This window comes from Oncorhynchus nerka, linkage group LG9a (assembly GCF_034236695.1).
Source record: "Oncorhynchus nerka isolate Pitt River linkage group LG9a, Oner_Uvic_2.0, whole genome shotgun sequence".
Classification (NCBI taxonomy): domain Eukaryota; kingdom Metazoa; phylum Chordata; class Actinopteri; order Salmoniformes; family Salmonidae; genus Oncorhynchus; species Oncorhynchus nerka.
The window spans coordinates 23,063,167-23,207,345 of record NC_088404.1 but is presented as its reverse complement, the minus strand read 5'-3'; the positions used below and the strand labels follow the sequence as shown (position 1 = coordinate 23,207,345).

At 42.8% G+C, this 144,179-nt stretch overlaps 2 protein-coding genes across 5 annotated transcripts; one reads left to right on the top strand and one right to left on the bottom strand.

Moving 5' to 3' along the window:
• The first annotated feature begins 51,778 nt into the window (after window positions 1-51,778).
• On the top strand, window positions 51,779-85,856 carry LOC115134072 (protein arginine N-methyltransferase 8-B-like). The gene is made up of 10 exons (XM_029667658.2): window positions 51,779-52,561; window positions 60,125-60,343; window positions 60,969-61,124; window positions 67,150-67,213; window positions 71,638-71,780; window positions 71,982-72,069; window positions 76,054-76,169; window positions 79,648-79,798; window positions 84,192-84,313; window positions 85,478-85,856. The coding sequence occupies exons 1-10, from the start codon at window positions 52,493-52,495 to the stop codon at window positions 85,559-85,561; spliced, it is 1,212 nt and encodes a 403-aa protein (XP_029523518.1). The 5' UTR covers window positions 51,779-52,492; the 3' UTR covers window positions 85,562-85,856.
• Window positions 85,857-87,551: 1,695 nt separating this feature from the next.
• Window positions 87,552-127,868, bottom strand: LOC115134070 (EF-hand calcium-binding domain-containing protein 4B-like). Of its 4 annotated transcripts, none has more exons than XM_029667656.2 (18): window positions 127,709-127,865; window positions 120,275-120,703; window positions 112,319-112,430; window positions 111,890-112,085; window positions 110,573-110,719; window positions 109,169-109,259; window positions 108,835-108,930; window positions 107,603-107,790; window positions 107,030-107,101; window positions 106,448-106,496; window positions 106,162-106,247; window positions 105,402-105,753; window positions 104,467-104,599; window positions 98,385-98,466; window positions 94,436-94,550; window positions 91,978-92,079; window positions 91,006-91,082; window positions 87,552-90,531 (listed from the first exon to the last, which is right to left on the bottom strand). In XM_029667656.2, exons 2-18 carry the CDS (start codon window positions 120,488-120,490, stop codon window positions 90,444-90,446), a joined length of 2,202 nt encoding a protein of 733 aa, XP_029523516.1. In that variant the 5' UTR covers window positions 120,491-120,703; window positions 127,709-127,865; the 3' UTR covers window positions 87,552-90,443. The 4 variants fall into 4 exon arrangements, 2 of the variants coding, with proteins under 2 accessions (XP_029523516.1, XP_029523515.1); XM_029667655.2 differs by having other exon boundaries at window positions 120,275-120,567; XR_010464693.1 differs by lacking the exons at window positions 87,552-90,531; window positions 91,006-91,082; window positions 91,978-92,079 and adding an exon at window positions 97,848-98,006 and having other exon boundaries at window positions 94,463-94,550; window positions 120,275-120,567; window positions 127,709-127,867.
• Between the last annotated feature and the right edge of the window lie 16,311 nt (window positions 127,869-144,179).

Here is a 144,179-nt window from a genome sequence, read left to right as displayed (position 1 = left end):
GAGACAACATGGCAGCTTATAGATGCCACCAGAGCCCCTGTTGCCACCTGGCTCCCTGCCTGCCTAGTGTCACCTGGCAGGCTGAGCTATGACGGAGAGCAGCATGGCACAGCTTTAATGAACCTAGTGGAAGATGAATCAGCTCAACCCAATGAGCTCATCACAAGCTTTGTCAGACACAGTGAGACGCCCCATTTTGTTTTACACTGTACGAGATCTAATCCTTCTAAGAGGGGAAATATCGATATATGCTTCATAGAAGTTGAGGATAAGAGCTGTAACCCAATTGTGTGGCCTAACAGCCTTAGGCCTACAGGTATTCATTGTGCATTGACAGAGGGGGCATTAGTATGTCTGCTCTGAGGATATCAATGTTTGATTGATCGTTTCATTTTACCTCATCAACCTGTACCAAGTTACAACCTTGAAGGTAACATTAAGATTTTAATTACATTACACAAAAGGTTGAGGAGAGAGTATCGGCTTCCTTCTGAAGCACTCAAGGCACTCCCTCCTACCACGCAGTCAGACAGTTGTACACACATCAAATTTGAACTTCCATAGGACAGTGATGGACTGAGAGCCTATGAGTCTCTGTGAGTCCTTTACAGTCACAGAGTTCCTGTAACAGTTGTCGTCTGGAGAAAGAGAGGAGGACCAAAGTATAGCGTGGTAAGTGTTCATTATTTTAATAAAACAATTGAACACTGAACAAAACAACAACGTGAAAAAACACTAAACAGAAAATAATCACCCACAAAACACAGGTGGGAAAAGGCTACCTAGGTATGATTCTCAATCAGAGACTATGATCGACAGCTGCCTCTGATTGAGAACCATACTAGGCCAAACACAGAAATACAACATAGAAAAAAGAACAGACTACCCACCCCAACTCACACCCTGACCAAACTAACACAGAGATAATATAGGAATTAAGGTCAGAACGTGACAGTTGATCATTACTGCAGTCTGTAATAAGACTCCAGCAGGGTGGGCTCTAGCCCTGCCTTTGATCTGGTCTGGTCTAGACTTCAGTCAGGGAGTGTGGGTTGAGGTTGAGTCCAAGTCCTACTAGGTATCCTAATTCGGTTCCTAATGGTACCGACCATATTTCTTCTGTACCTACCCAGACCAAAACGCGTTGAACATTTGTGCCAATTATCACTTCCAACAGGTCATTCCTGTACGATAAATGTAGCCTAATCTTGGTTGTCGAAAAAAATAAAGAATTCACCAGCAAATACTGTGTATGACTCAACAGTTGTACAGAAAGTGCACAGAGAAAGTGCACAGAAATTATGACCTGTAAAATGATGCAGTTTGGCTTAGTTTTTAAAAGCTTAACAATGATTATCCAAGAAATTATACAAAATTATACAAAAAAATGTGGAACCGTTATTGACTTGAATAAGCGGGAACCAGTACCAAAACATTTCAGACGATACCGATCCATAAGTCCTACCCAGTCATCTTCAGAAGGAGTGGAGCAGAGAGAACAGGGGTGGAGGGGCAGAGCAGACCAGATAAAAGGGTGGTACTGTAGCTCAGGGAGTGACAGACAGCCTAGGTGGTAGGACACAGGAGCCTCCGGGAAACCTTCCCATATGGAAATCAAAAGAATCCAGACTGCTACTGACAACACTTCAAAGAAAATCCCCAGGCATAACCGACTGTCACTGGGTAACGATGCACTGGCAGACAAGCAGCTTTGTAGTTTCACTTCCTCATCACGGTCACTGTCAGGCAGGCAGTGGTGTGATCTGGAGAAGACATTATCACTCATCCCTGTATTGTACTTATGTGTTTATTTGGATCCCCATTAGCTTTTGCAGAAGCAGCTACTCTTCCTGGGGTCCACAAAAACACAAAACATGACAAGTAACAAAACACAACACATGGACAGTCACACAAATTTAACATAGTGATATACAAACAATACAACTAAAAAACAATACAGACATAACTAAAAATGTGTGTACTATGGTGCATTTATTAAACTGGTCTAACCAGCTGTGAGATGATAGAGATGACTGGATTGACATTGGATATGCCAACAGCAGAAAATAAAAATAACAGCACAGAAATCAACCATGTGCATACAGAAACAAGCTATTTCACTCTTCTAGCATAGAAAGTATATTTGGGGCTATAATTCATATTCCAGGCCGAGTCATATTTTATTCAGGAAGACTGTCACACTTGTGTCCAGAGACAAATGGCTAATTTCAATGCAATGCGAAAAAGAGAGATAAATCATGTGTGGGGAGAGGATGAAAGACTGCGTGCCTGGCCTCCACACACACACAAACAACACACACACAGGAGCATGTGCACACACAAACATGGACACACACAGCCAAACACAGATGAACAGGTGGGATGTCAGATTGAGAATCAGAACACTGCTAAATAACTAATGACTGTATGCACCCGGACAGATAAGGGCCAGCGCCAATGTCAGCCTCTGACTCAAATAAAGATTTTTCAACAGCTAAGACAGTTCCACTAGACCAGGGCTCCCAACCTGGTTCCTGGAGAGCTAACAGTAGGTTTTCACTCCAACCATAATCTAGCACACCTGTTTCTAACAATCAGCTGGTTGATAAACTGAACCAGGGTTAGTTACAACTGGGTTTGGAGCGAAACCCTACAGGAGGGCGGCTCCCTAGGAACAGGGCCCGAGCGAAACCCTACAGGAGGGCGGCTCCCTTAGGAACAGGGCCCGAGCGAAACCCTACAGGAGGGCGGCTCCCTTAGGAACAGGGCCCGAGCGAAACCCTTACAGGAGGGCGGCTCCCTAGGAACAGGGCCGGAGCGAAACCCTTACAGGAGGGCGGCTCCCTAGGAACAGGGCCGGAGCGAAACCCTTACAGGAGGGCGGCTCCCTAGGAACAGGGCCGGAGCGAAACCCTTACAGGAGGGCGGCTCCCTAGGAACAGGGCCGGAGCGAAACCCTTACAGGAGGGCGGCTCCCTTAGGAACAGGGCCGGAGCGAAACCCTGCAGGAGGGCGGCTCCCTTAGGAACAGGGCCCGAGCGAAACCCTGCAGGAGGGCGGCTCCCTTAGGAACAGGGCCCGAGCGAAACCCTGCAGGAGGGCGGCTCCCTTAGGAACAGGGCCCGAGCGAAACCCTGCAGGAGGGCGGCTCCCTTAGGAACAGGGCCCGAGCGAAACCCTGCAGGAGGGCGGCTCCCTTAGGAACAGGGCCCGAGCGAAACCCTGCAGGAGGGCGGCTCCCTTAGGAACAGGGCCCGAGCGAAACCCTGCAGGAGGGCGGCTCCCTTAGGAACAAGCGAAACCCTGCAGGAGGGCGGCTCCCTTAGGAACAGGGCCCGAGCGAAACCCTGCAGGAGGGCGGCTCCCTTAGGAACAGGGCCCGAGCGAAACCCTGCAGGAGGGCGGCACCCTTAGTAACAGGGCCCGAGCGAAACCCTGCAGGAGGGCGGCTCCCTTAGGAACAGGGCCCGAGCGAAACCCTGCAGGAGGGCGGCTCCCTTAGGAACAGGGCCCGAGCGAAACCCTGCAGGAGGGCGGCTCCCTTAGGAACAGGGCCCGAGCGAAACCCTGCAGGAGGGCGGCTCCCTTAGGAACAGGGCCCGAGCGAAACCCTGCAGGAGGGCGGCTCCCTTAGGAACAGGGCCCGAGCGAAACCCTGCAGGAGGGCGGCTCCCTTAGGAACAGGGCCCGAGCGAAACCCTGCAGGAGGGCGGCTCCCTTAGGAACAGGGCCCGAGCGAAACCCTGCAGGAGGGCGGCTCCCTTAGGAACAGGGCCCGAGCGAAAACCTGCAGGAGGGCGGCTCCCTTAGGAACAGGGCCCGAGCGAAACCCTGCAGGAGGGCGGCTCCCTTAGGAACAGGGCCCGAGCGAAACCCTGCAGGAGGGCGGCTCCCTTGGGAACAGGGCCCGAGCGAAACCCTGCAGGAGGGCGGCTCCCTTGGGAACAGGGCCCGAGCGAAACCCTGCAGGAGGGCGGCTCCCTTAGGAACAGGGCCCGAGCGAAACCCTGCAGGAGGGCGGCTCCCTTAGGAACAGGGCCCGAGCGAAACCCTGCAGGAGGGCGGCTCCCTTAGGAACAGGGCCCGAGCGAAAACCTGCAGGAGGGCGGCTCCCTTAGGAACAGGGCCCGAGCGAAACCCTGCAGGAGGGCGGCTCCCTTAGGAACAGGGCCCGAGCGAAACCCTGCAGGAGGGCGGCTCCCTTAGGAACAGGGCCCGAGCGAAACCCTGCAGGAGGGCGGCTCCCTTAGGAACAGGGCCCGAGCGAAACCCTGCAGGAGGGCGGCTCCCTTAGGAACAGGGCCCGAGCGAAACCCTGCAGGAGGGCGGCTCCCTTAGGAACAGGGCCCGAGCGAAACCCTGCAGGAGGGCGGCTCCCTTAGGAACAGGGCCCGAGCGAAAACCTGCAGGAGGGCGGCTCCCTTAGGAACAGGGCCCGAGCGAAACCCTGCAGGAGGGCGGCTCCCTTAGGAACAGGGCCCGAGCGAAACCCTGCAGGAGGGCGGCTCCCTTGGGAACAGGGCCCGAGCGAAACCCTGCAGGAGGGCGGCTCCCTTAGGAACAGGGCCCGAGCGAAACCCTGCAGGAGGGCGGCTCCCTTAGGAACAGGGCCCGAGCGAAACCCTGCAGGAGGGCGGCTCCCTTAGGAACAGGGCCCGAGCGAAACCCTGCAGGAGGGCGGCTCCCTTAGGAACAGGGCCCGAGCGAAAACCTGCAGGAGGGCGGCTCCCTTAGGAACAGGGCCCGAGCGAAACCCTGCAGGAGGGCGGCTCCCTTAGGAACAGGGCCCGAGCGAAACCCTGCAGGAGGGCGGCTCCCTTAGGAACAGGGCCCGAGCGAAACCCTGCAGGAGGGCGGCTCCCTTAGGAACAGGGCCCGAGCGAAACCCTGCAGGAGGGCGGCTCCCTTAGGAACAGGGCCCGAGCGAAACCCTGCAGGAGGGCGGCTCCCTAGGAACAGGGCCGGAGCGAAACCCTTGCAGGAGGGCGGCTCCCTTAGGAACAGGGCCCGAGCGAAACCCTTACAGGAGGGCGGCTCCCTAGGAACAGGGTCCGAGCGAAACCCTTACAGGAGGGCGGCTCCCTAGGAACAGGGTCCGAGCGAAACCCTTACATACCTTAAGGGAAGATTTCGGCAGTAGCTGTATGGTTAGTGAGAAAGTCCATATTGCAAATGTACGGTCCCTTACTAGACGTCCGAAATCGTTTGTAAAATTCGCGGACGGCGTCGGGCCGAGCGGCAGGGCCGGACCTACCAGGAAGTCATCAAATGAACTTTGTCGGACATTCGGTTTCCGTTTTACAAAAATAATAAGATTTTGGTCATTTTTCCGCTGTCCTGGAAATTCCCACAAGAGGGCATAAGCAATCATATTGCTATTGGACAAAACATCACGATTCACGACGGGGCCTTATCTCGAAAACTGAAAATATTTAGAAGCCGAAACTCGGTGAGCGTAGGGGCGGCATAATGGGCAGTTGGCCCCGAACAAGATGGCGTCTAGGCCTCAACGGTTTTTGAGTTATGGCCATTTATCTGGGATGAAAGGTCCAAAATGAAAATAGAGAAATTATTTTTCCACTTCACGTCAAAGTCAAGGAGCCTCCGGTGTCAATAAAAAAAGAACCAGCCATTTATCTATCGTCATTTAAGAGAAATCGTACAACGACAGATTCGTGATGTTCACGGATAGGTGTTTTTTTTTTCAACGGTTACAGATCCAGCTGCAGGGTGTTCTTACGAATCTTTTTAAAGTGTGCTGCGGAGCTCTGCGAGATTTCTGTGATTTTCTATGATTTTCTGAAATAACACACACTCACTAACCCTCCGTAAATAACTCAGTTCTTAACGTAAAGACTTAAAACTCAGGATTCTGTAAAGGCATACCCCAATCATGATATGAGTTTATTTATAGCTTCCTGTGCCAACCGGAAGTGCCTTAAATGGTGTCACAGTGGCAGTTTCCAAGGGTTAAAAAGGTCAGATCTTTTCAAAACTTCATATGTGTGATTAGGCAACCCCCATAAACTGTAAGTCAGTCATTTCTCCCAACAGATGTCAAAGAAAAGCTCTCTCTCACACACACACACACAGAAACACACACACAGCAAGGATGGAGTGACAAAGTGCGGTGCTTAAAGACACACAAAGCCTAAAAAGTGGGTTTGGTGTCAATTGGTATCAGTTTGGTGTCAGAATGACATCTAATTGACTGATGGACACTGACTTGCTAGTTGACTTTTGTACATTAGCAATATGTTTAAACGGAGAGGGACCATCACCAAAATGGCATTATGAAATCAACACAAAAAATGGCATCACCATAGTCTCCAGACTCTGCCGAGTTCAACGAGACGCCCCGCTTGACCGTAGCTCGCTCTGAGTGCAGTGACCTTGAAAAAAAGCAGAACCAAAATGAAGCCTGGCCCTCAATGTCATTTGCTTTTGGGTGACAGTGAGAGAACCGTTAGGATGAGAAGCACAATTCGACCTCAGGTACGTTCCTAAGGTCCTCCCGATCCGTGCAAGCCTAACCTTGACCGTGTAGCATTAACCCTTAATAGTTAAAAGGTGTTTACTTCAAAGAGTTTGCATTGACTTCTCTCCCCATAGGAATACATTGCCTGCACCTCTAAATTCAACCTGAAGCCTATGTGGGTTATGAATGCCTTATGAACCTGTCTATGACAGTCCATCAGACCACTATGAGGTCTACCTGAGCCAATTCTAAGCTTCCTGAAGCAACCAGAAGTGGTTGAAATCACCTTATCAGTGTTGATCCATACACTGCCTGCAGTTTGATAGACATAGTGCATTCAACCCTGTGTAGATCAGTCAATTCTTAACTTAAAGACTTAAAACTCAGGATTCTATAAGTGGCTATGTCAATCAAGACATGTGTTTACTTATAGCTTCCTGTGCCAACCGGAAGTGCCTTTAATTGGGTCACACTGTCTGTTTTGAAGGGTTAAAAAAGTCACATCTTTCCAAAACTTCATATGTGTGACTAGGTAAACCTCATGAACTGTAAATCAGTCATTTCTCCCAACAGATGTCAAAGAAAAGCTGTAACACACACACACAGCAAGGATAGAGTTAAAAAGTGCGGTGCTCAAAGACACAGAAAGCAGGCAATGGCATAAACATAATCTCTAGGCCGTGCCGAGTTCAACGAGATATCCCGCTTGACCGTAGCTCGCTCGGTCTAAGTGCAGCGACCATTAGAAAAGTAGGCCCAAAATGAAGCCTGCCCCACAACGTCATTTGCTTTTGGGTGACAGTGAGAGAACCGTTAGGGTGAGAAGCACAATTCAACCTCAGGTACGTTCCTAAGGTCCTCCCGATCCGTGCAAGCCTAACTTTGACCGTGTGGCATTACCCCTTAATAGTTAGTTAAAAGAAGGTGTTTACTTCAAAGAGTTTGCATTGACTTCTCTCCCCATAGGAATACATTGCCTGCACCCCTAAATTCAACCCTAAGCCTACATGGGTTATGAATGCCGTATGAACCTGTCTTTGGTAACAGTCCATCAGGCCAGTATGAGGTCTACCTGTGTTGATTCTAAGCTTCCTGGACCAACCGGAAGTGCTTAAAATCACCCTAAAAGTGTTTTTCCATACCCTGCCTGCAGTCTTTCCAAAACTTCATTATTGTGATTAGGCAACCCCCATGAACTGTAAATCAGTCATTTTTCCCATAAAATTTCAAGGGAAAACTAAATCACACAGACACACAACTTGGAAGGAGGGACGTATTGGGGTTTGTAGAGACAGACAGTGCCTCCAATAGTTAGCTTTGTTCGAGCTAAAAAAGAACCGTCAGACCTAGAGTTCCGAAACTTTAGAATCCTGTTCTAGACCTCCGGTCGATAGTGCGTGGTGAGTTACGTGGCTCTAGAAGGTTCTCGGACCGAGAAACAGCCTCGTACATTTGCAATGACTTCAATTCATTTTGACCATTACGAAAATGGCGACATTTAGAAAAGTCTCAGAGACACAAGACTAGGTGCATTGAAACCGGCTGGGCCCATAGAGACGGACCCCAACGTTTCTGTCCGATAGTTCATTCAAGGACCCCATAGCAAGGCATTGAAAAAAGTGGATTTTCAGCACCAATTAGGGTTTTGCTCGGACACCAAATGACCGATCGAGCCGAAACTTGGGATTCGGGGTCGCCTCAGCTAGGCCTACACATAACATAAGAAATGGACCCGCAGCTAGAATGTAACTACGTGTTTTATGTTTTTTTATGGTTTGAACCGAAGGCTTTGTGAATTTTGGGCCAGCTCTGAAGTATGTGATAGTTGGCTACTAAACGAGTTGGAAAAAGTGGGTTTGTTGTCAGTTTGTATCAGTTTGGTGTCAGAATGATATCTAATTGACTGATGGACGGTGACACCAAACCCTAATGAGCGATTGAGATGAAGCAGAATCACTGCCCAGCCATCCAGAGTTCATCGGGCCAGTCAATTTCACATTCCTGCAGGATTTTTATAGCATGACAAATTCGTGATGGTACCTGCCCATTGAACCATATTGCAAATGCACAGTGACTTTGCAAAAGTAAGAAAACATAAACAAATGGACATAATGAAATCACCTTATTTTTATTTTTGGGTTACCAGTTGCATAACAATGCACGTGCATTTGCAATATGATTCTATAGTGAAAAAACATCACCAAATGGACATGATGAAATCAACACAACGAGTGATGGAAAGGTACAACTATCACTGCTCGGCCATCCTGTGTTCATCAGGCCAGTCAATTTTGCATTTTTGAGCATGTCAAATTTCATATGGCAAATGCCAATTGAACCATATTGCAAATGCACGTGCACTTGCAATATGATTCTATAGTGAAATAACATCACCAAATGGACATGATGAAATCAACACAACGAGTGATGGAAAGGAACAACTATCACTGCCCGGCCATCCTGTGTTCCCATAGCGGGCATTAATATCAGAATGACCGGTAAATGCATTTACAACCATATTTTTATTTTTGGGTTACCAGTTGCACAACAATGCACGTGCATTTGCAATGTGATTCTATAGTGAAAAAACATCACCAAATGGACATGATGAAATCAACACAACGAGTGATGGAAAGGTACAACAATCACTGCTCGGCCACCCTGTGTTCATCAGGCCAGTCAATTTGGCATTTTTGAGCATGTCAAATTTCATATGGCAAATGCCCATTGAAACATATTGCAAATGCACGTGCATTTGCAATATGATTGTATAGTGAAAAAACATCACCAAATGGACATGATGAAATCAACACAACGAGTGATGGAAAGGTACAACAATCACTGCTCGGCCACCCTGTGTTCATCAGGCCAGTCAATTTGGCATTTTTGAGCATGTCAAATTTCATACGGTAAATGCCCATTGAACCATATTGCAAATGCACGCGCACTTGCAATATGATTCAACAGTGAAAAAACATCACCAAATGGACATGATGAAATCAACACAATGGGTGATGGAAAGGAACAACTATCACTGCCTGGCCATCCTGAGTTCATCAGGCCAGTCAATTTTGCATTTCTGCAGGATTTTTGAGCATGTCAAATTTCTTATGGCATTTGGCCCCAAAAAAGTGACTTTTGACTTCCTATGAAATCATATTGTAAATGGACAAATCATATTCCTTATGCACAAGTAAAAAAACAAAAATAATGATAATACAATACAACTAAAGTATGTTGATACAGTTCTTATACGTGTGTAATTGACACAAAATTTGAAAGAATTTCGAAAAATGGTCCAGAAAGCACTTTTTTAAGGGTGTGTGAAGTTTTTTACAAAATTTTGACATTTTTGACTTTTGACTTCCTATGAAATCATATTGAAAATGGACAAAACATATTACGAATGCGCATGTCAAAAAAAAAAAAATAATAATAATAAAATTGGACAAAAGTATATTCATACAGTTCTTACACATGTGTAATTGACAAAAAAAAATCTAAAGAATTTCGAAAAACGGTCCAGAAATAATTTTTAAAAATTTTTGCTTTTGGACGTTGACTTGGGTTACATATCCAATATGAAAAACCATGGTGGAGCGGATTCGCCACCTGTTGAATTTTTAAAGTGTTACAACTGGCAATTGCCATATGGCATTTGCAATACACTTTGCATGAATCAACGGTTTGTCCGATGCCAATGACATCCCATTCATTTTTGTCCAATACAGGGGGGTCTTCCCTTACAGGAGGGCGGCTCTCTAGGAACAGGGTCGGAGCGAAACCCTTACAGGAGGGCGGCTCTCTAGGAACAGGGTCGGAGCGAAACCCTTACAGGAGGGCGGCTCTCCAGGAACAGGGTCGGAGCGAAACCCTACAGGAGGGCGGCTCTCTAGGAACAGGGTCGGAGCGAAACCCTACAGGAGGGCTGCTCTCTAGGAACAGGGTCGGAGCGAAACCCCACAGGAGGGTGGCTCTCTAGGAACAGGGCTGGAGAGCACTGCACTAGACTGCAACACATTATACCATTTTCCTGCCTGTTTTGCAGTCAGTACAATCGCTGTAGCCTGTATTCAGCTGTGAAATGAATGAAGAAGAAATGCTATTAACATTTTGCTGCCGCATATAGAAGTTATTTCATAAAAATACACTTGATTAAATAGAGCGAGATAGAACATTTCAGTTTGACAGATCAACTTGAGGTTACTACTTCTTACTGGCTATTACTTCAGTGCCTTAATTAGGCCAATACAACATTAGGGAGTGACTGTTTAATAGGCCCAGCTTGTCAGAGGGTTGTCATGGTGGCGTCGCCAAATCAAATCACATTTTATTTGTCACATACTCATGGTTAGCAGATGTGTCTGATGATTTAAAAATGTTTTGTAATTCTATGAATCTTAACCAGTTGATTAACTCACCCACTCGCCCAAATCTTAAATGCCCAGATAAATCTACACTGATTGATTTGATATTGACAAATGTTCCACATAAATAATTTAAAAAAACACCAACCACAGAATATTTAACGTGATGGGGATACATGATCCCCTTTGGGATCACCCTCCATCCCCCCTGAGCTGTAATGTGGCGCAGGGAACGCAAGAAATAATCCTAAAAATATTTAACCTCCACAGAATCGCTTGAAAAATGGCTCAAATGAAAGATAAAGAAGTTATTTATCTACCCAGCAAGTCAGATTTCTACAATGTTTTACGGCGAAAACATAGCACATATTTATGTCCAACCACCACTGCATACATACCGCATTAGCTTAGCCAAGTAGGAAAAAATATGCAATCAACAAACGCAGGATTAAAAGAAAAATCATTTCACTAACCTTTTGAAATCTTCATCAGATGACAGTAATATAACATGTTACACAGTACATTCATTTTTTTTTTCAATAATATGCAATATATATCCATAAATCTCTGTTTACAATTATGCATCGTTCAAAAAATGCTACTGCAATGTCAGGAGAAATAAAATAGCTCCGGCAGATAACGTCAGCTAACAAGGAATACACATCATAAACTTTGACTAAATATGCATGTTTTACATATGTATGGCAAGATAAACTTCTTCTAAATGCAATCGCTATGTTACAATTATTTTTAACGTTACATTTGGCGTTCACTAGGCTATAATAGAGAGTCGGCGCTCCCATTTAGCATACTGACTCCTCTATCTTGGAGTCGACAGAAACCCAAAATGAAGACATAAATATTCCCTTACCATGGCTGTTCTTCCTTCAGAAGACCTGGAAGGGTTAATACTCACCAAGTTAGCGTTCAGTTTTCAAGTCTGTGTCTTTCCGTTCTCAAACTAGACACTTTTCGGTCGAAATGTATGCAAATTTCAAGTGGATGCGCACCAAAACGTCGAAAGTATACATTATATTTCGAGTAAACTTGTCAAACTGTTTATAATTAAGCCTTAACATGTTATAAAGGTCTACAGCAATCGTGAGGGCGAACAAAGAAACACACGTTGTTCAGTCCATCCTGAGGGAAAGAGAGAGAAATTTCCCAGCTCCCATTGGTGAAACTTTTTTTTTGCGTCACCGGGACGTTTGGGCACGCTGAACGTCTCGTGAGCGCGCGATTCTCACAGTTACACGCCTCATCGAAAGCAGGCTTCACGCTGAAGACGTAGAAACTGTTTCCATGGTTATAACTGCTTGGGAAGTGTGTATACGATGACTTTGAAGTGGTGGCAACTTTTTCATTACAAGAGAGACTTTGGGAGAATGCATGCCCTGAGACTTCTGCTTTACATAGAGACAAAATTTAAACGGTTTTATAAGCTTTAGAGTGTTTCCTATTCGATAATAATTTTTATATGCATATATTAGCAACTTTTGACAAAAATTTATCATGGTTTATATGGGTGCCGAATTCCTCCAGAAGGGGCAGTATTCAGGGCTAGCCCCAACAGGTTTTAAGTGACCATTGTGCTGTTAGAAATACTAAAGGTTCCTAAGACAAACCCACATTTTATTCGTAAGAGAAATTTGAAGTGTTTTAACCTCTTCAGTCGACCCTCTACTTTTTTGAACATTCTGTTAAAAATCGCGCAACATTTCAGCGCCCTGCTACTCATGCCAGGAATATAGTATATGCATTTGCTTAGTCTGTGTGGATAGAAAACACTCAGACGTTTAAAAAACTGGTTAAATCACTGCTGTGGCTTTACCAGAACGGCATTTACATCGAAAAGCACAGGAAAAACTGATCACTGAAAATGGGGAAAATATATCCATGCGCTACTTGAACCCATTGATAAACGTGAACCACAATTAATTGACTGAGGTTGCAGTACCTACAGCTTCCACAGGGTGTCTAGAGTCTTGTCATTTCCCTTCGAGTTTTTTCTTGGTCAAACACATACAGGACATGTATCTAATCCGGTCTAGGACCGGATATTTTCGTTGAGTTTCTAGCCGGACATTTTTCCAGACGGACAGCTAATAATCTTTACATCGCCTCCTGATGAATTTTATCGCTTATTAACGTTTACTAATACCTAAAGTTGCATTACAAACGTATTTCGAAGTGTTTTGTGAAAGTTTATCGTCGACTTTTGAATTTAAAAAAATGACGTTACGTTTTGAAACGATGTTTTTTTCGTTTATCACACAGTCTACATATAACGATATCTAGGCTTTATATGGACCGATTTAATCGAAATAAAGACCCAAATAGTGTTTATGGGACATCTAGGAGTGCCAACAAAGAAGATGGTGAAAGGTAATGAATGTTTTCTATTTTATTGTGCGGTTTGTGTAACGCCGAAATGCTAATTATTTTGTTTACGTCCCCTGTGGGTCTTTTGGGGTGTTGCATGCTATCAGATAATAGCTTCTCATGCTTTCGCCGAAAAGCATTTTAAAAATCTGACTTGTTGCCTGGATTCACAACGAGTGTAGCTTTAATTCGATACCCTGCATGTGTATTTTAATGAACTTTTGAGTTTTAACTAATACTATTAGCATTTAGCGTAGCGCATTTGCATTTCCAGAGCTCTAGTTGGGACGCAAGCGTCCCGGGTAGAAGCAACAGGTTAATGAGCAAGCTTTCTTTCATGATTTGTTTTATTTTGCCTGGAGCAAGATTGAGCTTATCCCTGATGTGGAAACTGCCTGGAAATTCTTTCATGATGTTTTTTTCCAAATAGTAAACAAACATGCCCCATTCCGCAGGTTCAGGGTTAAAGGGCGGGATAATCCATGGTTTTCTGAGCTGTCTTGTATTATTCACGACCGTAATATAGCCTGGGCTAAAGCAAGGAAATCATGTTCTGATACGGATTGGCTTATTTTTAGGCAGTTACGAAACAAGTGTTCTTTTCTTCTCAGGAAGGCCAAGTCGGAATATTTTATGTCTGTTACCACTGATAACCTGAATGACCCTAGAAAGTTTTGGAAGGCTATTAAGTCTATGTCTGGTAACTGTAATGTTAATGAATTACCGTCATGTGTTTTGAAGGACTCTGTTGCTGCATATGACAAAACTGAAATGCTGAATTGTTTCAATGAGCACTTTGTATCATCTGGTAGGCTGTTTGATTCAGTGTCCTCCTGTCTCTGTACAACCCTGTGTGGATGAACCAGTGAGAGCTGGTCAAACTTTTAGGTTTTTGCCATTCTCAGTGCAGATGGTACATAAAGCCGTGAAATCCTTAGATCAGAGAAAGCCTGCAGGTCCTGAGCTGGCATCTGATTTCATAGCTGAACCACTTACATATCTGTTCAATCTAACCCTGGAATGTAATGAGATTCCGAAAATCTGGAAATCAGCACTTGTCCTTCCACTTTTAAAAGGGGAGATCCAACTCTTTTAAATAATTATAGGCCAATCTCAAAGCGGTCACCCCTGTTGAAAATACTTGAAACCCTTGTGAGTGAACAGCTAAAAGAGTTTATTTACCAACTCTATTTTATCAATGTACCAAATCGGGCTTCAGGAAGAAGCATAGCACAATTACAGCAGCCATGAAGGTTTTAAATGATATCACTGAAGTCCTTGACAAAAAACAGCACAGTCTCTCACTTTTTATTGATCTCTCGAAGGCTTTTGATACAGTTGATCATGCAATACTAAGGCAGATAATGTCAAGTGTAGGTCTTTCAGAGCATAGAGTTGCATGGTTTGCTAATTATCTGTCTGATAGAACTCAGTGCACTCAATTTGATGGGCTTATGTCTGTTAAATTGTCTGTCTTTAATGGTGTGCCCCAAGGCTCTGTACTTGGTCCTCTCTTATTCACTATTTATATAAATGATTTAGACAAAAATGTCCGAAATGTGCAACTTCATTTTTATGCTGATGATACTGTTATTTACTGTTGTGCCTCGTCTCTTACAAAAGCTTTCCAGAACTTGCAAACTGCTTTTTATACTGTTCAACATACCTTGTGTCAATTTAAGCTTATCATCAATACTGACAAAACGAAACTAATGGTGTTTTCTAAAGCAAGAAATAGACCTCTGAACCTTTCACCTATTACTACATGTCAGGGCAAGGCGATTGAGGTTGTAACCTCATAAATATCTTGGAATTTTAATTGATGACAGCCTCTTAAAATTGCATATTCAACAACTTACAAAAAAATTGAAGCCGAAATTGGGATTTTATTTTAGGAATAAGGCCTGTTTTTCTTTTGAAGCCAGGAGGCTAGTATCAGCTACATTTATGCCTTTACTAGACCATGGGGATATTTTATATATATATATATATATATATGAATGCTTCCGCTCAGTGTTTGAGATCAATTGATACTCTTCACCATGGCACTTTGAGATTTTTTTTAAAACTGCAAAATGCTTACGCACCACTGCACTTTGTATACCAGGGTTGGCTGGCCTTCTCTAGTCACTCGTAGGCTCAGTCACTGGTATACTTTTATTTACAAAGCCATTTTGGGTATACTACCTTTTTATTTGTGCATTTTTATTGTTCAGAAATGTGGTGGGTACTCTCTTCGTATACACACACATGTAAAGGAATGAATAAGAATACGTACAGAAAAAAATATGAATGAGTGATGGTATAAAACAGCATAGGCAAGATGCAGTAAATGGTATAGAGTACAGTATATACTGTACATATGAGATGAGTAATGTAGGGTATGTAGACATTATATGAAATGGCATTGTTTAAAGTGACTAGTGATACATTTATTACATCCATTTTTCCATTATTAAAGTGGCTGGAGTTGAGTCAGTATGTTGGCAGCAGCCACTCAATGTTAGTGATGGCTGTTAAACAGCTTCTATCTCAAGGCCATCAGACTGTTATTCAGTCTCTCGGTCCCTGCTTTGATGCACCTGTACTGACCTCGCCTTCTGGATGATAGCGGGGTGAACAGGCAGTGGCTCGGTTGGTTGTTGTCCTTGATGATCTTTTTGACCTTCCTGTGACAACGGGTGGTGTGGGTGTCCTGGAGGTCAGGTAGTTTGCCCCCGGTGATGCGTTGTACAGACCTCACTACCCTTGGAGAGCCTTATGGTTATGGGTGGAGCAATTGCCGAACCAGGCGGTGATACAGCCCGACAGGATGCTCTCGATTGTGCATCTGTAAAAGTTTGTGTGAATTTCTTCAGCGTCCTGAGGTTGAAGAGGCGCTGCTGCGCCTTCTTTACCATTCTGTCTGTGTGGTTGGACCATTTGTTTGTCTGTGATGTGTATGTCGAGTACCTTAACTTTCTACCCTCTCCACTACTGTCCCATCGATGTGGATAGGGGGGTGCTCCCTCTGCTGTTTCCTGAAGTCCACGATCATCTCCTTTGTTTTGTTGACGTTGAGTGTGAGGTTATTTTCCTGACACCACACTCCGAGGGCCCTCACCTCCTCCCTGTAGGCCATCTCGTCGTTGTTGGTAACCAAGCCTACCACTGTAGTGTCGTCTGCAAACTTGATGATTGAGTTGGAGGCGTGCATGGCCACACAGTCATGGGTGAACAGGGAGTACAGCAGAGGGCTGAGAACGCACCCTGTGGGGCCCAAGTGTTGAGGATCAGCGGGGTAGAGATGTTGTTACCTACCCTCACCACCTGGGGGCAGCCCGTCAGGAAGTCCAGTACCCAGTTGCACAGGGCGGGTCGAGAGCCAGGGTCGAGAGCTTGATGACGAGTTTGGAAGGTACTATGGTGTTAAATGCTGAGCTGTAGTCGATGAACAGCATTCTCACATAGGTATTCCTCTTGTCCAGAGGAATAGGGCAGCGTGCAGTGTGATTGCGATTGTGTCGTCTGTGGCCCTATTGGGGCGGTAAGCAAATTGGAGTGGGTCTAGGGTGTCAGGTAGGGTGGAGGTGATATGGTTCTTGACTAGTCTCTCAAAGCACTTCATGATGATGGAAGTCAGTGCTACGGGGCGGTAGTCATTTAGCTCAGTTACCTTAGCTTTCTTGGGAACAGGAACAATGGTGGCCCTCTTGAAGCATGTGGAGACAGCAGACTGGGATAAGGATTAATTGAATATGTCGGTAAACACACCAGCCAGCTGGTCTGCACATGCTCTGGGGATGCGGCTGGGCCTGCAGCCCTGCGAGGGTTGACACGTTTAGCTCACGTCGGCAGTGAAGGAGAGCCTGCAGGTTTTGGTAGCGGGCCGTGGCAGTGGCACTGTACTGTCCTCAAATAGGGGCAAAGAAGTTGTTTAGTCTGTCTGGGAGCAAGACATCCTGGTCCGTGACGGGGCTGGTTTTCCTTTTATAGTCCGTGATTGACTGTAGACCCTGCCACATACCTCGTGTCTGTGCCGTTGAATTGCGACTCTACTTTGTCTCTATACAGATGCTTAGCTTGTTTGATTGCCTTGCGGAGGGAATAGCTACACGGTTTGTATTTGGTCATGTTTCCAGTCACCTTGAACTGATTAAAATCAATGGTTCGTGCTTTCAGTTTTGCGCGAATGCTGCCATCTATCCACGGATTCTGGTTTGGGAATATTTTAATAGACGCTGTGGGTACGACATCGCCGATGCACTTGCTAATAAACCCGCTCACCGAATCAGTGTATTCATCAATGTTGTTGTTCGCCTTAATGCGGAACATATCCCAGTCCACGTGTTCGAAGCAATCTTGAAGCGTGGAATCCGATTGGTCGGACCAGCATTGAACAGACCAGAGCGCGGGAGCTTCCTGTTTTAGTTTCTGTCTATAGGCTGGAAGCAACAAAATGGAGTCGTGGTCAGCTTTTCCGTAAGGAGGGTGGGGGAGGGCCTTATATGCATCGTGGAAGTTAGAATAACAATGATCTAGGGTTTTGCCAGCCCTGGTTGCACAATCGATATGCTGATACAATTTAGGGAGCCTTGTTTTCAGATTTGCCTTGTTAAAATCCCCAGCTACAATAAATGCAGCCTCAGGATATGGTTTCCAGTTTAAATAGTCAAAAGAAGTTCATTCAGGGACATCGACGTGTCCGCTTGGGGGGGATATATATATCTATATCTAAGTCAGGTGAACAGAAGGACTTGAGTTCCTGTATGTTGTTATGATCACAGCACGTCTCGTTAATCATAAGGCATACACCCCCACCCTTCTTCTGACCAGAAAGATGCTTGTTTCTGTCTGCGCCATGTGTGAAGAAACCAGCTGGCTGTACCGACTCCGATATTGTGTCTCGAGTGAGCCATGTAGCCGTGAAACAAAGAAAGTTACAGTCTCTGATGTCTCTCTGGAAGGCTACCCTTGCACGGATTTCGTCTACATTGTTGTCAAGAGACTGGATATTGGTGAGTAGTATGCTCGGGAGCGGTGCGCAATGTGCCCGTCTCCGGAGCCTGACCAGAAGACCGCTCCGTCTGCCCCTTCTACGGCGTCGTTGTTTTGGGTCGCCGGCTGGGATCCGATCCATTGTCCTGGGTGGTGGGCAAAACAGAGGATCCACCTCGGGAAAGTCGTATTCCTGGTCGTAATGTTGGTGAGTTGACATTGCTCTTATATCCAATAGTTCCTCCCGACTGTCTGTAATAAAACCTAAGATTACCTGTGGTAACAAATGTAAGAAATAACACATTTTTTAAAAACGAAATACTGCATAGTTTCCTAGGAACGTGAAGCGAGGCGGCCATCTCTGTCGGCGCCGGAAAGGGGGTGTTGTATAAACAACTCAACACAAGATATGTCAAGTGTTTTACAAGTCATATATTTTCCAAATAGGAGAATAGAACCACAAGAATGTGCCTAAGACGTGTTTACTACTGCAGTACATGATGTTGGGGGTTAAAGTCAACATCCGCAACCCCTGGAAATTTTATTAGCATAATACTAAAATCCCCATCAAAATCTGTCTGTTTAAGCTAAACTGCATGGGCTGTGTCTCAATCCACCATATCCGCCGATGTCGGCCTTCCGCATCTGTGGTGGAAGGTGACAGAGCTACAGCACTGTTTGTCAGACCAGGAGAAATCCTGAAAATTGTTCTTACAAAAATGTCTGTAGCGTCTTAACGGCTAGGGTTACCAACTAATAAGGCACCGACGAGCGGTGCCACATGCGTGTTCGCCTACAAATGTCATTTGCATCTGGCCTGTGTAAGGAATTGCTATTTCGTATGCAGGTGACTAACTTACTGCTAATTACATGGCTACAACTCACAGTAAAGCCTGTGGGGTCCCCTACAGGATAGCTCCCACATTACACACATAATCTCCCTTTTTTAACCGAACACTGTGTGCCCGAAGAAGATCCTACGATGACGGACAGACAACTGAGCCAATGGCGGAAGACTACAGACTACAACCAGCTGAACCAATCCGGAGATCCGATCTTCCTAGGGTCAACCTACTTTCTGTGACGTATATAAGGGCTGTGCTGACTGTTTACGCTCTCTCTGCCTGCTGTTCCAACACGAACTAACGGAAGAGCCGTATTTACGTGTACCAGATATTCTCCCTCTGAAATAAACTGTCGCTTGTCGTACAATTTTAACACCTGGTCTGAATCGATCCTTAACCGGCTCACCCTTCTAATATCCTTTTATCAACAAAACATGGTAGCCAGAGGATGGTTGAATAACGGTCCGGTCGAAGTGAGTTGATTGGGTGTGAGAAGGAGAGTGACGGAAGGACGGTTCCAAAAAAAGAGACGGGTGAAAGAAATTCGGGAGGACAATAATTCTGCTCAACTCGAAACTGATCTAAAAGGTGCACCATAAACAAGGTAAGCAAAACCTGTTAAATCAAACTTTGCATATTGTCGTATAGTCTGTCTAAATTCTGATCAGTATTTCCGAGTAAGTATGAATTCTTGTGTAAATTTATAATTTGCTAACGAGTCAAAGAACAGTAGAGTGAACATATGTGGTAATAACCGGCGACGGCCGGGTGATTAAATCATTGATGAGATATCAGCGAGGGGATAGATTGTATTGTCCCGTGACCCGGTCAGCGCAGTCTGATAGCTTTCAATGATGAGGATCACTTTTGAGGCCTGTAGTTCCGATAGGGTCGAACATATATATATAAATTCAGTTTCGATAGGGGTCGGACATGTGTATAATTTTGATAAGGGATCAGCACGATAGAGATTAGGATAGATATCAGTAAGGGGATAGCAAATTGCTATTCATTAAACCTGGCGCCGAGGTTGTCCCGCGACTCGGTCGAAGTCCAGTCTGATAAGAGGTCCAATGATAAAGATAAGCTGATAGGGGTCAGAGAGATGACGTGTATTTGTAACTGTTTATATTAAAATGTAATGTGGTTGTAATCGTCTCCATTAAGATTGTTGATGGTTGGAGAGAGAGAGAGAGAGAACTCAAGAAGGGTTATTGAATAAATCCGAAAATTCTGTGTTGTATGTAAACTTCCATGTTGTGTGTATCTATAACTTCTGTGTAAAATGTATAATCAGGAACAAAATGACTGATGTATAATTGAAATAAGATCTGAATATAATATTTAATATTGCGACTATATAGTCGAATAGATCCCTTGGTTGCGCGCTCCACGAAAGCTATACCAACCCAATCGTTTTTCTCGAACTGAATATACAAGGAAAAGCTCTGAGATAAGGCAGAGTGTGAGCAATAGTGTCTCCTCGAATACATCGTTGTTATTAACTAACGACGGGCTAAGTATATTCTAATTATATTCAAGTAGTCTGGTAAAATTCCGATTAAGTTACGATTAATTTCCGATTGAATTAAATTGAATCACGATTAAAAATTCACAATGGCGACCCCCAATACTCCAAAGCTGAAGTTTAATGAGTTCCTAGAAAAAAATGGAATATAGATCAGGGGGAAAGGGACAGTGGAAGGATATAAAGAAAGTCTGGGAGGGAGTAAAGTTAAGATGGACGCAAGCAGGTTACCTAGGAGGGGGACTGCCAACCGGGGTCCAGTTGAAAACAATGGAATGTGGGTTAAGAGAGAAAGAGGCAGAAAAGAACAAAATTCACGTATTTAAGAAAGAAGGGTCAGATACGAAGGGAGCGAGATTAATGAGAATCCTAATTGAGGGAAATCTTTGGGCGTTTAAATTAGTGCTATTTTCTGTTGTTCAGATGCCGGAGTAACAAATACAGATAACTGTAAATTGGGTCTATTTGCGGAGAATCTCAGTTCCATAGCATTGGTGGTTCAGTGGTGGAGTTCTCGCCTGCCACGTGGGAGGCCGGGGTTCGGTTCCCAGCTGAGGTGTAAAGAATAGTTATATATATCTGAGTCTTTGGTTGTAATTGAACTGGTTGTTTTGCAGAGAAAGTTATAGTCGCTAGTATTGGTATAAGATATAAACTGAACGTTTTAAATAGTTTGTTTGGTTCAAATTGAAAGACTAATTCATTCAACTTAATATAAGAACGGAGATTTTGATGCAAGGCGATGTCTGTTCACTAAATGATTTGTTGGGAATAATACATTGGGAAAAGAGTCGTAATTAAAAATGCTAATGCAAAGACGAGACAGTAACTTAAATCAAATTAATTCTGAATAATAACGGGGGAACAATTACGATAGATTTGTGTCCATCGAAATGTTTTTATAAGATTAGCGAATTGAGAGATGTTGATTGATGTTGTAAACTCTAAATCAGGATTCAACAGATGTGATAAATTAGGTTTGGTTTATCGAACCCGAAATACTGTTGCAGAAAGCCAACCATTATTTACAATGAGTTGAAAATCGTTGCGAAATGAGTCAAGATTGAGCGCTTGTTGATGACATCACTAGCGAGGTTTCCGTCGCCACGGAAATGATGTCTTGACTGGGGGGTGACAGAGAAAATGGTTAGTGTCCTTTAAAAGGAGTATGTAAATCGTCAGGAAAGATGCTAAAAACTAGCAGCTGATTCGCTGGGTGGGTATCATTGATTTGTGGCGTTTATTTGGACTGTAATTGGGCCGTGAGAGAGAGGGATTGGATGTCTGAGTCATAAAACATCGTGATGGTGGATTCTGATGGTTGTTGATTTTTGGTTTGATCGTTTGAATAGCACCAGTGAATTTGAGCACTGTTTCCATTATGTGGAATGGTGTCAGGGTATTAATGGTGAAAAGCAACCTCTATGGTAAAACATTGTACTTGTTTCGGTAAACTAGCGAGGTTGAATTTGGTTATTTGAACATTTCCCTTGATACGTAGACATACGTAACAGGGGCAAGTTGTTTTTCCTTGAGGAACACGCAGATGGTGTTTTGTTTTATTGAGATGTAAATGTGAGTTGAAGGAGCCAAGGGAAAATACGTTATTTTTATTAAATATCAGGGATTATAATCTTGGGGAGAATGAGGCCATAAATGACCAAATTGGAAAGGCCTGTTAGTTTTGATTAATCATTAAGGTTTGCAAATATATACACATAAAACATTTGTTAGGACTATTTGTTTTGGTGCAAGGGTATTTTAAAGAGGCACGCTTAAATATGGAACTTTATGAGTTTTTATTTTATGAGTTTTAAATTACACAAGTGAATTTGGATTTTAAGGATAAAGGGTTCTTTAATATGTCTAGCGTAGTATAGAACTTGACTATAAAAGGGTGGGTTGACTCATGGACCTTATCATGACTGTCTTCTAAGGTCTGATCAGCCTTGGGGGAGAGTCATTGGTATAATGAATGTGGTCATATTGAGTACTAGTTTTAAGGTAAATTCATTATAAAGGAGTTTAGGTTAGGAGGTTAGGATAGGATATATATTAAGCCAAAAGGGCAGGGAATTACATAGAAAAATAAGTTTCAGTTCTTAGGGGTGATAAATCACTGTAGACAAGGAATTCTGCACTCTGCAACATATATTAAATTCATGTTATTGTCAGATAGAATACTGAGAGTCCTTGAAGGAAGGATTTTGATATGATAAACATTTGTTTTTATTTATTTTTTATTTTTTTTGACCATTAGGGGTTTAAAAAAAAGAAAAAAAGAAATAGTATTAAATTTAACAGGTATATAGGACATCTGTGATGATTTAGGATTATTGTTAGGTTGATTAAGGAAATGTAAGGACTTTAGAGATTGACACTCATAGACATGATTTTGGATAAAGTCAAACAGTTAGAAGCTTAGTGGTATTTGAGAAATATGAGAGAAAAGGTTTAAATTGGTAAATATATATTTAAGAAAATATATAAGTAGCGCAGATAGTTCTTAAGTAGATAAGAAACTTGACAGGGAATTGGTACTGGATTGACGCCCAAGGGAGAATTGGACATGTGGAAAACTAAAAGGGGCTCCTTCATGATGATGTCAGACATAAGGATAATATACTAATCTTACCTAAGTCATTATTTAGAGTAGGTAAGGTTGATACCTGGGCAGAGTCAGGTATCAAAAGGGGGATGGGTAAATTGTGGTCTAGGATAGGATGGGGCTTATTGGATAAGAAACTAAAAATAAAAAAAATATGTAAGCTAACAATTGGGAATAGAAGTTAAAGATATAATCAGATAAAACATATGAGAAATTGTTTGTTAACCAAGCCTGTATGTCCAGGATTGTATGCATTACAGGTGAACTACAGGTGAAGTCACTCAATCCAGTCCCAGAGGCTTGGGGACCATAGAAGACCCCTGGTGACAGCTAGCTGAAAGAGCTACCCAGATTCATATCGCACGGCGGAAGGGTAAGACATTTTTTCACTGTCGGACAATAAACAGAGTTCGGGAGAAGAACTGGAATTAACAGAATTCCGGGGGCCAACTCTCGAATGAAGTAACCCTACCTGTCCTATCACCCCTGTTTTTGTTCATAGAAGTGAAGATGTGTCTGGCTCTGGCTAAGTGATGTGTATTTTGTTCCAAAATAAGCATAAGAATCCCTAGATCTGGGTAGACAAGAAGTTAGAGTAGAGATTACATGATAACCGACTTCGGACAGTTCTAGGATTGGAGAAGAGGGTATCCTTATAGCATGGAGGATCCCACAAGGGTGGATAGGTTTTCCATGATATGGGGAAACCTGGGAGCAATGTTGAACTTTGTAAAGGTGATGAAATCCTACTAACCATCAAAACTATTAAGCTCTCTGATGCAGGCACTCACACCCTCGGACTACAAAGGACGAGGACAGACATGATGGGTGTGTTTTCTATCAAGGTACTGCCAAGACCAGAGGTAACCGGACACACTCCTCTACCACCACTGTGTTAAAAATACCATTCAGGTAATTAATGTTAGAGACTATTCGGCTATTGATCAATTAGAAACTGAGACTGGTTTTGATAGTAGGGACAATTTGTGGCTGTCTTATATGAGGTACACAGCTAAAACCCTGAGAGGAAAGGACTGTATTATTTGAAGTTATGCTAGACCTGTTCTGGCTACACCCATTTGCTGTAGGAGAAGGAGAGGGGTGGTTGTGTATTTTGAGAAGTTTTTACCAGGTTAAGCCCAATTCAACCCTCTGTTCCTCTTTGAGCCTTGTGTTTCCTGCAGTACCTCCTCATCGGGCCTCTTGGGGTGTTGAGGCATATGGGGGCAATTACGAGTGCATCACGGGTACAGGTAATGGCATTGATTATGGGAGATTGCCTGAAGCTGATTGCAGGAGTAACATAACCATTAATTCCACTTGGCCAGTTACAGGCCTAAACCAAACTAGTGGTCTGGCTGATGTATGTTGGATGAGTGGAGCCAAAAGAGGGCTGAGACCCATTCTTAGAGGAGAATGGCAAGGTACGTGTGGTCTGACCAGTTTGATAATTCCACGGACCATTGTTGATGTTGTTGCTGAACAGCTGCTGAGTTCTGTAACCAGGGGACCTGAAAACATTCCATCCCATGGGAGACAGATGTAGTAGTGCTCCATGGACAGAGGATGTAGTTGACATACACTAACCTGTTGGGAGTGCCAGTGGGGATTCCTCATGAGTTTCAGGCCTTGGGTAGGAATGATGGACTCTGGCACTTACTACCTACTATGGGTCCAGCCATGGTGGATGCTGGACAGACTGCATGGATTAATTATATCTACTATGATCAACAGCGTTTTGTGAATTACTCCCGTGATGCACTCACTAGTATGTCTGAACAGCTTGAGGCCACATTTGGGGTTTCCAGACAGAATAGACTTGCCTTGGATATGCTTCTTGCCAGTCAGGGGGACGTCTGCAAGATGTTCGGTAAACAATGTTGCACATATATTCCTAATAATACCAGTCCAGATGATAGTTTTTAAACTTCACAATCTAAGGCGGGGTTGATGCACTATCTGCTAAGATGAGGTCCACGGGGGTGGAGGAGTCTGTTCTCTTGGCCTGGTTTGGTAAGTGCACTGGTAGGATGGTTACTGGATTTCTGACCCTAATTCTTGTATTATTTGTTATTGATGTGATGTGCTGCTTGCATCATACCGTGTTTTGAGAAGTCTGTTACAGATGTGGTGAGGGCTTCAGGCATATGCCTTGCTTGATGCTCCAGTTGGCGATGCTGATACGGACGCATGCTTTCAGGGGAGGATGGGACTGGTACCACCTGGTACAGGATAGGAGTAGCTGAGAGGACCAGATGGGTTCTAATAATTCTTACTCTGTTTTCCATGACCAAAGTTTTATCCTACATCTTACATGTCAATAACAATAAAGTTTTATCCTGTTTTTGATAAGTGACACCCTTGGGGGAACAAAGGCATACAACAAAGGCATATATAACTTGTTATTAGTAATAAACTTTTATTATTTTCATGAAATGCTATGACTGCTGAAATAAAGGATAATTGAGTGACACCCTAGCAGGAGTAAGGAGGGGGATCCAGTTGCTTTTATTGATTAAGCTTCTCCATTGTATGTCGTGTCCCATCTGGGATGGGAAGAGGGGGAAATTATTTTTCTTTGTGGGCCATTTCCGGATAGACATACCTAGTTTAGGATATTTTTCCTTTTGGATTATGTCTTCGTTTTTGCTTGGAGTAATGTATCTGACTATATCACATCTCTTAGGAGATGTGAAGAGAGGGTATCACAACTTTTCCTGCTGGAAAAAGTGGGCCAATGTGGACAATCATTTTACTTTTATTTTGAGCTGTTCTCCGCTCTGTTAAATAAGGGTTGTAAGCCAACTTAGTACATAGTGGGATTGAATGGAGAACATGATGGTAATACATAAATATCTATTTCTGTTTAATACCGTGCCTTATTTCATAGTCCTTATGGGAAAAGTTTCTCTTTGTGTCTGGATCCAGTTAGGTTGTGTCACGTCTCTGGTGAGACGTGAAGAGAGGGTTTTGTAAGGAATTGCTATTTCGTATGCAGGTGACTAACTTACTGCTAATTACATGGCTACAACTCACAGTAAAGCCTGTGGGGTCCCCTACAGGATAGCTCCCACATTACACACATAATCTCCCTTTTTTAACCGAACACTGTGTGCCCGAAGAAGATCCTACGATGACGGACAGACAACTGAGCCAATGGCGGAAGACTACAGACTACAACCAGCTGAACCAATCCGGAGATCCGATCTTCCTAGGGTCAACCTACTTTCTGTGACGTATATAAGGGCTGTGCTGACTGTTTACGCTCTCTCTGCCTGCTGTTCCAACACGAACTAACGGAAGAGCCGTATTTACGTGTACCAGATATTCTCCCTCTGAAATAAACTGTCGCTTGTCGTACAATTTTAACACCTGGTCTGAATCGATCCTTAACCGGCTCACCCTTCTAATATCCTTTTATCAACACCTGTGATTGGACAACACAGACCTCAATGCTGTATTGGATGAGTACTTTGTTTGCTTCAAAACTCAGGTATGTATACAGTCTTGTACCCTTGACTTTGAATTAGGCTAATGGTTCACCAAGATTTTTTTTTACCTATTCAACATTTCGAACCACGATAACCATCATGTTGTTGAAATGTGTATGCAAAAAAATTGTGGAAGTGTCAGCTTTGTAGCCACAACCATGAAAAGAGGGGTGTGGCCCGTCGGAAACCTTTATGAGACTTCTATGGAAAAATGTGACTCTCACAAGCACGATGGTGCCAGAGTTTCTTAACCCAGATGTACAACATTGCGAGACTTCTAGGAACACTTGCGAAGCAGACAAGGCCAGGGTTTGAAAAGTCAATCAAGTGAATTTTTCCTTAGTTGTTAATTTTCTCTGACTCTAAAGGCCCAACCTAGAGTCATGCCAATGTCTTAAGTAGTTTAACATGCTATTACTCCAACCTCGTGAAAGCAACAAACTGACACGTTTTAATTTTTGTCAAAAACTATATCGAAGGAGTGCCTTTGATTTGACAGAATTTTCTCTATGACCTACACAGGACTCGTCTGAAGTAGGTACCACCGATGTGCCAACTGTCTGTAGTGTCCCAATGGTTTGGGCTACACACTAATACTGTATGACCACTCTATGGAAAGATGAGACTCAGGATTTGCTCTATGACCCCAACAAGTGTCACAGGACTCATCTGAAGGTAACCCTATACTGGGCCAAAACATTTATGGAAGTGAAAGTGCATTTCCACTTCCCCCAAAAAATATATTCCTGAGCTTTCTTATATAGGACAAACGTTTCAAAACATCCTTTCTTTAGATTTTTTTTTACTATCTGTTTTTCCTTGCACAAATCTGTTATTCAATGTGTTTCTATGGGCTAATAGTAGTAAGGCCAAATCCAACGTAAAAAAAAACGTATCTACAGGGGTGCTAAAATTCTAAATCGCTAAATGATCCTTGGTATGACCATCTTAAAACAATTCCATGTGTTAGCTTAGTAGAAACCCAGCCCTGAGCCCTTAGACTCTAGAGGGTTAACGCCTACTAAATATACCGAATACTGAATATACTGTGCGTCACTGAGAAGACTTCAAAAGTCATCACCTATATATTAAAGTTGAAAGTGTTGGAAGTTGCTTTGAATAACAATGTTTGCTTAATGACCCCTATTCTAACCCTGGAGGAGAATATTGGCTACAGGTACACAAACTGTTCTCAATAAATCTACAGAAAGTTGCCGAGCACAGACAGACTTCATCCTCAAGAAGTTGTGACATTGACCTCCCTTTGATGAAGCTACAGTGGAAAACATGTTTAAAAAGTGTGCAAGTAAAAAGCTGTACACTGACGCTGAGGGGCTGCTCTGTACTCACAGCTAATGCCCAACATTGTGTCATATTACCCTCTAAGTAGCGAGCAAAGCACATCACTTTTCCTAGTGGGACCAGGAAGCCCTAAAATGTCAAAAGGAGAGGAAGTGTTATCAGAAGGGTTTATTTTTAGCCATTGGAGGCCAGGTGGCCTTCATGCTGCTTCAGCCACTGCAGCTGATTGTTGGTCTGTAACCTTCTGAATTGTGACCCTAATGGCCCTTGATCAGAAAGTCACTGAATCACAATCAAAGGTTGGTAGGGTGATGGTGCTGTCTGAGAGAAACAGACAGTATTACTGGCATAGCTGTACTGTATTCTGACCATGTCTGCTTCATTCAATTCATTATCTTTTCACGAGGTAATGCCTTGAATAGGCGATCAAAGGAAAGTACGGGGAACAGAATATTGAAGCACACATTAAGCTTGAAACTTAGTGTAATTCCTTTCAAAGGCATTTCTTTCTGAAACATTTAGATGCAAGCTCTAGTGGTTTGATGAAGGTACTTATATTATTGAAAGGAATTAAGTTTGCCATCCTAGACCAATCTATATTTCAGTGTATTCACTAACAGTAAATAACAGGGTGAAGTTATGCAGACAAGCCAGAGTTTTGTACAGAGACTTTACTTTCCATACCTGGAATAGGTCTTAGACAGAACCTCACAAACCCCTCATGTTTACCGCCTAGTTCACAGGACATTACCAAGTAACCTTTCTACTCAACTTGTTGAATCATTCAACTCGTCAAACTGGACAATCCTTCAGGGTCTATATACTGAGAGCATCCGAATGTAAAGTCTCTGTAAGGGCACAAGGCCAGACAGATGGTTTGAGTCTGATATTGATTATATTCCAAAAGGGTAGGCAAGAGAATGGTCGTGGATAGGCAAAAGGTCAAAACCAGTTCAGAGTCCAGGAGGTACAGTGTGGCAGGCAGGCTCGAGTCCAGAAACAGGCAAGGGTCAAAACCGGAAGGACTAGCAAAAGAGAATAGGAAAAAGCAGGAGCACGGGGGAAAACCACTGGTTTACTTGGACAAACAAGACGAACTGGCACAGAGAGACAGGAAACACAGGGATAAATACACCGTGGAAAATAAGCGACGCCTGGAGGGGGTGGAGACACAAGGTCAAGTGAAACAGATCATGGCATGACAGACTCCTGTGTATGGCTCAGACCTGGGTTCAAATACTATTTGCAACAGACAAGCTCAATTAGAAAATATATAGTATTTGAAATAATTTAAATTAGTATTTGAACCAAGGTCCGCTATAGACAAATTCTCCCTGATGCCTGTCTTCATCCTCACCACATTCTTACTCTGAACCCCACCAGTTAGTGCTCTGCAACATGAGAATTAATCACGTCACACAGAAATACAATCGCCCTGATGAGAACTTGGCAAATGGCAAAACATTGGTCTCCATTTTTCAGCCAGTCTCAAATTGTAATGTTCTGCTGACATGTGAGAATGTAACGGAAAATCAATGGGCCACACCAAATGAATGAAGATTTAAGCATTCATGCAGCTATTACCTCTAAAGGTGTCTGACTAGAAATGTTCGGTTTTCTAGGATTTTCATCCCTGCATAGCAACACCTCCACCTGGAGATTCTCTTTCTAATGACAAGGTGATAATTACACAAGGTGATAATTACACACTGGTATAGGCCAAATTACAATCAAGCATGTCAATATGCCTTCAATGAGACTTTCTGCTAAACTGGAGTCAGAATAACTTTGAAATTAGTGGTCAAAGCCATGCATGAACAATACTGATGGCATTCTGGCTGTCTAAATTGGTGATGGTGCATTTAACCTTGAAAAGAAGATGAAGGCTTGCTTGGTCAGTTTTAAATTACTTTAAATGTTACATGATTCCAGAGTGAGTAATATTAAACATAGGCAATGTCTGAAACCCTGATGAACATGTGATTTGAGTTTTACTGTGTGGTTTGTTTTTTTAGGATGGTTTATACCAATGGAAAGTGCAACCATCCTTCTTGATGCTGGCACTACTTCAAAAAAACAAAGCCCCCTAAACCAATGTTTCCCTAATAGTGGGCTGGGAGTCATTGGTGGCATATGGCTCTCAGCAAAATATGGGTTCTGACAGGCTAGGAATATTATTTTTTCACCAGGTAGTTCCAGTACGCTAATCTGGCCAGTAAAGGATAGATTGACTAAACTCAGTGGCATCCTCTTGGAGTTCACCTCCCAACCGGTCTGAATTCATTCCACTATTATCAGTAGCACTGTACTTGAAGGCGCTATACAAAAGGCATTCATAGGGAACCATTCATGAGTGTTGCAATCATTCATTCAGTATCATTACAACCACAGTACTCAACGTAGTTACCAGAAGACATGTTTAGCTTTCCCTTCTTAGAGAACCCACTATAGACCTAACATGACATTTGGGGTTGGATCTCCAGAACTTTACTTCATATCCACCTTCTCCCGCATATCAGTCAACTTTCTCAGAGGGAAAGTCATAAGTACATCATTACAAGGACTGTTTAAACAGTTGCTTCATGCCGCATTGAAAGATTACGAGAAAGAACAGAACTTAATGCAGTCACACCACATTATTTCAACATAGTAGCAACTGCACTACCCTCAACCACATGCCTCTCCAGAGGGTGGTGTGGTCAGCCCAAGGCATCATGACACGCTGCCCGCCCTCCAGGACATTTACAGCACTCTGTATCAAAGAAAGGCCAAGAAGATCACTAAGGACCTCTGTCACACATTGTTTACTCGGCTATCGTCTACAGACGTCTACAGTTGGTCACAGATACCTTTAAAAAAGTAGGGGCATGGATCAGAAAACCAGTCAGTGCCTGGTGTGACCACCGTTTACCTCATGCAGCGTGACACATCTCCTTCGCAGAGTTGATCAGGCTGTTGATTGTGGCCTGTTGTCCTACTCCTCTTCAATGGCTGTGCAATGTTGATGGATGTTACACGCGCCTCTTGGAGGGAACGCAACACCCTGCTACACTCAACTCCCCGTGGAGTGAAAGAGGTATGTGATTGTAGGTGCAGGCAAGGATGACAGAAGCAGAGAATATTACCAATTACTGGGAATTTATTTCCTTAACATGGTAATGTAGGGAAAAGGGTCTGGACAGAACCAAAGCAAATATAGTAAAAAAGTTATTCCTCTCCAGTCTTACCTGCCTACCCACTACTTAGCCAACCTTAACGCCACCTGGCGCACTAACCAAAATACAGGGGGTGGCCCACCCAGGTCTTACCTAGTGTGCATAGACAGAGTACATACAGGTATATGTATGCCCGCAGGCCTCTTGCCTAAGTACACCCAAGGTACCTTCCCCCCTGGGAACAAATGAAACAGAATAATACAAACTTAAAGTGAACAATTTCAATAATCAAAAACACAGTCCTATTGGCACACACATACCTCAGAAGTAGCAGCTACAAAATACTTTCAACAACTCTGTCTCTGCGCAACAAACAACACATGACATCCTAGAAGCTTTCTCTCCTAACAAAGGAACACTGGCTTTTCAAGCTGCCGCAGGAGACGGTAATTGCCGACAGCTGTATCCCCTAACGAGTGGGCGGGATCAGAGCTCCAATCTGCAATGGGGCCGACCAATCAGCTGCTTATGGGAATCCAGGAAGCCATTTCCTGAAATACACACATACTTAATACACAAACCCACAACACTGGGGAACTGGAATAAACTGTCGTACACGTCAATCCAGAGCATCCCAAACATGCTCAATGGGTGACATGTCTGGTGAGTATGCAGGCCATGGAAGAATTGGAAAATTTTCAGTGTCCAGGAATTGTGTACAGACCCTTGTGACATGGGGCTGTGCATTATCATGCTGAAACATGAGGTGATAGCGGGTGAATGACACGACAATGAGCCTCAGGATCTCGCCACATACCTCAATTGCCATCGACAAAATGAAATTGTGTTCGTTGTCTATAGCTTATGCCTGCCCATACCATAACCCCACCGCCATCATGGGGCACTCTATTCACAATGTTGATCAGCAAACCGCTTACCCACATCTGCCCGATACAGTTGTTGAAATCGGGATTAATCTGTGAAGAGCATTGAAGGTGAGCGTTTGCACACTGAAGTCGGTTACGACACCGAACTGCATTCAGGTCGAGACCCTGGTGAGGATGACGAGCACACAGATGAGCTTCCCTGAGACGGTTTCTGGCAGTTTGCACAACCCACAAAACTGCACATTTTAGAGTGGCCTTCTATTGTCCCCAGCACAAGGTGCACCTGTGTAATGATCATACTGTTTAATCAGCTTCTTAGCATGCCACACCTGTCAAGTGGATGGATTATCTTGGCAAAGGAGAAATGCTCACTAACAGGGATGTAAAGAAATTTGTGCACAACATTTGAGATAATTATTATTAGTATTTTTTCAGCTCATGAAACACGGGACCAACACTTTACATGTTGCGTTTATATTCTTGTTTAGTGTAGTATATGTTATGTTTGGTATGGTTACATAAGACAGAATGTTACTTAAGACAAAAAAGGAAGTAGGATGTTTGGTTGGGGTGGATGGGAGAGCATATAATGTGAGTGTCTAGCAACCCAAAGGTTGTGTGTTTAAATCCCATCATAGACAACTTTAGTATTTTGGCAACTTTGCAACTACTTACTACTTTTTAGCTACTTTGCAACTACTTAGCATGTTAACTAACCCTTCCCCTAACCTTAACCCTAACATGAACCCTTTAACCTAATTTCTCACCTTAACCCCAAACATTAGCCACAACAAATAGTAATTCTTAACATATTGTAACATATGTTTAGCAAAATGTTAACATATTGTACAAATTGCAATTCATAACATATCATACAAATAATATACTATAGAAAATGGATGATGAACATTCACATATTAATACATGAAACGTAACATATCACACTAATTGGAGAGTCCCAGATTTACATGTACTATCTTACATCTACCCCTGAGTCCAGGCTGAAATACTGTATTCCCGACATTCTAATATTTCTACTACTGTACTTTGTTTTAGTTACACTGTTTATACACACCACATATTTATTTTTATACTGGATTCATGGCATAGTACACATTAATATATACAGTATACTGCTGTGCATATCATTCTTAGTATGTCTTGTCTCAATTCTCCCGGTGTACATATGTATAGATCACAATTTGATTACTGTTACAGTGCTATTTGGGTGGTTAATTGGATTCGTCCCGATGTTCTTGATTTCTTTTTTCTACATTATTTACAGTACTTGTTTGACATTTTACTTCACTGTTAGAAGCTAGTAATGTAAGCATTTCGCTGCATCCGCTATAACATCTGCTAAACTGTGCATGCAACCAATGAACTTTGATTTGATTTGGCTAATATTTGGTAGATACGTTGATCAACGAGATTCCAACCTATTTTCACCCATTCAGAAAGACAGCCAAAAGTGTGTTGAATTCCCAATGTGTTATCACTATGCTTTGAACCATCTAAAAGCACAACTAAATTCCAAAGGAAAATACATGTACTGTTTCAGTAACCTCAAAATGTGTCTGACTATTACCAATGTGCTATGTAACCTTCATTTAACTAGGCAAGTCAGTTACGAACAATTTCTTATTTACAATGACAGCCTATCCCGGCCAAACCCAGACAATGCTGGGCCAATTGTGCACAGCCCTATGGGACTCCCAATCACAGCCAAATGTGATGCAGCCTGGATTTGAACCAGGGACTGCAGTGGCACCTCTTGCACTGAGCTGCAGTGCCATAGACCGCTGCACCACTTGGAGAGAAATCTCCACTTAATAGATTCACTGTTGCTATCGAAGTAATTCCTAAAGGTAAGTTCAACAGAGTAAATTAAATGTATGTATTTATTTATCAATCATACATTATAAACAGCTATTGTTTAAAAATCTAAATTAAAGAATAGGATTATATCAAATCACACTGAATTTAAAGTGCATTTAAAGTTGGATTTGATTTAGTCTTTAAAAAAAACCTTTTTGGTTGAATTTGATGGGAAAACTGTAATTAAAGCCAGACTAAGTGGCCCAGCGAGAGATATCCAAGCAGAACATACATCTTCTTCAAAAGTTGATATTTGGCTGCGTTGACAACCAAACAATGAGTAACAGACAAATATTAAAGCTAGGCAGGGTTAAAACCCTGGATGGGAGACTAGCCTGAAGGGATAGCTGTAGATAGGACAACTTTCTAGTAGGAGGTGATGCCCAACAATCTGATGCTGTTTCAAAGGTACAGATTCAACATATTTTATACAAGTTATGTCTGTGTTGAAGACTGGTTACCAGAATGACATAATCCTGTGATTGAAATGTTACCCTCAAAACAATAGTTTGATTACTTTTTAAAATCCAATGTAGTTTTCACGTAAAGTCCATGTCACAATACATAAGCATTTTTCTAAGGCTGGCCATGCTTTCCACCTAGCTACCCCTACCCTGGTCAACAGCCCTGCACCCCCCACAGAAACTTGCCCAAACCTCCCCTATTTCTCCTTCACCCAAATCCAGATAGCTGATGTTCTGAAAGAATTGCAAAATCTGGACCCCTACAAATCCGCTGGGCTAGACAACCTGGACCTTCTCTTTGTAAAATTATCAGCTGTAATTGTTGCAACCCCTATTACTAGCCTGTTCAACCTCTCCTTCATATCATCTGAGATCCCCAAAGATTGGAAAACTGCCCCCTCCAGACCCAAACTGTTATAGACCTATATCTATTCTACCCTGCCTTTCTAAGGTCTTCGAAAGCCAAGTTAACAAACAGATCACCAACCATTTCGATTCCCACCGTACCTTCTCCGCTATGCAATCTGGTTTCCGAGCTGGTCATGGGTGCACCTCAGCCATGCTCAAGGTCCTAAACAATATCATAACCGCCATCGATAAAAAAAACAATACTGTGCAGCCGTCTTCATCGACCTGGCCAAGGCTTTCGAATCTGTCAATCACCATATTCTTATCGGCAGACTCAGTAGCCTCGGTTTTTCTAATGACTGACTCTTTTCATATATCAATGATGTTTCTCTTGCTGCGGGCGATTCCCTGATCCACCTCTATGCAGATGACACCATTCTGTATACTTCTGGCCCTTCCTTGGACACTGTGCTATCTAACCTCCAAACGAGCTTCAATGCCATACAACACTCCTTCCATGGCCTCCAACTGCTCTTAAACGTTAGTAAAACCAAATGCATGCTTTTCAACCATTCGCTGCCTCCACCCGCACGCCTGACTAGCATCACCACCCTGGATGGTTCTGACCTAGAATATGTGGACATCTATAAGTACCTAGGTGTCTGGCTAGACTGTAAAATCTCCTTCCAGACTCATATCAAACATCTCCAATCCAAAATCAAATCTAGAATCTATTCTATTTCGCAACAAAGCCTCCTTCACTCACGCCGCCAAACTTACCCTAGTAAAACTGACTATCCTACCGATCCTCGACTTCGGCGATGTCATCTACAAAATAGCTTCCAATACCCTACTCAGCAAAATGGATGCAGTTTATCACAGTGCCATCCGTTTTGTTACTAAAGCACATTATACCACCCACCACTGCGACCTGTATGCTCTAGTCGGCTGGCCCTCGCTACATATTCGTCGCCAGACCCACTCGCTCCAGGTCATCTACAAGTGCAACAAATTGTTGTTACTCCCATCTCGTTCCTTGCCCTCTTCCTCGCATCATTCTCCACCCGAGTGGCTCGCTCAAATCAAATCAAATTGTATTTGTCACATACACATGGTTAGCAGATGTTAATGCGAGTGTTGTGAAATGCTTGTGCTTCTAGTTCCGACAATGCAGTAATAACCAACGCGTAATCTAACCTAACAATTCCACAACTACTACCTTATACACACAAGTGTAAAGGTATAAAGAATATGTACATAAAGATATATGAATGAGTGATGGTACAGAACGGCATAGGCAAGATGCAGTAGATGGTATCGAGTACAGTATATACATATGAGATGAGTAATGTAGGGTATGTAAACATTATATTAAGTGGCATTGTTTAGAGTGGCTAGTGATCAATTTCCATCAATTTCCATTATTAAAGTGAGCTGGAGTTGAGTCAGTATGTTGGCAGCAGCCACTCAATGTTAGTGGGGGCTGTTTAACAGTCTGATGGCATTGAGATAGAAGCTGTTTTTCAGTCTCTCGGTCCCTGCTTTGATGCACCTGTAATGACCTCGCCTTCTGGATGATAGCGGGTGAACAGGCAGTGGCTCGGGTGGTTGTTGTCCTTGACGATCTTTATGGCCTTCCTGTGATATCGGGTGGTGTAGGTGTCCTGGAGGGCAGGTAGTTTTCCCCCAGTGATGCGTTGTGCAGACCTCACTACCCTCTGGAGAGCCTTACGGTTGTGGGCGGAGCAGTTGCCATACCAGGCGATGATCTTTTTGTCGAGAGCAAAACTGATTTTTCAATCAAAAATAATTGTTCTGAAAGGAAAACGATGCTTCAGGGTTTAACCATTTTTTGCAGTCAAATATTTTGTGATAGAGCGCAAAACTTTATGCATTTTATTCCCCCCCCAAAATTTTGAGGACATAAATGTATTTGAAAAGATAACTCCAATTATATTTCGCTATCAACCACCCTCTATTTTGGCAATTTTTTGAGTGTCAGTTTGGATACAACCAATACTGTCTTTCCGACACAAAGGAAGTCATAGCGGACACCTATGAAGGACTGTCTGATGATGGCATCTCAGGTAAGCAGCAGTGGGCGTTCTTCCGTCCAACTTCTACATAGTACAATGGCGAAGAGTTAGGAAGTCTTTGCAGCTGGTGCAGGTATCATTGCCAAAATGATCCAGCTTGTTGCATTGCAAAGATACTCTGTTCCTGCTCCCCTGTCTCTCGTCAACATCGATACAAATCATAAATTGATAAGGTACTAAGATGTATCATGTCTCCATCAAATCTAAGAAGTTATTTTACATTTTTATTTTTACTTATTCGTAGACACATTTTCAATTTGTTATACTTATAGTTGAAGTTGGAAGTTTACATACAGTTTTGAATTTGCTATACTTACAGTTGAAGTCGGAAGTTTACATCCACCTTAGCCAAATACATTTCAACTGTCATGCACAAAGTAGATGTCCTCACCGACTTGCCAAAACTATAGTTTGTTGAGAAGAAACTTGTGGAGCGGTTGAAAAATGAGTTTTAAGTGTATGTAAACTCTGACTTCAACTGTACACCTTGGCCAGATACATTTAAACTCAGTTTATCACAATTCCTGACATTTAATCCTAGTAAAAACTCCCGGTCAGTTCGGATCACTTCTTTATTTTAAGAATGTTAAATGTCAGAATAATATTAGAGAGAATGATTTATTTCAGCTTTTATTTCCTTCATCACATTTTGTAATGTAGGTTTGTAAGTTTGTAAGCCTCCTTGCTCGCACATGCTTTTTCAGTTCTGCCCACAAATTTTCTACAGGATTGGGGTCAGGGCTTTGTGATGGCCAATCCAATACCTTAAGGACTTTGTTGTCCTTAAGCCATTTTGCCACAACATTGGAAGCATGCTTTGGGTTATTGTCCATTTGGAAGACCAGTCCCTCCTGCAGCAAAGCAACCCCACAACATGATGCTACCACCCCTGTGCTTCACGGTTGGGATGGTGTTCTTAGGCTTGCAAGCCTCCCCCTTTTTTCCTCCAAACATAACAATGGTCATTATGGCCATATTTTTGTTCCATCAGACCAGAGAACATTTCTCTAAAAAGTATGATCTTTGTCCCCATGTGCAGTTGCAAACTGTAGTCTGGCTTTTTAATGCCGGTGTTGGAGCAGAGGCTTCTTCCTTGCTGAGCGGGCTCTCAGGTTATGTCGCTATAGGACTCGTTTTACTGTGGATATAGATACTTTTTGTACCTGTTTCCTCCAGCATCTTCACAGGGTCCTTTTCTGTTGTTCTGGGATTGATTTGCACTTTTCACACAAAAGTACGTTCATCTTTAGGGGACAGAACACGTCTCCTTCCTGAGCGGTATGACGGCTGCATGGTCCCATGGTGTTTATACTTGCGTACTATTGCTTGTAGGATAGGATAGGATAAAGTAATCCCTCTCACCCCCCCCCCCCCTTAAAAGATTTAGATGCACTACTGTTCCACTGGATGTCATAAGGTGAATGCACCAATTTGTAAGTCGCTCTGGATAAGAGCGTCTGCTAAATGACTTAAATGTAATGTAAATGTAAGTCCATGCTAGGTAAAGCTCCGCCTTATCTCAGTTCACTGGTCACGATGGCAACACCCACCCATAGCACACGCTCCAGCAGGTGTATCTCACTGATCATCCCTAAAGCCAACACCTCATTTGGCCGCCTTTCCTTCCAGTTCTCTGCTGCCTGTGACTGGAACGAATTGCAAAAATCGTTGAAGTTGGAGACTTTTATCTCCCTCACCAACTTTAAACATCTTCTATCTGAGCAGCTAACCGATCGCTGCAGCTGTACATAGTCCATCGGTAAATAGCCCACCCAATTTACCTACCTCATCCCCATACTGTTTTGATTTATTTACTTCTCTGCTCTTTTGCACACCAGTATCTCTACCTGCACATGACCATCTGATAATTTATCACTCCAGTGTTAATCTGCTAAATTGTAATTATTCACCTACCTCCTCATGCCTTTTGCACACAATGTATATAGACTCTTTTTTTTCTTTTTTTTTCTGTGTTATTGACTTGTTTATTGTTTACTCCATGTGTAACTCTGTGTTGTCTGTTCACACTGCTATGCTTTATCTTGGCCAGGTCGCAGTTATAAATGAGAACTTGTTCTCAACTAGCCTACCTGGTTAAATAAAGGTTAAATAAATAAAAAATAAAAAACTGCATCTGTACACAGCCCATCTGTAAATAGCCCATCCAACTACCTCATCCCCATATTGTTATTTAGTTATTCTTTGCTCCTTTGCACCCCAGTATCTCTACTTGCACATTCATCTTCTGCACATCTATCACACCCGTGTTTAATTGCTAAATTGTAATTACTTCGCCACTACGGCCTATTTATTGCCTTACCTCCCTAATCTTACCTCATTTACACACACTGTATATAGATTTATTTTCCTATTGTATTATTGACTTTACTTTGTTTATTCCATGTGTAACTCTGTGGTGTTGTTTGTGTCGCACTGCTTTGCTTTATCTTGTCCAGGTCGCAGTTGTAAATGAGAACTTGTTCTCAACTGGCCTACCAGGTTAAATAATGGTGATGTAACCAGCGTTGTTGGAAGGATCGGACCAAGGCGCAGAGTGGTAGGCGTACATCTTTCTTTATTTCAATAAACACAAAAAAATATAAACTAAATGTAAAGTTTAGTATTGCTAAACAGCACAGTACCAAAACAAGATCCCACTAACTACAGGTGGGAAAAGGCTGCCTAAGTATGATCCCCAATCAGAGACAACGATCGACATCTGCCCCTGATTGGGAACCATACCCGGCCAACAAAGAAATAGAAAACATAGATTGCCCACCCTAGTCACACCCTGACCTAACCAAATAGAGAATTAAAAGGCTCTCTACGGTCAGGGCGTGACAGGTGAAATATATATATATTTTAAATGAGAAATTACATTGAAACAATGTTGATTTAACACGTTTGTGCCCACTGGTAACCACTATCATTATGCTGCTCCTAGCCTGTTGAGTAAGTGTGTCAGAGGGTTGGGTGATGTGGCAGTAAAAATAGACATTTCAACTGTACAATGGATAGATGAAGATCTATTTGGGGGGACTTTTATTTGTAATACTCCTCATTAATTTTGTTGACTGATACTACAACACTCATAAATGACTGGTTTCATGAAGGTGTTATGAAATTCTTACATGAATGCCTTCAAGTAAAGTATTACCCTGTGATACTTCACTTAGCCAAACAATTAGAAAGCATCAAATGTGCACAGTGGCTTATCCATCTAATACACTTTAATCTCCTGTTAATGAGATGGAGTTCAGAGACGATAGAGCACAAAAAACAAACAGATGTGACTGAGGCAGCTCGGTGGCAAATCAATTTCATCCCTCGCAGGCTTCCAAATGGAGATAAGCACTTCATTATAAGAAGTCATAAAATACGTGCACCGTGGTGAGATACAGCTGCACAGTTAAAGAGAGTAAGAAATGATTGTTTTAATTTCACTCGTATAAGGGCTGTTTTAACATCTCTACATTAGATGGGATTGTTCAGAGTGGTCAAATATGCTGAATAGAAATCATACTGCTATAAAGACAATGTTCACATTTAGAATACAAATTATAATACCCTATCTGGCCAAACATCCCGAATGGATATTTCAATCAAAAACTAACCCTCACACTTTTCAGTGTTAGGTATTAGAGACAAATGGAACAACCCAGACTTTGACACATACAATCAAAGTGTCAGTCTCAAATGTATTCTATGATCCTTCTTGGTTGAAGTGATTGAGTGGTGGTGAGTGGTTAGAGTGTTGGACTAGTAACCGAAAGGTTGCAAGTTTGAATCCCCGAGCTGACAAGGTACAAATCTGTCGTTCTGGTTTCCTTTAGTAGTGGTTTCTTTGCAGCAATTCGACCACGAATGCATGATTCATGCAGTCTCTGAACAGTTGATGTTGAGATGTGTCTATTTCTTGAACTCTGTGAAGCATTTATTTGGGTTGCAGTTTCTGAGGCTGTTAACTCTACTGAACTTATCCTCTGCAGCAGAGGTAACTCTTGGTCTTCCTTTCCCTAGTCGGTCCACATGAGAGCCTGTTTCATCATAGCACTTCATGGTTTTTGCGACTGAACTTGAGGAAACTTTCAAAGTTCTTTAACTTTTCTGGATTGACTGACCTTCATGTCTTAAAGTAATGATGGACTGTCATTTCTAGTTGCTTATTTGAGCTGTTCATAATATGGACTTGGTCTTTTACTGAATAGGGCTATCTTCTGTCTACCCTCCTACCTTGTCCCAGCACAACTGATTGGCTGAAACGCATTAAGAAGGAAAGAAGTTCCACAAATTAACTTTTAACAAGACACACCTGTTAAAATTGAAATGCATTCCTGGTGACTACCTAATGAACACTGACTGAGCAGGTGTGTCCAAACTTTTGACTGGTACTGTACGTTTAAGGAAAATGCCCTGTGGGGTGCTACTCTGCATCCCTATTCAGAGGGACTGAACCTCACTGCACCCCAGAAACTATAATTGTACTGTTAGTGTGTGATTGTGGGCTTCAGCCAAAATGATGGGCCTGGCAATGGGACTCAAACAAAATAATTAAAAGGTCAAAATAAAAATGATAAGTATACCAACGCACTCGGGTAAAGTTCAGCCTTCAACTAAGCAAGAGAATGGTTCTGAGGGGTGACTGTCGAATGGAAGTCAGTCAGACTGTAAAAAAAATATCAAATACCACACAGATGCTGTCTAAAAACTAAAAGGCTTCTTTGGTTGTCCCCATAGGAGAAACCTTTTAAAAAAACGTTTTGATTCCATGTAGCACCCTTTTAGTTCCAGATAGAACCCTGTTGAGTTCCATGAAGAACCCTTTACACAGAAGGTTTTACATGGAACCCAAAAGAGTTCTACATGGTAGCAAAAACTTTTGGAACTAATTTTTCAAAGAGTGTGGCTTGCTCCCCTCCTGTGTGTGTCCTTATGGAAATATCTGTATTATTAATACAACTCAGCTCAGCTCCTCTGTAAACTGTAGCATTAAAGGAGCCAGTGGGTTTATGCCCAGGTTTGTTCAACTACAGCATCCCATTTCCATGCATGCATCTGGGTCATGAAATATGGATAGGGAGAGAGGGAGTGCTGAAGAAATACACTGGAAGCACTGACTTTAACCTTCTCTCTCTCCCCTGTGGCACATGTATAGCCTGATTCATATAACATAATCATCTGATTGAATATAAGTAATTACACCAGTAGTGATTTTACATTACCAAGGAGGACATTATGGAGGACAATATTGTAAATAACCCACTGGGCACACACTGGCTGAATCAACGTTGTTTCTACGGAATTTCTACTGAATTACGTTGAACCAATGTGGAATAGACATTGAATCAAGGTCTGTGCGCAGTGGGAACTCTCCTACAGTGATTGTTGATCATCATAGTTCTGACTGGATAAGACAGAACCTATGTGACGCCGTTGATGGAATGTCAGTAGAGATTCCAGAACAGCATCTGTAGATTCTCCCCACCACCTCACCCTTAATAACAGCCTGCCAGAGAACATAATCCCAGAATCCTCCCTCCCAATGTCACATGCACTGCCACAACCAGACCCGATCACTGTTAGGACTCCAGCCAACACCTGCCTCTTCCCACTGCAGGGCTGTAACCTCATCCTCCATCCTTAGCTGAACTTAAACCACAACCAGCTCTGCAGTATCCAGCAAGGGGGAAACATAGTGGCTTGGTTGTGTGCAATTTCACCCAACCCTGGTTTACCGTTTACCCTAATCTAAAAGCATAGAAGCCCTTATTAACCTGAGCACAGTGGGCTACCTGGACTATCTGTTGATAAGCAACTGCTTGCTAAGGTTACAGTTTGGGTTAGGTTTAGAATAAGGGTTAGGATAAGGATTAAGTTAAGGGTTAAAGCTGGGGTAAGGGTTAAGTTTATGGTTAGGATACGGGGTTAAGGTTAGGTTTAGCGCTAGAGTTAGGGTTAGTAGATTGTCAGCTGAAATGTTACTGATAGTCTGTATATACAGTAATCTGTAAAGCATCTACAGGTGGAGTATCCAAATAAAGTGTTAGCCTCTCCCCAACACCCCCAGCCAGCATGGAGGCAGTGTGACAGGAGCACCAGTGATGAACACGCCCGTCAATCACAGCAGGAAATCAGGTTTGGTTTAGGAAGTGTGTGTGTCTATTCTGGGGTGCACAGTCATTCCTGCTTCCTGGACATATCATAGATGAAGAGGTGCAATCGGAGACGGAAGAGGAAGTGAGACATCCCACTCCCTAATTTGTTTTGTTTCAATGGAAGTCAATGAACTAAGTACACCAGACCCAGCTGCTATCACATTGGTGTCTATGGGAGAGCCACCCCCTTAAGTAGACAGGAAATTTAAAAAAAAAATTCAATGGTAAACAGCCTGGATGAATTATCTTCAATTATCCACCATCTTTGGTGTAATTTCACACCTGAGATGGCTGACAAACACACAAAAGGCATATTATTACTGTATGAAGGTTAAATCTTTCATTGGGATTTACACTGTACAGTATTATCAGAACACTGTTCGCTTCAGTCTGACAAAATGAGCAATGCAGCTTTTTCCCTTCCCTCTACTTAATTTTGTCATTACTAACTCAGGCCAACCCTAAGAGCGCCCACAGACATCAGTAAATGGAAATGCTATTTAACATTAAACAGTCGTACACTATCCAGATCAGATGGAACCAACATCAAAGACCTATTTTCTCCACTGCACTCCATTATAACTGCTTAATTCCATTGACAGGTCAGGATAGCTTCCCTATCCAGAACCTCAGCTTTCCCGAAAATCCTACCCTTCCTTTCCAGGCAGTTGCTGGCTATAATTCGAACCAGTTTCGATGCCCATGTGTCTCAACAAATGAATCATGAAAAGAATAAGCCCGCTGTTTCTCTTTCCGGTTGATGACCACTATATTCTGTCAATTGTAAATGAATGCCTCCTGATTGATGTGCAGAATAACAAGGGGAACACAAACCTATCGCAGGAGTGAGTGAGAAAGTCACAAGTGAAGTCATTGTAGGTTCCATGCCAACAGTTACTTGGTACCAGATGGCAACGCCTACTGTATCTGTTTGTCAGCAGAGTGTGTGTGTGTATATATATGTGTGTGGTGAGTGAGTGAGTGAGTGAGTGAGTGAGTGAGTGAGTGAGTGAGTGAGTGAGTGAGTGAGTGAGTGAGTGAGTGAGTGAGTGAGTGAGTGAGTGAGTGAGTGAGTGAGTGAGTGGGAGAGTGAGAATAAAGCATGAGCTAATACATTGCTCATTATCCTGTTATATTACGCTAATCTGGCTACTACTGAGCACTGTTTTGCCTGCTGACAGAGGGGCTCAACGTATGTAGGCTGGCATACTCCGGTAGCAGAAAAGGGCCGTGATTTCAGTTAATTAACCTCTCTTGGGAGAAAAAAATATGCTTAGCTACGTGTGGCAGGAAGTTGTTGGATTTCAGATAGGAGAGAGGGTAGCTTTGTGCAGTATGCTGAATGGTGAATGGGTAGATGATGCAACTTAGAAAGAAGGGTGCTAGGTACAAACCGCACAAATCTATCTCTGTGAAATAGAAGCCGAGTACTTTCTTCTATCAGTCAACATATTGCTTAAAGAAATTGGTGTTATGGATTAACATCCTCTACCTTATCATGGATGGACTGTTACCTATCCAATAGAACACAGAGGGTTTTCTTTAATGGAAGCTTCTCTAATGCAAACACAAGTGTGGTGTACTGCAGGGAAGCCGGCTTGGACAAATATTGTTTTCTATGTTTACTAATAACCTTCCACTGACCTTGAATAAAGGCTGTGTGTCCATGTACATAACTCAACAGTATACACGTTGGCTGCAACAGTAAAATAAATAACTGACACCCTTAACATAGAGCTCCAGTCAGTTTTAGAATGGGTAGCCAGCAATAGGCTGGTGCTAAATTTCTCAAAACCTAAAAGCATAATTTTTGGGACAAATCGCTCGCTAAACCCTAAACCTCATCTGGATCTATTATTGAATAATGTGGCTACTGAGCAAGTTGAGGAGACTAAACTGCTGGTTGTCGACCTAGACAGCAAGCTATCATGGTCAAAACATATAGACTCAATGGTTACTAAAATGGGAAGAGGTCTGTCAATGATAAGGTGTTTCTCTGCTTTCTTGATAGCTCAGTCAACCAGACAGGTCCTACAGGCCTTAGTTTTGTCACACCTGGACTACTGTCCAGTTGTGTGATCAGGTACAGCAAAGAAGGACATAGACAAATTGCAGTTGGTCCAAAACAGAGCAGCATGTATGTACACAGAGGGTGAATGTCAATAACATGCATGTCAATCACTCCTGTCTCAAAGTTGAGGAGAGACTGACTACATCACTATTGGTCTTTGTGTGAGGTGTTGATGTGTTGAAGGTACCGAACGGTCTGTTCAAGCAGTTGGCACACAGTACGGACACTCATCGGGATGAGAAAAGACATGCAACCAGATGTCTCTTCACAGTCCCCAGGTCCAGAACAGAGGCTGGGAAACACACAGTATTAAATAGAGCCATTACTAAATGGAACTCTCTGCCACTCCTGGTAGCTCAAGCTAGCAACAAAACCAGATTTAAAAAACACATAGTGGAACACCTTACAGCACGACTGTCACGCCCTGACCTTAGAGATCCTGTTTATGTCTCTATTTTGGTTTGGTCAGGGTGTGAGTTGGGGTGGGTATTCTATATTCTATTATTTGTATTTCTATGTTTTGGCCGGGTATGGTTCTCAATCAGGGACAGCTGTCTATCGTTGTCTCTGATTGAGAACCATACTTAGGGAGCCCTTTTCCACCTGTCTTTGTGGGAAGTTGACTTTGTTTATGGTGCATAGCCTTTAGCTTCACGGTTTGTTTTGTAGTGTTCATTGTTTTGTTCTGCGTCTTTTCAAAATAAAATAATATGTACGCTCATCACGCTGCACCTTGGTCCTCTTCTTTTAACGGCCGTGACAGAACCTCCCACCACAAATGGACCAAGCAGCGTGGTAAGTAGGAGCAGCGTGTTCAGGAGGACTGGACATGGGAGGACATCCTAAATGGCAAAGGATCCTGGACATGGGAGGAGATCCTGGCGGGAAAGGATCGCCTGCTGTGGGAGCAGCTGGAAGCAGAGAGGAAGTTGGAGGCAGCGAGAAAGAGGGCCCAGGTTTACACAGGGTCACGGCTGGCACTAAAGACCGGGAGACCACTCCCCCCCAAAAAAAACTTTTTGGGGGACATGGGGAGTGTGGCAGAGTCAGAATTCAGACCTGAGCCAACTCCCCGTGCTTACCGTGGCGAGCATGTGACTGGTCATGTGACTGTCTCGAGTGAGCATTCACAGGACGGTGTGCTCTGTGCCAGCGTCCCGAATTTGCCGGGTGGAAGTGGGCATCCAGCCAGAACGGGTTGTGCCAGCTCTGTGCTCGAGACCGCCAGTGCACCTCCACGGCCCTGTGTATCCAGTGCCTCTGCCAAGAACTAAGTCTCCTGTATGTCTCCCCAGCCTGGTGAGTCCTGTGCCTGCTCCCAGAGCCAGGCCTCCTGTGTGTCTCTCTACTCCAGTGATCCATGGCAAGAAGCCTCCAGTGATGATCCATGGCAAGAAGCCTCCAGTGATGATCCATGGTCCAAAGCCTCCAGTGATGATCCATGGCACGAAGCCTCCAGTGATGATCCATGGCAAGAAGCCTCCAGTGATGATCCATGGCAAGAAGCCTCCAGTGACGATTCATGGCACGAAGCCTCCAGTGGTGATCCATGGCAAGAATCCTCCAGTGATGATCCATGGCATGATTCCTCGAGTGGTGATCCATGGCACGAAGCCTCCAGTGAGGATTCATGGCACGAAGCCTCCAACGACGGCCTCCAGCCTCCAGTCCGGAGCCTCCAGAGACGGGGTCCACAGCGAGGGTGCCCAGTCCGGGGCCCGCAGCGAGGGTGCCCAGTCCGGGCATGCGACGAGGGTCCCCAGTCCAGGGTTGGCGACAATGGTCCCTGCACCAGAGGTGCCACCAAAGTGGGGTGAGCCAGTGGTGGAGCGGGGTCTGCGTCCCGCACCTGAGCCGCCACCGCGGATAGATGCCCACCCAGACCCTCCCCTATAGGTTTAGGTTTTGCGGCCGGAGTCCGCACCTTTGGAGGGGGGTACTGTCACGCCCTGACCTTAGAGATGCTGTTTATGTCTCTATTTTGGTTTGGTCAGGGTGTGAGTTGGGGTGGGTATTCTATATTCTATTATTTGTATTTTTGTTTTGGCCGGGTAGGGTTCTCAATCAGGGACAGCTGTCTATCTGTCTATCGTGACTTTGTTTATGGCGCATAACCTTTAGCTTCACGGTTTGTTTTGTAGTGTTTGTTGTTTTGTTCGGCGTCTTTTCGAAATAAAATAATATGTACGCTCAACACGCTGCACCTTGGTCCTCTTCTTTTAACGGCCGTGACAACGATGGAGACTATGAAGAGAGACAAAGAAATGTTTATGCATTATGTATTGTATGATGTATGTGATACGTGGATGGGGTACAACTGTGATATGTGGTTGTCTCGCCTGGCTACTTTAAGCTGAATGCACTAGCTGTGGGTCACTCTGAATGAGAACGTCTGCTGAATGGCTAAATTGTAATGTAAATGTAGTGCAAAAAATATAAGCGTAACATGCAACAATTTCTAAGATTTTACTGGGTTACAGTTCATATAAGGAAATCAGTCGATTTAAATAAATAAATTAGGCCCTAAGCTATGGATTTCACATGACTGAGCAGGGGTGCAGCCATGGTTGGGCAGGGAGGGCATGGGCCCACCCACTGGGGAGCCAGGCTCAGCCAATAAGAATGAGTTTTTCCCCACAAAAGGGCTTTATTACAGACATAAATACTCCTCAGGAATGTTAACAAATTTGCTCACAAAATTTGAGATAAATAAGCTTTGTGTGTGTAACCCAGACAGCTGATGAAACTGTGGGTTTGCACAACCAAAGAATTTCTGCACAAACCGTCTCAGGTAAGCTCATCCACGTACTCGTCGTCCTCACCAGGGTCTTGACCTGACTGCAGTTCGGCGTCATAACCGACTTCAGTGGGCAAATGCTCACCATCGATGGCCAATGGTATGCTGGAGAAGTGTGCTCTTCACAGATGAATCCCAGTTTCAACTGTACCGGGCAGAAGGCAGACAGCGTGTATGGCGTTGTGTGGGTGAGTGGTTTGCGATGTCAACATTGTGAACAGAGGGCCCCATGGTGGTGGTGGGGTTATGGTATGGGCAGGGATTAGCTATGTAAAACAAACACAATTGCATTTTATCGATGGCAATTTGAATGCCCAGAGATACCGTGACGAGATCGTGGGGCCCATTGTTGTGCCATTCATCCGCTGCCATCTCCTCATGTTTCAGCATAATAATTCATGGCCCCATGTTGCAAGGATCTGTACACAATTCCTGGAAGCTGAAAATGTCCCAGTTCTTCCATGGCCTGCATACTCACCAGACATGTCACCCATTGAGCATGTTAGGGAGGCTTTGGATCGACGTGTATGACAGCGTGTTCCAGTTCCCGCAAATATCCAGCAACTTCGCACAGCCATTTAAGAGGAGTGGGACAACATTCCACAGGTCACAATCAACAGCCTGATCAACTCTATGCGACGGGATGTTTCACGCTGCATGAGGTAAATAGTGATCACACCAGATACTGACTGGTTTTCTGATCCACACCCCTACCTTTTTTAAAGGTATCTGTGACCCACTCATCTGTATTTCCAGTCATTTGAAACCCATAGATTAGGGCCTAATGAATTGATTTCAGTTGACTGATTTCCTTATATGAACTGTAACTCAGTAAAATCTTTGAAATTGTTGCATGTTGCGTTTATATTTTTGTTCAGTGTCGATAGAAGAAAGTGCATTGGGTGTGGGATATCTATGCTATGGCATATTCACCTCAAATCCCTGCAGACTGAGACAACTGTAAAGCATGTGTGAAATAGTTACAAATCGAACTATACACAAACTCTATGATCAACTCCTTGTTAAGATCAGAGCATCTTATCAAAATAACTTATCAAGCAAACTACAAATTAGATTACGTATCAGACATAAAAAATGTATAGCCTTGAAGCCAGACCAAAGAAGTACTGTGTAAGTTAGTTCACTGAGCTCAGTTCTCTCTCTGCGGGGTGCTGGAATGAACTCGCTCACAATTCCCTCTGTTCAAACAGAGTAGACAAAGCCAGCCAAACAGGGGGAGACAGGAGCAGGTAAAGAGCGACAGAGAGAGAGAAAGAGTGGGAGAGAAGAAAAGAGAAAGTTCTGAGAGGGGGAGGATTATATTTTCATCCTCTTTTCAATATTTGTTCACTCAAAGCCCATAGATGTCATGCTATACTGTAGGCATGCACCTACCTGTTTGCATACACAAGGTATGTAAGGGGCAATCAATGATTGTACACCAACTGGTTTTGTCTAGATCATTCTGAAAATAATAATTGTTGATTGCAAGCATTGAGCTTTGCACAAGAAGAAGCATTACATTTTCACCTTCACCTCACCTACTACTGCAACATGGTGATGCACTGAAGCCATTTTGTCCCCAAATGAATCAGATTTCTCAACACATATCAGTTCTTGCATATATTGAGGAATTAGAATGTAATAGGATCTATATTAGTTCTCACATGGAGAGGTGAGATGCACTGCTCACATTATTCAAACCACCAACAGAAATATCATCCTGCTGTACTCTCTATACTTGTATTCCCACTCCCTCCTGTGAGAGAGCAATGTTCTGGGACTAAAATGCACATTTGGAATATTTTGGAAATATCTATAAGGCATTGTACATTTTATGTGGAGGTGCTCTAAATTCTACCAGACCAGTTAAAAAGTTCACCTGTTAAATGGGAGGGAAAACTCATCCAATCAGAACCCCATGCAGAGGTAACTTAGAGATAACAGCAGTCAATAGATAGCTCTGAGCATTATCAGTTAAAAAGAGGCTAATCGTTGTAACTCATTGTATTTTTCTATTGTCATTCCTTGTTACATTGCTCTTTTGTTAGACAAGAGATGATAAGACATTTTCGGTAGCAGTCGTTTGCTGATGAAAAGGCGGTATATAGATCAGCAGAAAGCTGAAGAGGAAATTGAAGCAATTTCAGTGCATCACTTTTAACAGAGACTCTTATGGGGAGAACAGTGATAGCTGATAGCTGACACAATGAGACTGTCTGTCCTCTGCTAAACACTATGTTCAGACAGAAATAAAGAGACAGATCAAGACAAGACACTGCATAACATCTGATCTGAGGAGCAATAACACTTAAAGGGAAACTTCTAAGACTTAAGCCAAAGGGCTGGTCACCATTCAAATACAATCTGTCCCCTCCAATCTGTTCCATAGCCAAACATTTGTCAAGGGCTTCAAGTGTGTGTGTTTGTGTGTGTATGTGCTTGTGCATGTGTGCTTGCATGCGTGTGTGTGTGTTTTTTTGCATGCGTGTATGCGTTGTTTACAGTATCTGGGATTCATGGTGTTTGTGCAGGCTTTGGTACGCAATTTCTCAGCTCCATGCATGATGTGCAGGGGCTGTGGAGAGTGGATGGGATGTACTGTAGCATGGGCTTCACTGGAGCTGCTGAGCAGTGTGTCTGGTGAGTGGTTGCCCTCTGCCGTGAATAATGCAATGAGTGGTGTGGGTGGCAGAGGAAGTAGGTATTGCCTGATGATAAACACAGCTTTCACTCAGTCAAATTGTACTCAGCAGCACAACAATATATAGGCTACATGCAAAGAAATAGAATAGATAAGTACCGGTACCTAAATAAAATTAGACGGCAAGCTCTATGGCATCCCTTACTTAGCCCAACAACAGTACCTTGTATTTACATTGAACAAAAATATTAACTCAACGTTTAAAGTGTTGGTCCATGATTCATGAGCTGAAATAAAAAATCCCAGATATGTTCCAAACCCACAAATTTCTCTCAAATATTGTGCACAAATTTGTTAACATCTCTGTTAGTGAGCATTTCTCCTGTCAAGATAATCCATACATGTGGCATATCAAGAAGCTGATTAAACAGCATGATCATTGCACAGGTGCACCTTGTGCTGGGGACATTAAAAGGACACTAAAATGTGCCGCTTTGTCAACACAACACAATGCCACATATGTCTCAAGTTTTGAGAGAGCATGCAATTGGAATGCTGACTGCAGGAATGTCCACCAGAGCTGTTGCCAGAGAATTGAATGTTCATTTTTCTACCAATGTTCTTTTAGAGAATTTGGCAGTACGTCCAACTGGCCTCACAACCGCAGACTACGTGTAACCTCGCCAGTCCAGGACCTTCACAGTCGGCTTCTTCACCTGCGGGATTGTCTGAGACCAGCCACCCGGACAGCTAATGAAACTGTGGGATTGGACAACCAAAGAATTTCTGTACAAAGTGTCAGAAACCTTCTCAGGGAAGCTCATCTGCGTGCTTGTCATCATCTTCAGAGTCTTGACCTGACTGCAGTCGGCGTAGTCACCGACTTCAGTTGACAAATGCTTACCTTTGATGGCCACTGGCACGCTGGAGAAGTGTGCTCTTCATGGATAAATTCCGGTTTCAGGCATAAACTAAGGGCAACGAACACAATTGCATTTTATAGCTGGCAATTTGAAAATATTTACAAATATTTGTTCTGCTAATACAGGAATATTAAAGAACCACTGCACTACTTTTGTGATTTAAAAAAAAATGTATTAATATTTTTGTAAATATATTTAATAAAAAAATATAGATATTCACATTTTTCAGGGGGTGCTCTTCCCGCGGCTTTGGAGCAGCATAAATTCACTGACTAGACACCTATTCCTATATCGTCTCACTGAATATAGGAATCGGTGGACAAGCAAGCAGAATGGACTGATGTCACACGCGCACGGTGAGGTGGTGGTGCCATGTCTTCCAAGCATCAAGACTTGCTTCCTGCCTTATCATCGCATTCAACCAGAGTAAAGTTGAACTTTATATAATAAGCTGCTTTTTAATTCGACAAAGTGGCAATTAGATCAAGCAAAGCGTGAGCTCTTCTACGTTTTGGAGCTGCCTGCGCTGAAATGGGCTCATTAGAGGACAAGTTAGTGCGCTATTAATAGGCTTAGTTAAATAGGTAATGGTTGCAATAGTTTCGTGGAAAATGAGCTGACATGAACATCTATGAGGCCTGACCAAGACATCACAGCAATAGGGACGTTGGATTCTATTTTTAGAAACCAATTTTGTTCATAAATGTGATGGGAACATTTCTGCTAGTGTGCTTCGCACCTGCTCTGGAGTAGCGTACACCGCTGGAGAATATGGAATGCCGTTTAATTGATTCCTTTTGCCCAAAGGTTGCAAAGTGAAGATTGGTTGCCTTATGCTCTCCTAGAAAGCAACATGTGAGAGAGAAGTAACTTTTGCACTCTGGATTACAGAACACGTTTATCTGCTAAAACGGGTTGCTATTCTTGTGGGACTTTATGTACTATTTTCATCTTTGAATTGTAAGAGCCATTTTGTAAAATGTCATGATGTGGAATTTTTTTTACTAACAGCAACAACGAACTCCGACTAAATCCTTAAATATATACAATTTCATCCTATTTTTATCCATATCGAGACACCATCTCTGTGGCTCTTATGGGAATGAAACACTCCTCCCGCTGTATGCTCCTCAGGAGAAAAATGGCGGAGTCCGAGAGCGCTGAGGTAGGTGTGCTAGTTACGATAAATTAATGTAGGCTACACTAAATATATGAGTGATGCATAGGCTAGTGCAATGAGCTGTCAGGTTTGATGATCATTTCGAGGATGCAAAACCCATCCAGAGTAGGCTGGTACCTCTGAGATGTATTTTCTAGTACTCATCGGGTCCACTCTTGTGCACCAAATGCCCTTCGGTGACAGTGGCATGCTCCACTCATGCCATATAATTTTAATCAAAGCATAAAATAGTGACTTCAAATTGTTATCTGAGCATAAATTGAGTCTTGTGACACCCTGTTTCATGGTAGCCTAGTTATGATAATGATAGCCTACTCGTGTGTCTGCCACCAACTATTTGTTTGTCTCTTATTCTGAGAAATGTCGCACTCCGTCACAGGTAAAGATTCAGAGCGATGTGATATAGGGCGCGAAGATTTGAGCTCGTGCGTCTTCCCTTGTCCTGTAGCTGTATTGCTGGACCATGCGCCGAATTGTCGACTAAAAACGAGTGTTATAACCAACATATGTTTTTAGTTTGTAGTTAGATTTTTAGGCGCGTGTTTAAACAGATTTGAGCAGGAATCTGACTGGCCAAAATCCCGTTCAGACGAGTGAGAGGTCCCTTAGTTTAATCAGTAATGTGTGTTTATCACCAGTACCTAGCTGTGTGTTTGGAAAATGCATATATTTCTATTAAATGTTGGATAGGATATTGGGAAGTCCATAACTCATATTTGTATGCATAGCATAAAATAATATGCTCAGCATAATATGACAGCCTAGAAATCAGTTTCACTTTAGAAGTATGAGCAGGGTCTGTAAAAAACGTTAAAGTACTACTTAAGTCGTTTTTTGTGGTATTTGTACTTAACTATTTATATTTTTGACTACTTTTACTTCACTACATTCCTAAATAAAATGTGCTTTTTACTCCATACATTTTCCCTGACAGCCAGAAGTACTCCTTACATTTTTAATGCTTAGCAGGACAGGAAAATGGTCAAATTCACTCACTAATCAAGAGAACATCCCTGGTCATCCCGGATTACTGCCTGTGATCTGACGGACTCACAAAATGCAAAATGCTTCGTTTGTAAATTATGTTGGAGTGTGCCCCTAGCTATCTCTGAATTAAAAAGATTAGCTTAATATAAGGAACTTTAGAGCATTTATACTTTTACTTTTGATACTTAAATATATTTTATCCATTACATTTACTTTTTTCAAACCAAATACTTTTAGACTTTTACTCGAGTAGTATTTTACTGGGTGACTTTTACTTGAGTCATTTTCTACTAAGGAATCTTTACTTTTACTCAAGTATGACAATTAGGTACTTTTCCACTACTGGGGCAGGGTTTAGGGATATTTAGGGATATCAAGAGTTAACAAAGGGTTGAACATTTTCTGGACATTTTCCATGGAAGTTAAGCCCGGGAATTTAGGGAATTTTGCTTAAAATCATCAAAAAAGTTAGCTTATAATAGTGAACCTTTTTTTGTGGGATACACATAAGACAATTCTAGGTCTTGTGGCATATTTTGGTTAACCTATCCCCAATTCAATGGAATTGCAACCCTCTGCTGCACAGTGCATTCTTCCATCACATGTGCAGTGCACTCTTCCATCACATGTACAGCTGATTCTCAAGATCTTGCACACTAATGAGATGCTATTGAGCCCACACTACTACACTGTCTGAGCCAAGGACTACATGCTTTCTGGTAAGTCTTGATTACAATACTGGATGGGGTGAATATGTTTTATGTGACATGCATGATTTTTTTGTTAACTAGTAAGTAGTAGCCTACAGCAAAGTGTGTTTAAATAATTTCTAACTTGTTAGGAAGTTCTGCTAGTTAGTTTTTTGCTACCATGTGGGTTTTAGCTTGCTTGAGCCTGCTAACTGAGGAGTGTTAATTCACCTGTTTCCATACATGTTTCATTTTAAAACATGTATTTTACAAAGGAGTTGTTTAATCTGACTGCTTAACTATTTATCTGTACATGGAATTGTATTTATTTTTTTACTCATTTTTTTCTAATCTTTATAGGAAAATGCCATGGGCACGACCTGATGTGTGGAGACATTTCACTGCAACTAATGTAGATGGAAAAGCATTGTACATTTGCAAATACTGTGCCAAATCATTTGTGAAGAATGCAACAAAGATGCAGAATCATTTGGCCAAGTGCATGAAGTTCCCTCAGCGCTCACAACAAGCAACCTCTTGACAAAAGTCCCTCTACTTCTACTCGAGGTGAAAATGATGAATCAGACACCTTATTGATAGCAACAGCTCATGGTCCTCCTGGAATCAGAAGTTTTTTTTGACTCAATCGTGGAACGTAGTCAGAGAAATGCTGATGAATGTCTTGCTCAAGCTGTGTATGCTGGTTCACCTCTGATGCTCACAGGCAATGTGTATTGGAAGATATTTCTGAATGTTCTTCGCCTAGCATACACCCCTCCAACCAGACATGCTTTATCTACTAATTTGCTGGATGCGGAGTTCAGCAGAGTTCAAGTGAAGGTCAAGCAAATCATAGAGAAAGCAGACTGTATTGCAATCATCTCTGATGTGTGGTCGAATGTTCATGGCCAAGGAATAATTAACTACATAATCTCCACCCCTCAACCAGTATTCTACAAGAGCACAGACACAAGGGACAACAGACACGCTGGTCTCTACATTGCAGATGAGCTGAAGGAAGTCATCAATGACCTTGGACCACAGAAGGTATTTGCACTGGTGACAGACAATGTTGCGAACATGAAGGATGCTTGGTCTACCCTCACATCACACCCATATGACTGTGCTGCTCATGCATTGAATCTGCTCCTCAAGGACATCATGGCACTGAAAACAATGGATACACTCTACGAGAGCCAAGGAATGGTTAGGTATGTGAAGGGTCATCAAGTTACAGCAGCAATCTACCTCACCAAGCAAAGTGAGAAGAATAAGAGCACCCCATTGAAGCTGTCCAACACCCGTTGGGGTGGTGTTATCATGTTTGACTGTCTCCTGGAGGGGAATGAGTCTCTCCAAGAAATGACCGTATCACAGTCTGCCGATATGGACTGCCCCATCAAGAGGATCCCCCTGGATGATGTATTTGGGGAAAGAGTGGAAAGCAGTCTGAAACTCCTGAAACCTATAGCAGTAGCCATTGCACGGATTGAGGGAGACAATGCCATCCTGTCTGATGTTCAGACTCTGTTTGCAGATGTAAGAGAAGAAATCTGTTCTGCCCTGCCCACTTCACTGTTGCTCCAAGCAGAGGAAACTGCAGTTCTGAAATACATAAAAAAGCCTGAAGACTTCTGCCTGAAGCCCATTCATGCCGCAGCGTACATGGTGGACCCAAAGTATAATGGCAAGAGCATCCTGTGTGGTGCAGAGATCAACAAGGCCTGTGGTGTCATCACTACTGTGTCTCGCCACCTTGGCCTGGATGAGGGCAAGGTTCTTGGCAGTCTGGCGAAGTACACTTCCAAGCAACATATCTCATCAGCCACCTGGTGGAAGGAACTTTGTGGATCTGAGGCTCTTTCCCCTGTTGCCTCCATCCTCCAAATCCCACCAACATCAGCTGCCTCAGAGCGCAACTGGTCCTTGTTTGGGGACACACACATCAAGGCACGCAACAGGCTGACCAATACAAGGGTTGAAAAATTGGTGGCCATCCGAGCAAATTTGAGGCTTTTTGAGCCTGACAACAAGCCATCCTCAATAAGGTTGGAAAGTGACAGTGAAGAATAGGCCTCAGAGTCTGATGTTCAAGAGGTGGACATTGAGGAGGTCCAGGGAGATGACATGGGAGCCTGAGAGGAAGACAACGAAAGCTTTAGTTTCTAGACTATGATTTTACTGATGTATGTAGAAAATGTTTTTGGGAGATGTGATGGATCATTGGGGATCATTCAATATTCTTTCTTTTGTTCAGTGAAATCATCCCATGTGAAGACTAATTTAAATCAAGTTCAGTTCGTAAGTAACATTTTATTTTTTTATTTCTCCTGGAAGGATTTAATCATTTGCAATTGTCTACTTATGATAAGGTCAAAGGTTTATGTTTCTGTCTCCATATAATATGGTAAATATATCCAATGCAAAAAACATCTACATTTAAATGGTATTAATCTTAATTTGCATATATTTTCGTTAATTCCCATATGTTCCCGTTAATTCCCATACATTCCTGTTGATTTCCACAGAAAGTTTCCCCAAAATATTCAACCGTAGGGATGTCCCAAGAATCCCAGATAGCATTGGGTGCTGCTGCTTCCAATTATTCAAAAACTAATTCTCTCTACTGACATGTTGGCACATACACTTACATATAAGAGGCAGACTGGCACTCTGTTTTTCAAAAGGTCTTCTGTAAATTATTCATCCACAAAGTTCTTTCAGACGCAGATAATAATGTCATTACTAAGGTAGAGTGTAGTAAGCGGACTAAGACCATTATCTGAGGGCAATGGAGCCCTCCCCTGAAGTAATGGAATGAGTCTAGTTGGATGTGAAGTGTTTGAGTGCCGTGGTGGCAGGAGCCCAGATCCACAGTGGTTTTCTTGACTTCTGAAAGTGATAGACTCCCCTGACCAGGGCCAGAATACAGAACGGGCACACAGGGCACGCGACCCGGGACCGATGACCCCACAGATAGCATGTGATAGCAAAATGTGTACAATTGCAGTAAATGGGCTTTAACACTTTAAAATGATCTATGCTTCATGGCAAAATAGGAGGAAATTATCTTTAAAACTGTAACATTTTCCCTCAGCCTCATGGCAAAATGTAAACAATAGCATGAGATAAAACAGCACATTTTTCTCTCTTACCCATGGCAGAAAGTGTAGAATTGCAGGAATTTAGCTTTAAAACTGCAATATTTGCTCTCAGTCTCATGACAGAATGTAAAGAATAGCATTATAAAACTGCAAATTCTTCCCACATAATGTGTTAGAGGCTAGTGTCCCGGGGCCCCAAATGCGGTAGACTAGCCCTGAGAGCAATGATGCCTTCATGCACGAATTGCTCTTAGGGAACCATGGTCAATATCAGTCATTAATTTATGGGGAGTTTGTCATGTCTATTCTGATGAAGAGCAGCATAATCTGCCATGCACCTATTTCTGTTTCAGCTTGTTTTTCATTTGTACTGTACAGAATTCTGATTTATTTGTCTACTGTGGTTGTTCTCCAGACACCAAGGACTGAAGAGGTCACTTGAGGGTTAAGGGGCTGTGGTTTACACTAGCCAAAATAATGCTCCTCCCAAATAACAAGACAACATGTTGAAGTCCAAATCTGACTGGTCAGTGAACAGAGGTTGACGGGGACACATCCTGTACAGTGTCTTAACCTTAAAAAACATCAGATTGCACGTTCCCCTTTGTTACGGATACAGTTATCCTGTGTGTGTGTGTGTATCCTGTGTGTGTGTTTCTTTTCTCTCCTTCTCCCCTCACAGGTGAAAACCATCACTCCCCAATTAGTCAACAATCAATCATCAATCAGAAGACACACCTCCTACTACTTCCTACCCTATCACAGTTCCTTCCCCATGGTTTAAAAACCCCATCATTTGTTTGTTCCCAAGCAATCTCTAGCTCAATCTCTCGCTCAATCTCTCTGTAAATGCCATGTCTGTAGGTCTCTGTGTTTCACTCTCGCTTTGTGTCTTAACCTCTCTTTTGTTTAAAGCACCTCCATAGCACTTTGTCATCACCTGTGAGTATTGTTTTTGGCTATGGTGTTTGTTTGTTGCTGGTGGGAAAAGGGGAAACCAAGACAAGTCGCCCATGGGCATACACTACCCGTAGGTGAACTTTGTTAAATACACTAGTTAGAACTGGGCGGACCACCCACTGTATTTTTGGTTAGTTAGTTAGCTGTTGTTAAAGTAGGCTAGTCTAGCTTAGGGGTGTTTTGGATGCTTATTGTTTCTTTCCTTGGGTCCAGCTCAGCCCCTTTTCCTGCTCCCCCCATTACCGTGTGTTTATAAATAAACCTAGAGTTTGACGGTAGATTTCTGTTGTCGTGGTTATTTCGTGCACACTTTTACTTTGTCACAATAATAATTTGCATGAGTTATGTTACGGGTCTCATTACCATCCCCCCCTAGACTGTCGGGCCAAAAGGGATTCGTAACACCCTTTCACACAAAGGACCCATCATTCCGCTCTTGCATTCTGAGTGTCTGTGCTTAGTGGAATTACCTTTTTCTCTGTCATTCTATACACCCTGGAACATTCTCTTCAGGCATCTGATGTTGAGCACAGCAACTTAACAGATTTAGGGAAGGATCTCAGCATTTATTTAATTAATGTCTCCAATTAACATTCATTCAGAGAGTCTGAGGTCCATTGCAGCACAATACAACTCACTGAACTTTAGCAGATAGAAAGTAGTGGAGTTTTATTCTGTTTTTGTGGATGTTCCTGAGTAAAATATTCCCTGCTGTTTTGGGATGCGCTGTCATATTTCACATGAAGTGAATTGCACTCATTGTGTGTCATTTCCCGATGGAACATCAGTAAATAGATAATACCAGTGGATCTCAGCTTGGCAATTCACTGGCAGCGGCTAAAGGCTGCTGTTTTCTTTACATGCTTGACATGGCAATTGTACTATTTTCTGCTTGAGAGTAAAAGTTGAGGAATAAAAAATTGTGGTGAAAAAAGATTACTGCAGTACCCATATAGATGACCGCTCAGTCCCCTGCTGCTAGACCATCCCCATTACGAAAGAAAACAAGGACAAAGATAAAGCTGCACAGTCAGATTGGCTGCTGAAAGCACAAGATAGAAAAGAAGCACTTATTGTTTTTAACAAGACCAGATCAATATCACTGACATCCATGAGAGTGAAGTCTAAATCTTAAGATGTATGTGCACCGAGGAATAGAACAAATGGATTGAGTTGAATGCTCACATTAGATTTTTTCCTCCTCTGTCCTCTGATAATATGTCCAGAAGGGATCATTTTGGATCATTTTCTCCTGCTGAGCTATGGGCTGATCAGACAGGCTTTTCTCTGCTCTCCCAGCATTCATTGCAGGTGACTATCAGAGTTTTACAGGCACACCTGTGTAGAATGATGTATCTTCTGCTTTCCTCAGACAGACAGATATACAGACAGAAATTTATCATTTACATTTGAGTCATTTAGCAGACGCTCTCACCCAGAGTGACTTACAGTAAGTAGTGAGAGCATACATTTCCGTACTTTTTCGTACAAACCTCTGGTCAATACTGTTATCGTTGTCTAGGAGAATAGGCTCTGTGAACTCACCTCTGGGGCACCATGGGAAAGCTAATGGCAGCTGAGAGATGAAAATAGCAAATAATATAAATGTCTGCATGATTTAAGCTTCCCGCAGATTGTGAGGTGAATGCAAACAGTGTTATGTTCTCCAGAGTCACTGCATTGGGTTTTTGAGTTTTATCATCATTCAAGTATGCCCTTCACCCACTGTTTCTCTATGGAAGACTTGACTTATCTGCCCCCGCCCCATGAAGACGTTATTGTGTATTACTATTCTTTCCAATCCTTAGCAGCAGCCACAGCCAATCCGCATCATCCAGTCTCAGCGAGTGCAGCCAACCTCGCTGCCCAAGCCTGTGCCCTCCATCCACCATGTCCCACAGCCGCCCCACGCTGCCTCCCTGCCCAGCTGCCCTGGCCGGGGAAAGATGGCCAAGTTCCTCAACCCCGAGGAGATGACCTCCAGGGACTACTACTTTGACTCCTACGCCCACTTTGGCATCCATGAGGTAGGGCTGCCCTGTGGCTGTATGTAATGTATCAAGCATCTCAAAGTGGTAGTGCTGATCTATGATCAGCAAAAGATTAGACGGGGTTGCTTGAGTTTAGATGAGCCTTCCTACTCTATATTATGATTATGATGATTATTATTCCTACTTTGCGATACCATGTAAATACAGGCCCACTTCTTACCTACTGTGTCTTTACATGACTATGTAAAGTTTGTGTCACAATAGACTGGCCCACTTTAGAACATATCACAGTAGTGCATCTCATCCCCAGAGATGTACTGTGTTTCAGGGAGGAAGATGTCAGAAGGGTGCAGAGCATCTTTCAAGTTAGACCTGTGAGATGAGGTTTATTCTGTGCCATTTTTAGAATGTAAGTCAAATGTGTTTTAATCATTTCTGCTCTGTAAATGTTTCTGTCAGAGAGAGAATGGCTGAAATGACTTAAGAGGGATATGCAGTAACGCATTGTTTTTCACTGTGTACCAGTGTGTCTGAAATGGAAGGGTAGGATTACTGCAGATGAATATCTACATAGCCTGTGCAATTATGATTTTTATCCATACTACACGAATCTAGATTTGGACATCTCCCACCCTGACATCAATCATTTTTCACTGAGCAGGAGATGCTGAAGGACGAAGTGAGGACGCTGACCTACAGAAACTCCATGTACCACAACAAGCACGCTTTTAAAGACAAGATCGTCCTTGATGTGGGCAGTGGGACTGGTATCCTGTCCATGTTTGCAGCCAAGGCGGGAGCCAAGCACGTGTATGGGGTAAGAAAAGCTTTCTCCCTCCATGCACACTGTCCGGTCCATTGCGACCAACAGCATCAGGAAATGCTGTGAAACCTAGCCTGACAATCTGCTCGCTCTCCCCAGACTGTCTTTGTGTGTGTGTGAATTTGGACAAATGTTCTGCCAATACCGAGGCTGTGCAACACTAACTTCTCACTGCCTGCAAGTTGCAACTATATCGTTCCATCCGTCATTCTATTTTCTTGTTCTATTGGTTTTGATTTCCCATCTATATTCTACTGCAACCTATATGCAGTTTCCCGTCTTTGGTTTTATTATGCTCTCACTGTGAGCTCTGGGGCCATGCCGTTATCAGATCCATCACTTAGACTCCACCAGAGAGACAAACCCCAGAGAACAGATCTGGGCTCGAGGCCAACTGTGAACTCTTCCATACAGAACATCATCCTGTCAGAGAGATGGTCTTTCACAGAGAAAAGGAACATCTAATGTTATTATAAAAAACAGATCAAAGACCTTTCATACAGAACATCAAACCTGACATCCCAGTATCAAAATGGAGGATCATATCTAAGCAGTGGTAGACTCTAAATCACACAATTGGAGTAAAATCCTGTATCACCATTGCTGAACTGATAAGCCACAGTCTAGGAGTTTAATTAACAGGAAAATCACACCCAACTATAGCAGTGATGACGTCTCTGCTACTGTAAGTCCTTCACACTAAATAGTTTAACAGTCCTTATGCAGATGTTTTCCTGCCTTAAAGGCTACCTAGTAGAAGTTATTCCTAAGAGGTAGCTGTGTGACTATGGGAGACTATCTCCAGGTAGGAGGAGCTGTGTGACTGCCTGTGGGTGATAGGTAGTGATGCCTCCTGGCCCCAATGAGAGCTGAGAGATGTGAGGGGCATATAGATCTCTGTGGGAGAGAGTGCCCATTCAGGAATTGCACTAAAAGTAGATATATGTCCCCGTCTTGGGCAAGTGGAGAATTCAGTGCACACACACACACGCACACAGGCTACACAAATCAATGGCATACTCTCCTCCACATGCCGTTATACAGCAGGTCAGGCCTTGGGGAACAGATGTGGTGGCAGGCTGGCAGATGACCATCGGCACTGGGGTGTAGAGGGCCAGGCATTCCCCAGGTGACAGACCCAGGACAGCGAGGCACAGAGCGGGCAGGCCTCAGCTGGGTCCCTCTACCCTGGCTTTACGAAGGGCCCAAGCATTAGCCAGCTCCACCCTGTTGCCCTGTCCTCTCTGTTTTCCAGAGTTCATTACAGATTGAGATCACATGGGTGGTGTAGAGCATGAGTCCCCTTGTACACCTCAGACATACACATCCATAGTAGGCTGTGGAGCATACATGGAGTAAAAATCGATACCTTCAGAATCCTGACACTTTTAAAGTTCAATATTGATCAGTATGACTGTGTCCCGGGGCCTGCTTTATTAATGTGAAGGCTTTCAATGGAAGTCTCCACAGTTGATGGATGAGTGCTTTCATTGTAGAAGAACGTGAGCTGTTGGGCTCTCCTGGTGGGGTTCCAGACTATGGGCCTCAGCCCCCTACAGTGTGGCCATGGTGAAAGCCAGACAGGGAGAGTACCACTGACAGGGGGAGAGATGCTTTTTTATACAGGCAGAGAGCAAAGTGTGAAAATATGACATTTTATTGAGATGCCTAACTCGCTGTGCTTTGTGTCTGTGTGAAAGGGAGAGAGAGAGACAATAGCGAGATAGAGAAGGCGAGAGGTTCTTCAGGTCCTGCTGAACTTGGGTTCCCGAGTGGCGCAGCAGTCTAAGGCACTGCATCTCAGTGCTAGATGTGTCACTACAGACACCCTGGTTCGAATTCAGGCTGTATCACAACCGGCTGTGATTGGGAGTCCTATAGGGCAGTGCACAATTGGCCCAGTGTCGTCCAGGTTTGGCCGGTGTAGGCCATCATTGTAAATAAGAATTTGTTCTTAACTGACTTGCCTGGTTAAATAAAATTGTACATTACCTGAAGAACACAGCTCTGACAGCTGAGCACCGGAAAGGACAGATATATTATTATATTATATTATTTGTTTCTACAACTCTACTGAAGAAGACTTCAAATCAAATTTGATTTGTCATGCTTTGTAAACAACAGGTGTAGACTACCAGTGAAATGCTTGCTTATGGATCCTTTTCCAACAATGCAGAGTTAAAGGTAAAGATACAAAACTAAATTGTAATAGTGACACAAGGAATAACGAATACAGTGAATAACGAATAATAATGAGTAAAAATAACATGGCTATATACAGGAAGTACTTGTAATGTCGATGTGCAACGGTACTAGGTAATTGAGATAATGATGTATACTCAACAAAACTAAACGCAACATGCAACAATTTCAAAGATTTTACTGAGTTACAGTTCATTTGTAAGGAAATTAATTAGGCCCTAATCTATGGATTTCACATGACTGGGAATACAGATATGCATCTGTTGGTCACATACAGTGCGTTCTTGTCCTAGTCCTCCTCAATGGCTGTGCGAAGTTGCTGGATATTGGCTGGAACACGTTGCCACACATTGATCCAGAGCATCCCAAACATGATCAACGGGTGACATGTCTGGAGAGTATGCACCGGGACATTTTCAGCTTCCAGGAATTGTGTACCAATCCTTGTGACATGGGGCCGTCCATTATCATGCTGAAACATGAGGTGATGGCGGCAGATGAATGGCACGACAAGCCTCCAGGATCTTGTCACGGTATCTCTGTGCGTTCAAATTGCCATTGATTAATATGCAATTGTGTTCGTTGTCCGTAGCTTATGCCTGTCCATTCCATAACCCCACCGCCACCATGTGGCACTCTGCTTACATCAGCAAACCACTCAACAACATGCCAACAGGCGGGTTATGGTAGAGAAATGAACATTACATTTTCTGACACTAGCTCTGGTGGTTATTTCTGCAGTCAGCATGCCAATTGCACGCTCCCTCAACTTGAAACATCTGTTGCATTGTGTTGTGTGACAAAACTGTATAATTTAGTGGCCTTTTGTCCTCAGCACAAGGTGCACCTGTGTAATGATCATGCTGTTTAATCAGCTTCTTGACATACCACACCTGTCAGGTGGATGGATTATCTTGGCAAAGGAGAAATGCTCACTAACAGGGATGTAAACAAATTTGTGCACAAAATGTGAGAGAAATAAGCTTTTTGTGCTGATGGAACATTTCTGGGATCTTTTATTTCAGCTCATGAAACATGGGACCAACACTTTACATGTTGTTCAGTGTACATATAGGTAGGGGTAAAGTGACTAGGCAACAGGATAGATAATAGATAGTAGCAGCAACGTGTCAAAGGGTTAGTGTGTGTAACTGAGTCAGGTTTGTAGGCCTCCTTGCTCGCACACGCTTTTTCAGTTCTGCCCACAACATTTCTATAGGATTGAGGTCAGGGCTTTGTGATGGCCACTCCAGTACCTTGACTTTGTTGTCCTTAAGCCATTTTGCCACAACTTTGGAAGTATGCTTGGGGTCATTGACCATTTGGAAGACCCATTTGTGACCAAGCTTTAACTTCTGACTGATGTCATGAGATGTTGCTTGTATATATCCACATAATTTTCCTGCCTCATAACGCCATCTATTTTGTGAAGTGCACCAGTCCCTTCTGCAGCAAAACACTCCACAACATGATTTTTCCACCCCTGTGCTTCTCGGTTGAAATGGTGTTCTTTGGCTTGCAAGCCTCCCCCTTTTTCCTCCAAACATAACGCTGGTCATTATGGCCAAACAGTTATATTTTTGTTTCATCAGACCAGAGGACGTTTCTCCAAAAAGTACGATCTTTGTCCCCATGTGCAGTTGCAAACCGTAGTCTGGCTTTTTTATGGCGGTTTTGGAGCAGTGGCTTCTCCCTTGCTGAGCGGCCTTTCAGGTTATGTCGATATAGGACTCGTTTTGCTGTGGATATAGATCCTTTTGTACCTGTTTCCTCTTGTACCTGTTTCCTCTAGTATCTTCACAAGGTCTTTTGCTGCTGTTCTGGGATTGATTTGCACTTTTCGCACCAGTACGTACGTTCATCTCTAGGAGACAGAATGCGTCTCCTTCCTGAGTGGTATGATGGCTGCGTGGTCCCATGGTGTTTACACTTGCGTACTATTGTTTGTACAGATGAACGTGGTACCTTCAGGCGTTTGGAAATCGCTCCCAAGGATGAGCCAGACTTGTGGAGGTCTACCATTTTTTTTCTGAGGTGTTGGCTGATTTCTTTTGATTTTCCCATGATGTCAAGCAAAGAGGCACTGAGTTTGAAGGTAGGCCTTGTGATACAGTGAATTATAAGTGAAATAATCTGTCTGTAAACAATTGTGTCATGCACAAAGTAGATGTCCTAACCAACTTGCCAAAACTATAGTTTGTTAACAAAAAATGTGTGGAGTGGTTGAAAAACAAGTTTTAACTTGTTGCGACGAGCAATCCCGTATCCGGGAGCGTAATTATAGCCTCAAGCTCATTACCATAACGCAACGTTAACAATTCATGAAAATCGCAAATGAAATGAAATAAATACATTGGCTCACAAGCTTAGCCTTTTGTTAACAACACTGTCATCTCAGATTTTCAAAAAATGCCTTTCAACCATAGCTACACAAGCATTTGTGTAAGAGTATTGATAGCTAGCATAGCATTAAGCCTAGCATTCAGCAGGCAACATTTTCACAAAAACAAGAAAAGCATTCAAATAAAATCATTTACCTTTGAAGAACTTCAGATGTTTTCAATTAGGAGACTCTCAGTTAGATAGCAAATGTTCAGTTTTTCCAAAACGATTATTTGTGTAGGAGAAATCGCTCCGTTTTGTTCATCACGTTTGGCTAAGAAAACCCCCCGAAAATTCAGTCATCAAAACGCAGAACTTTTTTCCAAATTAACTCCATAATATCGACAGAAACATGGTAAACGTTGTTTAGAATCAATCCTCAAGGTGTTTTTCACATATCTATTCGATGATATATCATTTGTGGAAGTTTGGTTTTTCCTCTTGAATCACATGGAAAAATACATGCAGCTGGAGATTACGCACCAATTTCGACGGAGGACACCAGGCGGACACCTGGTAAATGTAGTCTCTTATGGTCAATCTTCTAATGATATGCCTACAAATACGTCACAATGCTGCAGACACCTTGGGGAAACAACAGAAAGTGTAGGCTCGTTCCTGGCGCATTCACATCCATATAAGGAGACATTGGAACACAGCGCCTCAAAAATCTGGCTCACTTCCTGTTTGAAGTTTCATCTTGGTTTCACCTGTAGCATTAGTTCTGTGGCACTCACAGACGATATCTTTGCAGTTTTGGAAACATCAGTGTTTTCTTTCCAAAGCTTATCTTGTTTAAAATGGGGAATGTTTTTCATCCAAAAATTAAATACTGCCCCCAGAATTTCAAGAGGTTAATGACTCCAACCTATGTGTTCTTCCGACTTCAACTGTACATCTCGCTGTTTTTGCTATCTATCATCAAGACCGGACTGCAGACTGTGGTAAGACTAAGGGAGGAGGGGTGTGTCTATTTAACAACAGCTGGTGTGCGATCAATAATATGAAGGAACTCTTAAGTTTTTGCTGACCTTTGTTAGAATACCCCGTTATACATTTACATTTAAGTCATTTAGCAGACGCTCTTATCCAGAGCGACTTACAAATTGGTGCTTTCACCTTATGACATATAAGCTGAAGACCATATCTTTTACCAAGGGACTTTTCATCTATAGTTTTCGTAGCTGTCTATTTACCATCACAAACAGTTTCTTCAAGTCCTGGACTTCCAGTGCCAACTACTTTCTCAGAACTCATCTGTTGGACGGCGTTAGAGAGCAGCATATTCCACCATTGTTGTTTTGATTTGTCATCCACACATCCGATGCACAATAGTGCCATTCTTAAGTATTTTTCAGTTAATTAGTTTTCCTTGGTGATCAGTGATATCGGTGTCAAAATGTTTGAAGTGATGTTTGTTTTGTTTTTTCCCCAGATTGAATGTTCCAGTATATCGGAATACTCTGAGAAAATCATCAAGTCTAACCACCTGGACAGTGGTAAGAGCTGAAGCTGATATTTAATAGGGGATTAACCACATATTCATGCAAAATGTTTACTCAGCCAACAGCCAAGTTGCGATTTAAGCTCTAACAAAATAATAGCATAGACAAAAAGTAGCATCAGCAAAATCAATCTTTCCAAAGCCCTGCCTGTTAAATATGGATGGAGTAATTGTGTGGACCAGCTCATTTGCAACTTCCAGTGTGTTTAGGGAAGCTTTTGGAAAGCCAATGACAGAGTGGTAACTGGTACCAAGCCTGGGAGTGTTCATTTTCATGCTGACAAAGACTTCTGTTCTCTGAGAAACTATATTCAATAACTCCAGGTAGGAGAAGAAACGTGATTGTCGCCAACTCATCTCAGCCGGAGAGAGATTCCACTTATTTTCTTTAGCCTCCAGGTGAGCTGATTTATATTGAGAACATTATGGACTGGCTGTGTGGCTCTGTATAGGGATAGCCACCACTTAGAAAACATACAGTGCATTCGGAAAGTATTCAGACCCCTTGCATTTTCCACATTTTATTATGTTACAGCCTTATTCTAAAATGGATTAAATTAAAGATTGTCCTCGTCAGTCTACACACAACACCCCATAATGACAAAGCTAAAACAGTTATTTTTTATAAAAATAACAGAAACCTTATTTACAAAAGTATTCAGACCTTTTGCTATGAGACTCGAAATTGAGCTCCGTTGCATCCTGTTTCCATTGATCATCCTTGAGATGTTTCTACAACTTGATTGGAGCACCTGTGGTAAATTCAATTGATTGAACATGATTTGGAAAGGTACACACCCGTCTATATAAGGTCCCACAGTTGATGGTGCATGTCAGAGCAAAAACCAAGCCTTGAGGTTGAAGGAATTGTCCGTAGAGCTCTGAGACAGGATTTTGTTGAGGCACATATCTGGGGAAGGGTACAAAAAATGTATGCAACAAGAACACAGTGGCCTCCATCATTCTTAAATGGAAGAAGTTTGGAACCACCAAGCCTCTTCCTAAAGCTGGCCGCCTGGCCAAACTGAGGAATTGGGGGAGAAGGGCCTTGGTCAGGGAGGTGAACACTCTTACAGAGCTCCAGAGTTCCTATGTGGAGATGGGAGAACCTTCCAGAAGGACAACCATCTCTGCAGCACTCGACCACTCAGGCCTTTATTGTTGAGTGGCTAGATGGAAGCCACTCCTCAGTAAAGGCACAGCACACTTGGGATTTGCCAAAAGGAACCTAAAGGACTCTCAGACCATGAGAAACAAGATTCTCTGGTCTGATGAAACCAAGATTGAACTCTTTGGCCTGAATGCCAAGTGAGATGTCTGGAGGAAACCTGGCATCATCCCTACGGTGAAGCATGGTGGTGGCAGCATCATGGTGTCGGGATGTTTTTCAGCGGCAGGGACTAGTCAGGATTGAGGGAACCGTGACGTGAACGGAGCAATGAAAACCTGTCAGGACCTCAGACTGGGGCAAAGAATCACCTTCCAACAGGACAACAACTCTAAGCAAACAGCCACAAGAACGCGGCGGCAGGGTAGCCTAGTGGTTGGAGCGTTGGACTAGTAACCGGAAGGTTGCAAGTTCAAATCCACGAGCTGACAAGGTAAAAAAAAACCTGTTGTTCTGCCCCTGAACAGGCAGTTAACCCACTGTTCCTAGGCCGTCATTGAAAATAAGAATTTGTTCTTAACTGACTTGCCTAGTTAAATAAAGGTAAAATAAAAGAACGCAGGAGTGGCTTCGGGACGGTCTCTGAATGTCCTTGAATGGCCCAGCAAGAGCCTGGACTTGAACCTGATCAAACATCTCTGGAGAGACCTGTAAATAGCTGTGCAGCGACGCTCCCCATCCAACCTGACAGAGGTTGAGAGGATCTGCAAAGAAGAATGGGAGAAACTCCCAAATACAGGTCTGCCAAGCTTGTAGCGTCATACCCAAGAAGACTCAAAGCTGTAATCGCTGCCAAAGATGCTTCAACAAGGTACGTTGAGTTAAGGGTCTGATTACTTATGTAAATGCCATATTTCAGTTTTTTATATTCATATATTAAAAACCTATTTTATAATTATAAAAACCTGTTTCTGCTTTGCCATTATGGGCTATAGTTTGAAACCTCCCCCGATTTAATCCATATTAGAATAAGGCTGTAACGTAACAAAATGTGAGGGGTCTGAATATTTTCCTAATGCACGGTATGTGTAGACAAAGCGCATACTGACTGGAAAAGGACTTTAAATTTGTTCAACTTTAATCTCAAGAAGAGATATGTTTTTGTGGCTACAACAGTACTTTGAGCCCACTATTCAGTCATCATTAAAGCGTAAATCTGATTTGATCTGAATGTCAGAAAGAACATGTTGTGTAAAGTGAATAGAAATGTCGGCTGTGTGCTGTAGCCAAGGTCACCTAATTTTCCATGATGCACTCTATTCCTTGAAAAAGAAAGGAGAGCCGCACACTCTAGGAGCTCAGATGCAATAATGTAATATTATTGCAAGCTGTCTTCAATCATCTGTCGAATGTTGGTTATTAAATTATTGCATCTGAGCTCCTAGAGTGTGCGGTTCTCCTTTACATTTTTAAGTGTTCTACACCGCTAGCCAGCACCTCGCCTAAATAGGTGTGCGTTTCTTTCGCCTCCAAATTACACTGTACTCCTTGTCATTATTGCGTTACCCAAAAGCACTTCAGCCTAGCTTGAACAGAAGGGGAATCAGTCACTCAAGTGAGGAACTTGATTATCCAAAAACGTTTTCCTTAGCCTAGGACACTTCAACAGGTGACTCTCCCAGAAAAAAACTAAAGGATCTTTGTTTTTATTCATGGGACCAAACAGACAGGCTTGCGTTTCAGCATAAGACGCCTTCAGCAGAGCCTGAAACTCATTGGTGTGATCAGAGCTAACATGTTTGTCTTTGTGTCATTTGTAAGCGCACTTACTCTACAGATGATCTCAGGTAAATGTGAAGATAGCCAGATGGAGATTTTGTTGTTTGTCAACTGGTGCAATACATTTGGAGCAACACGGGTTTGTCTCTGTGTAAGGGGGAGTCACACAAGGCACAGGGCCTTTTGCAGGGGTTGGATTTAGTGATTTGTCAAACAAATCAGTTCAAAAAGTAGGTTACCTTTGAACATTTATCCAAAATAACAGTGCACTGTGCACCTCCGCCAACTTTCCTTCAATTCACAAGTGGCTGAAACATCTCACTGGAGAAAGCATCCGAGCGAGCGAAACGGCCCCCTCTGTCTTACTATATGTAGCCTGTGTATCTGATGCTGTCTGGCCAAAAAAATAGTATGACATGCAATAATCTTTTGGTCCAGACAGCATCAGATACATGGGCTACACAAACATGTCCTCTGCCTTGAAGACGATGGCAGTATTTTACTAAAGAAATGTGTAAGCTCGAGTCACTGTGCACCTTGCTGCTGGGTCTCTCTTTGTAGTCCGTAATAGCCGGTGTAGGATTCAATCTTAGTCCTGTATTGACACTTTGCCTGTTTGATGGTTCGTCTGAGGGCATAGCGGGATTTCTTATAAGCGTCCGGATTAGTGTCCTGCTCCTTGATAGCGGCAGCTCTACCCTTTAGCTCAGTGCGGATGTTGCCCGTAATCAATGGCTTCTGTTTGGGATATGTAAGTACAGTCACTGTGGGGACAACGTCATCGATGCACTTATTGATGAAGCCGGTGACTGAGGTGGTGTACTCCTCAATGCCATTGGATGAATCCCTGAACGCATTCCAGTCTGTGCTAGCAAAACAGTCCTGTAGCTTAGCATTTGATTCATCGGACCACTTCCATATTGAGCAAGTCACTGGTACTTCCTGCTTTAGTTTTAGTTTATAAGCAGGAATCAGGAGGATATAATTATGATCAGATATACCAAATGGAGGGAGAGCTTTGTCTCTGTGTGGAGTAAAGGTGGTCTAGAGTTTTATACATTTTTTCCTCTGGTTGCACATGAGGTAAAACGGATTTAGGTTTTCCTGCATTAAAGTCCCCATCCACTAGGAGCGCAGCTTCTAGGTGAGAATTTTCTTGTTTGCTTATGGCCTTATCTAGCTCGTTGAGTGCGGTTTTAGTGCCAGAATCATTTTGTGGTGGTAAATAGACGGCTATGAATAATATACAGTGGGGCAAAAAAGTATTTAGTCAGCCACCAATTGTGCAAGTTCTCTCACTTAAAAAGATGAGAGGCCTGTAATTTTCATCATAGGTACACTTCAATTATGACAGACAAAATGAGAAAAAAAAATCCAGACAATCACATTGTAGGATTTTTAATGAATTTATTTGCAAATTATGGTGGAAAATATGTATTTTCACAATTGGTGGCTGACTAAATACTTTTTTGCCCCACTGTACCTAATGTGATTTGCTCCATGTTAATGGTGTGTAATGGTATGTTTTGCAGTTATCACCATCTTCAGGGGCAAGGTGGAGGAAGTGGAGCTGCCAGTAGAGAAGGTTGACATCATCATCTCAGAGTGGATGGGCTACTGTCTCTTCTACGAGTCTATGCTCAATACCGTCATCTTTGCAAGGGACAAGTGGCTGGTAGGTGTGTGTGCGTGCGTGCACTGACCAGACATGCTAGCAGCATGACGAGTGCTCTAACCTCACTGACTTACCCAGGGATTAAAAACATAACCTGGCCTGGTGTTTGCTTCTTCTCACATGCAGCACAGCTGAGAAATGAGATGTCATTCTATGCAGGATTGATTGCAGGTACTTTTTTTCTCCCCAAATTTTAAACAGAAACCCGGCGGTCTGATGTTTCCAGACCGTGCTGCACTGTATGTGGTGGCCATCGAGGACAGGCAGTACAAGGACTTCAAAATCCACTGTGAGTGTGTATGTTTACTTGGCCCTGTGCCCTCACATAAGTCCCTCTGCCCCTGACTCGCTCTCTATTCCCGTGGTGGGTCTTACCTGGCTTATATTTCTGCTTTGCTAATCAACCCGTGAATGTAGAACAACCACAGCAGCACCAAAGAGACACACTTAAACATACACAATATACTGTACGCAGACACACACACACATACGGCAGGCACACACACACACGGCAGGCACACACATTAGTGTTGGTCATACATTTGAACTTTTCAAAGGCATAAGTGATGATCGATACAATATTCAAGTCAACAAGCCTCTCCATCTCAGTGCTAGCCCACACAAAGCTCTCCTGGTGGATCTGGTGGAATTGTTCATCTCAGCACAGAGACCAGAGCCATGGCAGTCAAACAGAGGACATGAAGCAGAACAATGCATCATACCACCACACACAGCCATTCCACATACCTACACACACATACGTACACCACCAATAGGGAATTCCAAACCAACACAATACTCTGAGACAGCGAGTTCCTTAGGCTTACAGAAACCCAGACCACATGACTGAGCGAGCACTGAGGAGAAGTCCAGCCAGTGCTGTTCCGCTTTCTCAGCCTTGTGCAGTGAGAGGTTTTAGTGAAAGCAGAGATAGGAGGTAGAGGACGAGTGGGGGACAGTGTCCATATTTGGCCCAATCTGGTTCCAACAGACAGATGTCTTTTGGGAAAGGATGACATACCTGATCACTTAGTGTGCTAAAATAATGTTCTGCCATCATGAGAACAGGGTAGTATTCATTATGGCATATCATAGCAAAGCATTTTGAAACGGAAAAACGAAATTAGCATTTCTTATTGGATAAAGTCAGATAGTCACTCCCTGTTTCAATCTGTGTTCTTGCATATTCTAGAATAATACCCAGGAGTACTTCAGTTTTAGGGCCTGATAATGCACAGCTGAGGTGCGACCTGCTCATTTTTCCCTCCTCCTCCTGTCACGCTTAAGTTTTTCCACTTCAAAGGGACACATAAAGATGTTTACACACTATCTTTAAAAAAAATATATATAATTATTTATTTTTTATTAACCCATCCACCAAGCCCCCTCTTCGGATTACACAAATATCTTATTTTGTTTTTACATCTGTTATGCTACATATACATACATTTTACATATCACACTTTATATATACAGTTGATTTACACATTTGACATACATGGTACTTTTATATACAGCAATCACATACAATAATACATGACCAAACATAAGCTCTTCATCTCACCCCTCAGCAACTCTTAGCCCATCCCACCTATCACCCTAAACCACCCTCAAAATATACAGAGCTGAGGTTGTATGCCCCATATATATATAGCATTCTGTTGGTATAATAAACCACATGGAAAAATGTGAAGTGTTGAATCAAGTATTGTTTTTTTTGTATCAGTTCATATGCCATGGAATCGGTACATGGAACATCTCTGCCCATTTCTTTTGCAACCTGTATGGCGCAGCTGTAAAAAAAAATAATAATAATCAAATGAAACTGGTATATTTGTCTATTCATGCCAATCCTTTTCAGCCAATTCGTATCTTTAATATATGGCAGACAAACAAGTTGTCCTTTTTGCGGTAATGATTCAATCAGTTGGTTGTAAATTTGGATTGAGCAGACATTCCCATTTATTTTTGATAGCTGCACCGTTTCTATTCATAGTATCATTAATAAATATAATAGAATTTAAACACTTTAGTTTTTTTAATCAATCACTATATTTGAGTTTAACCATAATTGTTGTAATATTTGTTCGTTCTTTTCTGGAGGATAAAATTGAAATTGTAACCAGCTTTGTATGGCTTGTTTAAGAAAGGGTGATACTTTTAACAAAGTTTAATTTTCAATTTGTCGGAAATGAGTAGTGGTAATGCGTATAAAAGCTCATTCTTTGTTCCAACTGTTGCCTTAATAATTTACTGGAGAACCAGTTGAGGTTTTAATATAACTTATGTATGAGTGAAGCTGTTAGTGATATATTTAATTCTTTAATATTTAACCATTTTAGCCTCCCAAACTCATATTCATTATACAAATAGGCACATTTAATTTTGTCTGGCTTAGCATTCCAAATAAAGTTAAATACTTTGGCTAAAAATGAGTCGTCTGGAGTAGGCAACACCATCAGTAAGTAAACTGTGATAGGACCAAAGAGTTAATCAATGTGATTTTTTTTCATAAATAGACATGTACAGTGCATTTGGAAAGTATTCTGACCTGGTGACTTTTCCCACGTTTTGTTACGTTACAGCCTTATTCTAAAATGGGTTAAATAGTTATTTTCCCTCAATCTACACACAATACCCCATAATGACAAAGCAAAACAGGTTTATGTATTAAATATAAAAAACTGAAATATCACATTTACATAAGTATTCAGACCCTTTGCTATGAGACTCGATATTGAGCTCAGGTTCATCCTGTTTCCATTGACCATTCTTGAGATGTTTCTACAACTTGATTGGAGTCCACCTGTGGTAAATTCAATTGATTGGACATGATTTGGAAAGGCACACACCCATCTAAATAATGTCCCACAGTTGACAGAGCATGTCAGAGCAAATACCAAGCCATGAGGTCAAAGGAATTGTCCGTAGTGCTCTGAGACAGGATTATCTCGAGGCACCGATCTGGGGAAGGGTACCAAAACATTCTCTGCAGCATTGAAGGTCCCCAAGAATATAGTGGCCTCCATCATTCTTAAATGGAAGAAGTTTGGAACCGCCAAGACTCTTGCTAGGGCTGGCTGCCCAGCCAAACTGAGCAAACTGGGGGAGAAGGGATTTGGCCAGGAAGGTGACCAAGAACCCGATGGTCACTCTGTGTAGATTGAGGGGGAAACTGTATTTAATCAATTTTAGAAGTCCAAAAAGGGGTCTGAATACTTTCCGAATGCACTGTACATACCTCTCCATGGTTGCAGCATCTTATCTGAGATATGAATACCAAGTATGTCTACTTCAACATCCACCAATATTATTGGTAAACTACAATATGTAATATGGTACACTTTTCATAATTCAGTTTTAATCGAGAGAGGCTAGAAAAGTGATCAAGATCTTCATTGAGACTGTGTAGGGATCCAGATTGTGGACTCAATAAAATACTTTATTCATTGCAATACATTGACATTTTTGTTTTCATCCCCTGGATTTCTAACCCCTTGATGTTCTTGTTGGATCTAATTTTAATAGCTAGCATTTCAATGGCCATAAATAGTTTTGTTTTGCTCCTCTTAAGAGCTCAATACTTTCTGAGAAGTAACCGTTATTTACTATTTTACACCTGGCATTGCTGTACATAATCATTTACTTATTGTATAAGATATTCACTGAAATTAAAGTAGTCCAGGCATTTATATATAAATTCTAGTTGTACTTTATCAAACACCTTTTCAAAATCTGCTATGAAGACCAGGCCTGGTATCTTTGACGTTTCATAGTGTTCAATTGTTTCAAGTAATTGTCGTATATTATCTCCAATATATCGTCCTTGTAAAAAGCCTGTCTGATCAGGATGAACAATATCTGGTAAAACCTTTTTTATTCTATGTGCTATGCATTTCACCAGGATTTTCGCATCACAACATTGAAGTGTAAGAGGCCTCCAGTTTATTTTTATTTTTATCTTAAACACTATATTAAGTACTGTAGCCATGCTTAATACATGATGAGTTAGCCTGAGGAGAGATTAGGCAATCTCTCTGTTTACTGCGGTGCACTGCACTACAGTGATGGTTAGCCGACACTGCGTCTGAAGTGGCCCCCAATTCCCTATTTAGTCCACTACTTTTAACCAGGTATCTTGTGCCTTGGTCATCTACATAGGGAGTATGGTGCCATTTTGGATACACACTATGTATTCCTCCCTCTCTAAGACTGATTTATTTAATTGCCCTTCTTCCACAAAGGTGTTCCATAATGCGCTGTGCATCCACAGGGTGGGAGAACGTGTATGGCTTTGACATGACCTGCATCCGTAACGTGGCCATGAAGGAGCCCCTGGTGGACATAGTTGACCCCAAACAGATGGTCACCAACTCCTTCCTGATCAAGGTCCGCTTCGTCTTCATTTCACGTGTGTGTGTGGATGTGTGTAGAACTATTGCATGTCTCTGTGTGTGTGTGGATGTGTGTAGAACTATTGCATGTCTCTGTGTGTGACTGTGTGTAGAACTATTGCATGTCTCTGTGGATGTGTGTAGAACTATTGCATGTCTCTGTGTGTATGTGTGTAGAACTATTGCATGTCTCTGTGTGTATGTGTGTAGAACTATTGCATGTCTCTGTGTGTATGTGTGTAGAACTATTGCATGTCTCTGTGTGTATGTGTGTAGAACTATTGCATGTCTCTGTGTGTGTGTGGATGTGTGTAGAACTATTGCATGTCTCTGTGTGTGACTGGATGTGTGTAGAACTATTGCATGTCTCTGTGTGTGTGTGGATGTGTGTAGAACTATTGCATGTCTCTGTGTGTGACTGTATGTGTGTGTAGTTAATTTGTTTTTGTGGAAAACCAGCAGTTCGAAAGCCCACTGTTGAATCACAAAGCATTGCGTCAGCGTTGTCTCTGCCCATAAAAACGACACCCTTTTAAACTGTTTGTCTTCTGTGCCCGTTTCATTGTACCCTACGATGTAACTGCAATGATGAGATAGATGTTCTTCTTTGTTTTTCTGTTTTATTATCTCGCTGCCATACTGTTCATCCGTGTCTCAAGAGGACCACAATCCCTTTACTGTGTTATCCTCCATGATTTTACTCAAGTGCACCTATGGCTTTTTCAAGTTGTGTGTGCTTGTTTTTTTAAATAGTTGAAATAATAAAGTAAACAAAAAACTCTAGGCTAATGTAGTGTAGGATTTACATAACCCGGTGTTACTGTTATTAGTATAACAGGCCACCAGACGATATCTTGATCTGTTCATTCGAATGGTGAACATAGCTGCTAAGCTTCAGGTTTTGGACTGCTGAGGTGTGTACTTCTCATCCACGTGCCTCAACGTAACATTGTAGCATTGTTGAAAACACACTGTAGGAATCAAGACTTTTTAAACTGTTTAACCTAATTCAGAATCAAGAAAGAGACCATATGTTACAGTAAAGAGACTGTAAATCATCTACATACATATCACAATCTAGTGGCGTATGTCTTCAGCTGTAAATGGACAATTTTTCACCCTAATGTGATCCTCCAATTCCAGTCTGATTGTCTTGTTTACTTAGATTATTGATTGGATTGTTCACCTAGATTATTGATTGGATTGTTCACCTAGATTATTGATTCTTGTTTACCTAGATTATTGATTGGATTGTTCACCTAGATTATTGATTCTTGTTTACCTAGATTATTGATTGGATTGTTCACTTAGATTATTGATTCTTGTTTACCTAGATTATTGATTGGATTGTTCACCTAGATTATTGATTGGATTGTTCACCTAGATTATTGATTGGATTGTTCACCTAGATTATTGATTGGATTGTTCACCTAGATTATTGATTGGATTGTTTACCTAGATTATTGATTGTCTTGTTTACCTAGATTATTGTTCACCTAGATTATTGATTCTTGTTTACCTAGATTATTGATTGGATTGTTCACCTAGATTATTGATTGGATTGTTCACCTAGATTATTGATTCTTGTTTACCTAGATTATTGATTCTTGTTTACCTAGATTATTGATTGGATTGTTCACCTAGATTATTGATTGGATTGTTCACCTAGATTATTGATTGGATTGTTCACCTAGATTATTGATTGGACTGTTCACCTAGATTATTGATTGGACTGTTCACCTAGATTATTGATTGGACTGTTCACCTAGATTATTGATTGGATTGTTCACCTAGATTATTGATTGGACTGTTCACCTAGATTATTGATTGGATTGTTCACCTAGATTATTGATTGGATTGTTCACCTAGATTATTGATTGGATTGCCATTTCTACGTGCATGTGTTTGTTGTTTCTTTCTAAAGCCTTTTGTCTGTAAAAATAACAAGCAGGGAAATAATCTTTGAAAAGTCTGTGTTTTATCTTCAAGATTTTTATACTGGCACCTTGTTTGCACTCACGCCTGGCAAGATTAAACCTGACAACCCAGAAAGTGACAAGCCACTGACAAGGTGTTGCATGTCTCTGAATGGATTATAGGATGAGTCCTTTAATTAATATTGTACACAGACAGTGCACAAAGGAGCTTAGGATGTTAAAGGGATCAAACAAGTTCCTCGTGTTAAATGTATCCTTTACTGTGAGTGAGAGGGCGCCGAAGAGGAATTGTCGTCCTGCACTATGAAATATGGCTTTAAGGAGTTTGTGGCGCATAACCAAAGTAAACAGTTGTTACTCTTACAAAAGCTGGGAGTTGTTTGAGAAAGATAGCTGGGGACGTTGACTTGAATTATGCTGTTTTAACTGCTGATCGCCCGATACATAAAAATGGTATTTTTCCACTGCAAATGTGTCACTTTGGAAACAGAGCCAGTTGCCCCCCGCGGTGAATACATTATAGGGGACTGCATAACAACACATTATCTGAGCTCTAAACCATCTGTCTGCTTACCTTTCTCTGTAATCAAACGCTAATGTGTCACTTTGGAAACAGAGCCAGTTGCCCCCCGTGGTGAATACATTATAGGGGACTGCATAACACATTATCTGAGCTCTAAACCATCTGTCTGCTTACCTTTCTCTGTAATCAAACGCTAATGTGTCACTTTGGAAACAGAGCCAGTTGCCCCCCGCGGTGAATACATTATAGGGGACTGCATAACACATTATCTGAGCTCTAAACCATCTGTCTGCTTACCTTTCTCTGTAATCAAACGCTAGTGTGATTTGGGAACCGCTGGTGTGCTGACATTTGAGTGAAAGATGAAATGTGGGCCTCACCGGAGCAGAAAGCTGTGTTTCACAACCATATGCTCTCCTCTCCCACTGCAGAATCACGAGGCAGTAGATACCCTTTTAAAATATGGGATATGAATCATACTGTAGGAGGTCTATAAAGGAGCAGCATGTGAGCACAATACAAGCCTAACAATAGTTATTGCCTTGGTTCTCCAGCCAAATGACCCCATCTTCTCCTCATTCATCTACCTTTAGTGGGGGTTTCTGGGCTGGTCCCTCTGGGGTGAGGTGGGGTTAGTGGGGTTTGGTTTCAGCTCTGTGGCCCTTGAACCCAAAGGGAGAGGTTGGAGCAGAGTAGCAGAGAGCAGAGGCTTCAGCTCTGACAGACAGAACAAGAGGCTCAGGGATAATACAGGACACAATGCCCAGGGGCACCGCCACATAGATCATATGACTCACATCTAAGACATGCACGTGGACCTGCTCCATACAAGACTCGTAAGGCAACAGAGGAAGAGTTAGGCCTACATGTACATAACCAATGGAGAAACCACTGTGCTGGCAGTGAATGGTGTGAATAGAACCCCAATCACTATGGAGTATGTATGTGATTAGCATTAACACTGCTAGCTGTAGATGTAACAGTGAAGTGTGGTTGTTGTCCCTCTTCAACAGGAGGTGGACATCTATACAGTGAAGACTGAGGACTTGTCCTTCACCTCAGCCTTCTGCCTTCAGATCCAGAGGAACGACTACATCCACGCCCTTGTCACCTACTTTAACATCGAGTTCACCAAGTGTCACAAGAAGACTGGCTTCTCCACCGGTACATGTTCAACTCTCTCTCTTCCTGTTCTCTGCCTCTCTTTCTCGGTTATTGATATTCACACAGGCTTACACAGGTGTAGCCTAATTGTAGATGTAAGATTGACATGTGATTAATAAGAGGAATGTGTAGGTCAGGGGTTGGCAACAGGCAATTGTTGGGGGACGACGACAATAAACTGGATGATAAGAAAGTATGAGCAATAAAGGAAAGCTCAGTGTGGAAGGCTCATTAGCACTCTTTGTACCGTAGTACTAGCAGCTCTTCAGTTCAGTGTCGTTATCAGAACAACTTCTGCAGACCTAGGATTTTATCCTTTTAATTGGCGGCAGCAGCAGATTACAGGCTAGGAGAGTCCAGCTGCTCCCTGACTGGTTAGCTAGAGTTCCTGCTCCCTGCCCACCATCCATCCTCCCTATGGGTTCCATCCCAAGACAAAGAACCCCCTCTAATGAGCTCTTTGATAAGCCAAAAAGGCCTAGACTACAACAGCAAACGCTGATACACTATATATATATAAAAGTAAGTGGACACCCCTTAAAATTAGTGGATTCGGCTATTTCAGCCACACCTGTTGCTGACAGAGGTATACAATTGAGCACACAGCGATGCAATCTCCATAAACAAACATTGGCAGTAGAATGGCATTACTGAAGATCTGTCTTTTTCAATGTGGCACCGTCATTGGATGCCACCTTTCCAACAATTTGGTTCATCAAATTTTGGCCCTGCTAAAGCTGCCATAGTCAATTATTGTGAAGTGGAAGCATCTAGGAGCAACAATGGCTTAGCTGCGAAGTGGTGGCCACACAAGCTCACAGAACAGGACTGCCAAGTGTTAAAGTTCACAACGCTCCAAAGCAACGTCAGCACTGGAAGCAACGTCAGCACAAGCACTGTTTGTTCGAAGCTTCATGAAATGGGTTTCCATGGCCAAGCAACCGCACACAAGCCTAAGATCACCATGGGCAATGCCAAGCGTCGGCTGGAGGGATGTAAAGCTCGCCGCTATTTGACTGTGGAGCAGCGGAAACTGGTTCTCTGGAGTGATGAGTCACGCTTCACCATCTGGCAGTCCGATGAACTAATCTGGGTTTGGCGGATGCCAGGAGAACGCTACCTGCCCCAATGCATAGTGCCAACTGTAAAGTTTGGTAGAGGAGGAATATTGGTCTGGTAATATCGATGCATCGCCTGTGTAAAAGAGTGCTTGCGTGTGTTTGTTTGTATTACTCTTGTATAGCCAGCCAGCGCAGGGAGTTTTACAACCCTTCAAGCGTAAAAATGTGTTGTAACTATCTAGACCTTTATGGTGGTTCGGGCTAGGCCCCTTATTTCCAGTGAAGGGGAATCTTAATGCTACAGCATACAATGACATTCTAGATGATTCTGCGCTTCCAACTTTTTGGCAACAGTTTGGGGAAGGCCCTTTCCTGTTTCAGCATGACAATGCCCCCGTGCATAAAGCGAGGTCCATACAGAAATAGTTTGTCGAGATCGATGTGGAAGAACTTGACTGGCCTGCACAGAACCCTGACCTCAACCCCATCGAACACCTTTGGGATGAATTGGAATGCCGACTGCGAGCCAAGCCTAATCGCCCAACATCAGTGCCCGACCTCACTAATGTGCTTGTGGCTGAATGAAATCACAATGTTCCAGCATCTAGTGGAAAGCCTTCCCAGAAGAGTGGAGGCTGTTATAGCAGTAAAGGGGGACCAACTCCATATTAATGCCCGTGATTTTGGAATGAGATGTTTGACGAGCAGGTGTCCACATTCTTTTGGTCATGTATTGTATCAAGTCTAAAATTAGAAAACCTTTGAGGCCCCAGTTGATTTGCATGTCCACAGAACGTAGAGCGATGAGATGAGTTCATTTGGATCAGTCAGTGAGCGACCTCTAGTGGTGGTGTGATGTTATGTGATACCGCATAATATCTTTATTCGTTTGCCTTCATTTGAATTTGTGACACACATAGGAGACTTTGCACTGTGACTTTCTGTGGCGTACATTTTGCAGAGGCAGTGGCAAGATGACCATGTGTTGTCACTCTGCAAAGTGGACCATGAATTAATTTTGACCTCCAATCATACAGCTCTTCCACCTCTTTGTATTGATTTGAGCCAGTCCATCAGACGAAATCACCTTAGCCAACGCTAAATCTTGCTACCCTCGCTGCACCCCTGATACGCATCTAAATGCACACAGAGGCCTAAGTCCTTTACGGCCATTGATTTCCTATGTTCTCCTGGAGGACAGGTATATAGAGTATGGAGCACACAGAGACACTCAGACATGCTGAGTTGAGGTAGAAAAAGTTCAAGTTATCTGCTGCTGGAAAATAACAACTCACCCATTGAATTAGCAAAACAAATCGAATCAAATTTTATGTCACATGCGCCGAATACAACCTTACCGTTAAATGCTTACTTACAAGCCCTTAACCAACGATGCAGTTCAAGAAATAGAGTTAAGAAAATATTTACTAAATAAACTAAAGTTAAAAAAAAAACATGTATGCATGTGTTACAAGATATTTAAGATTACAATAAGGCCATATACAGGGGGTACCGGTACCAAGTCAATGTGCGGGGGTACAGGTTAGTCGAGGTCATTTGTAAAGTGGTCTATGCATAGATAAACAGCGAGTAGCAGCAGTGTAAAAACAAAGGGTGGAGGGGGTCAAAGTAAATAGTCTGGGTGCCCATTTGATTAGTTGTTCAGCAGTCTTTTGGTTTGGAGGTAGAAGCTGTTAAGGAGCCTTTTGGTCCTAGACGTTGTGCTCTGGTACCACTTGCTATGCAACAGCAGAGAGAACAGTCTATGACTTGGGTGGCTGTAGTCTTTGACAATTTTTTGGGCCTTCCTCTGACACCGCCTAGTGTATAGGTCCTGGATGTCAGGAAGCTTTTCCCCAGTGATGTACTGGGCCGTGCGCACTACAATCTGGGGACCTTTCGAGGATCTGGGGAGGAAGAGTCTCCTGAGGAGGAAAATCTGTTGTCATAACCTCTTCACAACTATAGATTTACCTATTCTGTTTGTTCCCACACAGCTTTCATACTCTGTGTGTGTGTGTGTTTATGCAGCAACCATGCTGATCAGAAACTCTGTTTTTTCCATGAGCCCTCAAATGGCATACATTTTTAAAGGTGCAAAGTTACCCAGGGACAGCCGGCTGAAATTTGATTAAAGGTGTATTGACCTTTGGCTTGGTCCAGCAATCGTTTAACAGCGCATTCACAAGGGAGCGCACACTTTTGTTTGGGGCGATGATGACGGCTATCATCAGTGTGCAGCTGGAGATAAGCTGCCACACACATATACACACACAATTCAGGTAGCGGAATGCATGATGAGTGGCGAGGTAATGGGAGGATAAAGATGGATAAAGACGAATGTCGGTGGGGAGGTCAGCCCAGTCAGTTCCTCTTATTTTTCATTACACCAATGATATTTATATCCTCAACCAGCATTTTAGCATTACACATCTGTGGTGTTTCTAAATAGCATGATGATTAGTGATCAGGGTTCAATTCCCTCAATTCCCTCTCCCTCGGCTTTCAGACGTATCATGTCCCTGCTCAGAGAGCCTAGCTGTCCTGGAAATTCAGCAATACAAGTTGAAATGCATTTAAACAAATCCTGCAGTCCATTTTTGACACTAAGTGCATTCATTCTATTAACTGGGAAATGTACAACTAATGAATCTCAATTCCAAAGATTTTACTGAGTTACAGTTCATATAGGGGTCAAAACTTTGGCTCATGATTGTTTTGGTTTTAAGGGTAAATGGTCTGGGGGTCATGTCCACTCCAAGGGCCGAATTCTAAAATGAACTCTTCAGTTGACAATTATGCATAATTTACGTGAAAATGCGAGTATAAGGGGCAGTGCAGTCAAAAACATGATTTTCCTTTGTTTTATATACTGTATATTTCCACACTATGAGGTTGGAATAATACTGTGAAATTGTGAAAATTATGAAATTCCCTTTTAGTGTAAGAGCTGTTTGAAAATAGCACCTGGAATTTCAGCTCGTTTAGCATGGGTGGAGTTTTGCCCTGCCTGGCTACATCACCAGGTATAAGTTAATAGACCAATAACAAAGATAACTTTAAACCTCTCTGCCAATAATAGCTTGTTTTCGGGGTACATATCCCTCCCATTAGGTCCTTGTCTCAGACCACTCCCAGACAGTCCTAGCAAAATTATTGCTTGAAAAATGGCTTTTTGCTAATAAGCTATTTATTTATTTTTGCCCATTGTAATTGAAAACAATTACGCAGAAATGATTTGATATTAAGATAAAAACGGTTGCATTGGACCTTTTAAGCACACTGACCTGAAGTTAGGATTTGTCCTTAACTGCCTGTCTGTCTTCCTACAGCCCCTGATGCTCCGCACACACACTGGAAACAGACTGTGTTCTACCTGGAGGACTACCTGACTGTGAGGAGAGGGGAAGAGATCATTGGCAGCATCAACATGAAGCCCAACGACAGGAACATAGTGAGTATCTGGAATCTATGACCAGTAAAAAGTCATCAATTTAGAAGTTAAGCTTATAAGGGTAATTTCTGGGACACAGTCTAGAATCTCCATTGAAAGCGCTTTGTAGTCCAGGACTAGGCTAAATCTGTGTCCAGGACCCCCCCCCCATCTAGGTACCAGGTTTGTTCTGGTCCCCAAAAATGTTTTTTAAAGGCCCTATCCCCTACCTACTGTATGATCACTAGAGAGCCAGGCCCCACAGGGATAGGTACAGGTCATATATATAATATCTGTACTCGTCTACCCCACAGGGATAGGTACAGGTCATATATATAATATCTGTACTCGTCTACCCCACAGGGATAGGTACAGGTCATATATATAATATCTGTACTTGTCTACCCCACAGAGATAGGTACAGGTCATGTATATCATATCTGTACTTGTCTACCCCACAGAGATAGGTACAGGTCATGTATATCATATCTGTACTCGTCTACCCCACAGGGATAGGTACAGGTCATGTATATCATATCTGTACTCGTCTACCCCACAGGGATAGGTACAGGTCATATATATCATATCTGTACTCGTCTACCCCACAGGGATAGGTACAGGTCATATATATCATATCTGTACTCGTCTACCCCACAGGGATAGGTACAGGTCATATATATCATATCTGTACTTGTCTACCCCACAGGGATAGGTACAGGTCATATATATCATATCTGTACTTGTCTACCCCACAGGGATAGGTACAGGTCATATATATAATATATGTACTTGTCTATCAAAATAAAGTCACAAAGTCTAATAAAGTAATTTCAGGCAGATAAAGCATTTATTCTAACATTATATAGCTAGAAAGAAACTCCATTCCACTGCTACTTCTCCACAATAGACAGCTTGTTTTAATCATGTTTGCGATAAAGGTCAAAGAAGAGAAAACACTGATCATTCCCAGACCAAACAGGAGATGATACAGTCCTGGAATCCACCCTCTTTCCTCATCTGTAGAAATTGCCTGTGTGAGAACTCTGTCAAGCCCATGTTCAGGTGACAGGCCTGAAATAAGAAACGTTTGATTTAACACTCACTCTGATTTCTCTCTTCCCCACCTGGTGAATTCTCTCTTGGTCTCTTTCTCTCTCTCTCTCTCTCTTTCTCTCTGTCTTGCAGCGGGACTTGGATTTTACCTTTGAGTTGGATTTCAAAGGACAGTTATGTGAGGTAGCCATCTCCCACGACTACAAGATGCGTTAGCTAGGTGTCCAACAGGGAGAGCCGGTGTGCAATATCAACATGCACATCAACACATCTCACCGGCACTTTTTTAATTTGCATTTTTTTAATTGAACCTTTTTATTTAGCTAGGCAAGTCTTAACTGTTAGGCCAACTGTTCAGAGGACAACTTTGAATGTAACACCTTGTCATAATAGTCCTAATGAATGTTATTTATTATTTATCTATATTCTATGTTATCTTGATTTTGTTAATTGTTCTTCCAAAATAATCAGGCCACAGGATTAGTTAGCACTTTTTAAAATGTCTTAACTTCCCCCCTTTTTGGGGAAAATATTTTCTGTGCGCTTCAGTGTTTGGAGCCCATTATGATCAATTACTGCAGTTACTGTACTTTGCATATATATTGCATATAATGATACTTTTTAATATTCTACATCCTAGGCCAGTATCTTCTATCTTCAAATATACTTTTAAATGACCCAATTTTGCATGTTTGCAAATAATCTTCACCATATCTGGTAGTGCAGTAATTAAATGTATCGGCCAAGAAAAATTCAGTGCTGCATAATGTATGTGTAACAATGTGAATGAGAGTGTGTGTTTGCAATCAGGTCATGTAATGTAGCTTTTTGGGAGTGTGCAATATAACAGTATGAGCGCTCATACATTTGCGCAGCTTGCACTCCAAAGTGTGGTCTGTGGTTTCTGTTAGACCCGTGATGTCGGCGTTGTAATCAGCATTGTCTGCGGCTCTTGTCTAGATGCCTGCAAAAGCTCCTGATTACAAGGCCTACCCCACTGGGCAGACACTGATCTTCAATAATAACCATTGTCTCTTACATTCTGTGTACACACTGAAGCCATACCAAGAAGTGGCGAATGTGCCGAAGCATTCAGTGGGTGGGGCCTCACTTTGGTAGCTGCTGCTCACTGAACTTCTCTCAACTTGAGGGCATTGTAGTTACCATTCTCTCCCTGGCTCTGCTGATCTCGGGTCAGTGACTGGCCTGTCCTCAGAGCCTGGCCTAGCAACTGTCAGCAGTTAGTCCTGTCCTTAGATCAGTAGCAGACAGTTCATTCCAGCCTCTGCTCAGCGCTGGAGTTGGACTCTCAGGCGGCAGCTCCTTCCCTTCACCTGTGCTCTTACTAACTCTAAGGTCATCGCCAAGGCAACAACTGGAGGTGTCCTCCAGTCCAACTGTGTGACATCCCCTCCACAGTTGTGTAGTACTGTTACACCATCCTTCCTCACCAAAGACGTTCTATCTGCAGCCAAGATACAGACTCACTTCCAGTCCCCTCGCTCTTCCATGCCTCTCAATGAAGCTCATCAGCACAACACTTATGACTGTTCAGAAGACGTAGTGTGACATGCCATGTATGAATAGACTAGTGGCTAGTAATGAGTGAGTGACATTTGGCTCATGCACTCGTTACGGAACAGATTGTACGTTTTGATCTAGAAGGGCAGGGACCGGTAGTTTCATATTGACAGAGCTGTCTCTTGTGAGCAGATAGTATGTCTGTCTTACCTTTTTTGCTTTTGATCCAGTATCAATGTGTGTATGTATAGCACAGCGTGTGAAATATAATAAAAAAAGCAGAATACTATGAAGAAAATCTAACTGAAATAGTATCCACTAAGTAGATTGTGTGCAATAGCAAGTCAGTGATTTAAGCTAACTAACTTTAAAGTTTACCCTTCAGCAGATATAACACTTGATAAGTGTTATTCCTGTTTACCACTCATGGCATTCATTTAATTATTTACACCTGGTAACCTGCCTAAAATGTGGTTACCACTATTTCATTCAAGTCAGCTACTGAAATTGTGCTATGTTCATTTTGTATGGGAATTCCATTTTCTATAGAGTTTTAAAATAGTGCTATTCAAGCATTGTATTGTTCATTTGACCAACTGTCTGTAAGAGTTAAATAAAAGTTAAGCTAAAGACTAACATTGTCCACTAGGTGGCATCTGTAATTCAAGTTCACACAAGATCCCTGAAATATACAATATCCATGTATTATTCAGAGAAGCCATAACATTGTTCATATTTACATGTTCACATTATTGTGCAAGAATACAGGCACAGTAACGTGGCACAAATGCAACCGGGTTGGTTAGTTTAGTGGCCATAGCACACTGTCAAATACACAAGATACTCTACACCGGAGGACCCCAAAGGACGATTTGTCAGTGTTCCTCAACATCCCAGAATATACATGTACTAATGACACCTCCATTGTCTCATAGGTGTCGATTGGAAGCTAAATTACTATACTGTACGAGTGCAGTAATGGTGTACATTACAATATGTTATATTTACAACAAATTCCCAGCTGGAGCACAAGAATTTGTTCAAGAATACTTGGTGCTATATCAACTTTTATAGAATTATGAGAAATGTTTTGGCACGTCCACTAAGAGATCTGGTTATGGAAAAGGCATATCACTTGGCAAGATTGAGCAAACAACTGCAGTTCAATAGAACTGCTTCATAGAAATAACACTTTACATTACATAAGAATTACATTAAATTACATAAAAATGCCAGATAGTGGTGACAGTTTGCATGCAAACGCTTTGATAGAGGTACAGTATGGCAGAGCTCTACTACCGTCCACTGTCATTGCAAAGGCATTTCTATACACAGTTGACTTCTGGACAATCATCCCCACATACAACAGTAAGCCTTATTACGTTTGAGAGAGGCTAATCTAGTAACCAAATTGATCTGAGATAAATAGAGTCAATCTGACAAATAATATTAACTCTTCTTTACTGTTGGAAATGTTCAATTGGTTCTGAACAAAATCCCCATTTCACAAATTGTCCAAAACCTAACCCAGCCATAAACAAAGGTTTACTTTAACTGTCATTTTTATACAGGATATAACTTGGTTTTGGCTTAGCTGGTTGAAAATACATTTGAATTAAAAATACATTGTAATTATTAGGAACATACATCTATATGATATTTTAATAGTACAATACTGTCTTTTTTTATTTCATTCTATTCACCAATGGTAGTGTCAGCCCATAGTCTGGCTCTTTCGTGGTGTGAAGTGCTAAGATAACATCTGAAAGAGAGCTGTTTTAAAAGCCACAGACTCATGAAAAAAGGTGTACACACTGCATGTGTAGGGAGAGGGAGAGTTAGAGAGAGACAGATCGAAAGAGGTATAATTGAAGTAGGAAGTTTACATAGACTTCGGTTGGAGTCATTAAAACTAGTTTTTCAACCACTCCACAAATTTCTTGTAAACAAACTATCGTTTTGGCAAGTCGGTTAGGACATCTACTTTGTGCATGACACAAGTAATTTTTCCAACAATTGTTTACAGATTATTTCACTTATAATTCACTGTATCAATATTCCAGTGGGTCAAAAGTTTAAATACACTACGTTGACTGCCATTAAACAACTTGGATAATTCCAGAATATGATGTCATGGCTTTAGAAGCTTCTGATAGGCTAATTGACACCATTGGAGTCAATTGGAGGTGTACCTGTGGATGTATTTCAAGGCCAACCTTCAAACTCAGTGCTTCTGCTTGACATGTGAAAATCAAAATAAATTAGCCAAGTCCTCAAAAGAAATTGTAGACCTCCACAATTTCCAAATGCCTGAAGGTACCACGTTCATCTGTACAAACAATAGTACGCCAGTATAAACACCATGGGACCACGCAGCCATCATACCCATCAGAAAGGAGACACGTTCTGTCTCCTAGAGATGAATGTACTTTGGTGGGAAAAGTGCAAATCAATCCCAGAACAACAGCAAAGGACCTTGTGAAGATGCTGGAGGAAACAGGTATAAAAGTATCTATAACCACAGTAAAACGAGTCCTATATCGACATAACCTGAAAGGCTGCTCTGCAAGGAAGAAGCCACTGCTCCAAAACCGCCATAAAAAAAGCCAGACTACGATTTGTAACTGCACATGGGGACAAAGATCATACTTTTTGGAGAAATGTCCTCTGGTCTGATGAAACAAAAATAGAATTGTTTGGCCATCGTTATGTTTGGAGGAAAAAGGGGGAGGCTTGCAAGCCGAAGAACACCATCTCAACCATGAAGCACGGGGGTGGCAGCATCATGTTGTGGGGGTGCTTTGCTGCAAGAGGGACTGGTTCACTTCACAAAATAGATGGCATCATGTGTCAGGAATATTATGTGGAAATATTGAGGCAACATCTCAAGACATCAGTCAGGAAGTTAAAGCTTGGTCACAAATGGGTCTTCCAAATGGACAATGACCCCAAGCATACTTCCAAAGTTGTGGCAAAATGGCTTAAGGACAACAAAGTCAAGGTATTGGAGTGGCCATCACAAAGCCCTGACCTCAATCCCATAGAAATGTTGTGGGCAGAACTGAAAAAGCGTGTGCGAGCAAGGAGGCCTACAAACCTGACTCAGTTACACCAACTCTGTCAGGAGGAATGGGCCAAAATTCACCCAACTTATTGTGGGAAGCTTGTGGAAGGCTACCCGAAAAGTTTGACCCAAGTTAAAAAATGTAAAGGCAATGCTACCAAATACTAATTGAGTGCATGTAAACTTCTGACCCACTGGGAATGTGATGAAAGAAATAAAAGCTGAAATAAATCATTCAATCTGCTATTATTCTGACATTTCACATTCTTAAAATAAAGTGGTGATCCTAACTGACCTAAGACAGGGAATTTTTACTAGGATTAAATGTCAGGGATTGTGAAAAACTTTAAATGTATTTGGCTACGATGTATGTAAACTTCCGACTTCAACTGCATTGTGCTATAGATCCTTGAGTTCCTAAGGACCGGAGGTTAAAATGTACAGAACATCAGAACAGGTACACGTGAGTACACTATGGTGTTGTGAAGACAGTAACTAATAGCCATTAAGTTGCTAGCAGCAGGACCTCTTATTCTGTGAAGGGCTGTTTACCAGATGGATCGTCTTCTCTTTCTCTCTGTCCTCCTGCTCTTTCAGAATTCTAGAAGACACAGCAGAAGAGATTTCACTCAGAAATGCGCCAGTCACACATATACTTTAGGTTAATTGTTTATTATTGAGAGTGAGACCTCAACCTCTATTACAGTGACTTGACTAGAGAAGAAATTGCACACAATACAAGATTCTGATCCTATTATTGAAGTTCTAGGATAAATTCATGTACTACGTGTCTAAAGTGTGTATTTAGGAATGATAAGATTGGTCATTGTTTTCTTAATCTTGCCGTGACACATTTGGCTTAATGTGAGTCACTGCAGACCGCACAAAGCCCAGTTTGGACTATGTCCAAGCAGACAGTTATTACATTTTTGGCCTGACAGTATACCGTTTGTTTTCCCGTCATATATAGCCTTGTTAATTAATGGCCTAAATTAAAATGACAAATAGTGTTAAGACAATAGTAATGTGGAATAAGTAGGAATTATGTCCTGTTAAAAATCTTTACTCAACTCACCTTGCCAAATTTACCATTGAGTCTACCACGTTTTGTCCAGAGCAAGCACTGCACTCGTAGAAAATCAACTGGCAGTCCTGCAAAGGAGATTTGATAAGTCTTTACCAGATGACAAACATGAAGTCAATGGGATGTACAGAACAGCGCTGTGATTGGAAGCGGCTGTAGTAGGTCTATCAGTCTCCTCTCCCACACAGCCATCTCCTACCCCACACAGCCATCTCCTACCCCACACGGCCATCTCCTACCCCACACGGCCATCTCCTACCCCACACGGCCATCTCCTACCCCACACAGCCATCTCCTACCCCACACTGCCATATCCTACCCCACACTGCCATATCCTACCCCACACAGCCATCTCCTACCCCACACAGCCATCTCCTACCCCACACAGCCATCTCCTACCCCACACAGCCATCTCCTACCCCACACGGCCATCTCCTACCCCACACAGCCATCTCCTACCCCACACGGCCATCTCCTACCCCACACAGCCATCTCCTACCCCACACGGCCATCTCCTACCCCACACGGCCATCTCCTACCCCACACGGCCATCTCCTACCCCACACGGCCATCTCCTACCCCACACAGCCATCTCCTACCCCACACAGCCATCTGCTACCCAGGCCTCTTTAGTAGCATTAAGGTGAACATCGTCTGGACTAATGGCCATACGAGCAAAATGAAAAAGAAGAGCAGCTCTTGACTGATCTGAGGCACTTAGCAATTATCTATCACCATAGAAACTACATACCCAAAGAAAGGAAAAAGAAAACATAGATGAAAGAAGAATGTAGGAAGTAGAAAATAAATCCTGGGCCATATTAATAAGACCACATACGTCTTGTTAAAAAGCCTACATTTTTGGCTTTTACTTATTCAGTGAGAAGATCTGTGGGCACCGTGAAGCCTGTGGGTTGAAGACTGGACCATTAACAACGCCCAGGGAATGGCTGATAGACAGACCTTGGCTAATTTTTCACCCATTCTCGTCTGAACCTTCCGCTCACTCCCCTTGTCCATTTTGTTCCCCAGCAGCATGATGGGAATGTCCTCGCCAGCCCCCTCCTATGAAGAGAGACAGATGATGGACACAGAGGCATTACATTAGGGCTAGATCTCTCTCTCTCTCAGGTAGTACATGACAAAGCTGGCTTTATCAGTATAGTGGACATGATGTACTCTGAACTGTGTCACCGAATGCGTAACGATATTGAATGGTAACATGTATCGTGCCTCTACAGATATCCAGTATGGACTACCGTAAGTGGCGCATTTGATCTGGTATTGTATATCAATGTTATGTAGGCATACAGTGAATGTGCTATTGAGCAGGAGGAGGCCCTCAGTGCGATCTACATTTCTATGAGCTACAGTGGCAAGAAAAAGTATGTGAACCCTTTGGAAATACCTGGATTTCTGCATTAATTGGTCATATAATGTGATCTGATCTTCATCTAGGTCACAACAATAGACAAACACAATCTGCTTAAACTAATAACACACAAATACGTTTCCATGTCTTTATTGAACACACCGTGTAAATATTCACAGTGCAGGGTGGGAAAAGTATGTGAACCCTTGGATTTAATAACTGGTTGACCCTCCTTTGGCAGCAATAACCTCAACAAACTGTTTTACGTAGTTGCGGATCAGACCTGCACAACGGTCAGGAGGAATTTTGAACCATTCCTCTTTACAAAACTGTTTCAGTTCAGCAATATTCTTGGGATGTCTGGTGTGAACTGCTCTCTTGAGGTCATGCCACAGCATCTCATTCGGGTTGAGGTCAGGACTCTGACTGAGCCACTACAGAATGCGTATTTTCTTCTGTTGAAGCCATTCTGTTGTTGATTTATTTGTGTGGTTTGGGTCGTGGTCCTGTTGCAGAACCAATTTCTGTTGAGCTTCAATTGGTGGACAGATAGCCTAACATTCTCCTGCAAAATGTCTTGATAAACTTCGGAATTCATTTTTCCGTCGAGGCAGCCCCAAACCATGATGCTCCCTCCACCATACTTTACAGTTGGGATGAGGTTTTGATGTTGGTGTGCTGTGCCTTTTTTCCTCCACACATAGTGTTGTGTGTTCCTTCCAAACAACTCAACTGTAGTTTCACCTGTCCACAGAATATTTTGCCGGTAGCGCTGTGGAACATACAGGTGCACTTTTGCAAACTTCAGACGTGCAGCAATGTTTTGGACAACAGTGGCTTCTTCCGTGGTGTCCTCCCATGAACACCATTCTTGTTTAGTGTTTTACATATCGTAGCCTCGTCAACAGAGATGTTAGCATGTTCCAGAGATTTCTGTAAGTCTTTAGCTGACACTCTAGGATTCTTATTAACCTCATTGAGCATTCTGCGCTGTGCTCTTGCAGTCATCTTTGCAGGACGGCCACTCCTAGGGAGAGTAGCAACAGTGCTGAACTTTCTCCATTGATAGACAATTTGTCTTACTGTGGACTGATGAACATCAAGGCTTTTAGAGATACTTTTGTAACCCTTTCCAGCTATATGCAAGTCAACAATTGTTCTTCTTAGGTCTTGTGAGATCTTTTGTTCGAAGCATGGTTCACATCAGGCAATGGTTCTTGTGAATAGCAAACTCAAATGTTTTGAGTGTTTTTTATAGGGCAAGGCAGCTCTAACCAACATCTCCAATCTCGTCTCATTGATTGGACTCCAGGTTAGCTGACTCCTGACTCCAATTATCTTTTGGAGAAGTCATTAGCCTAGGGGTTCACATACTTTTTCCAACTTTCTGTCAGGCGTGTGCGTACTTGTGGTGAAGTCAGATGCAGGAGAGCAGAGAATTGTGAATAGAAGTACACTTTATTACGGCAGTAGAGATATACAGATGGACGCAGCTGCCTCCAGCCAACAAGGCAAAGTGTATAGCGCACACAAATGTCACACAACATAAATGTATAGCAATACAAAATAAGCTTCGCGAAAACACACGGAAAAGAACAAACGCTTAGCCTAGTGCGTACAACACATAACACAAAATAATTACACACAAAGACATGAGGTGGAACAGATGAATAAATACATGTAGTGTGATTGGGGAATGCAAACCAGGTGACAATGGAACAAGACAAAACCAATAGATAATTGAAGAATGGAGCTGCGATGGCTAGAAAGCCGGTGACGTTGGATGCTGAACGCTGCCCGAACAAGGAGAGGAGCCGACTTCGGCGGAAGTCGTGACACCTACACTGTTTAAATGCTGTATTCAATACAGACATGAAAAATACAATTTGTGTGTTATTTGTTTAAGTTATTTGTTGTGACTTAGATGAAGATCCGATCAAATTTGATGACCAATTTATGCAGAAATCCAGGTAATTCCAAAGGGTTCACATACTTTTTCTTGCCACTGTATGTCAGAGGTGAGCAGTAAAGTGTTTGGGCACTTCCTACCTGTACACTGGTCAGCCACTGCCTCACCGCGGTAAAACTCTGCTCAGCAGTAATGTCATATATGACTACCACACCGTCAGCCTTGCGGAAGAACTGCTTGGTGATGCTGCGATACCTGAAATCAAATCAAATAGTATTCGTCATATGCTTCTTAAACAACAGGTGTAGACTAAGAGTGAAATTCTTACTAACGGGCCCTTCCCAACAATGCAGACAGAAAGAAAGTAGAGAAATAAAAGTAAATACACAAAGAGTAACGATAACTTAGCTATATGCACGAGGTACAAGGGTATTGTAGTCATTTAGCAGACACTCTTATCCAGAGTGACTTACAGGAGCAATAAGGACACAGACAGATTTTTCACCTAGTCGGCTAAGGGATTCGAACAAGCGACCTTTCGGTTACTGGCCCAATGTTCTTAACCGCTAGGTTATCTGACGCCCCAGTACCAATATCGAGTCGATGTGCAGCGGTACAAGGTAATTTAGGTAGATATGTAAACTACCGTTCAAAAGTTTGGGGTCACTTAGAAATGTACTTGTTTTTGAAAGAAAAGCACATTTTTTGTCCATTAAAATAACATCGAATTGATCAGAAATACAGTGTAGACATTGTTAATGTTGTAAATGACTATTGTAGCTGAAAACGTCTGATTTTTTTCATGGAATATCTACATAGGGGTACAGAGGCCCATTATCAGCAACCATCACTCCTGTGTTCCAATGGCACATTGCGTTAGCTAATCCAAGTTGATCATTTTAAAAGGCTAATTGATCATTAGGCAGGGAGCTCAGCCCAGTGATGTACTGGTCAGTATGCACTACCCTCTGTAATGCCTTGTGGTCAGATGTCAAGCAGTTGCCATTCCAAGCAGTGATGCAGCCAATCAAGATGCTCTCAATGGTGCAGCTGAGGGCCCATGCCAAATCTTTTCAGCCTCCCAAGGGGGAAGAGGCATTGTTGTGCCCTCTTCACGACTGTGTTGGTGTGTGTGGACCATTAGAGATCCTTAATGGACACCAAGGAACATGAAGATTTTAACCCACTCCACTACAGCCCCATCGATTTGAATGCGGGTGTGCTCGGCCCTCCATTTCCTGTAGTCCACGATTAGCTCCTTTGTCTTGCTGAAGTTGAGGGACAGGTTGTTGTCATGGCACCACACTGCCAGGTCTCTGACCTCCTCCCTATAGGCTGTCTCTTCGTCATCGGTGATCAGGCCTACCACCGTTGTGTCGTCTGCAAACTTAATGATGGTGTTGGAGTTGTGCGCGGCCACACAGTTGTGGGTGAACAGGGAGTACAGGAGGGGACTAAGCACGTGTTGAGGGTCTGCATGGCGGATGTGTTGTTGCCTAACCTCACCACCTAGGGTTGGTCTGTCAGGAAGTCCAGAACCCAGTGCACAGGGCAGAGTTCAGAACCAGGGCCCTGAGCTTCATGATGAGCTTGGAGGGTACTATGGTGTTGAAGGCTGAGCTGTATTCAATGGAATGCATTCTTACATTAGGTATTCCACTTGTCCAGATGGGATAGGGCAGTGTGGAGTGTAATTGATATTTCGTCATCAGAGGATTTGTTAGGGTGGTATGCGAATTGGAGTGGGTCCAGGGTGTCAAGATGATGGTGTTGATGTGAGCCATGACCAGCCTTTCACATCATTTCATGGCTACAGATGTGAGTGCCACGGTGCATAAGTCATTTAGACAGGTTACTTTGGCGTTCTGGGGCACAGAGACTATGGTGGTCTGCTTGAAACATGTAGGTATTACAGACTGGGTCAGGGAGAGGTTGAAAGTGTCAGTGAACACACTTGCCAGCTGCTCAGAGCATACTCTGAGTAATCCATCTGGCCCTGCGGCCTAGTGAATGTTAACCTGTTTAAAGGTCTTACTCACATCGGCTACGGAGAGCGTGATCACACAGTCATCTGGAATGGCTGGTGCTCTCATGCATGGATCAGTGTTGCTTGCCTCGAAGTGAACATAGAAGACATTCAGCTAATCTGGTAGGCTTGCGTCACTGGGCTGCTCGTAGCTGGGTTTCCCTTTGTAATCCATAATAGTTTGCCAGCCCTGACACATCTGACGAGCGTCAGCGCTGATGTAGCAAGATTTGATCTTAGTCCTGTATTGACGTTTTGCCTGTTTGATGGTTCGTCAATGTCGTTAATGCACATATTAATGAAGCCGGTGACTGATGTGGTACAACCCTCAATGCAGTTGGATGAATGGCGGAACATATTCCACTCTGTGTTAGCGAAACAGTCCTGTGTCTTAGCATCTGCTTCATTGGACCACTTCTGTATTGAGCACGTCACTGGTACTTCATTTGAGTTTTTGCTTGTAAGCATGAATCAGGAGGATAGAGTTATGGTGAGGGAGAGATTTATATGCGTTTCTGTGTGTGGAGTAAAGATGATCTATAGTTTTTTTTCACCTCTCGTTGCACAGGTGACATGCTGGTAGAAATTATGTTGGACGGATTTCAGTTTACCTGCATTAAAAATCACAGGCCACTAGGAGCGCCGCTTCTGGATGAGCATTTTTCTGTTTGCTTATGGCCCCTATACAGCTCATTGAGTGCAGTCTCGGTTTGTGATTCTAAAAAGACTGCTATGAAAAATATAGATTAAAACTATCTTGGTAAATAGTATGGTCTATATATAGCTTATCATTAGGTATTCTAACTCAGGCGAGCAGAACCTCGAGATGGCACACCAGCTGTTGTTAACAAAGAGACACCTCCCCTTTTGAGATTACCTGATGCTGCTGTTCTGTCCTGCCGATGTATGGAAAAACCCGCTAGATGTACACTGGGTGTACAAAACATTAGGAACACCTTCTCTTTCCATGACTGACCAGGTGAAAGCTACGATCCCTTATTGAGGTCACCGTTTAAATCCACTTCAATTAGTGTAGATGAAGGGTAGGATTTTTAAGCTTTGCGACATGGATTGTGTAGGTGTGCCATTCAGAGGATGAACAGGCAAGACAAAAGATTTAAGTGCCTTTGAACTGGGTATGGTAGTAGGTGCCAGGCACACCGGTTTGAGTGTGTCAAGAATTGCAACGCTACTGGGTTTTTCACCCTTTACAGTTTCCTGTGTGTATCAAGAATGACATCCAGCCAACTGTGGGAAGCATTGTAGTCAACATGGGCAGCATCCATGTGGAACGCTTTCGACACCTTGTAGAGTCCATGCCCCAACGAATTGAGGCTGTTCTGAGGGCAAAAGGGGGTGTTCCTAATGTTTAGTACACTCAATGTATATTATCCATGACCTTGTTCAGCCACAACTCTGAGAAACATAAGATATTACAGTTCTTCAGGTCACGTTGTTAGGATAGTCTTGAACAGAGCTCGTCCAGTTTGTTCTCTATTGAGTGTAGAGGCGGTTTATGTACTCGCCAATGTAGTTTTGTCAGGGTGCCCGCATGCCAGCCTCTCTTTTCTCTGGGATTATGGTCTGGTCCGGGATGAGCAGTATGTCCAGTGCCTACGACTTGTTGAAGTAGAAATCTTCATGCAAATCAAGGTTATTGATCGCTGTTCTGGTGTCCAGAAGCCCTTTTCGATCATAGGAAACGATGGCAGAAACATTATGTACAAAAAAAGTTACGATCAGCGCAAAAAAAACACTAAATAGTAGAATTGTTCAGGAGCCTGTAAAATGACTGCTATCTATTGCAGGACCATTCTGATAGTCCTCTCCTGAAGTGGTGGAGAAGGGAGTAATTGTAAGACCGAGAATTCCCCCATTTTGTATTTGATCCTCATGCACAACATTACATGTCATTTGACCTTTTAAAACTTTTGTCTCATTAAAATACTGACATTTAACCATAGTAGCAGTAGTGCGCCATACAGCCTAACTGCTTGTAGCAAAATAAAAGCTGCTGAGGCAAAAGGTTGAACATGTGTAAATCCACCCAGTAGAGTTCCCACCTCTCCTGTCCTGCTGTATCCCACATCTGCAGCGCCACCTGGCTGTTGTCCACCCGTATCGTCTTCACACTGTAGTCTATGCCTGTTGATGATGCAGGACGGACAAGATAGCATTCATCTGATTTAAGTCACTTAGTCATTTACTATCTTTTGCCTTACAATAATATTTTGTCCCTGTAATTTTGTATCCATATTCATTTTCAAAAGCAAACAAGAAATGATTGGCGCATAATAAGATACAAAAATGATGAAAGGAACCAACAATTGATTTCCGGGCTAAATCTGGATAAAACAAGGAACTTCAAAGGATAACATGTGGAACTTTATATGGAAATGTCTGAAATGTTACTTATCCATTGATGATTCCAAATCGACTACATTTGTCTCCAGTGCTCAAATAGAAACGGAGGAACAACATGGTTTTTGTCAATGCTTGCGTCACAATTGCGTCAACAGGAGTTGATCGGATATTGTATATTGTTCTAAAGGGACCACACAATTCAAAATCCATCTGACTTTCTCAACAACAACAAAAATACATTCTCAGAATCGTATGACTATTTTGAGAATCAAATGCTTCCAAGCAGGGCCTAAATAGAGAGGATATTAAGAAATGTGGAGCTGTTTGTACCAGGCTGCAGAACGACAGGAGAGGAACACGTGTCTTCACAAGCTGTTTCATGTGGCACTGTTTGGTCTGCCCAGCTCTACTGGTTTAAAACTACAACTTACACTGTTTGGTCTGCCCAGCTCTACTGGTTTAAAACTACAACTTACACTGTTTGGTCTGCCCAGCTCTACTGGTTTAAAACTACAACTTACACTGTTTGGTCTGCCCAGCTCTACTGGTTTAAAACTACAACTTACACTGTTTGGTCTGCCCAGCTCTACTGGTTTAAAACTACAACTTACACTGTTTGGTCTGCCCAGCTCTACTGGTTTAAAACTACAACTTACACTGTTTGGTCTGCCCAGCTCTACTGGTTTAAAACTACAACTTACACTGTTTGGTCTGCCCAGCTCTACTGGTTTAAAACTACAACTTACACTGTTTGGTCTGCCCAGCTCTACTGGTTTAAAACTACAACTTACACTGTTTGGTCTGCCCAGCTCTACTGGTTTAAAACTACAACTTACACTGTTTGGTCTGCCCAGCTCTACTGGTTTAAAACTACAACTTACACTGTTTGGTCTGCCCAGCTCTACTGGTTTAAAACTACAACTTACACTGTTTGGTCTGCCCAGCTCTACTGGTTTAAAACTACAACTTACACTGTTTGGTCTGCCCAGCTCTACTGGTTTAAAACTACAACTTACACTGTTTGGTCTGCCCAGCTCTACTGGTTTAAAACTACAACTTACACTGTTTGGTCTGCCCAGCTCTACTGGTTTAAAACTACAACTTACACTGTTTGGTCTGCCCAGCTCTACTGGTTTAAAACTACAACTTACACTGTTTGGTCTGCCCAGCTCTACTGGTTTAAAACTACAACTTACACTGTTTGGTCTGCCCAGCTCTACTGGTTTAAAACTACAACTTACACTGTTTGGTCTGCCCAGCTCTACTGGTTTAAAACTACAACTTACACTGTTTGGTCTGCCCAGCTCTACTGGTTTAAAACTACAACTTACACTGTTTGGTCTGCCCAGCTCTACTGGTTTAAAACTACAACTTACACTGTTTGGTCTGCCCAGCTCTACTGGTTTAAAACTACAACTTACACTGTTTGGTCTGCCCAGCTCTACTGGTTTAAAACTACAACTTACACTGTTTGGTCTGCCCAGCTCTACTGGTTTAAAACTACAACTTACACTGTTTGGTCTGCCCAGCTCTACTGGTTTAAAACTACAACTTACACTGTTTGGTCTGCCCAGCTCTACTGGTTTAAAACTACAACTTACACTGTTTGGTCTGCCCAGCTCTACTGGTTTAAAACTACAACTTACACTGTTTGGTCTGCCCAGCTCTACTGGTTTAAAACTACAACTTACACTGTGTTTGGTCTGCCCAGCTCTACTGGTTTAAAACTACAACTTACACTGTTTGGTCTGCCCAGCTCTACTGGTTTAAAACTACAACTTACACTGTTTGGTCTGCCCAGCTCTACTGGTTTAAAACTACAACTTACACTGTTTGGTCTGCCCAGCTCTACTGGTTTAAAACTACAACTTACACTGTTTGGTCTGCCCAGCTCTACTGGTTTAAAACTACAACTTACACTGTTTGGTCTGCCCAGCTCTACTGGTTTAAAACTACAACTTACACTGTTTGGTCTGCCCAGCTCTACTGGTTTAAAACTACAACTTACACTGTTTGGTCTGCCCAGCTCTACTGGTTTAAAACTACAACTTACACTGTTTGGTCTGCCCAGCTCTACTGGTTTAAAACTACAACTTACACTGTTTGGTCTGCCCAGCTCTACTGGTTTAAAACTACAACTTACACTGTTTGGTCTGCCCAGCTCTACTGGTTTAAAACTACAACTTACACTGTTTGGTCTGCCCAGCTCTACTGGTTTAAAACTACAACTTACACTGTTTGGTCTGCCCAGCTCTACTGGTTTAAAACTACAACTTACACTGTTTGGTCTGCCCAGCTCTACTGGTTTAAAACTACAACTTACACTGTTTGGTCTGCCCAGCTCTACTGGTTTAAAACTACAACTTACACTGTTTGGTCTGCCCAGCTCTACTGGTTTAAAACTACAACTTACACTGTTTGGTCTGCCCAGCTCTACTGGTTTAAAACTACAACTTACACTGTTTGGTCTGCCCAGCTCTACTGGTTTAAAACTACAACTTACACTGTTTGGTCTGCCCAGCTCTACTGGTTTAAAACTACAACTTACACTGTGTTTGGTCTGCCCAGCTCTACTGGTTTAAAACTACAACTTACACTGTGTTTGGTCTGCCCAGCTCTACTGGTTTAAAACTACAACTTACACTGTGTTTGGTCTGCCCAGCTCTACTGGTTTAAAACTACAACTTACACTGTTTGGTCTGCCCAGCTCTACTGGTTTAAAACTACAACTTACACTGTTTGGTCTGCCCAGCTCTACTGGTTTAAAACTACAACTTACACTGTTTGGTCTGCCCAGCTCTACTGGTTTAAAACTACAACTGGTTTTACACTGTTTGGTCTGCCCAGCTCTACTGGTTTAAAACTACAACTTACACTGTTTGGTCTGCCCAGCTCTACTGGTTTAAAACTACAACTTACACTGTTTGGTCTGCCCAGCTCTACTGGTTTAAAACTACAACTTACACTGTTTGGTCTGCCCAGCTCTACTGGTTTAAAACTACAACTTACACTGTTTGGTCTGCCCAGCTCTACTGGTTTAAAACTACAACTTACACTGTTTGGTCTGCCCAGCTCTACTGGTTTAAAACTACAACTTACACTGTTTGGTCTGCCCAGCTCTACTGGTTTAAAACTACAACTTACACTGTGTTTGGTCTGCCCAGCTCTACTGGTTTAAAACTACAACTTACACTGTTTGGTCTGCCCAGCTCTACTGGTTTAAAACTACAACTTACACTGTTTGGTCTGCCCAGCTCTACTGGTTTAAAACTACAACTTGCACTGTTTGGTCTGCCCAGCTCTACTGGTTTAAAACTACAACTTACACTGTTTGGTCTGCCCAGCTCTACTGGTTTAAAACTACAACTTACACTGTTTGGTCTGCCCAGCTCTACTGGTTTAAAACTACAACTTACACTGTTTGGTCTGCCCAGCTCTACTGGTTTAAAACTACAACTTACACTGTTTGGTCTGCCCAGCTCTACTGGTTTAAAACTACAACTTACACTGTTTGGTCTGCCCAGCTCTACTGGTTTAAAACTACAACTTACACTGTTTGGTCTGCCCAGCTCTACTGGTTTAAAACTACAACTTACACTGTTTGGTCTGCCCAGCTCTACTGGTTTAAAACTACAACTTACACTGTTTGGTCTGCCCAGCTCTACTGGTTTAAAACTACAACTTACACTGTTTGGTCTGCCCAGCTCTACTGGTTTAAAACTATAACTTACACTGTTTGGTCTGCCCAGCTCTACTGGTTTAAAACTACAACTTACACTGTTTGGTCTGCCCAGCTCTACTGGTTTAAAACTACAACTTACACTGTTTGGTCTGCCCAGCTCTACTGGTTTAAAACTACAACTTACACTGTTTGGTCTGCCCAGCTCTACTGGTTTAAAACTACAACTTACACTGTGTTTGGTCTGCCCAGCTCTACTGGTTTAAAACTACAACTTACACTGTTTGGTCTGCCCAGCTCTACTGGTTTAAAACTACAACTTACACTGTTTGGTCTGCCCAGCTCTACTGGTTTAAAACTACAACTTACACTGTTTGGTCTGCCCAGCTCTACTGGTTTAAAACTACAACTTACACTGTTTGGTCTGCCCAGCTCTACTGGTTTAAAACTACAACTTACACTGTTTGGTCTGCCCAGCTCTACTGGTTTAAAACTACAACTTACACTGTTTGGTCTGCCCAGCTCTACTGGTTTAAAACTACAACTTACACTGTTTGGTCTGCCCAGCTCTACTGGTTTAAAACTACAACTTACACTGTTTGGTCTGCCCAGCTCTACTGGTTTAAAACTACAACTTACACTGTTTGGTCTGCCCAGCTCTACTGGTTTAAAACTACAACTTACACTGTTTGGTCTGCCCAGCTCTACTGGTTTAAAACTACAACTTACACTGTTTGGTCTGCCCAGCTCTACTGGTTTAAAACTACAACTTACACTGTTTGGTCTGCCCAGCTCTACTGGTTTAAAACTACAACTTACACTGTTTGGTCTGCCCAGCTCTACTGGTTTAAAACTACAACTTACACTGTGTTTGGTCTGCCCAGCTCTACTGGTTTAAAACTACAACTTACACTGTTTGGTCTGCCCAGCTCTACTGGTTTAAAACTACAACTTACACTGTTTGGTCTGCCCAGCTCTACTGGTTTAAAACTACAACTTACACTGTTTGGTCTGCCCAGCTCTACTGGTTTAAAACTACAACTTACACTGTTTGGTCTGCCCAGCTCTACTGGTTTAAAACTACAACTTACACTGTTTGGTCTGCCCAGCTCTACTGGTTTAAAACTACAACTTACACTGTTTGGTCTGCCCAGCTCTACTGGTTTAAAACTACAACTTACACTGTTTGGTCTGCCCAGCTCTACTGGTTTAAAACTACAACTTACACTGTTTGGTCTGCCCAGCTCTACTGGTTTAAAACTACAACTTACACTGTTTGGTCTGCCCAGCTCTACTGGTTTAAAACTACAACTTACACTGTTTGGTCTGCCCAGCTCTACTGGTTTAAAACTACAACTTACACTGTTTGGTCTGCCCAGCTCTACTGGTTTAAAACTACAACTTACACTGTTTGGTCTGCCCAGCTCTACTGGTTTAAAACTACAACTTACACTGTTTGGTCTGCCCAGCTCTACTGGTTTAAAACGATCCCCAATACACTTCCAGTGTGCTTGATTCATGTATACAGAATGGTGCACTGACTTACGATGGGATTGCACAGCACTGTATGAGTGAAAAAACTTCATTGAATTAAACCAATATAAAATGGTATGGTGAGTCATGACATAATTGAGTATGCTCTCAGTCACACACAGAACAAACTCGTTTTGGGTGTGCAACATTAACCTACAGTACAACAGAAAGGTCAATCGGAAGAATCCAAGTCATGGTCAGTGTGAGTCAAGTCAGTCAATATACAGCACCACAATATGGTTTCTCTGCTTAATAGGCTGTGGCCTATAAGTGCAAGATCAACACAACATAATCAGCTTTCCACAGTGTTAAACAATCAGCATCTTAAAGTGCTTAGTGAGTAAAGCCAATGTGAGAGGGAGGGTGAGGTCAACCAGCCACAGGACTGGGCTCGGCTCTGAGTCGTGTTCATTAGGGCACACCGTAGCGAAACATTTTTCAACATGTAATAAAATGATTCTTCTACAACAATTCCAGGTAGTTCTGTTTCAGTTGGTTTTGTTCCATTGGTGCCTAATGAACACAACCCTGCTCTGCTGTAGAAAAGGAAGCCTGGAAAGGCCACTCACCGACGGTGGCAGAGGTGCCTGGGTAAAAGCAGTCATCACAGAACCGCCTGAGGAGAGAGGTCTTCCCCACACTGGAGTTGCCCACCAGGACGATCTTAAACAGGCGGTCTGGGGCCAACGCTGCACCCTCCTCCTGGAAACACAACACAGAGTGAAAGAGGGAGGTGTGTGTTAAGACTTCATATTATAAGTTTCATCCAACTCACTAACTCACTACTCACTATGTACTCAAGTCTACTTTTCCTCAAGTAATTACCAGGATAATTCAGATGGCAAGTATCCAATTCGATATATACTGGGAGAGAGTACACTGCAAACGACGACATGGCAACAAATATTTGAGCATTGAGCAGCATATTTGAACATATTATGAACACTGCATAATTAGCCCCCTAATTCCAAGAAACTCCACAACTATTATCCTATTATATTATTCTGTTATAGTAAAACAAAGTTGCACAAAGTTCTTGAAATACATAGTAATTTTCTAAAATCGACAGTAAATCATGGAAACACTTTCAACAAACACTAATACAAGTAGCTAATCCTGTTTGTGAGGTTCACTGCGGGGTCAACTCACTCAAAGTGAGAAACCCAACACCTGTGACTGTTTTGTTCCTATCTCAGGTCTGGTCTGTTGGAAAAACAGAGCTTTGTGAACACACTGTGCTGTACATCCACCTACACTCCTCCCCCACACCTCTCTTTACGGGGTCAGGAGAACAAACAAAAACCTGGTGACCTACAAACAACCCTGGAGGGAACATAATGTGAAAATGCTGAACAATCTCTTTCACTTCAAATGGAGGATAATTATGCCAAGCCAACTGAATCCTTCTAGTCTATTCAGTAGACAGACCACAATGTCTCTCCACATAATTTCATACAAACACTGATGTTGTGTCTCTATCTGAGCCCTGGTCCTACATGCTTACATTCCCCATAGTCTCCTTTCCGACAGGCTGGCCCCTGGGGGATGTAGGCATCTCTGTCTCTCTGGTGTCAACTGGCTGCTGCTGCTCCATCGTTGGAGGAGAACTGGGAGGATTTATAGAGGTCATCTGTAGCTCTATGTGCTCTTCCTCCTCGGCCTCCTCATGCCACTCCCAGAGCTGAGTCTGGTAGTTATCCTGTAGGAGCTGGGGTAGGTGGTCCTCCTCTATGGAGATGATCCTCTGGAGGGGTCTGTGGAGGGGTCTGGAATCCACCACGTCCTCCAGGCTGTAGCCATTCACTCCACCCGGACCCTTCCTCTTAGATTGGGGGAGCACTACCTCCTCATCCTCACTGGAGAGACAGGGATGAGATGGAAATTGATGGGGAAATTGGCTCAAATGCTTTTTTTGGAGTACAATGGTATGGATGTAGAATGTGAATGGACTTACAGGCATTTGCATATATTAAGAACAATGTGAATACTGTACAGACACGTTCTACACAGAACTTAAACTGCAGCCCTATTGAGCAGCTTTCTGTCCAACGTGAAATCTGTTTCACGTGCTTTATTTGGCTTTTTGCAATGCCACCTACTTAGAAAATATGAATCATTCACTATTAATAACTACAGTCATATTCATACTGAACAAGAGTGTATTGTAGGTGAATTGAACGTTTGTATCAATTAAGGCTTCCATAACAGCACCAGGCACTATCCATTCAATTTGTATTAAAAGCCTTTCTAAGCAAATAGTATACCTAAAGGCCTTTCTGTCAAAGGGATTCAGAGTATTTGATCCAGGTCTCAGGTTGCAAGCAGGATTTTTAACAGTATTCCTCAGTTTCTGCAAAACAACAAAACAAAAACAAATTCATCTGCAATTTGATTGAAAATGTTTTCTAGATTCCATGCTTTTCAAGGAATCATGTTTTTAGGTTAGTATCTATCAAACTTGATAGAGACAGACAGATACTGTAGATATATAGAAGGGGATTTCACAAAAAGAGAATGATTAATAAATACATTGCACATGTGTATACTTACTTGATAAGAGCACATGTCTCGCTCATCTCGTAAGTGCTTGTTCATTTCCCTGAAGATAATATAACAAGGAAGGGGTTCATTGCAACAGAAATACATACTTTCTAAGCAGTTAGAAACTGGATGGTTGGAGCACTGAATGCTGATTGGCTGAAAGCTATGGTATACGAGACTGTATACCACAGGTATGGCAAAACATTTCGTTTTACTGTTCTAATTACATTTGTATGACTAATTTCCCACTGCTAAGGGCTGTTTCCAGGCACTCCGCATTGCGTCGTGGTTAAGAACAGCTCTTAGCTGTGGTATATTGGCCATGTACCACACCCCTCGTGCCTCATGATTTAGTATAAAACAGCTTGAGGAGTTTGCCTGAGGTCAATGCGGTCTGTTGGATTGATGGCCTTGGTTTGTAGTGAATATAACATAACCTTCAGTATTGTACAGTATGATCATTGCTCCTTGATTTGGAGAGTAGTGGCTCTGAACTGATATACAGTAACCCACTGCCTCTCTCCTAGTGTGTGTGTGTGTGTGTGTGTGTGTGTGTGTGTGTGTGTTTGTCTGTTCCATCTCCACTTTTACCTCAGCAGGTCAAGTTGTTTCAGCAGGCTCGCTCGCTCCCTCTGCAATCCCTCTGTGACCCGGTACATCTCCCTGTGTTGGACAACAAATACACATATTCAAGTTATAATATCAGCATTTCATTAGGATCCCCATTAGCTAGCAGCTGCGACTCTTCCTGGGGTCCAAACAGAACATAAAACATTATATAATACAGAACATTAACAGACAAGTACATCACACAGACAGAACTACATCAAAATAAATTTAGGTATAGAGGCTTTTATACATTTATGCCTTCATAATCATGTGATTTATAGACGCTACTGAACGCAAGTAGGGCCTATGACAGATGTTCCCAACTCCGGTCCTTGAGTACCCCAAACAGTACACATTTTTATTGTAGCCCTGGACAAGCACACCTGATTCAACAAATTAGCAGGCCCTCAATGAGTTGATTCAGGTATGGTTGTACGGGGCTTTTGGGGTACTCAAGGAGCGGAGTTGGGAACCACTGGTCTAAGAAGTGGACTCACAAGGAGAAACAAGCACCCAAACAGGATCAAAGACACAGCCAGCCATCCAGATACTTACATCTCCCTCTCCTGGTTCAGGTGTGAGGACTGCTCCTGCAGGAGGACCAGCTGCTCCTGGGCCAGGCTCAGCTCCTGACTGGTGTGCTCCAGCTCCTGGGCCAGATCCTCATTGGTCTGCTTCAGTGCCACGTTCTCCACCTTGGTCACGTGTTGCTCGCTGTGCAGCTCCCGGCACTGATGCTCCCACTGGGTAGAGGACACGGTCACAGAGGAGACAAGCAGAGGTGACAACACACAAAACAACACTACAGCCTAAAGCAGACGCACTACAATAACCTGCACTTTCATTTCATTGATATCTGTGTTGAAGAATGGCAAGGCCAGTTGATCTGGGGTCACCATATCCCAGATGCTACTATGCAGTAACAATCATGGTCTGGGGTCTATGATTGGTAGAGTATGATCAATGTGCGATTGCTATGATACACCAAGCATTGATGAATCAAAGGATGAAACAAATGATATCTTCTAAACACATACTGGTCTGGTCTGACACGCATCCATTGAAGCCAGGGGTTGTGTGAGGACACGCAGATAAGGCTATTGTCTGAATGCAGCCTCAAACACTACTATCACTGTTCTAAATATATAAGTGTCACAACGGATCCAACACAACAACATAAGAGATGTTTTATCTAGCGACACTGATTAGGCTAGCCAGCATAGCGCCTGTATGCCTGCTCTACAGAGACGTGTTGGCACCATAGAAATAGAATATCTACAACGGACATTCCCAATCCAGTCAATGTTCTGCCATTCAATTTCTGGTTGGCAGAGAGGAATGTGGATGGTGCCAGGGAGATCTGAGTGAAGGCTTAGGTGACCTGGGAACAGTACAAGTTAAGGCCTTGTTTCCTTTTATAAAGCAAATTAAGATGCACTGGTAAGACTCCTTTCCATTTGATTAATTCATTTTAAAAGCTTCCGTGGAGTTCTGTTTTTGATAGTGTTATTGTTGCGTATTATCATCATTGCGTATTATCATCATTTAATTTCCATTTGAGAGTAAGCTGCAGACACTCAGGGACAGCTCTTAGAGCTTCAAGTCTACTAATAAGGCTGGTCACAATTAATTCCAGATCAATCAGAGTTGATATTTCACATTGTTCAAAACACTTTCAGGAAAATGTGATTTAATAAATAATAATGATATGTTCTGTACAGTAGAATTCTGTCCTTTACTGTGATGCCAGTGATGATCAATTTCTCATCATTGGTGTCCCGACTCACCCTCCTTTGTTTCTGGAAGATCTGATCCAGCTCCCTTTCCTTACTGGACAGCTGATGCTCCAGATCCTGACTCCTAGACAAGAAGTGCTCAGAGTCCTGCAGTGGAGAGTGAGAGTCAGTGTGCAACAGAGTGAGAGTCAGTGTGAGAGAAAGAGTGTGTGTGAGAGAGAAAGAGAGAGAGAAAGACAAAGAGAGAGAAAGAGAGAGAGAAAGAAAGAGAGAGAGTGAGTGTGTGAGAAAAAGTGTATGAGAAAGAGTGTGAGACAGAGCTTGAGAGAAAGAGTGTGTGAGAGAGATCTCAGTGTGTGTTGTATTCAGTGGGAGATCTCTTTACCTGCAGTAAGATCCGGTCCTTCTCCTTTTTAATTTGCTGTTCCATTTCTTCATATAAGCGATGGATCTCATCGTCATGTGTTGCTGATTTCCTGTTCGGATTTAGAAATATTTTCATCTTGTTAATGCTAATACAGCATATTCCGTTAGTTTGGTGAATCACATGCATAGGCATAGAATCACATACATAGGCATAGAATCACATGCAATAGGCATAGAATCACATACATAGGCATAGAATCACATGCAATAGGCATAGAATCACATGCATAGGCATAGAATCACATGCATAGGCATAGAATCACATGCATAGGCATAGAATCACATGCATAGGCAGCGTATAAATTCCGTACTTGAGATCTTACATGAGCTTCCAGTCTGCCATTTCAATCATACAGTAGGTATTTGTGACCTATTGTGATGCATTCCAAACAGGCACAGCAACAAATAGATGTTCAAGGGAGTACCATGAAAAAATAACACTTATTATCAGTCTAGCATTACATGCAGTTCACATCTGAAGATAATAGGGATAACTGTAATTACTGAAACATACCAGGCCTGACTACTCTGGTCAGCTTTAATTAAACATCCCTGCGTGTCTACAGCTCAGAATACAGCAAGAAAGACATTGACAATACATTTTGAAACAGCTGCAAAGTGTGAGCCACACTTTCTCTCTCTTATGAAACATTTGCATTCATTTCTGTCAGAAACAGCCCACCGAACTGGATGCTTTTCAACTATGTGAAACTGTGTGATAATGCACCACTGTGGTACAAAAGCTGTGCTCTGTTGAAAAGAGATTGTGGAGTAGTATTCCTTGTGTAAAATTGCCATACATATTGCCCGAATTGAAGAAAGTTGGCGTTTAGGGAGAACATTCACAAACACTTAACATGGCTTTGGAACTGGAAGGTTGAGTAAATGTGTCTCTTGAAGTAAATGTTTGTTGCACCCACACTGTAAAACTTTAACACTTCTACCCTCCCAAGGCAGGACTAACACTCAATGTGTGGAATTTAGCTGGCTTAACTAAGGACTACAAATCTGGAAGAAAAAGTTATGCTTTTAGTAATAGAATGAAAAAAACTCAGGGAAAAACAGATACATACCTGGGGATGACCATTCTGTAGATGCCCTCATGCCATAAAAGTCTAACTGGCACACATAGCAAGTACATGCAGTAGGCTACTTCGCCCTTCATTACTCAGGCAATGAGGTTTTCTGTAAAGGAACATTTAGAGCTAGCTTGGTCCCAGGTCTGTTGATGCTGCCTTGCCAATGACTATAGGAGTTGGCAAGACAGCCCAAACAGATCTGGGACCAGACAACAGTGGGCTGCTAATTGCCTAAATCCTACATGTGCACCAATATCTGATGAATGAAGTAGTAGGCTTCTAACCTTTTAAGGGCACTCTCCATCTCCATCCTCTCCTGGTTGGCCCCTGTGATCTGTAAAATTACTCTGGCCAGGAACTCCTCAAAGTTGGACAGGAGGTGCGGCTCGTCCCTCCTCAGCTGGGCCCAAAGACTACGCACCTCACCAGGGCTGATGGGAAGCGGGTCAGAACAAAGATTAGCCTGAATGACAAGACCTGGAATACAGTCTGTATACTGCAGTTCGATTTCTGTAGAAGAACTGTACTGAGGTTCTTCATGGAGGAAAGAAATTGAATTATACTTGAAGTAGAATTGTATGGAGACACGGACATAGAAATAGAGCCATGAATAGATTTTCTTGTAAGACAAGGTCAATGTGAACAATTAGAACAATGTAGGCAGGCAGGCTGTGGACAGGCAGTGGGTGGCTGTGGACAGGCAGGCAGTGGGTGGCTGTGGGCTGCCTGCAACCATGCTTACATATTTGTTTAAAATGTACATTTGGGCAAGATGATCTTGGCCTTGAAAATCCCCTTTCCGGTTAGAAGAAAACAACTATTTTGACGGTTTGAAGCCATCTTTGTCTGTGCCCAGGTATTCACGTCAGTGTTCAGATAACGACTGCTATTGAACATTGTATTGTAAAAGGCAGGTGAATGTGTGGAAAGACAAAACAATCATCCTCCGCCATGGAAGACTCCTTACAGTAGACTCCTACGCCATGTCAACTTCAGGAAGACACACCAGAGGTTGGTGCACAAACCGATCTGATGTAAATTGTCAGCATTCCTCTCTGGTTCTAACCCAGGTTTACACAGTCAATAGGAAGTCCTTATCAAATGTACATCCTCCACTCCTACTGTTTAACTTTATTGAGCTGTACTTGTTTGCTAAAGGTGAGTCTAGTCATGCGTTATACGAGGCCTGGCTTTATCTTTTCCCTCCCAATGCCTGGAGTTCAAAAAGCCAAAATCATTGGTACCAGCACCCAGTCACCAATGTCTGGAATAGACATGAATGTCATCGACTGTAATGATTTGTTGAAGGTTAAGCAAGCCAAATCAATGTTGATGAACTTTTCCTATGTCTGATGTTTTTGAGGAAGAAGACAGATTAAATCCTGAAGTGTACTATGTTCTATGCTTGGTTGTTAAGCTCAGAATTTCCAGAGAAATATCGAAGCAAGTAGATTGAAACAGCAAGTAGTGGCTCGCACTACTAAGGAGTGGCAACTTACAGTGCTTTTTGTTTTGCACAGCTGACCAATCTAATGGAATAGACAAATAGGTCATTTGAGGGCATTATTGAGGGGTGGATTGCATAAGACAAAAACACTCACTCCTCAAAGACGTTGCTGGCTCCCAAGCTCTCCATTAGCATGCAGAAGTGCCTCTCCTCCTCGTCCTCACTGCCCACCAACCGTTCCTCCCACTGGGTCTGGTACAGGGAGTCTGGAGGGCCCTGAGTGGGTTCCTTGGCAATGGGGCTGGCCATCCCCTCTGTTGCAGAGATCCTCCGGCCAAACAGGAACTCACCTAGAGAAACAAGAATCCAGGAGATTATTCATAATATCCTTTACTCTCACTCTCCACTCTTTCCCTCTACCTGCACCTACGCTGAGCTACCATACTCCGCCTGCACGGTGCACTAGCACTGTTGATGTTATTATGTGGAAATAGACACTAAGATTGACATCAAAACTGAACAATCACAGCACAAAAACATACAGTGGAGAGTAGAAAGTGAGAAGGGAACATAGTCAACCTACTAAAGCCCAAGGAGAATTCCTCCAGGGTGAGGTATCCATTGCCGTCAGAGTCCAGGGTGTCAAAGACATTCTCCAGCTCCTCGGCACTGAGGGGCAGCTCTCCATGGAGCCTCTGTGGAGTAGGACACACTGTCAGGTGACATTGACACGACTGGGGACCTGAAGGATTCCGGAGTATTTACATTAACAATACATTACATGGTACAACAGCTGCCAGCCAGGCATAAGCCCCTGGGAAAACACTCAACACTATGATTAGCATCAGAAGAGATTTGTATCCAAGTACAGGACGAGTATTTATAGGGACTTCATGTTCATAAGGAGTAGGATAGTGTATTATTTGCGCTCACACAACTGATCTAATGGATGTATTGGGTTCATGATGAAGGAATTGTGAATAACTACTCTATTTTTGTTTTGTAAAATGTTTATATTAATGAACTTGTGACATCTTTATTCGGATTGAACCCAAACATTTTAGAAATTAACATATGCCCAGTCAACAAAAACAGCAAAAAAAGTCAACAACATAAACCTTAATCTGTGTTAATACATACCACCATTTACACACCAAGGCCAAGCAGAGTGTAAAAACTGTTTGGAATATAGACAAGCAAACAAGAGACTTAAAACCTACTGAAACCCTGAAAATAAACAGTAAAGACCAGAATGATCTTGAAAAGCCAAATGCTGCCACACCTCTGTGAGCTGTGCATGTCAATGTTTACACTGAAACAAACCACTTGTGAAATTCATAGTAGGAACTCTGCTGTCCACTGTTTGTACATTCTGTTATCTGGACTGAACACATCCCTTATGTCAGCAAACAGAGTTCACAGCCTGAGACACACCACTGCCAACCTTTAGGTCATGGTGTGAAAAACATTGTACAGGCTGTACAGTATGTGCATCAGCACAAAATGCTACATGTGCACATCTATGGCAATGCTGTCAATTGCTAGAATACGTTATTAAAGTAAATAAAACATATAAAAAGGGTTCTTGTGCCACTTAACCAGATTCTTAACCCTTGTGGATAAACAAGGGTTGCCTTATCAAGCATAGTAAATACCTGACTAAATCAAAATGACTTTCCTGTACCACCTGCTCTGGTTGTATGTAGTGGATTCGGAAAGTATTCAGACCCCTTGACTTTTCCCACATTTTGTTACGTAGTTTATTATGTAGTTTTTGTCCCTTGTCAATCTACACACAATACCCCATAATGACAAAGCAAAAACAGGTTTATGATATTTGTGCAATTTTTTTTTTTTTAACCCCATCAATATCACATTTACATAAGCATTCAGACCCTTTACTCTGTACTTTGTTGAATCCCCTTTAGCAGCGAGTAAAGCCTGGAGTCTTCTTGGGTATATGACGCTACAAGCTTGGCACACCGGTTTTGGAAGTTTCTCCCATTCTTCTTTGCAGATCATCTCAAGCTCTGCCAGATTGGATGGGGAGCGTCGCTGCACAGCTATTTTCAGGTCTTTCCAGAGATGTTTGATCGGGTTCAAGTCCAGGCTCTGGCTGGACCACTCAAGGACATTCAGAGACTTATCCCGAAGCCACTCCTACGTTGTCTTGGCTGTGTGCTTAGGGTCAGTCCTGAGCACTCTGGAACAGGTTTTCATCAAGGATCTCTCTGTACTTTGCTCCATTCATCATTCCCCCAACCTGAATAGTCAAATCAAACCACATGTGCTGAATACAACAGGTGTAGACCTTAAAATGAAATGCTTACTTAAGAGCCCTAACCAACAATGCAGTTTTTTTAAAGGATAAGAACAAAAAATAAAAGTAACAAGTAATTAAAGAGCAGCAGTAAAATAACAGCGAGATTATATACAGGGGGGTACCGCTACCGACTCAATGTGCAGGGGCAACCGGTTAGCTGAAGTAATATGTACATGTAGGTAGAGTTATTAAAGTGACTATGCATAGATGATAACAGAGAGTAGCAGCGGTGTAAAAAAAGTGGGGGTTGGCAATGCAAATAGTCTGAGTAGCCATTTGATTAGGTGTTCAGAAGTCTTATGGCTTGGGGGTAGAAGCTGTTTAGAAGCCTCTTGGACCTAGACTTGGCGCTTCGGTACCGCTTGCCGTGCGGAAACAGAGAGAACAGTCTATGACTGTTGTGGCTGGAGTCTTTGACAAGTGCCTTCCTCTGATGGTGTCAGAGGGCCTTCCTCAGACACCGCCTGGTATAAAGGTCCTGGATGGCAGGAAGCTTGGCCCCAGTGATGTACTGGGCCGTACGCACTACCTTCTGTAGTGCCTTGCGGTCGGAGGCCGAGCATTTGCCATACCAGGCAGTTATGCAACCAGTTAGGATGCTCTCGATGGCGCAGCTTTAGAACCTTTTGAGGATCTGAGGACCCATGCCAAATCTTTTCAGTATCCTCAAATCAAATCAAATCAAATTTTATTTGTCACATACACATGGTTAGCAGATGTTAATGCGAGTGTAGCGAAATGCTTGTGCTTCTAGTTCCGACAATGCAGTGATAACCAACAAGTAATCTAACTAACAATTCTAAAACTACTGTCTTATACACAGTGTAAGGGGATAAAGAATATGTACATAAGGATATATGAGTGAGTGATGGTACAGAGCAGCATACAGTAGATGGTATCGAGTACAGTATATACATATGAGATGAGTATGTAGACAAAGTAAAACAAAGTGGCATAGTTAAAGTGGCTAGTGATACATGTATTACATAAGGATGCAGTCGATGATGTAGAGTACAGTATATACGTATGCATATGAGATGAATAATGTAGGGTAAGTAACATTATATAAGGTAGCATTGTTTAAAGTGGCTAGTGATATATTTACATAATTTCCCATCAATTCCCATTATTAAAGTGGCTGGAGTTGGGTCAGTGTCAATGACAGTGTGTTGGCAGCAGCCACTCAATGGTGGCTGTTTAACAGTCTGATAGCCTTGAGATAGAAGCTGTTTTTCAGTCTCTCAGTCCCAGCTTTGATGCACCTGTACTGACCTCGCCTTCTGGATGATAGCGGGGTGAACAGGCAGTGGTTCGGGTGGTTGATGTCCTTGATGATCTTTATGGCCTTCCTGTAACATCGGGTGGTGTAGGTGTCCTGGAGGGCAGGTAGTTTGCCCCCGGTGATGCGTTGTGCAGACCTCACTACCCTCTGGAGAGCCTTACGGTTGAGGGCGGAGCAGTTGCCGTACCAGGCGGTGATACAGCCCGCCTGAGGGGGAATAGGTTTTGTCGTGCCCTCTTCACAACGGTCTTGGTGTGCATGGACCAAGTTAGTTTTTTGGTGATGTGGACACCAAGGAACTTGAAGCTCTCAACCTGCTCCAATGCAGCCCTGTCGATGAGAATGGGGGCATGCTCGGTCATCTTTTTCCTGTAGTCCACAATCATCTCTTTTGTCTTGATCACCTTGAGGGATAGGAATTCTCCGGTTGGAACATTATTGAACATTTATGATAAAAAAAACATCCTAAAGAATGTTTCTATACTTAGTTTGACAAGTTTCTACGGGCTGTAACGGAACTTTTTTAACTTTTCGTCCGACGTTTGGCAGGACCTGAATGAGTGTTTGGATTTGTTTGCCAAACGCCCTAACAAAAGAGGCTATTTGGACATAAATTAACTTTATCAAACAAATCAAACATTTATTGTGGAACTGGGATTCTTGGGAGTGGATTCTGATGAAGATCAAAGGTAAGTGAATATTTATAATGCTATTTCTGACTAATGTTGACTACACAATATGGCGGATATCTTTTTGGCTGCTTTGTTGTCTGAACGCTGTACTCAGATTATTGCATGGTTTGCTTTTTCTGTAAAGTTTTTTTGAAATCTGACACAGCGGTTGCATTAAGGAGAAGTATATCTCTAATTCCATGTACAACACTTGTATTTTCATCAACATTTATGATGAGTATTTCTGTAAATTACTGCATGTTTTATAACTACTGAACATAACGCGTAAGAAAACATACATGTATTGTGTAACATGAAGTCCTATGAGTGTCACCTGATGAAGATCAAAGATTAATGATTAATTTTCTCTATTTGTGCTTTTTGTGACTCCTCTCTTTGGCTGGAAAAACTGCTGTGTTTTTCTGTGAGTTGGTGGTGACCTGACATAATCGTTTGTGGTGCTTTCGCTGTAAAGCCTTTTTGAAATCACACTGTGGCTGAATTAATGAGAATCTTATCTTTAAAATGGTGTAAAATACTTGTATGCTTGAGGAATTTTAATTATGAGATTTTTGTTGTTTTGAATTTGGCGCACTGCACTTTCACTGGCTGTTGGCGATGTGGACGCTACCGTCCCACATATCTCAGAGAGGTTAATGGTGTTGGAGTCGTGCCTGGCCATGCAGTCATGAGTAAACAGGGAGTACAGGATGGGGCTGAGCACGCACCCCTGAGGAGCCCCTGTGTTGAGGATCAGCGTGGTGGATGTGTTGTTACCTACCCTTACCACCTGGGGGTGGCCCGTCAGGAAGTTCAGGATCCAGTTGCAGAGGGAGGTGTTTAGTCCCAGGGTCCTTAGCTTATTGATGAGCTTTGAGGACACTATGGTGTTGAACGCTGAACTGTAGTCAATGAATAGCATTCTCACATAGGTGTTCCTTTTGTCCAGGTGGGAAAGGGCAGTGTGGAGTGCAATAGATTGCATAATCTGTGGATCTGTTGGGGTGGTATGCAAATTGGAGTGGGTCTAGGGTTTCTTGTATAATGGTGTTGATGTGAACCATGACCAGCCTTTCAAAGCACTTCATGGCTACAGACATGAGTGTTATGGGTCGGTAGTCATTTAGGCAGGTTACCTTAGTCCTCTTGGGCACAGGGACTATGTTGGTCTGTTTAATAAATTATGGTATTACAGACTCGGACAGGGAGAGGTTGAAAATGTCAGTTTAGACACTTGCCAGTTAGCGCATGCTTGCAGTACACGTCCTGGTAATCCGTCTGGCCCTGCGGCCTTCTGAATCTTGACCTGTTTAAAAGGTCTTACTCACATCGGCTGCTGAGAGCGTGATCACACAGTCTTCCGGAAGAGCTGGTGCTGTTAAGCATGTTTTAGTGCCATCTGCCTCGAAGCAAGCATAGAAGTAGTTTAGCTCATCTGGTAGGCTCGTGTCACTGGGCAGCTCTCGGCTGTGCTTCCCTTTGTAGTCTAATGGTTTGCAAGCCCTGCCACATACAACGAGAGTCAGAGCTGGTGTTGTGCGATTCAATCTTAGTCCTGTATTGACGCTTTGCCTGTTTGATGGTTTGTCGGAGGGCATAGCGGGACTTCTTATAAGCTTCTGGGTTAGAGTCCCGCTCCTTGAAAGCAGCAGCTCTACCCTTTAGCTCAGTGCGGATGTTGCCTGTAATCCATGGCTTCTGGTTGGGGTATGTACGTACGGTCACTGTGGGGACAACGTCATCGATGCCCAAAGCCAATGACTCATGTGGTGTACTCCTCAATGCCATCAGAGGAATCCCATAACATATTCCAGTCTGTGCTAGCAAAACAGTCTTGTAGCTTAGCATCTGCTTCATCTGACCACTTTTTTTTATTGATCTAGCCACTGGTGCTTTCCGCTTTAATTTTAGCTTGTAAGCAGAAATCAGGAGGATAGAATTAGGGTCAGATTTGCCAAATGGAGGGCGATGGAGCGCTTTGTATGCGTCTCTGTGTGTGGAGTAAAGGTGGTCCAGGTTGCACATTTAACATGCTGATAGAAATTTGGTAAAACGGATTTAAGATTCCCTGCATTAAAGTCCCCGGCTACCAAGAGCGCAGCCTCTGAGTGAGCGTTTTCTTGTTTGCTTATGGGTGGAATACAGCTCATTCAATGCTGTCTTAGTGCCAGCCTCTGACTGTTGTGGTATGTAAACAGCTATGACAAATACAGATGAAAACTCAAAGTAGATAGTGTGGTCTACATACTTCACTTTGACATTCAGAGCATTGGGCAGAAATCACATCGCGTCATCACCCACCTTGGGCCTTCGCGATGCTTTGTTTTAATTAAACAGTCGGATTCCCCTGGTCCGCACCAGTTCTAAGTCAGCTGCTAGGCGCCGCCCGAGGCAACCCGCTCTCTACCTCAGATGAGCAATAGCTCGAGACTTCCTTAGATATCATGCACCAGCTGTTATTTACAAAAATACATCGTCCGCCGCCCCTTGTCTTACCAGACGCCGCTGTTCTATCCTGCCGGTACAGCGTATAACCAGCCAGCTGTATGTTGATAGTGTCGTCATTCAGCCACGACTCCGTGAAGCATAAGATATTAGTTTTGAATGTCCCATTGGTAGTTTAATCTCGCGCGTAGGTCATCTATTTTCTTCTCCAAAGATTGCACATGTGCTAGCAGAATGGAAGTAAGTGGGATTTTATTAGATCGCCTACGAATTCTCAGAAGGCAGCCCGCCCTTTGGCCCCTTTATCTCCACCTCCTCTTCACGCAAATCACAGTGTTTTGGTACCCTCCCCAGATCTGTGCCTCGACACAATCCTGTCTTGGAGCTCTACAGACAATTCCCTTGACCTCATGGCTTGGGTTTTGGCTTGACATGCACTGTCAACCGTGAGACCTTATATAGACAGGTGTTTGCCTTTCCAAATCATGTCCAATCAATTGAATTCCAAGTTGTAGAAACATGATCAATGGAAACAGGATGCACTTGAGCTCAATTTCGAGTCTCACAGCAAAGGGCCGGAAAACTTATGTAAATAAGGTATTTCAGTTTTTTATTTTGAATACATTTGCAAAAATGTCTAAAAAACGGTTTTCGCTTTGTCATCTTGGGGTTTTGTGTGTATAGATTGATGCGATTTTTATTTATTTAATACATTTTAGAATAATGCTGTAACGTAACAAAATGTGGAAAAAGTCAAGGGGTCTGAATACTTTCCGAATGCACTGAAGCTATAGGCCAGCAGATCTGCATTTCAGTTGCTAACACTGACTACCTACTTGTATGTTAATTAGACTAATTTACACAGTGGGAGAATCAATGTACTGTGCACTCCTGCATATGTTGAGTTATGCATTTCCATTACTAAAAAAATGTAATTCTTCCACTCCTAATGAACATGAGGACAAGGTCATTTTCAATATACTTCCGTAAGCAATGATCAAAGAGACCCATCCATTCTATTGAGAGACCCTTGTCACGGCGTGGGATCACAAGTGCTCCATTAAAATAATACTGCCATGGATGAATGTGAAAGGCTTCTGGATCTGCACAATAATGCAGCTGAAGGAGATGTATGACAAAGCGTGGATCCGCTTGGCTCTTTTCTGCCAGTAGGTGTTGTGGGTTCCTGGCACTCTTTTCACATACACTCCTGAATTAGAATGAATGTCCTCAGAAACATCTCTAATGAGCATACAACAGAGATATATAAGTGTTCTAGCTAATTCTAAGGAGCACGCACAGTCTGTCTTCCATGTGCAGCCTAATGAACTTACCAGATATTTGTCTCCAAATCTAACATAAACGTCTATGGAGGATTTGTTGCAGTTGTTAGATTGCTATAATTTCCTCATTGTTTAGTGTATTCTATTGTTAACAGCAGTCATTCAGAAGCCCTTACAAAAACCTGAATGATAACAATAGTGAGATACGGGACCAGGTGTGTTGGCTAGAATACATCTAGAGAAATCCATCACAACTCCAACCGACTACCACTCAGAATTATTTTGAACCTTCAGAGCGGCAAAACAATATTCAGCATGAATCACAGTGCATCGTAAAAATCAGTATCAAAAGTTTGAGCTTTAAAATATTTGGTACTCTTGACATAATGACATAAAAGTAACATTGACACATGACTAGGGAACTACACAGTAGGGATTGGAACATACATAATGCACGTCTAGTGTAGCCTAAACATTTCAATAACTTCCTATGAGATGACTGTCAGACTCGGTGATCCCATATAGGTGATCTTACCTGCATGTCCCGGCGGGTGATGAAGCCCTTGTCCTCAATGTCACAGGTCTGGAAGAAGTCATGGGTCTTCTCCAGCATGGTGCGGTGTCCTCTAGACCTCTCGCTGCCTCCAGTGTCACAGTCCTTCCAGTCACACTCCGCTGGGCTCTCCACCCTGAACCCGTGGTGAGGAGCACTCCCGGAATTCACTTTCGGGGTACTGGTGAAAGCTGCCATGGCGTGTGGTATGTGGTGTGACTCCGCTTTCTCTCTCTCTCCCCCTACTCCTTCACATGGGTCAGGTGCACTCAGGTCTAGATGGGGGTTAAGAGAAGAGACCCAGAGTAGAGATGCAGGTTCAGGCTGCAGCACATCAGAGGCTCTCAGCAGCGATGTCACTGCTTGTTATCTCTTAGCAACCGCCTCTTTAATTAGTAGATGAAGCATAGTCTGAGAGAGATAGACAGGAAAGAAGCAAAGGTAAAATAGATCCCTTTAAATAACTCTCTCTGAATGAAGGAGCATGTCAGACTATTGTCTTTCTATACATAGCATTTTAATGTTGTTCATTTTCTCTAGATAACATAACCTAGATCTTATTAGAATATAATGACATGTAGCCTAATAATTAGTGATGAGGGCAACAAACAAAAAAATCGATACAGTTACATATCGGGATATTATTTTTGATGATATATCGTATCGTATAATTTTGACAAAATCACAATATATTTTTTTCTCTAGTTGGCTGTACCGGCACCAAAACTCAAGTATTTTTCCTTCATAGATTGTTCATCTTCTTTTTAAAAAGGGAGTCAATTGATTTGAACACTTATATCCATGACTGATGAAAACAAATTCTCATGGCTCTGTCCCTCTGCTGCAGACATATGTTGAGTAATATGTTTGGAACATTGAATCGGTATAAAATCACAGTATCGAATCACAAAACATATAGAATCGTGATAATCGCAATTAGGGTTGCACATTTTGGGGAATATTCAGAGGTGGAAACTTTCCGTGGGAATATATGGGAATTAACGGAAATATGCTAATTAATATTAATACCATTTAAATGTAGATGTTTTTTGCATTGGATATATTTACCATATCATATGATCCAAGATGGCGTAGCAGTCAGACGTCTTTGTCTTGTACCATGTGTATATATTTTTTTCTTTGTGTTATTGACTGTTTTGTTTATTCCATGTGTAATTCTGTGTTGTTGTATGTGTCGAATTGCTATGCTTTATCTTGGCCAGGTCGCAGTTGCAAATGAGAACTTGTTCTCAACTAGCCTACCTGGTTAAATAAATATGGAGACAGAAACATAAATCTTTTACCTTATCATAAGTAGACATAATTGCAAATGATTAAATTCAACTTTAATTAAATGAGTTGACTCTTCACATGGGATGATTTCACTGAACAACAAAAGAAAGGGAATATTGAATGATCCCCAATGATCAATCGCATCTCCCAAAAACCTTTTCAACATACATCTGTAAAAAGTCTAGAAACTGAAGCTTTGGTTGTCTTCCTCTCAGGCATCCATGTCTTCTCCCTGGACCTCCTCAATGGCCACCTCTTGAACATCAGACTCTGAGGCCTATTCTTCACTGTCACTTTCCAACCTTGTTGAGGATGGCTTGTTGTCAGGCTCAAAAAGACTCAAATTTGCCCGGATGGCCACCAATTTTTCAACCCTTGCATTAGTCAGCCTGTTGCGTGCCTTGGTGTGTGTGTTCCCAAAAAAAGGACCAGTTGCGCTCTGAGGCAGCTGATGTTGGTGGGATTTGGAGGATGGAGGCAACAGGAGAAAGAGCCTCAGATCCACAAAGTTCCTTCCACCAGGTAGCTGATGAGATATGTTGGCACAACTGCCATATTGCATCTCCATTCCAAAGCCCTTGCTTGGAAGTGTACTTCGCCAGACTGCCAAGAACCTTGCCCTCATCCAGGCCAAGGTGGCGAGACCTGGTAGTGATAACACCATAGGCCTTGTTGATCTCTGCACCAGACAGGATGCTATTGCCAGTATATTTGGGGTCCACCATGTACGCTGCGGTGTGTATGGGCTTCAGGCAGAAGTCTTCAGGCTTTTTATGTATTTTTCCTCTGCTTGGAGCAACAGTGAAGTGGGCAGGGCAGAACAGATTTCTTCTCTTACATTTGCAAGCAGAGTCTGAACATCAGACATGATGGCATTGTCTTCCTCAATCCATGCAATGGCTACTGCCATAGGTTTCAGGAGTTTCAGGCTGCTTACCACTCTCTCCCAAAATACATAATACAGGAGGATCCTCTTGATGGGGCAGTCCAAATCAGCAGACTGTGATGTGGCCATTTCTTGGAGAGACACCTCCCCTCCAGGAGACAGTCAAACATGACGACAACACCACCCCAACGGGTGTTGGGCAGATTCAATGTGGTGCTCTTATTCTTCTCACTTTGCTTGGTGAGGTAGATTGCTGCTATAACTTGATGACCCTTCACATACCTAACCATTTCCTTGGCTCTCTTGTAGAGTGTATCCATTGTTTTCAGTGCCATGATGTCCTTGAGCAGATTCAATGCATGAGCAGCACAGCCAATGGGTGTGATGTGAGGGTAGGACTCCTCCACTTTAGACCAAGCTGTCTTCATGTTTGCAGCATTGTCTGTCACCAGTGCAAATACATTCTGTGGTCCAAGGTCATTGATGACTTCCTTCAGCTCATCAGCAATGTAGAGACCGGTGTGTCTGTTATCCCCTGTGTCTGCTCTTGCAGAATACTGGTTGAGGGGTGGAGAGGATGTAGTTAATTATTCCTTGGCCACGAACATTCATCAGAGATGATTGCAATACAGTCTGCTTTCTCTCTGATTTGCTTGACCTTCACTTGAACTCTGCTGAACTCCGCATCCAGCAAATGAGTAGATAAAGCATGTCTGGTTGGAGGGGTGTATGCTAGGCGAAGAACATTCTGAAATCTCTTTCAAAGTCAAAATCAAAAATAAGTACTGCAGTGCACCTCCCCCTCATGGACTGCACCAGATTTGCCAGTTCTTGCTGTGAGATGCTACCCCACTCTTCCACCAAGGCACCTGCAAGTTCCTGGACACTTCTGGGGGGAATGGCCCTAGCTCTAACCCTCCGATCCAACAGGTCCCAGACGTGCTCAATGGGATTGAGATCCGGCCTCTTCACTGGCCATGGCAGAACACTGACATTCCTGTCTTGCAGGAAATCATGCTGGAGGGTCATGTCAGGATGAGCCTGCAGGAAGGGTACCAGATGAGGGAGGAGGATGTCTTCCCTGTAACGCACAGAGTTGAGATTGCTTGCAATGACAACAAGCTCAGTCCGATGGTGCTGTGACACACCGCCCAGACCATGACGGACCCTCCACCTCCAAATCGATCTCGCTCCAGAGTACAGGCCTCGGTGTAACGCTCATTCCTTCGACAACAAATGTGAATCCGACCATCACCTCTGGTGAGAGCTAACCGCGACTCGTCAGAAAAGAGCACTTTTTGCCAGTCCTGTCTGGTCCAGCGATGGTGGGTTTGTGCCCATAAGCGATGTTGTTGCCGGTGATGTCTGGTGAGGACCTGCCTTACAATAGGCCTACAAGCCCTCAGTCCAGCCTCTCTCAGCCTATTGCAGACAGTCTGAGCACTGATGGAGGGATTGTGTGTTCCTGGTGTAACTCTGGCAGTTGTTGTTGCCATCTACCGATCCTGTGCAGGGGTTGTTACACGTGATCTGCCACTGCGAGGACGATCAGCTGTCCATCCTGTCTCCCTGTAGTGCTGTCTTAGGCCTCTCACAGTATGGACATTGCAATTTATTGCCCTGGCCACATCTGCAGTTCTCATGCCTCCTTACAGCATGCCTAAAGCACGTTCACGCAGATGAGCAGGCCGCCTGGGCATCTTTCTTTTGGTGTCTTTCAGAGTCAGTAGAAAGGCCTCTTTAGTGTCCTAAGTTTTCATAACTGTGACCTTAATTGCCTACCATCTGTAAGCTGTTAGTGTCTTAACAACCGTTCCACAGGTGCATGCTCATTAATTGTTTATGGTTCATTGAACAAGCATTGGAAACAATGTTTAAACCCTTTACAATGAATATCTGTGACGTTATTTAGATTTTTACGAATTATCTTTGAAAGACAGGGTCCTGAAAAGGGGACGTATCTTTTTTGCTGAGTTGATTTACTAGTTAACAAAATAATCATATATGTCATATAAAATATATCCACCCCACCCAGTATTGTAATCAAAATTTACCAGCAAGCATGTAGTCCTTGGCTCAGACAGTGTAGTAGTGTGGGCTCAAGAGCATCCCATTACTGTGCAAGATCTTGAGATTCAGCTGTACATGTGATGGAAGAATGCTCTGTGCATGCAGAGGGTTGCAATTCCATTGATTTGGGGATAGTTTAACCAAAATATGCCACAAGACCTAGAATTGCCTTATGTGTATCCCACAAAAAAAGGTATACTGTTATAAGTTATTTTATGAATTTAACTTCTTAGAGATCCCTTCCCGCGGGATTGACTTGACAACATCCAGTGAAATTGCAGCAGGCCAAATTCAAAAACAGAAATACTCATAATAAAAATTCATAAAACATACAAGTGTTTTAATCAAAATAAAGCTTAACTTCTTGTTAATCCAGCCGCTGTGTCAGATTTCAAAAAGGCTTTACGGCGAAAGCAAACCAGGCGACAGCGCCCCGCATACAAATGCATGACAAACCGATTTCAACCAGTGAGGTGCGACACGAAGGTCAGAAATATTGATATAAAAAATGACTTACCTTTGATGATCTTCTTCTGTTTGTACTCCAAAAGGTCCCAGTTACATCACAAATGGTCATTTTGTTCGATAATGTCCTTCTTTATATCCATAAAAACTTAGTTTAGCTAGCGCGCTTCAGTCAATAATCCATCCAGTTTCCCTTCATCAAAATGCATACAAAATGAATCCCAAACGTTACTAATAAACTTTTCCAAACAAGTCAAACAATGTTTATTATCAAACCTTAGGTATCCTAAAACGCAAATAAACTATAAAATTTAAGACGGAGAATAGTATGTTCATTACCGGATAAGAAAGAATGCGCTTTCCTCCACGTGCTTGGAAACACTACAGCCAAAATGGGAGCCACCTATAAAAACTACAATTTCTGGGTCATTTTTCCAAAAACCAGCCTGAAACTCTTTCTAAAGACTGTTGACATCTAGTGGAAGCCATAGGAACTGCAATCTGGGAGGACTTGGACTTATGATTAAAGTTGTAGCCATTGAAAATAGTGGTAAGCTGAATTTTTTTTTTGGGGGGGGGGTTCCCTTGGGGTTTCGCCTCTCATATCAGTTATGTTATACTCAGACATCATTTTAACAGTTTTAGAAACTTTAGAGTGTTTTCTATCTAAATCTACCAATTGTATGCATATCCTAGATTCTGGGCCTGAGTAGCAGGCAGTTTACTTTGGGCACGCTTTTCATCCAGACGTGAAAATACTGCCCCCTATCCCTAAGAGGTTTTAAGCAAAAACGGAAAAAATTCCCATGGAAAATTCTGGAAATGTCCTGGAAGGACTACGGGACTGCAGTGGAGAAGGTGGAAAGCTTCAATTTCCTTGGCGCACACATCACTGACAATCTGAAAAGGTCCACCCACACAGACGCCTCTTCAACAGCGCCTCTTCAGGAGGCTGAAGAAACTTGGCTTGGACCCTCACAAACTTTTACAGATGCACAATTGAAAGCATTCTGTCGGGCTGTATCACCGCCTGATTCGGCAACTGCACCGCCTGCAACCGCAGGGCTCTCCAGAGGGTGGTGTGGTCTGTCCAACGCATCACCGGGGGCACACTGCCTGCCCGCCAGGACACTTACAGCACCTGATTTCACAGGAAGGCCAAAAAGATCATCAAGGACATCAACCACCCGAGCAACGGCATGTTCACCTTGATGTCAGCCAGAAGGCGAAGTCAATAAAGGTGCATCAAAGCTGGGACTGAGAGACTGAACAACAGCTTCTATCTCAAGGCCATCAGACTGTTAACCTGTTTAGCCATCACTAGCCAGCTACCACCCGGTTACTCAACCATGCACCTTAGAGGCTGCTGGAACACTAGTCACTTTAATAATGATTACATACTGCTTTACTCATCTCATATGTATATACTGTATTCTATATTTCTTATTTCCATGATTTTACTTTTAGATTTGTGTATTGTTGAGAATTGTTAGATCCTATCTTCAACAGTGCAGTAGTAACACAAGCATTTCACTACACCCGCAATAACATCTGCTAAATATGTGTATATGACAATAAAATTAGATTAGATTTTTGATATGATAGTAAACATAGTACAGAAACGTGAAGGGGTTAATACATTATAAGTGATCTTGTCCATATACTTATGACACCTTCAAATGGAGGGACTAGATACATAAAGTGCTTTCATTTCTAAATGGCAAAAAAATACCTTCAAATAAAAGGTGACATTCTGTACTGTATCTCAAATCCAAAATGCTGGAGTATAGAGCCAAATTAAAAGTTTTAGCTTCAATGTCCAAATCAATATGTATGGGAGTGTAAGTAACTAGGTCAATGTGTGTGGTAACTAAACAGCATCATGTCTTGATATGTGACAATCTAGTTCAATCAGGCCGAGGCCATACATCAGTCTGTGGTTCCAGCACATCTTACCGGGTCAGAGGTTTTTCAAGTACACCAAGTCAGACAACTGGCAATTGAAACTCACTTCCGAGTTGAGGCCACTTCCCAATGCTGCTCTCAATTTAACATTGTGGATAGTGGAACAATTATACAATGCTAAAGTAGTGTAGTGAAATTGTGTAACAGGTCTGCACTGCAATATTGTAATGCAATGGCAAAGCAGTGTTGCAGACTATATTATAAAACTAATGACTGGATGAAAAATGAGGTTCTGATCTGCATTTTCTAAAGATGTAGACATACTTTTTTAGTGGACTTAAGTACTACCAATTGATCATTCGTGTAGAAAATCAATCAGCACAATGCCTAACACACCCTATGAGACAGACAGATACCTTCATCTTCAATTATTTACACGACTTATTTTAACAGATCATCAAGCCAAGGCATGTGAAACATTCAGTTCACAACACCTGAAACAACATGTAACCGACACTTCCTGATCACGTCATATTTTTAGCGACGTAAGTGACTTTCGTTACTAAAATAGAAAATGTTCCTCATCCCTAAGAAAAACATCTTTATATGTGTAAGGTAAAACCGCTGGCACCGCCGCAATGAAAGAGTTGCCGACATAAAGTTAATATCAAGCCAGGGTGATGATCCGTCAAATATTTCTCAAGTTAACGTTAACTTACCCGCCACTATAGACAGTTGTACAGTCCAACTAGCTAAAGTAGCCTAAAAAAGTAAGATAAAGTAAAGTAATACGTTACCATGTGAAGGCAGTAAAGATAGTCGTAGACAACATCAAAAGTGTATCTTTGTCACAATTTGATAAAGCTGTATTTCTTCTGTTTACAATGTAACAGTGGAGGAATTTCACTGAACTGCCTGCGGGGGAGGAACTTTCAAAAAAGCTGACAAGCCTCGCGCATCGTCTGTAGCTATAGTAACCTTTCCAAGCAGAAGTTACGTGGGACAACCTGGGGGAACAGGTCGGAAAATCCCCATGCCACAGCTGGACTTTCTCAAGACATAATGCAGTGTGTCAAGTGTGGTTGGGGCAAATAATTGATTCACTCCAGTATCCAGAGAAGAAAATATAAATTCATATTTGTTATTAGCCTAGCTAGATATTTTGACATCATAATTAGGCCCGGCTTTTACACTGTATCTGCAAATTAGACCATGACCATCGTTATGCATGACATTTGCAGCTGAATCCCATTCACAGCATAATTTCACAGAGAGCTCTGACAAAACTGACAGTTTTCCACTTCAAAGCCATAGATACCTTGCTTATTGACTTGGGCAATAATTCCTGCTGGTTTACTCTTCTCTGCATTTGAGACAGTGCATTATAAATGAATTAGTGTCTATGTTGATTATTAAAGTATGACGTAAAACATCTCAAAATGTAGAGAAATTTCATTAACCAGAACATTTTGGGAAAGAGGTTCTTGGCTTTTGTCCGTTTGTCAACTTTCCTCTTGGCATGCAGAGATGCTTCAATGGGGATGCAGATTCTTAGGTGAAGGTGCCACCAAGTGGTGTCAAATGAAACAACACATAAATTTGATGGAACTTGAACAATGCAAAGCCATTAGTATAGTAGTGAGACCATGACAGAATAGGCTACTCATAATAAAGGTTGGTTTTAATGTCACTCTCAATGTTCTTTTTTTACCAAATGGTATTTGTATGGTGACTGTACAGATCAGAGGTATGAGATTTGTAGTGTCAACAATATTCAGATAAGGGCATTAGAGGAGCATGTACCATAGCCTGTAAAGAATGTATGTACACTGGTGCTTTCAAGATTGAAGTACAAAACAGTATGGTAAAGGTGTGGTGGCCCTAAGGGGCAGCCAGCCTCACCGCTGAGGGCCACATCACTGTCTGTCTCAGTAGCCTTCTTTCTGTAAAGCAAAGTTATTATGAGAACTTTAGTAGCCTTTTTTAGCTCCTGCTGAGTTAGGTTCCGTTAAATGTTAGCTTCTTACTTCATCCATATATATACTTCCGGGTTGGAGCGAGCGGTCGCATCCGCGCTTCGGTCTGCTTCGGTCTGCAGGTTGTATAACTTTTCATTACATTTCATTATAGTACAACGGTTTGATTTGTCTAATCTTAGCAATTTCTTCTTAGCTAGCTACATAGCCGTCTTTGTATCAAAGATAATTGCGTAATTATCGTATTTCGTCGTCCTCCTATCTGCCCAGCAGCTAGCCAGCTAGCTAACGTTCACCGTCTACCGTAGCACTGTAGTAACTATCACACTCAACTGAACGACTTGATTAGTGTAGTGTTAGCTAGCTACATAGTTGTCTTTGCTGTCTTCGTATCCAAGATAATTGTGTAGTTTAGAGTGTGTAGTCTTAGAGCGATTATCTTAATTTACCGAGGTTAGCTAGCCAGCTATTTGTCGTCCTTAACGTAGGAGTCACTCCTAGCTAGCCAACAGCTAGCCAACGTCTACTGAATAGAACTTTCGCATTCGGTCGCATTCCGCTTCGCTCCACAGGTAGTATCACATTTTCATTTCATTTCATTACAGTCCCAACGGTGTGATTTGTTTGATCGTAGCTAGCTACATAGCTAGCTACATAGCCGTCTTTGTTTCAAAGATAATTGTGTAGTCTAGAGCGATTTTCTAGGTTAGCTAGCCAGATATTGTCGTTCTTTTAGCAACGTAACGTAATCAACACTGCTAGCTAGCCAGCTGGCCCCGAATAGCAGCATTGTAGAAACTTTACACTCAACGGAACGACTTGATTAGTGTAGTGTCAACAACGCAGCCACTGCCAGCTAGCCTACCTCAGCAGTACTGTATCATTTTAATCATTTTAGTCAATTAGATTCTTGCTACGTAAGCTTAACTTTCTGAACATTCGAGACGTGTAGTCCACTTGTCATTCCAATCTCCTTTGCATTAGCGTAGCCTCTTCTCTAGCCTGTCAACTATGTGTCTATCTATCCCTGTTCTCTCCTCTCTGCACAGACCATACAAACGCTCCACACCGCGTGGCCGCGGCCACCCTAATCTGGTGGTCCCAGCGCGCACGACCCACGTGGAGTTCCAGGTCTCCGGTAGCCTCTGGAACTGCCGATCTGCGGCCAACAAGGCAGAGTTCATCTCAGCCTATGCTTCCCTCCAGTCCCTCGACTTCTTGGCACTGACGGAAACATGGATCACCACAGACAACACCGCTACTCCTACTGCTCTCTCTTCGTCCGCCCACGTGTTCTCGCACACCCGAGAGCTTCTGGTCAGCGGGGTGGTGGCACCGGGATCCTCATCTCTCCCAAGTGGTCATTCTCTCTTTCTCCCTTACCCATCTGTCTATCGCCTCCTTTGAATTCCATGCTGTCACAGTTACCAGCCCTTTCAAGCTTAACATCCTTATCATTTATCGCCCTCCAGGTTCCCTCGGAGAGTTCATCAATGAGCTTGATGCCTTGATAAGCTCCTTTCCTGAGGACGGCTCACCTCTCACAGTTCTGGGCGACTTTAACCTCCCCACGTCTACCTTTGACTCATTCCTCTCTGCCTCCTTCTTTCCACTCCTCTCCTCTTTTGACCTCACCCTCTCACCTTCCCCCTACTCACAAGGCAGGCAATACGCTCGACCTCATCTTTACTAGATGCTGTTCTTCCACTAACCTCATTGCAACTCCCCTCCAAGTCTCCGACCACTACCTTGTATCCTTTTCCCTCTCGCTCTCATCCAACACTTCCCACACTGCCCCTACTCGGATGGTATCGCGCCGTCCCAACCTTCGCTCTCTCTCCCCGCTTCTCTCTCCTCTTCCATCCTATCATCTCTTCCCTTTGCTCAAACCTTCTCCAACCTATCTCCTGATTCTGCCTCCTCAACCCTCCTCTCCTCCCTTTCTGCATCCTTTGACTCTCTATGTCCCCTATCCTCCAGGCCGGCTCGGTCCTCCCCTCCCGCTCCGTGGCTCGACGACTCATTGCGAGCTCACAGAACAGGGCTCCGGGCAGCCGAGCGGAAATGGAGGAAAACTCGCCTCCCTGCGGACCTGGCATCCTTTCACTCCCTCCTCTCTACATTTTCCTCCTCTGTCTCTGCTGCTAAAGCCACTTTCTACCACTCTAAATTCCAAGCATCTGCCTCTAACCCTAGGAAGCTCTTTGCCACCTTCTCCTCCCTCCTGAATCCTCCTCCCCCTCCCCCTCCTCCCTCTCTGCAGATGACTTCGTCAACCATTTTGAAAAGAAGGTCGACGACATCCGATCCTCGTTTGCTAAGTCAAACGACACCGCTGGTTCTGCTCACACTGCCCTACCCTGTGCTCTGACCTCTTTCTCCCCTCTCTCTCCAGATGACATCTCGCGTCTTGTGACGGCCGGCCGCCCAACAACCTGCCCGCTTGACCCTATCCCCTCCTCTCTTCTCCAGACCATTTCCGGTGACCTTCTCCCTTACCTCACCTCGCTCATCAACTCATCCCTGACCGCTGGCTACGTCCCTCCCGTCTTCAAGAGAGCGAGAGTTGCACCCCTTCTGAAAAAACCTACACTCGATCCCTCCGATGTCAACAACTACAGACCAGTATCCCTTCTTTCTTTTCTCTCCAAAACTCTTGAACGTGCCGTCCTTGGCCAGCTCTCCCGCTATCTCTCTCAGAATGACCTTCTTGATCCAAATCAGTCAGGTTTCAAGACTAGTCATTCAACTGAGACTGCAACTCTTCTAATCCAGGCACTTGTCATCTCCCGTCTGGATTACTGCAACTCGCTGTTGGCTGGGCTCCCTGCCTGTGCCATTAAACCCCTACAACTCATCCAGAACGCCGCAGCCCGTCTGGTGTTCAACCTTCCCAAGTTCTCTCACGTCACCCCGCTCCTCCGCTCTCTCCACTGGCTTCCAGTTGAAGCTCGCATCCGCTACAAGACCATGGTGCTTGCCTACGGAGCTGTGAGGGGAACGGCACCTCAGTACCTCTAGGCTCTGATCAGGCCCTACACCCAAACAAGGGCACTGCGTTCATCCACCTCTGGCCTGCTCGCCTCCCTACCACTGAGGAAGTACAGTTCCCGCTCAGCCCAGTCAAAACTGTTCGCTGCTCTGGCCCCCCAATGGTGGAACAAACTCCCTCACGACGCCAGGACAGCGGAGTCAATCACCACCTTCCGGAGACACCTGAAACCCCACCTCTTTAAGGAATACCTAGGATAGGATAAAGTAATCCTTCTCACCCCCCCCCTCTTAAAAGATTTAGATGCACTATTGTAAAGTGGCTGTTCCACTGGATGTCATAAGGTGAAAGCACCAATTTGTATGTCGCTCTGGATAAGAGCGTCTGCTAAATGACTTAAATGTAAATGTAAATGTAAATGCAAACCAACTTTCAAAATAGACGTGTAAAATATTTCAAAGGGTTGCAAAATATTTCCATGGACAACAAAATATATTAAATGCTCACAAAGCAATTCAAAGGCCTGCCAAGTATTTCAAAGGCTGTCAAAAGTCCTTTGAAATATTTTGCAGGCCTGTGAAATATTCAGCAGGCCTTTGAAATATCTGGCAGGTCTTTGAAATATTTTGCATGTCTTTGAAATATTTTTATGACTTTGAAATATCTTCTTGGCTTTGAAATATTTCACAGGGTTTTGAAAAATTTTGCAGGCCTGTGAAATATTCCGCAGGTCTTTGAAATATCTTCATGGCTTTGAAATATTTTGCAGGCCTGTGAAATATTCCGCAGGTCTTTGAAATATCTTCATGGCTTTGAAATATTTTGCAGGCCTTTGAAGTATTTTGATGGCGTTTTACATATTTCTCAGGTTTTTTATATATTTGATAACCTTTGAAACGTTTGGTAGATCTTTCAAATATTTTTATGGCCTTTGAAATATTTTTCAGGCCTATGGAATATTTTGCTGGATTTTGACATATTTTGCATGCTTTTTGAATATTCTGCAGGCCTGTGAAATATTCTGCAGGACTGTGAAATATTTAGCATGCCTTTGAAATATTCTGCAGGCCTTTGAAATATTTTGATGGCCTTTGAAATATTTTGATGGCCTTTGAAATATTTTGATAGCCTTTGAAATATTTTGATGGCCTTTGAAATACTTTGATGGCCTTTGAAATATCTAGCAGGTCTTTGAAATATTTCACTTGTTTGAAATATTTTGCTGGCCTTTGAAATATTTAGCAGGTCTTAGGAATATTTTGCAATTCTTTGAAATATATTGATGACTTTGAAATATTTCACAGGGTTTTGGAACATTTTGCAGGTCTTTATCTACGAATTTGGTGAGTGTGTATGTACACGTGTGGGACTTCACAGGACATGACCATGACCCTTCACACACTCTTCTGTGGACAGCTAGTGCTGCTAACCACATTGCTAATATAGCTACCTATCATTGTAAGCTAGCGTAAGTAACAATGAAGCTGACTACCGTAGTTAGTGCTGCTGACGTCGTAGCTAACTTGTTATCACATCTACGGACTTAGATAACAGTGCTAACTTCGAAGGCAAAAATATTTCTCAACGCTTTAATGAACTTTACAGCCTAAAATATTTAGATGGCCTTTGAAATATTTTGACGGTCTTTGACCTATTTAGCAGGCCTTAAAAAGACTTAGCTGTTCTTTGAAATGTTTGGCAGGTCTTTGAAAATGTTTGGAGGACGAATAATTTTTTTCCAGGTCTTTTCATGGCCTTTAAAATATTTTGCAGCTTTTTACCAAACTTTGCAGTCCAAATTATATCGCTGGCCAAAATATTTCACAGGCTGAAATATTATGCTCTCCCAAAATTTTTGCAGAGCTAAATATTTTGCAGGCCTTTGAAATATTTTGCAGCCTATTACCAAACTTCGCAGCCTAATATTTTGAAAGCTGGTTTGCATCTTAGGGCCAACGTATGACGGCCTTTGTGACTAAGAAACGGAGATGTTATGCTTCTTTTCTTCAAGGCATTGTTTTCGGAAAACAGGTTTGTGTCGAGCATTTGGAAACTGCATTAGTCTTTGATGTGGAAGAACACATTATCATGAAAACAGAATTACCCTCTAAAGTTAACTGGACCAAGTCTTTCATAGCCTTTATTGAGAATTTATTTGTCTTTGGGAGAATCAAAGACCAATAAATCAGAATAAAGAATAGTTCCATGGTTTAGATGGCTTATGAAGCTGTATCTATAGAAATTCCTTAATTGGTCAAACTTAGCATTCAGTAGCAGTATCTCCAGGCTCAGCAACTATATTTAGTCTGACAAACAAAGTCATTTAATTTACAGTAAAACTGGCATGCATCCATAAACAATGTGATCACATTTTTACTTGATACTTGACCGTTCTTTGATCATTCTTTAGTATGTGAATAAGCTAGTGACATGTTCATCAACCTGCCAAAGTGCTGTTTTATACGTGGCTGTTTCAAACTTGTCTGCTCCATCTCACGGCATCCATGTCTGTCACTATCGCCCAGGTTTTGGACTTGACTAGGGCTTGTGAATGTTCCTCATAGCTTGTGATGATTAAGGCTAGAGCTTTGTACATCTTCTAAAACAGCGATCATCAACTAGATTCAGCCGTGGGCCGATTTGTTCTTGAGCAGATGGTCGGGGGGCCGGAACATAATTGCAAATAATGTGTAGATTGCATATTGACCCTCAGAAGCTCAAAGAGATATAATGTTTAACTAAAACATAATCATTTCAAATCGTGCTCACATTTGTATACGATCACGTGTCTCTCTATTATGAGTGGGAATACTTGGAAACAGATTTCTTACATCAAAATCACTTGGAGCTGATTTCCTGGGGGTTTTACAATATTTTATGTCCATCAATGAAAAAATTCTAAGCCCTTATATGCCAAATACATGTATTTGATTAAATTCATTGTCGCTTCTGAACTACAGCCATTTCAGTATCATACTATACTTAGTCTTTGGACACATGGGGTTACTGTTTTTTGCACATTTCATGAAGCAAGTCATGTGAATACATGTTCAAATGATCAGGTCTACTCATTGAAGGGTTTTCTTTATCTGTAATATTTTCTACATTGTAGAATAATAGTGAAGACATAACAACTATGAAATAACACATATGGAATCATGTAGTAACCAAAAAAGTGATAAACAAATCAAAATATATTTGGTATTTGAGATTCTTCAAACTATCCACCCTTTGCCCTGATGACAGCTTTGCACACTCTTGGCATTATCTCAACTAGCTTCACCTGGAATGCTTTTACAATAGTCTTGAAGGAGTTCCTACATATGCTGAGCACTTGTTAGCTCCTTTTCCTTCACTCTGCGGTCCAATTCATCCCAAACCATCTCAATTGGGTTGAGGTCAGGTGATTGTGGAGGCCAGGGGCCTCATTTATAAAACTGTGCGGCGGATTCAAGTCAAAAGATGGCATACGGACGAAACACAGAAAGTGCTTACACACAAAAATATTCTGATTTGTAACACAGTGCGCACGCACGTCCCACGCCGGTTTCCATTTATAAATCATTTATAAAATTTTTTCCAGGTCTTTTCATGGCCTTTAAAATATTTTGCAGCTTTTTACCAAACTTTGCAGTCCAAATTATATCGCTGGCCAATCAACTCGAAATTTGGCGCACGTGAGCGAGCGTCTTGTCCCACTCTTTTAATGCCCATAGTTGCCTATAAATAGTCAGTGAAGCGCTCCTAATTAATATTCATCCATACTGACTGCATGACAACAATGACGTCAAATCCCGACAGAAATGCTAAAAAAAAAAATCACCCAGTGTGAAATGGAAGTTCTTGTAGGGGAGATTGAAGCAAGAAAAATATATTGTGTGGTGGATATGTGGGCATTCCAAAAAGGTGTTAGAGTGGCAGCATGTGGCGGACGCTGTGAATGCTGCTGGCTCAGAAGGTTGGACCCTCTCAGAAATAAAAAAGAAGTGGCCAGACATAAAAGTGGTGGCCAAAAGGCGCGTAGTGGGGGGGGGGGGGGACGACGACACCGGAGCTCAACACCATTGATGAGCGACTTGCCGGTATTGTAGGGGAATCCCTCCTGAGTGGAGTAGTGACGGAGGGGGCCACGGACATGCAAGAAGCACCGGATGATCAAGGTTTGTAATTAGTATTCCTGCATTTGAAAAGAGTAAACCAAATGCATTCATGTTGTGTTTAAACTTTTGTTTACACAAACAATAGTGACATTTTCTATTGTTTTTAGTCGCTGCGTGTTCCAGTGGGGTTGGTTGTGCTGCAGCTGAGCAGGAGCTGAGTGTGCCAAGCCCCTGTGTCTCCACTGCAACTCGTGCATCACAACCCTCCAGCGGGCGTGTCCTCACAGATGTAGTCCTGCAAACGCAAAGAGACACCATCGATGCTATTAACGAGGTTGCCAAGGAGTTGACATGGGACAGGCACGGCTTGGTTTCTGCAGGTGCTTCACTGTAAAGCTGGGCCCACTACAGCACAGAGGTCCAAGAGAACAGCTCTTGGTAATCGGAACCAGCTCATAAGCCACTACTCATTGGCCAGTAAATCTTGCTGGTCTCTGAAAATTCACTTTCTTCAAATTCTTCCATTCGCCAAATATTCCAGCAGTGCCAAACATTTAACATTTAAGTCATTTAGCAGACGCTCTTATCCAGAGCGACTTACAAATTGGTGCTTTCACCTTATGACATCCAGTGGAACAGCCACTTTACAATAGTGCATCTAGGTCTTTTAAGGGGGGGGGGGGGAGAAGGATTACTTTATCCTATCCTAGGTATTCCTTAAAGAGGTGGGGTTTCAGGTGTCTCCGGAAGGTGGTGATTGACTCCGCTGTCCTGGCGTCGTGAGGGAGTTTGTTCCACCATTGGGGGGCCAGAGCAGCGAACAGTTTTGACTGGGCTGAGCGGGAACTGTACTTCCTCAGTGGTAGGGAGGCGAGCAGGCCAGAGGTGGATGAACGCAGTGCCCTTGTTTGGGTGTAGGGCCTGATCAGAGCCTGGAGGTAGTGAGGTGCCGTTCCCCTCACAGCTCCGTAGGCAAGCACCATGGTCTTGTAGCGGATGCGAGCTTCAACTGGAAGCCAGTGGAGAGAGCGGAGGAGCGGGGTGACGTGAGAGAACTTGGGAAGGTTGAACACCAGACGGGCTGCGGCGTTCTGGATGAGTTGTAGGGTTTAATGGCACAGGCAGGGAGCCCAGCCAACAGCGAGTTGCAGTAATCCAGACGGGAGATGACAAGTGCCTGGATTAGGACCTGCGCCGCTTCCTGTGTGAGGCAGGGTCGTACTCTGCGGATGTTGTAGAGCATGAACCTACAGGAACGGGCCACCGCCTTGATGTTATTTGAGAACGACAGGGTGTTGTCCAGGATCACGCCAAGGTTCTTAGCGCTCTGGGACGAGGACACAATGGAGTTGTCAACCGTGATGGCGAGATCATGGAACGGGCAGTCCTTCCCCGGGAGGAAGAGCAGCTCCGTCTTGCCGAGGTTCAGCTTGAGGTGATGATCCGTCATCCACACTGATATGTCTGCCAGACATGCAGAGATGCGATTCGCCACCTGGTCGTCAGAAGGGGGAAAGGAGAAGATTAATTGTGTGTCGTCTGCATAGCAATGATAGGAGAGACCATGTGAGGTTATGACAGAGCCAAGTGACTTGGTGTATAGCGAGAATAGGAGAGGGCCTAGAACAGAGCCCTGGGGACACCAGTGGTGAGAGCACGTGGTGAGGAGACGGATTCTCGCCACGCCACCTGGTAGGAGCGACCTGTCAGGTAGGACGCAATCCAAGCGTGGGCCGCGCCGGAGATGCCCAACTCGGAGAGGGTGGAGAGGAGGATCTGATGGTTCACAGTATCGAAGGCAGCCGATAGGTCTAGAAAGATGAGAGCAGAGGAGAGAGAGTTAGCTTTAGCAGTGCGGAGCGCCTCCGTGATACAGAGAAGAGCAGTCTCAGTTGAATGACTAGTCTTGAAACCTGACTGATTTGGATCAAGAAGGTCATTCTGAGAGAGATAGCGGGAGAGCTGGCCAAGGACGGCACGTTCAAGAGTTTTGGAGAGAAAAGAAAGAAGGGATACTGGTCTGTAGTTGTTGACATCGGAGGGATCGAGTGTAGGTTTTTCAGAAGGGGTGCAACTCTCGCTCTCTTGAAGACGGGAGGGACGTAGCCAGCGGTCAGGGATGAGTTGATGAGCGAGGTGAGGTAAGGGAGAAGGTCACCGGAGATGGTCTGGAGAAGAGAGGAGGGGATAGGGTCAAGCGGGCAGGTTGTTGGGCGGCCGGCCGTCACAAGACGCGAGATGTCATCTGGAGAGAGGGGAGAAAGAGGTCAGAGCACAGGGTAGGGCAGTGTGAGCAGAACCAGCGGTGTCATTTGACTTAGCAAACGAGGATCGGATGTCGTCGACCTTCTTTTCAAAATGGTTGACGAAGTCATCTGCAGAGAGGGAGGGGGGGGAGGGGGAGGAGGATTCAAGAGGGAGGAGAAGGTGGCAAAGAGCTTCCTAGGGTTAGAGGCAGATGCTTGGAATTTAGAGTGGTAGAAAGTGGCTTTAGCAGCAGAGACAGAGGAGGAAAATGTAGCGAGGAGGGAGTGAAAGGATGCCAGGTCCGCAGGGAGGCGAGTTTTCCTCCATTTCCGCTCGGCTGCCCGGAGCCCTGTTCTGTGAGCTCGCAATGAGTCGTCGAGCCACGGAGCGGGAGGGGAGGACCGAGCCGGCCTGGAGGATAGGGGACATAGAGAGTCAAAGGATGCAGAAAGGGAGGAGAGGAGGGTTGAGGAGGCAGAATCAGGAGATAGGTTGGAGAAGGTTTGAGCAGAGGGAAGAGATGATAGGATGGAAGAGGAGAGAGTAGCGGGGGAGAGAGAGCGAAGGTTGGGACGGCGCGATACCATCCGAGTAGGGGCAGTGTGGGAAGTGTTGGATGAGAGCGAGAGGGAAAAGGATACAAGGTAGTGGTCGGAGACTTGGAGGGGAGTTGCAATGAGGTTAGTGGAGGAACAGCATCTAGTAAAGATGAGGTCGAGCGTATTGCCTGCCTTGTGAGTAGGGGGAAGGTGAGAGGGTGAGGTCAAAAGAGGAGAGGAGTGGAAAGAAGGAGGCAGAGAGGAATGAGTCAAAGGTAGACGTGGGGAGGTTAAAGTCGTCCAGAACTGTGAGAGGTGAGCCGTCCTCAGGAAAGGAGCTTATCAAGGCATCAAGCTCATTGATGAACTCTCCGAGGGAACCTGGAGGGCGATAAATGATAAGGATGTTAAGCTTGAAAGGGCTGGTAACTGTGACAGCATGGAATTCAAAGGAGGCGATAGACAGATGGGTAAGGGGAGAAAGAGAGAATGACCACTTGGGAGAGATGAGGATCCCGGTGCCACCACCCCGCTGACCAGAAGCTCTCGGGGTGTGCGAGAGCACGTGGGCGGACGAAGAGAGAGCAGTAGGAGTAGCGGTGTTGTCTGTGGTGATCCATGTTTCCGTCAGAGCCAAGAAGTCGAGGGACTGGAGGGAGGCATAGGCTGAGATGAACTCTGCCTTGTTGGCCGCAGATCGGCAGTTCCAGAGGCTACCGGAGACCTGGAACTCCACGTGGGTCGTGCGCGCCGGGACCACCAGATTAGGGTGGCTGCGGCCATGCGGTGTGGAGCGTTTGTATGGTCTGTGCAGAGAGGAGAGAACAGGGATAGACAGACACATAGTTGACAGGCTAGAGAAGAGGCTATGCTAATGCAGAGGAGATTGGAATGACAAGTGGACTACACGTCTCGAATGTTCAGAAAGTTAAGCTTACGTAGCAAGAATCTAATTGACTAAAATGATTAAAATGATAGAGTACTGCTGGGGTAGGCTAGCTGCGTTGTTGACACTACCCTAATCAAGTCGTACCGTTGAGTGTGAAGTTTCTACAATGCTGCTTATCGGGAGCTAGCTGGCTAGCTAGCAGTGTTGGTTACGTTACGTTGCGTTAGGAGAACGACAATAGCTGGCTAGCTAACCTAGAAAATCGCTCTAGACTACACAATTATCTTTGAAACAAAGACGGCTATGTAGCTAGCTATGTAGCTAGCTACGATCAAACAAATCACACCGTTGGGACTGTAATGAAATGAAATGAAAAAGTGATACTACCTGTGGAGCGACGCGGAATGCGACCGGAATGCGAAAGTTCTATTCAGTAGACGTTGGCTGGCTATTGGCTAGCTAGGAGTGTCTCCTACGTTAAGGACGACAAAATAGCTGGCTAGCTAACCTCGGTGAATTAAGATAATCACTCTAAGACTACACACTCTAAACTACACAATTATCTTGGATACGAAGACAGCAAAGACAACTATGTAGCTAGCTATGTAGCTAGCTAACACTACACTAATCAAGTCGTTCAGTTGAGTGTGATAGTTACTACAGTGCTACGGTAGCCGGTGAACGTATGCTAGCTGGCTAGCTGCTAGGCAGATTGAGGGCGACGAAATACGATAATAACGCAATTATCACTCTAAGACTCCACACTCTAAGCTACACAATTATCTTGGATACGAAGACAGCAAAGACAACTATGTAGCTAGCTATGTAGCTAGCTAACACTACACTAATCAAGACGTTCAGTTGAGTGTGATAGTTACTACAGTGCTACGGTAGACGGTGAACGTGTTGGACAGATAGGAGACGACAGATAGGAGACGACGAAATACGATAATTACGCAATTATCTTTGATACAACGACGACTATGTAGCTAGCTAAGAGGAAATTGCTAAGATTAGACAAATCAGACCGTTGTACTATAATGAAATGTAATGAAATGTAATGAAAAAGTTATACAACCTGCAGACCGAAGCGCGGATGCGACCAGATCGCTCCAACCCGGAAGGTTAGAAAGCAGCCATTGCGTGTCATTACACATTGTAATTGCATGCCTTTTATACCCACCCATGTGATTGTCTAAGCTACCCAATTGCATAACACCTTCAGGTGTGGAAATGACCCTGATTGTAACTGACAATGACAGGGCCATTATCACATTGACAGTTCTGCGCAACGAACATGTGCAAAAAATATATGAAACTGTGCACTCATATCTGCCTGACTGAGGCATTGAAAACAGCTCAGTTTAAATGTCATTTATCTTACTGTTCACCTTATTATTTATGAGCATAACATGCAAGTATTATTTAGTAATTACAGATCCAATTAAACATGATTCCCGATTAAACTGTACTACATATTTGAGGGGTTCTTTTGCAAAAACAGATATCTCCATTTGTATTTATTATCCTAAATCATGTTTTTTATGTGCACTTCATTTATAATACGTGAGAGGTAATATTTCAATTAATTCAATTGTTTCTCGAAGTTATATCCATTCTCATTTCTCCAGTTTATGTGTGTACGTATGGGTCAAAGTGTCTGTGGAGGACAGGCACATTCTCCTGTCAAGTTTGTTTCTGATAAATCCAAAAGTTTTTTGCCTATGCAATGTTAATAAATCAAATCAAATTTATTTATAAAGCCCTTCTTACTTCAGCTGATATACAGTGCCTTGCGAAAGTATTCATTTTGCCACATTTCAGGCTTCAAACATAAAGATATAAAACTGTATTTTTTTGTGAAGAATCAACAACAAGTGGGACACAATCATGAAGTGGAACGACATTTATTGGATATTTCAAACTTTTTTAACAAATCAAAAACTGAAAAATTGGACGTGCAAAATTATTCAGCCCCTTTACTTTCAGTGCAGCAAACTCTCTCCAGAAGTTCAGTGAGGATCTCTGAATGATCCAATGTTGACCTAAATGACTAATGATAATAAATACAATCCACCTGTGTGTAATCAAGTCTCCGTATAAATGCACCTGCACTGTGATAGTCTCAGAGGTCCGTTAAAAGCGCAGAGAGCATCATGAAGAACAAGGAACACACCAGGCAGGTCCGAGATACTGTTGTGAAGAAGTTTAAAGCCGGATTTGGATACAACAAGATTTCCCAAGCTTTAAACATCCCAAGGAGCACTGTGCAAGCGATAATATTGAAATGGAAGGAGTATCAGACCACTGCAAATCTACCAAGACCTGGCCGTCCCTCTAAACTTTCAGCTCATACAAGGAGAAGGCTGATCAGAGATGCAGCCAAGAGGCCCATGATCACTCTGGATGAACTGCAGAGATCTACAGCTGAGGTGGGAGACTCTGTCCATAGGACAACAATCAGTCGTATATTGCACAAATCTGGCCTTTATGAAAGAGTGGCAAGAAGAAAGCCATTTCTTAAAGATATCCATAAAAAGTGTCGTTTAAAGTTTGCCACAAGCCACCTGGGAGCCACACCAAACATGTGGAAGAAGGTGCTCTGGTCAGATGAAACCAAAATTGAACTTTTTGGCAACAATGCAAAACGTTATGTTTGGCGTAAAAGCAACACAGCGCATCACCCTGAACACACCATCCCCACTGTCAAACATGGTGGTGGCAGCATCATGGTTTGGGCCTGCTTTTCTTCAGCAGGGACAGGGAAGATGGTTAAAATAGATGGGAAGATGGATGGAGCCAAATACAGGACCATTCTGGAAGAAAACCTGATGGAGTCTGCAAAAGACCTGAGACTGGGACGGAGATTTGTCTTCCAACAAGACAATGATCCAAAACATAAAGCAAAATCTACAATGGAATGGTTCAAAAATAAACATATCCAGGTGTTAGAATGGCCAAGTCAAAGTCCAGACCTGAATCCAATCGAGAATCTGTGGAAAGAACTGAAAACTGCTGTTCACAAATGCTCTCCATCCAACCTCACTGAGCTCGAGCTGTTTTTCAAGGAGGAATGGGAAAAAATGTCAGTCTCTCGATGTGCAAAACTGATAGAGACATACCCAAGCGACTTACAGCTGTAATCGCAGCAAAAGGTGGCGCTACAAAGTATTAACTTAAACGTCATTTGTTGCGCAATTGATTCTTGGTCTAACCGAAACAAGGGAACTCCTTTCCTACTGTCCCCGCCCAGATTTTGGTTCGACTTTTTCAAGACAGCATTTTTTCCACAGACAAGCTAATCTTTTCACATCGCCTCCTGAGGATTTTTATCGCTTATTAACGTGTACTAATACCTAAAGTTGCATTACAAAAGTATTTCGAAGTGTTTTGTGAAAGTTTATCGTCGACTTTTTGAATTTAAAAAAATTACGTTACGTTATGAAATTCTATTTTTTTTTCTTTACTCGCGACGGCGTCGTAGTTCGATATCTAGGCTATTTATGGACCGATTTAATCGAAAAAAGACCCTAAATGATGTTTATGGGACATCTAGGAGTGCCAAGAAAGAAGCTCGTCAAAGGTAATGAATGTTTACTATTTTATTTCAGCGTTTTCGTTTGCGACGGATAACGCAAAATCTGTCGTTTTTGGTGACGGTGGAGTATTTTGAGGGTGCATGGTATCAGATAATAGCTTCTCATGCGTTCCCCGAAAAGCATTTTACAAATCTGACTTGGTCGATAGATTCACAACGAGTGTAGCTTTAATTCAGTATATTGTATGTCAATTTTAATGAAAGTTTGAGGTTTATCAACCTCTATGGTGGCGCTCTTGAGCATTTCTGCTGATTGTGGTCCCCACTTCGGTACCACGTCCTCAACAAGTTAAGGGGGCTGAATAATTTTGCACGCCCAATTTTTCAATTTTTGATTTGTTAATTTTTTTTAAAATATCCAATAAATGTCGTTCCACTTCATGATTGTGTCCCACTTGTTGTTGATTCTTCACAAAAAAATACAGTTTTATATCTTTATGTTTGAAGCCTGAAATGTGGCAAAAGGTCGCAAAGTTCAAGGGGGCCGAATACCTTCGCAAGGCACTGTATCAAAGTGCTGTACAGAACCCAGCCTAAAACCCCAAACAGCAAGCAATGCAGGTGTAGAAGCACGGTGGCTAGGAAAAACTCCCTAGAAAGGCCAAAACCTAGGAAGAAACCTAGAGAGGAACCAGGCTATGAGGGGTGGCCAGTCCTCTTCTGGCTGTGCCGGGTGGAGATTATAACAGAACATGGCCAAGATGTTCAAATGTTCATAAATGACCAGCATGGTCAAATAATAATAAACACAGTAGTTGTCGAGGGTGCAACTAGTCAGCACCTCAGGAGTAAATGTCAGTTGGCTTTTCATAGCCGATCATTGAGAGTATCTCTACCGCTCCTGCTGTCTCTAGAGAGTTGAAAACAGCAGATCTGGGACAGGTAGCACGTCCGGTGAACAGGTCCTAGCTGCAGGCAGAACAGTTG

Excerpts from the sequence above, each read along its gene's own strand:
- LOC115134072 (XM_029667658.2), top strand. The coding sequence starts at position 52,493 with ATGGGAATGAAACACTCCTCCCGCTGTATGCTCCTCAGGAGAAAAATG. Across the intron at positions 52,562-60,124 it reads CGGAGTCCGAGAGCGCTGAG|CAGCAGCCACAGCCAATCCG; the intron begins GTAGGTGTGCTA and ends TCCAATCCTTAG. Across the intron at positions 76,170-79,647 it reads CCAACTCCTTCCTGATCAAG|GAGGTGGACATCTATACAGT; the intron begins GTCCGCTTCGTC and ends CCTCTTCAACAG.
- LOC115134070 (XM_029667656.2), bottom strand. The coding sequence starts at position 120,490 with ATGGCAGCTTTCACCAGTACCCCGAAAGTGAATTCCGGGAGTGCTCCT. Across the intron at positions 112,086-112,318 it reads GGAATTCTCCTTGGGCTTTA|GTGAGTTCCTGTTTGGCCGG; the intron begins GTAGGTTGACTA and ends TTGTTTCTCTAG. Across the intron at positions 90,532-91,005 it reads TCAATGGTAAATTTGGCAAG|AATTCTGAAAGAGCAGGAGG; the intron begins GTGAGTTGAGTA and ends TGTGTCTTCTAG.